The sequence below is a fragment of the Bidens hawaiensis genome, unplaced genomic scaffold (genome assembly GCF_021521415.1).
Source record: "Bidens hawaiensis isolate Kalapana, Puna unplaced genomic scaffold, B.hawaiensis_p1.1 tig00004973_1, whole genome shotgun sequence".
NCBI lineage: Eukaryota > Viridiplantae > Streptophyta > Magnoliopsida > Asterales > Asteraceae > Bidens > Bidens hawaiensis.
Window position 1 is genome coordinate 556243 of NW_027491313.1, and position 144179 is coordinate 700421.

Sequence of the window (144179 nt, forward strand, 5' to 3'; positions counted from 1 at the left end):
GTACACACTCAACATTAGGCTGTCAAAATTATAAGCCATCGCCTCGTTCATGTTGAAAACCATTACGTAAAATTGATAACACCACAATGTCATACTCTCTTAAGTCGATCTTATTTTCAAAACTGTTTAGCATGGTCACTGTGGCTGACAAATTACCAGAATTGACATCTTCGTTGACTACAACCTACCCTGTTTCATGCCCTGTTTCCTTTCTTTCCTTCTGTTTTAATAAAACAGTTAAATAATTATGTATTTTCACACATATAATACGTGTATTACATGTGTATCACACATATGTAGTGCATTAGTACTACGTATGTGCAACACACCATAACCTAATATATGTGTAATACATCTGTAATGCAAGTAATGCATATATATATATATATATATATATATATATATATACATCATACCCGCATATGCATGTAGTACATCAATAATTAATATAGGCCTAAATGATGACATAAATTATGAAATTGAACTTCACAGTTTTTTACCAGCTATTTTTCTTTTGATTATGTTAAATTTCGCAGCAAATTTTGACAAACTAGATGATTGAAATAACATTTCTGAAACACATAATTATCGTTCCATGATAAGATACCTCGGCTTGTATTCCTCGTCCATGAGCATCACATGGTTCACCTTTCGTGGGCTTTATGACCTTTTTATAGTTCTCATATCTGTGCCACATAAGTAATATAGTCGATTCAAGTACACATTTGCAAAATACAAAATGCATGTAATGTATCAGAATATATAACCATACCATCAACACTCCTATATTTGGCATTGCTGTCAGAAATGACTTCAATTTTGTTAGTAATTTTCCACTATTTTGCTTTCAAACTAGACATCGTTATCTTTAAATGTATTACGTATATGTATTATACCTAAACAAACGCTTTAAAATTATCGTCACAGCTGAACATTATTATTATCATAATATGTATTGCATATATGTATTAACATTACTATCTTAACATTATCATCATTTGGGTATTATCATCACCATTAAACTACACAAATGACCTAATATTCGTATCGTATTTTTACGATTGCATTTCGTATATGCAGTATAAAGAAACATGCAAAAAACATTACCATTACTATGTTCAATGGTACATATATGCATTATAATTAAAAATTACACAGTGAGATACATCATTCATATATTTTATTTATGTAATATTCCACCAATCATGTAAATTAATAAACTGATATCGATGTATGACACTACATAAACAAAACGCTCATAACTGGTACTTATGGACGTCTAATCGACACTGCACACACGAACTGTTCAGATTTGATGCAGTGTACACCTAATCGACACCTATAACACACCTAATCTACAATATATACAGAAATCATTCAAAATAGACACAATATATGACTAAGCAACACTTATTATGTAACTAACCGACACTATTGTTATTCGATTAACAAGAAAAAGCAAAACAGAGACGGTTGGACGCGATTTTAGTTTAATGCGCCTAATTGATATATATAATGTATGAAATTGACTAGTATTATTGTTTACCTAATGGTGTTCATCGTTTTCCTGCTTGAATTCGTAGTCAATTGGGCAAAACAGATGATATATTGGAAGAATAAAAAACCCCAGGATGATAGTCTGCTCGATGATTGAATGATGAGAGAAGAAAGACCGATTGTGTTTTTTGTGTATGTTCCAAGTTTACCCTTCTTCATTAAAATCCCCACCTTTTTTTCTTTTTGTCCCCTTGTTTTTTTTAGCCATTGATTTAGTAAAATCAATGGTTCTAGTAGAGTTCTCCAGTTCTCTCTTTAAAAGGAGTTCTTTTTTGATCTCACCCCTACATATATATATATATATATATATATATATATATATATATATATATATATATATAGGGGAGGGTTATCCTAAAAATAAGTAGTTTCCTAGGAAGACTAAGAATAAATCATATCTATTGGATCATGTTAATCAATGGTTGAGATTTAAAATTAGCAATAACCGACATTGTTTCCTAGAATTACTCATTCATCATTATAACCGACATAGTTTCCAAGAATTGTTCTTTCACCATCATTTGTAATGCCAAATGTCAAAATTTTGTTGGTTCTTACCATTCCTAGGAAACTTCTTATTCTTATTTGAACCCTTTTCCATATATATATATATATACTAGGATAGAGCTCGTGCGACACACGGGTTGGTAAACCAAAATAATAAAAAAACATGGCATTTCCTGAATGTGTAATATATGTTGAGTATTTGATCAAACCACAATTTAAGCTACAAAATTTATATCAGAAATGTCCCTTTCCTGAATTATCAATTTGACCTGTATCGATATATGTGGTGGATCGCACTCAAAATATAAACCCTATAAACTATCAACCGAAACATAGTAAATCACAATCTGCAATATGTTTCGCATAACTTCACTTTCATAAACACCGATACTAAATTAATTTATCGTGAAACACCAATATTTAAATCTGTATCTTGGTACATTTCCTGATGTCACATGATCAAACACCATAATTTAACTATTGATTATTTACAAACTTTCTACAGTTTCAAATGAGTTTAGAAATTAAATTCCAAAATTACCCTTGGTGGCCAAATTCATCAAAATCAAAAAATTAAAACTTGCAACCACAAAATAATATGCAAACTACTTGTATTAACTAAATTAGATCAGCAAAACACAGAGTTTAACACATTGCAAATTTCAAACTTGTAAACTGCACATGCACTTTTCTTTGATAACTGCAGTGGACCGACTTGAACATCAAATTAGCCTTATTCTTAATGTTGACACATTTGCAATATATGAACCCGTTTATATAGAATCCACCCTTCAATCAAAAGTTGTAGATTATATCAAATATTCCCTTCTGTCACACCCCCATCTTAGACCTAGGAGTGTGACTCGACAGTTGGTACCACATTTGTATATAAATCAGAGTTGCGGGTTATTAGCGGAAGACTTTACAAAACATGTGGATTTAAAGTTAAAATATTTATATTACATAATACTAGACGAAAGTCTCATTTAGATTTACTTGTTTATGAGTTTAACAAAAATCATCATATTTTAATATTCAAACAAAATATCCAAGACATCGGATTCTTGAGCCTTCGTCCTTCAAGCTCTATTCTTGGTTACCTGCAAAATGCTATTAAAATACGTCAGCAAAGATTGCTAGTGAATATGCTGACGCTAAAATATTTTCTTTTACTTTGTTACCCCTCGAGGGTTACGCAAGCCTCGGCCCATCTTGGCTTAGGAATAACAAAGTTAAAACAATATCATTATAAATTCGAGTCTCTACACTAGATCACCCCAGCAAAACACCGCAGCGTTTCGACGTACTTAGGTACCATAAATATACACAAGGTCATTCTCACTCGAACATACTTTGGTTCGGCCCATCGTGGCTGGAGGTCGTGACCAGGCGTGGTGCGATGTGCCCACCGCATTTAACCACATATGTAAGGATCCAGACAAACGTATACTATAGCCTGAGGGCTAGGCTCTTACTCTTATTTATAATGTTTTTTGAGACACTTGGTCTCACATAAAGTTTTTACACATAACACATTTATTTGTTTGAAAACAAGTTTGTAAAAGTGGGGCGTATTCATCTTTGATTGGGATCGGTTTCCAACACCGTCCTTGAGTCTCTTTCTTGCTATCTCGCACCTATAGTACGAGTATAACCATTTGTTAGTCGGATATACAATCCGGCTTAAGACCTTTAGTCTTTATTTTACCTCGATGAACCTTTAGTTCATTTCTCAATTACTTGAAAACCTTTAGTTTAAAATTATTGTTTATAAACCTTTAGTTTATTATAAAAACCCTACGTTTCTTTTTCTTTAAGAAACGTATTCTTTTCTTTATTATTTAAGAATACTCATTATACTTAAATAATAATAATAGTTATAACAAAGAATTCATATAACACATATATATGTACATCTTTTTTTCTTTCTTTCTTTTCTTTGTTATTTCTTTTATTCTCGAGGTATTGAATATAATTTCGACTTAGGGCTTAAGCCTTTAATATAATATTATATTATTTTCATTTTACATTACGCCTATCCTTGTTGGCGTATTTGGAAACCCTAAGGATTTGAACAGCACTCCCACTTCACTTGATCAACACTTCCTTATGCCAAACGAAATCACCAATCTTTATTGCTTGTTGGCACGCTTCTCGAGACACCAACACTTCACGGCACGCCCTCCAAGATGATCGTCGGGACGTCGGTATCGGATCGCCTTTTTGATATACGTCGTCGGAAAAATGGCACGTTTATCTCGGTATGGCACAGAAAACGAGGAATCAGGTACGTTTATCGATGTGGATCGATGGCACATTTTTCGAGGTATAGAGAGATGTTTAGAGAGAGAGTTATAAACTGAATTTGGTGTGAGATTATGAAGACCCGGACCTTGCTATTTAAAGGCAAGATTTTGGATCCCATCGCGGTACGCGATGAGTTCCTTGGCTGGCCCGTCACGTAGCGCGACGTAGGCCTGGCCAGTCACCCACTAGAACTGCCACGTGTCGACACGCGGCAGGCGTCATGCCGCGTGGAAGCATACGGTGCCACCGTGTGCCACATGGCACACGTGTCAAAACGTGTAAGGCCACGTCATCGCGGTACGCGATGACGTAGGCTCAACATTGATCGCGTATCGCTGTTGACCTTATCTAGAAGCTTTGACTAAGCCCCATCGCGATACGCGATGTTCTTGTCTTTTGTCCCGTCGCGTAGAGCGATAGGACAAGAATACAAAATTTACATTTTAGTCCCTGGAGTTTGGATTTTGGCAGATTCGATCCCTTAACTTTGGAAAAGTTTACATTTTTGGCTCAAAATTTCCGTGATGTTACATCCTCTCCACCTTGAAATAAATCTCGTCCTCGAGATTGCTTCACGAGAACAAGTGGGGGTATTTTCTTCTCATTTCCGACTCGAGTTCCCAAGTATACTCGGGTCCTCTTCGCGAATCCCATTTCACTTTCACTATTTTCAATGTTTGAGTTTCTTTAGTTTTGAATTTTCGATTTGAATTGGTTTTTCAATGAATTTTAAATTCTCGTTTATTTCCACATCTTTTAAAGGCATTGAAAGAGATTCATCGGCTAAACATTTACGCAGATTCGAGATATGGAATACGTCGTGTATCCCTTGCATTTCCTCGGGTAGTCGCAATCGTATGCTACAGTACCAATTCGTTCAAGTACCTCAAAGGGTCCAACGAATCGGGGACTTAACTTTCCCTTCTTGCCGAAGCGAACTACGCCTTTCCATGGCGAAACTTTCAAAAGAATTTTATCACCGATATTGAACTCTAACGGCTTACGAAAGACATCGGGGTAACTCTTTTGGCGATCATGTGCCGTCTTAAGTCGTTCACGGATTTGAATAACTTTTCCGGTAGTTTCTTGGACTATCTCGGGTCCAGATAATTGATTATCTCCAATTTCAAACCAACACACGGGCGTTCTACATTTTCGACCATATAACACCTCAAATGGTGCGGCTTGAATAATTGCATGATAACTATTGTTATACGAAAATTCCATTAGGGGTAAGTGGTCATCCCAACTTCCACCTAAGTCTATCACACAAGCTCGGAGCATGTCTTCCAACGTTTGAATCGTCCTTTTGCTTTGTCCATCGGTTTGCGGATGATAGGCAGTGCTAAGGTTTAACTTTGTACCAAGCGCTTGTTCGAAGCTATTCCAAAAATGAGACGTGAAACGACTGTCTCGATCAGAAATTATGGACAGTGGTACTCCATGTAAAGAAACAATGTTGTTAACATAGATACGAGCTAATTTGTCAATTGAGTACGACTCATTGATGGGTATGAAGTGTGCGGACTTTGTTAATCGATCCATAATCACCCAGATTGCATTATGTTGTCGAGTCATTTTAGGGACTTTGGTAATGAAATCCATAGTAATCAACTCCCACTTGTATACGGGAATTTCGGGTTGCTGAAGCAATCCCGAAGGCTTTTGATGTTCAGCCTTGACTTTCAAACACGTCAAACATTTCGCCACGTGCGAAGCGACATCCCTTTTTATCCCATTCCACCAATAGTTTGCCTTGAGGTTATGGTACATTTTGTCGCTCCCGGGATGCATCATATACTTAGATTTGTGAGCTTCACTCAAAATTTTCTCACGCAAGTCCCCAACGATTGGTACCCAAATTCTATTTCCGAGTCTAAGGATACCATCGTCACCTTTGACTAACGAGTCAATGGTGCCGTTACGTTTTTCGTCGAAGATTTGGTTCTCGTTGATGGCTTGAATTTGCGCCGTTTTGATTTGTTCGAGGAGGTCAATTTGGAGTTCTGGACGTAACGCTCGGACTCTTTTTGGCTTCTCGTGCTCTTTACGACTTAAGGCATCAACCACGACGTTGGCTTTGCCTTCATGATAAACAATTTCACAATCATAGTCGTTAAGAGTCTCCATCCAGCGTCTTTGGCGCATGTTGAGCTCCTTTTGATCAAAGATGTGTTTTAAGCTCTTATGATCAGTGTACACGGTAAATCTTACTCCATAGAGATAGTGCATCCATATCTTAAGTGCGAAGATTATGGCGCCTAACTCTAGATCGTGAGTCGTATAGTTCTTTTCGTGTACCTTCAATTGACGAGAGGCGTAAGTGATTACTTTCTTTCGTTGCATTAGATCGCACCCTAAACCAGAATGGGATGCGTCACTAAAGACAACAAAATCTTCAGTACCTTCTAGCAAGGCCAGTATAGGTGCTTGGGTAAGCTTTTGTTTGAGTATATCGAACGCCTCTTGTTGCTTTGGTCCCCATTCATATTTGATGTTCTTACGAGTCAAGGAGGTTAGGAGAACAACGATTCGAGAAAAGTTTTCGATGAATCTTCGATAATAGCCGGCCAATCCAAAGAAGCTTCGAATCTCGGTTGGCGACTTTGGAATCTCTCACTTAGAGATAGCTTCAATCTTAGCGGGGTCTACTTGAATTCCATTAACGTTGATGATGTGACCAAGAAATTGCACCTCGTGCAACCAGAACTCGCATTTCGAGAACTTAGCGTACAATTTATCGGTTCTAAGAATATCAAGTAATGTTCGAAGGTGATTTTCATGATCGTCCTTAGACTTAGAATAAATTAATATGTCGTCGATGAATACGATCACAAATTTATCCAAGTAAGGCTTACAAATACGATTCATCATGTCCATGAACGCAGCCGGCGCATTAGTAAGTCCAAATGGCATAACGGTGAACTCGTAATGGCCATACCTTGTTCGAAACGCGGTTTTAGGAATATATTCGGATTGAACCTTGAGTTGGTGATAGCCGGAACGAAGATCGATTTTAGAAAAGAAGTTAGCACCTTGAAGTTGGTCAAAAAGATCGTCGATTCGAGGAAGTGGATATCGATTCTTGATTGTGACTTTGTTGAGAGCTCGGTAATCGATGCACATACGCATGGATCCATCCTTCTTCTTGACGAATAGTATCGGCGCTCCCCATGGTGATGAACTTGGTCGTATGAATCCTTTCTCGAGAAGCTCGTCAAGTTGTTTCTTCAATTCTTTCATCTCAGTTGGTTCGAGGCGATACGGAGCTTTAGCGATCAGAGCAGTTGGAAGCCACCGTAAGCTACGGTGGCTACCGTAGTTTACGGTGGGACTGACGCTGAAACTTGTAACAGCCTTATAAAGTCGTTTTAGGGTTGGCTTTTGACATTCTTATTATTATCTTTCAACTAAGGACGACCTAAGGGCGATTTGGAGGTGCCATAGCTTAATTTTGAGTGTGGTAATCATTAGAAACTCTATTTTGATTCATATGCAAACTATAATCGAAGGGATAACGAACGGAATCATGCTCGGCTAAATCCCTTTGTGTTTTCCCTCGGATTGTAAGGTTTATCATGTTTGTTTGGTTAAATGTTTAGACAATTTCTGAGATAATATTTGATTTTATTGATTTCATTATTATGGTGTTTATGTATTGGTTGATAGATTGTTAGTTTATCGATTTTGTGTTCTAAACCGTTAATTCTTGGTTTTGTATGTAATCGAGATTAATCGGGAGGGATTTAAGGTTGGGTAAACTAATTGGTTTTCGAGTGATCACCTTGCGTTGTATGATCCAAGTACTTGATCTTCAATTATCGCAATCGTTTACATAAACACGAACTTTATCTATTTTTCATCTTAGTTAAACACTAACCGTAACATTCATGGAAACCTGAAACCGAGGGAAGGCATATTTTCGCATATTGATTAAAACTCGTTAAATTGCTTTCGGTTCTTTTCGTTAATCAAATCAACCAATAAAATACTTGAGTTTATTTTCTGCATTTAGTTTAATATAGATTAAATACAAAGCTACTTAGTAACACATTTTCCACAAACTCCCTGTGTTCGATACCCGCTTACCGCTATCTAATAGTTGTAATCGGTTTATCTTTGAGTGAGTCTTTGACACGTTGTCAACACGTGTCGACACGTTGTCGGAAAAATGGCACGTTTATTGAGGTATGGCACGGAAAACGAGGAATCGGGTACGTTTATCGAGGTGGATCGATGGCACGTTTTTCGAGGTATAGAGAGATGTTTAGAGAGAGTTATAAACTGAATTTGGTGTGAGATTATGAAGACCCGGACCTTGCTATTTATAGGCAAGATTTTGGATCCCATCGCGGTACGCGATGGGTTCCTTGGCTGGCCCGTCGCGTAGCGTGACATAGGCTTGGCTAGTCACCCACTAGACCTGCCACGTGTCGACGCGTGGCAGGCGTCATGCCGCGTGGCAGCAGACGGTGCCACCGTGTGCCACGTGGCACACGTGTCAAAACGTGTCAGGCCACGTCATCGCGGTACGCGACGCGATGACGTACGCTAAACAGTGATCTCGTATCGCTGTTGACCTTATCTAGAAGCTTTGACTAAGCCCCATCGCGATATGCGATGGGCTTGTCTTTTGTCCCGTCGCATAGCGCGGTAGGACACGAAAACAGAATTTACATTTTAGTCCCTGGAGTTTGGATTTTGGCAGATTTGATCCCCTAACTTTGGAAAAGTTGACATTTTTGGCTCAAAATTTCCGTGATGTTACACCTTCTGCTATACTACACGTTATTTCAATTTATTGAAAATTACCCTAATGATATAATTTTGACCCCACATCATGATTTTAACCTACAACCAAACTTTTAGTATGAAACATATCAGAAATATCCTGGCACCTAAATCCTCTTTATTGACCCGTAATCAAAATCTGAACTCACTTCAATATGTTATTGAATCAATCAAATCTTGAATTCCCAATATACCCTTAAATCCAAATTAAATTAAATTTAATTTTCAAAAATCTTGAGTCTCGTGTGGAATCAAAAGAGCTAATCCTATATCTGTTGACCAACCGTAAGTCCCACATATTATTTTGAACTAAATATGAGCATAACCCGCACGTTTAAATTAACATCAAAATTAATAATACACAAATAAGGAATCTTTTAAGTTATAAAATAATATAATTTAAAACAGCTCGTTTCGACCCAAATTCATCCTTATCGTAACACTTTTTTACCCGCTTGTTTTGACCTAAACCAATTTGATACTCTTTTAAAAAAAAGTTTCGACTTAATTAAACCAGAAATACAGTAATGGATTAACATATCAATGGTTATGATTAAAACTTACGTAGTTAACATAATCTAAGTGACGATTCAAAATTAAATCTTACTAAGAATGACAAACAATGGAGACGAATAAGGGCCGTTCCTTGTATTGTAGAGTACCACCAAAAGCGTTAGGCTAACGAAGCGTTACATTTGAAATTGTACCATTTGTAGAAAGGACACATGTAGTGTTTGACCCATGTTGAGCAAAGGATATAATCTTCATATTAACATCCTAGACACACAAAAAAAAATCTTAATTAGTGATGTAAATACTTTGAAGTCAAATTTAATCTCTTGCTATCCTTTTTTTTCGATATAATTTGAAGTCAAAATTACCTATTTCTGAATAGATAATCATTGACCTGTAATCATAACATTTTCATCAAAACACGTGATACGCTCATATTTTCCAAATCATTCAAAGGCACCAAATTGTGATGTGGGAGTACATATAATTCTTCCCATTAATCTTCAAATTCTTATATTTAGTCAGTTGCTGTAGTTGACTTTTGGATTTTTGAAGCTCTAATGCTTCCAATGAAAGCCGTTCAATCTCCCTATCTTTACCAATCTTAATGAAAGCCATTAACCATAAGAGTTACAAATAAATTGGTATTTCAGAAAATTACAACCTCAAATGACATAGAAGGTAACTCATGTAAAGCGAAAAAAATGCAAGAATACTACTTTATTCAATTTAAAGTACATTTTTCTAACTTATCTGGTAGATATAGATATTCAAAAAGAAAAATAAATATGAGAAAAATTATCCTTGGCGTTAATTTTTTATACATCTAAAACCTCAAGAAAGAACTAAGAAACAATTTAATAGCATTATTGAAATATTAAATCTCACACTACTTAAAAAAGGTTGCAACTACAGATAAAACTACTAGAAAAACGTAACTATGAACATATAACAACAAAAGAAAGCCAATTCTTATTACAAAAGGTATAGGCAAAGGCTATTAGATCCCAAATGGATTCAAATGATATTCAAGGCTATTATTTTCATTTGTCAAGTTGATATTGTCAAAATAAATCATAATGTTATGATGCATGTCAAATTGAGATGGCTAGAGAGTATATGCAATTATGTACATAAGCAAATGATCATATATAGATTATACACATCGCCAAGAGAGACTGTCATTACTTTCATTTCTAGCTGTACAAATTAAAGCCATCAACAACTTTACTTACAAATCCATATTTCAATGCCTACTAAAAGTATACATGTTCCAAATGAGTGCACATTATCACATATCAGTATAATAAAACAAATTGATGGGAAAAGTATCTCAATAAAACCAATTAAACATGATAAGTTCCAATTAAAAACGGTAAACTGGACACTATTCATAAAAAAAAACCTTTGTTAAAGTACAAATTTGAATCAACAATAGAAATGTAAAATCAAAATACCTAAAATTTCACTAAAATCAAACTTGTATGTGTTTGAACAAAATCGATATAAAAAAACACAATTAATCAAGAACATAATTCAAAAGAGGGTAAGTTTAATGAGCCCTAATTGTACCAGGACGTAAGATGAAGGTATCGATTTAACCTTTTTCATCTTAAATCGCGAAATTAGACACATACCTATAGATTCAATGATGATTGTGGACGCAAGTCTGATTTCGTGTAGATGTGCATTTCTTTGGTTGCCACATAAGTCAAATGGGTTATTTGGCTGACAAGTGTTCAAATGGTGTGTATGGATGCCAATTGTCCAAATTGTTCTTCCTTTATTATATATATATAGAGCCATGACTAGTTGGACATTTTTGGGCCTAAAAAACAAATGCGAAGCTGCAGGAATTCGATCGTGGGCTCCCATGATTAAAGGGCTGAACTCTAACCACCAAACTACAGCGAAGGAATGTTTGTAAAGTTGTAAATATAATATATATTTCTTTATCTAATAATTTTTTTAAAAGAATGAGGCCTTAAAAATTTGTAAGCCTAAAGGTCTAACTTTACTTACTAAGCTTGTTGGGCCGGCCCTGATGCCCATTCAATAATTGATGTATGATTTTTAAATAGTCGTTATTTTCAAATGTTCGTTCAAACGAATTTTAAATTTTTTATTTATAAAGGCAATAGATATTACTATCTTATAACGTGTTTAATAGACCAAATTTTCGTTGAATTGTGTGTTCGTTAGAAATTATGACGATGGGGCCAACAACTACAACTCTCATTGATTGCTCACACATCCTTCTTTTCAACGATTTATGGACTTGACTAATATTTTTCACACTTTCACATTTGACTGATAGTAAGTTCCAACTACATTTTTCGTAAATTTAAATATTGATGTAATTAATAATATATATGGATTATATGTGCAGTTACTAAAAGTATAATACTTGGCATTTATCGTACCAATACGACCTAAATATAGGTCATTTGGGGCTGTTTTTGTATTTGAAACATTTTCAGCACCAGTTGTATTCTAACGCTCTGTTCTCGAGTTAATTTAAAGGTATGATAATTTAAATAGAAAAGAAAATATTATTGTGTTCTATATGACTTTTAAGGAAAGAAAATAAATGAATTTAGAGTAAATTGTGTTCCTGAGTTCATTAAATATAGAAAAAGAAAATAAATAGAAAGAAAACAATGAGAAATAAATAGCAAATTCGAAGAATATGTTTTCTTTCTAATTTGAAAAGAAATAGGAAGAAAAGAAAGTAAAAATAAAATAGGAATCCCACAAGGGCTTTATAGCCTAGTGGCATCTTGATGGTGGGATAAGGCTTAGAGACCATAAGGTCCTGGGTTCGAATCTCACAAAGGGGTTTTCTCAAGATTTATTGGGTTTTCTCCTGAATTGGTGGTTAGGCATTATTGCCTAGTGGAGATGGATATGATCGCGTGGTTCTGCTGGTGACACGATGATACTCCAGTGGTCCGTGAGTGATCCTAATTTGTCGTTCCAAAAAAAATATAAAATAGGAAAGAAATGAAAACAAAATTTTTCCTTTCTTTTCTTTTCTTTTCTCACATTAAGTGAACTCGGGAACTGAGCGTAAGTCCTTATGACATTTTTTTGTTGTTTTATTTGCTAACCATTTTTACGACCAATTTAACTTGTACTTTATTTTTATTATATTTATTATAATTGGCGACTATATTTGTGACTAGACAATTTTATAGCTATTTTTGTGACCCTTTCTATAAAATTAATTTTTATTATAGATTTTGCTTATTTTATATAATTAATAACTGTTGCGTGACCAAACCAGTTTTAGTCAATGATATTTTATGATCATTTACTAGCTGTTTAAAAAAAATGTGATCATTTACTATAGTCGTTAATTTGCGGGTTGTAAATTTCGAGGCCTTTTGTTTTTTAATTATGAGTTGTAACTCGTAAGGATTACTTGGTCTCTACCTCTTGCTAATTTTTTTCTTTATAATGTTGAATTCCTTGTATTTAGACTATTGCGCTCTTCTAATTGGAGAGCTATGATGTCTCACTCTGGTCAAATTATGTTTTTTTAACCGGACACATGCTGGCTTCAGAGTTTGACTTGTGTGTTCTCGGGAAAACATACCGTCGATTCACTTGACAGTCGTTGTGCCAACACAAGAGCAAAACTCTTTAACGTAACACACAGTGGGACGAAAACTCAAGTCCCGTAACGATAATCAACACACAAACTAAACGAATAACCTCGTTTATATTAATCAGAAAATATCACTCTAAAAATTGATTACAATACCTCAAACCCTAACTCGGTTTGACTTTTAATTAACCCTAACTGGGTTACACCAACTCCACCATCTCTAATGTCTAACCATAACTCGGTTTATATAGATTAACCTAACTTGTTAGCCAAGACATTACTAAATATAATAAAACATAATTCTTGTGTTGGGTCTTACACTTGGGCCAAACAACAATTGACCCAACAATCACCCCCGCAATTGTTGTACCCGAGTCACCCGACTCACCCTCTAATTTCTTACTCGAAATTGGCGGGTATTCAACTTCACACTTGTTAACATTCTCTTGATTCTCCCGAGGCTTTTCATGATTTCTTGCAATGTTCTTTTTGCTCCACTTGGCTAGAAGACACACTTGCTTCGTTTGATCATTACACGCCTTCCATTGGGTTTGAATCTCTTTCTTGACCGCGCTTTTAACTTTCAAAACACTCTTCTTTGGACTTTAAATTTTGGAGCTTGAATCTTTGATTGGAATCTGACTCATAACCGGCTTGTCTTCTTTCAGTCCAATACTTTGAAGATTCCTACCTGCAAAATTCTTCATTCCAATGATAGCTCGTTACCGGGACTTGTTATCTTGAGATTGATCTTGTACAATCGATTCTTGGTCCTTGTCACCTTCATCAAAAGCTTACCTGTATCATCTTTAATGGTTAGCAAATCATGCTTCATGTGAATCTCGCATCCACCTTCCGTTACTTGACCAAGACTTATGATATTGCACTGTAGACTAGGGATGTAGTAGACATCGGTCAACAAACGTTGCTCCCCCGTTTTTCCTTCAATTAAGACCGACCCTTTTCCCCGAATATCAATACAAGATTCATATCCGAACTTCATCGTTCCCGTGACTTGTTCATTCAATTCATAGAAATACGTTTATTATCCGCATGTGATTCGATGCTCCGTTGTCGAGATACCAAACATCTTTCTCCATCGGCTTGGTTTCGAAACGCTATGGAATCTCACCATCTTCATTCAGAAAAACCGTTTTCTGATCACCTTTAATCATAAATAAACTTGGATCAAAATCATCAATTTTGTTTAAATTAGATTCTTCCTTTTTCTTCATACGTTCCGGACACGTATACGCCAAGTGACCGAACTCATCACAACGGTAACACTGAACATGTGATCTATCCTTCCTTCTCCATTGACGATCATTTGTTCTTCTTTGTCTCGTATACCTTGATCCATGATGTTGACCATCTCGGTTGTCACAATCATCTTGATCCTCATCCTCTCGGTCTTGACCTCCGGTTTCCCGGCCTTTTTCACGTCCCTATGAACTCGGCCAACCCTTACCTCGGCTACCGGACTGATCATACGACTTCCCTTTGTAACTACTTTCCGACCGATTGAAAAGTAACTGACCTTGTGAATTTGAAGCGCGTTCTCTCCCTCGTAGACGTTCCTCAAACGCCTTAAGTCTTCCAACAGCATCTTCAAACCTCATACTATCGAGATCAATCGTTTGCTCTATTGAGGCTACCAAGTTGAAGTATTTGTCTGGAACCGCGTCAAGTAACTTTTTCACCAATACATCTTGCTCGAATACGTGACCAAGACCCGTTGCCTTTGAAACCATACCAGTTATTTTTCCCTCAAACTGATAAACGGTCTCATCTTCCGCCATCTTAAGTTTCTCAAATTCACTTTTCAACGTTAGCAGTCGAGCCTTTTGGACTCGCTCGGCCCCAACAAACTGTGCCTTCAAAGCCGCCCATATTTCTCGAGCATTCTTGTATTGAGAAACCTGAAGAAGAATATTACCTTCCATAAATTGGAACAAAAACGACCTTGCCGTTTTATTCTTCTTCGCATCAATAACATCACCCTCATTCGGTTGAACAACTTCCCATAACTCTTGATCATCTAAGATCGCTTCCACCACAATCGCCCATGTGAAGTAATTAGTTCCATTCAACTTTGGAACCTGCAACGATATCCCCCCACTCGTTTTGGGTTGGATTACTGGCTCTTCTTTGTCACCTGCCATTGACGTCGTCGAACCCCCTTTCTCCACTTCGTTGGAACAAACACAAACAACTCAGTCCTGAACAACTTTTCAGAACCAAACCCGCTTGTTCGAAAACAAACTCTGAATTAAACCGACTTATTCAACTCAAATAAAAACCCAACAATAATGAATGGTTAACTTAAACTTGTTGAAAAAAAAAATAATAAGCCAATTACTTTTTTGTTAATTCTTCCTCGTCAGCACACAAAACACCTATTTTGATTTCTTTTTTTTTTCAACCAAACAACCAATCAAAATTGTCAAAACCTGTTTAAGTATTGGAACTTCATAGAAACTTTCTTTTTCTCTTTTGTTTAATCAGAAAACAGAGCACAATAAAAACACTAACCCAAACTTGATCGCCGGTCTCCGATAAAAAATACCAACTCCGATATTTTCTTTCGCACAACGTCGATCACCGTTAACTAGATTATCGATTTCTTGAACTTGGCTCTGATACAAAGTCCCGTAACGATAATCAACACACAAACTAAACGAATAACCCTCGTTTATATTAATCAGAAAATATCACTCTAAAAACTGATTACAATACCTCAAACCCTAACTCGGTTTGACTCTTGATGAACCCTAACTCGGTTACACCAACTCCACCATCTCTGATGTCTACCCATAACTCGGTTTATATAGACTAACCTAACTTGTTAGCCAAGACATTACTAAATATAATAAAACCTAATTCTTGTGTTAGGCCTTACACTTGGGCCAAACAACAATTGACCCAACAAAAACATGGATGGGTTGCGGGTTTGAATTAACAACATTTGCATAAGACCTAGCTCAAATTCTTCATTATCAATATCCACTAAAAATGACACAAGCAGGATTCGAATTTAAGTTTCCATTGAATAACGATCACAAAGTGAATGATTTTACTCCCTGCTAAGTTAATCCAAAAATATATCAACGATATTTTATTTTTATTTAAAAAAAAATCACACAGATATAACTACTCTATTGTGCTCTAAATATACGTGAATTCAAAAAAACTTTTTTCATTTACTCTAGAAGTTATAGTCCGAATTTTTGTTATTTTTGTAAAAAAAAAAAGGTAAAATAAAAATTTCAAAACAGCGCGGGTGTTAATCGAGTCCGGTTGACGGGTTGTATGTTGAATGGTTTTGGGTTTGTCGGTAATAAACGAACCCCAACTAACCCACATAATTAGGGGTGTTAATCGGGTCAACCCGATTGGATTTTGGGTTAATCGGGTCGGGTTAGTCGAGTTTTTTAATAAAATAAGAAAGCTAACTCGAAATCCAGTCCTATTAAGGTTCAGGTTATTAAGGTTTCGGGTTAATCGGGTTAACTGACTAGTTACTGTAATTTAAAATTGATTTTTGTGTTTGTAACTTGTGGGATGCAATATTTCTCATTCCACTCAATTTTCAACTTCTTTCACAGGTAAAAAAACCGAACGAACATGAACAAGAGTATGTGCGTGTTCTTTCGTTTATGTTTAAATGGACACGAACACAATCATTTAATCGAACAAATATTTGTGTTCATGTTCATAGGGATGAGCACGGTACCGTACTGGTACCGAAAATACAGATCTCGAAAATCGAAAATTATTGGTACCGGTATCGGTATTGGATTGTTCGGTACCGGTGTGTAACGTAAAATTCTGGAAATACCAATACCATACCAATCCCGAAAACTCAAAACATTGGTATCGATTCGGTACCGACGGCACCAAATCGGTACCAATTTCGATACCGGTACCAGTACCAATACCGAATTTGCTAATCCCTACATGTTCGCTTGTTTAAAAAATGAACATATTTGTGTTCATTTATATTCATTCATTTAAAGTTTAAACGAACAATTCACGAATTTAATTGACATAATTAAACAAAGATAAGTGAACATAAAAACATATATGTGCATACACAAACAAACATAAATGAACACAAACAAACAAATATAAAACATAGTAGGGTGATATAATTTATAAATGAAAATAATATTTAATACTTTCTATTAATATGTAAACAAACATGAACGAATATAAACAAACTTAAATGAACGATCATAAACGAACATTCTCCAGCATAGATGAAAAAGTGAAACATGTGTTCATGTTCGTTCATTTAGTTAAATGAACACAACATAAATGAGCTTCCCACCCAATGACTTATGAACAAGTAGAATAATTAACATCTCTATAAATCTTTCAGTATTGACTTTTTAATGCTTATTTCACATTTGCATCAATATTGTATTTGAAGTTAACTATCACTACTAATCGGGTTATTTGGGTTAACCCAAACCCGATTTTTTTTTCAAAAATGAACTCGACACCCCACTCTATTAACAATTCGGGTTAACCCGATCAATACTTTTTGACCCTATATAACCCGAACCTAGTTAGCTGGCCGTCGGGTCGGGTTAATCAGGGTTCGGTATTTTGGGCACCTCTACACATAATCATGTGTGTTGCGTGTTGTTGTGTTTGATACACTTAAATCATGTTATGTTCGGATTGTGTTTAAGGTTGACTTGTATAATGTTCATATTCGAATATGCATAACACACAGTGACTTATAAAACAATATAAGTTTCAAACCACAAATTACTACAATCAAAGGAATGTTCTTTTTATAACTGATTTTTTTATTGTATATGTTGAAAGTTAAACTTGAAATGAAGACTAGTGTTTACTTGTTTAAATGAAGATTAAATCCAAGATTGTGACGGTGCAAGTTGGGGCCGGTCACGAGAATGTTCGAGTTAGTAATGGAGCTGAAACAATACTGCCGATGATCGAGGGATGTGTGATAAAATCAAGCCGAAGGTGAGTTTGATCATAGCACCAAAAATCAAGGTTGAAGAACTACGGGTGTTAAACATGTTATGTTTAAGTTAACTGATTTAATAAACAAGTTTTGTGTCGCACCCCGACCTACGACAGAACATCGGGGCGGGACAATATTGTATCATAGCTCAAATGACACTAAAGTAATTACAACCCAACCTACGTCATGCTTGAAAGTATATATACTTGTCAACATAAAGTTGAGCAGATAATCACTGTTTTTGTATATACATAATAAAAGGCCATTCCTTGCGATTAACATGAACTACTACAGCTAGCATAAAAATAATATTAAAAAGGGGTCATTTCCCTCGTCTCACAGGGGTCGAGTTACTCCGGCGGCTTACGATCATACTAATGAGGATGGGGATGAAAACGATAATGAGTTGCCAACAACCATAACTCAAAAATAAACACATAGTCATATTCACACGTATAAACTAACTGAGCAATTGCATATCTACGCAAATAGTGGAATTGTAGTGAAAATTTTAACATGTTTATCTTGTGAACTCATAACGCCCCCCAAATACGAAACGATAAAAAAGGAGAATGTGAGTTACTCACCTTATAGAGTAGGACACGCGAAGACGAGACGACCATAGAAATTGAGTTAAATGCGGTCGAGCTCCTCGGGATACGTCGACAGGCGTTCCTAGATGTTAACGATATTATTAATTATAGCTGAAATAATAACACCACTATGACGAAGTTGGGATTCGATCGGGTTTTAAGTAAGCTTGATATCGAATTCTTATTAGCTTAATTTTCATAACTATTGTGGTTTTATTATATTATTATTTACTTTTATTAATTACTTTTCATTAATAAAATAAATATTGACTTGTTGATAAATAGATATCATGTAATACATATACGTTAACGGAAAGGTTTTAAAAGAAACATTATTATGATAGTTTGGCTCATTAAGAGAATGGTAAAAAAATATTGTTATCATATTTATTATATGTAAGACATATATATTGTATGTATGTATGAATATATGAATATATATATATATATATATGGGAGGGTTATCCTAAAAACAAGTAGTTTTCTAGGAAGACTAGAAATATATCATAACCATTGGATCATGTCAATCTATGGTTGAGATTTAAAATTACCAATAACCGACATAGTTTCCTATAATTACTCTTTCAATATTATAATCGACATAGTTTTTTAGAATTGTTCTTTTACCATCATTTGTAATGTCAAATGCCAAAATTCTGTTGGTTCTTACCACTTTTAGGAAACTCCTTATTCTTATTTGAACCATTTTCTCTCTCTCTCTCTCTCTCTATATATATATATATATATATATATATATATATAGGTTAATAAAAGTCCAAAGACAAGAAAACAACAAGCCGAGGTTCGGTTTCTCAAAAAAGCAATACATATTTAATGTTATATACAAGTATTAATATAAAAAATTGATTTAAAAGCATTTTAAAAATATACAAATTTAAAGACCAGGCCTGGGGGATTTAAACCCGCGCCCCAGGCCGGCTTACAGGTTTAAAGTAGCATGTGCTAGCCATCAGGCCAGCGTCCTAACTTGGTTATATCCTGTAACTAGTTTAATAAAAGTAAACCACATGACTTTCCCAAATTCACATATAAACCCTAATTTCAAATTTGGTTTAATATTTCAAGGTTGATTAAAATTGATAAGGGGTTATTATTATTTGGTTAAAAACGAATCAAATGCAACTTGTCTTGATGCTTATGCGATGACTTGACCTCGTTGCATGAGAACACAACCAAGACCTTTATGAGAGGCATCGCAAAATACAACGAAATCGTCATTTCCATTGAGAAAGGTTAGAATAGGAGCATTGCAAAGCATGTCATTGAGGGTGCAAAAAACTTCTTCTTGCTTTGAACCCCATTCGAAGGGTTTTCCCTTATGGGTGAGTGAGGTAAGAGGCAAAGAGATCTTAGAAAAATTTCGAATAAAACGCCGATAATATCCGGCCAAACCAAATGAAGGATCGGATTTCTGTGGGAGTCGTTGGAGTTTTCCAATCCTTAACAGCCTCAATTTTAGCGAGATCAACATGAATACCTTTGTCGTTTACGATATGTCCCAAAAATTGAACTTCCTCGAGCCAAAATTCACATTTGGAGGATTTGGAATAGAGTTGTTCGTTTCTAAGGAGCTCGAGAATGGAACGCAATGATGTTCATGTTCGGTTTTGGTTTTAGAAAAGATAAGGATGTCATCAATAAAGACAATAATGAATTTATCAAGGAATGGTTTGCAAACGCGGTTCATGAGGTCAATAAATACCGCGGGTGCATTTGTTAACCCGAAGGGCATAACCAAAAATTCGAAATGTCCATATCGAGTACGAAAAGTGGTTTTAAGGAATGTCTTCTTCGCGAACACACAATTGATGATAACCCGATCGAAGATCAATTTTAGAGAAACAAGTTGCGCCTTGAAGTTGGTCGAATAGGTCGTCGATACGTGGCAAGGGATATCAATTTTTTATAGTAAGCTTGTTAAGTTCTCGGTAATCGATGCACATACGAAACGAACCATCCTTCTTTTTCACGAATAAGACGGGAGCGCCCCAAGGAGAAGAGCTAGGACGAATGAAACCTTTATCGGAAAGTTCTTCGAGTTGGTTTGATAGTTCTTGCATTTCCGACGGGGCTAAACGGTAAGGAGCCTTGGCCACGGGCATCGCTCCGGGCACAAGATCGATACAAAATTCAATTTGACGAACGGGAGGAAGACCAGTAACATCGTCGGGAAAGACATCGAGGAAATCACGAACAATGGAAATATCTTAGATTTTTCTTTCCTTATTGTTTTTTGTCACCGAGAGAGCAAAAAACGGAACGTACTTTTGGCGTAAGTACTTTTGCGATTGGGCGCACGACATAAGATTTAGCCTTCGAGAAGTAGCATTTCCAAAGACCTTGAGAATTTTACCATTGACGAGCGGAATGCGAATGAATTTATCGAAACAAACAACTTCGGCACGGTGCAAGGACAACCAATCCATGCCTACTATGACATAGATAAGGGAAGAGATCGATGGAGAATTTATGGTTAGCAAGGATAAGGGTACAATCGCGGACGACGGAGTTGATGGTAATAGAATTGCCATTGGCGACTTCAACGGAAAATGGTCGGGAAAGCTTAGTTCGAGGCATAGCAATTTTCGATTCAAATTTCAAAGAAATAAAACTTCTATCGGCACCAGTATCAAATAAAATAGAAGCCAAATGATGGTTCACCAAAAACATACCGTTCACGACATCGTTTGCCACTTGAGCTTGATTCGTGTTCATCATGAAAACTCGCCCTTGGTTGCCATGATTGACTTGAGGTGCTTGTTGTGGAGGTGGAAGTGGTGCTTGGATTGATTGGATGGGTTGGATGAGCGGTGCATTGATTTGGGGAACTTGGGGTTGGTAAGTTTGAACTTGGTAAGCTTGGTTTGGTAGTAGGGTACGGTCATGGTTTGGTTAGCAAAAGTGAGGCGAGGTCAATTGTCACGGAAATGGTTTGGATCGCCACCATTAAAGAAAGCTCGGGGTTGTTGGGGTTGGTTTGGTGGGTAGGGTGCATATCGGTTTTGGGAATTTTGGGGAAAAGTCCTTGGTTGGTTAGTTTGGTTAGGCTGGGTTCGTTGGGTGGATCGGCATGTGGTGTGGAAGTGACCAAATCGGTTACAAATTGTACAATGGCGACACGACGAGTTTGTTGGGTGGTGAAGTTGGCAAGTGTTACATAGCGGGGAGTTACCAACATAAGGTTTTCGGTTTTGGGGAATAGTTTGGGCTTGTTGTTGTGGTTGAGGTTGGGTGACTACATAGTTTATGTAGTTGGTTTTGGGTTTCTTTTTGCTGCTGTTGTTGTGACGGGATGAGTTGAAGTAGTTGATGGCTTGTGGTGCGGGTTCAACCTTGGCTTGGGGAGCGGGCTCGGCTTTGGATTTCTCGGTCGTTTTATTAGTGGTTAGGGTACCCGCCTTCACATGATTTCGATAGTGCACCGGTTAATGTGATGGCTTCCTCAAGGTTCGCGGGCTTGCTACTCATGACGGAGTCACGAACTTGCATCGGTAAACCCCAATGTATTTATCAATTTCACGTTTGGTTGGGGTAACCAAATGAGAAGAAGGATGCTCAACTCATGGAAGCGGAGTGAGTAAGCGGCGTTATCACCACTTTCTTGTTTTAGGTTCCAAAATTCTACCGCAAGCTTTTGGAGCTCGTATTAGGGACAAAATTTCTTCATCATAAGTGCTTTGAGATCGGACCATGGAAGAGCCATAGCCGTTTCCGAACATTGGAGGTGCATAACACTACTTCGCCATGTTAGAGCGGTTTCTCTAAACATGCTTGACGCGAAATTTGTCCTTTTTTCGTCGGGGCATTCGCTGTGTCGGAACACACTCTCGGTCGATTCGAACCATTGCAACAAGGTAGTCGCACAATTGGTTCCACGGAACTCGGTTGGGTTGGCACTAGTAAATTGCTTGAGTAGGTAAGAGGCGGGTTTGGGTTCAACAGGTGCAACAATGGGTGCGGGTTGGGCAGCTTGGATTTGGGTTACAAGTTCGGGAATCACAGCGGCCATTTGCTTGACGATGAAAGTAGCCATAAGTCGGTTGGAGTTCTTGCGCGGTCTTAGTGTAGGCATGCTAAAATTTATAAAAAAAATGGGATAAGTTTTGGGTAAAAGAAATGAATATGAAGGTGTAATAAAAAAATAAAATAGGATGAAGTTTGATTTATTGATTGTGAATCCTAGAGTTAGTAAGGAGATCATGTTAGTGTTAGATAAAATATATAAAACTTTGTATATAAAAAAAAAAAGCAAAACCGTAAACAAAACGTAAAAGATTTTGAGATGGTTAAAGCTTGAAAATTTGAGATTTTGAGATTTATAGAGTCGGAAAAATCGTGCATGAATCACCATGACTCGATATTCCAACACTAAAAAAAAGTTTTATAAAACACCACGTTGGAGTCTAAACATGTGCACGTACCACCGCGACTTTTTCATGTTTTATACTCAAATAACAATAATAACACAATAAATCGAGATACAACGTCATGTCAAAACACTAGTCCACGTATCACCGTCGTTCTATTGTTTTAGCACCAAAAATTAGGATGGCGACCGAAACGCTTGCATTCAACTACTTAAAGAATTGACATATATAACATGATTTGTGGCCTAGAAAACGAGTACCATAACTCAACCATCCCAGGTAAGTAAATCACCTTCGTTCCTTGGAATCTTTTTGTCAAATGGTCATTTTATAATGTCTCGTTTTCTATGATGGCTACAAACCCGATATATACGCAACCTTAAAGGGATTTGAAACAACGGGATCCAAGTTAATCTTGTAATCCATAAAACACAATAAAAATCTACTTTTGCGTTTTAAGGTAAGGATACCTTGGAAATACTATGAAAGTGTGTGCATGTGAACATTTAGGATATTGGTGAATTATAAACAAGTTTATAAATAAACATGCGATATGAACAATCAATTATAGAGTAAACACGTATAAACACACGTATAGGACCCTAAGCATAACAATTCTAGGTCGTTACGTCTAACCACCTATCCTAATTGTCATGGCTCTGATACCTATCTGTCACACCCCGACCAAAGGCGGCGGAACATGCCGAGGTGTAACAATTGCCCATAAGCGCATGACACTAATTTAAAGCGACAATATTTAACAAACTCATTTCATCTCACAACATCGAAAATGTCACATAACAATATTCAAGAGATAGTAAACAACAAGATATAACAAAATATAGCAAATCAAATATTGTTCATTTTTGTTAATAGCTTAAAGGTCTTGACTTTCGTTTCCTCCACAATCATCAAATCAACCTAGATGCAAACCTGTAACATTTCATAAAATAAAGTTTGTCAACACAAAGGTTGGTGAGCAAATCATAAGTTTGAACAATAGATATATAGTATGAAAAGCCACAAAATTAGTATACAAAACAATAAATAATAGCTATAAACTTGGATAAAATAGTTATCGCTAACAAGTTAGCGACACCCAACTATAAGGGGTTGCCAAATAGTTTAGGATTTATAGTTATCGTTAATTGCATTACGTTAACGACACCTTGCCATGAGGGGTTGCCAAATGGTCTAGGATTTATAGTTCCACCATCCGAAAGCGATAAACACATAGGCAAATAAGCATAGAACACCAAATCGAGCAATTATTCAAGTAAAGTATACAACAACGTTTGTGGTTTAAGACCCAATTATAAAACATTTAGTTTAGAATAGATGAAATGTCACCCCCAAAACAAAAGTTAGAAAACAGGGTATGAAGTTACTCACGTTCAAGTAATAAACTTGAAAAATTGATTATTTGGAGATTTACCGGAACGACGAGTTTAACGTATGAAGCCTAAATAAAAGAAAGTCTTGGTTTAGAAAGGTTGTCTTGAAGATCTTTAAATAAAATAATTTTTGCAAAAAGTAAACAATTAAACTTCAAGGTATAAAATGTAACTATTTAAAAATTTATAATAATACCCATTTAAAAATGTAAGTTTGCTCGAAACCGGGTTAAAGTATCTAACCTTAATATTTACTTAACCAATGTTAAGTAATAAGGTGGGAAAAATGCTAAAATGCAAGTTCCATTGGGCTAAAGATACTAAAACGGGTCTTTAACGAGTGTTCAGGTTGTTGGTTCGGGTCTTGACGAATGGTCAAACCCAAAGTCAACTTTCCAAAATATTAATTGTTATGAATAACTCACAAAACTTTACAAGACTTAACGAAGTATGTAGATCTATTGTTTAGAACTAACAACGTACGTTAAGCGGGTGTTCGGTTTTGTCGGTCCAAACTTTGTAATGAGATCAAGTTGGATGCAACATCTCCAAGTACTTAAGAAAATAATAAAAATCAGTTTGTAAACTATTTTTAAAGAAATATACAAGTCTTGATAGCTAAAAACACACTTGTGTGTCTTAAGCGAGTAAAAATCGGATCGGTTAGGTTTTCATTTCACAATATGTTCCTTGATGGTCTCCACATGCCCAAATATCATAGATATTGTATAATAATTTATAAATGAGAAATATTTAAGTTTTACAACTAAAAAGTTAACAACAAGTCTTTTAAGCAAAAGTTTTGGTTTGGTTCGGTTTCCATCTCCCAACGAGTTCATAGATGGAATCCACATGCTTAATATCAAAGAACTTGTAAAAATGATTTTTGAAACTCAAATCCAACATTAAACATGTTTAAACAACTATTTTAACAAAACTAGTAAGCAAAAGTTCGGTTTCCGGTTTAGAGCAATTTGCGGTCGAACCGAAGCATACTCTCTTAGAACCCATAACCATGGAACTTGTAAATAAGGTAAACAAACTAAAATGAGCATATGTTAGTCATGGTTAGTATGTGCAAACAAGTTATATAAGTGAGTGTATATATCAAGAACACGAAGTCCTCCATGAGGCCTTGCCTTACGAGGTCGAAACTTAACCGATCGGAACCGGAGAAGCAACTACCAAAGGAAACAAGGGGTGTGCATTATATATATGTTGTACTACCATATTCAAGTGTTAGTAATGTTAGATGAACAAGTTAGAATTAAAGATTAAACTCAGTTAGACTTTTAGAAGTCAAACATTTAAGAACAACTAATGTTTTGAGAGAGAAATGAGAGATGTAGCAGGGAATTATGGAAAAGAATAGTGGTGCATATATAGGGGAAGGAGTTGGGTCAAAGATGGGTGTTTATATCAAGAGTTTGCATGAGAAAGGGGTCAAAAACGAACACAAAATAACAAAAACATGTGTAGGTTTGCAGTGGCCTTTGCGCTACGCGACCGGATAGGGTGTCCCCCATCGCGCGGCGCGACGGGGTATATTTCCTGATTTTCCAACTTTTCAAAAATGGCAGTTTCAGTCCCCGAAGTTCGTTTTTAAGTGATTTTTAAGCGTTTTAAAGACCGAAATGAATGTTTTCAAGACCCAACAAGTGTAAAACAATATTGTAACATAAAATCCATCATTTTGATTATTCCCAAAGTTTCGATTTACAAAACGGGTCGGTTTACATAAATAAAGTTTGCAAAACGGATACGAATCGAGACCCGAAATTGACGAATGTCAAATATACCTCTTGTCTTCGTTTCAAACAAAAATACTCATTTTCTTAAATAAACATACAAAAATGAATTCTGGAAACAGCCCGAACCAACCATGCGCTACTTTCGGTCAATACCATGGTCCGCAAAACCAATTGAATCAACCGAGCGTCAACATTCAATGGTTCCCGAACACCAGAAAACAACCGAAGCTAAGCAATCTGTATCTTATTCCTGGCCCGAACTTAAACATGTACGCCACCTTCCGCAGCCCCCAAAACCCCATGCCGGTGTTAGGGTATAGCCAACCGGAGCCGGTGACGGTGCCGGAGACTTAAACGACACGAGCCTCCGTTAAAGCCTAAAGACGACCTGTAAACACAAAAAGAAGCAATCAGGGGAGCCGATGGCGTCGCGTGATCCATAAAAGCAATGGACGGAGGATGAGGAACTAGCTCTCAAAAAAGCTTGGATCGCCATTTCGGAGGATCCCGGCGTTGGTAAGTTTTTTAATATTAAGTATTTATATAACTTTATTTAGTGTTTATTAAAAATTTATTTTAGTTTTGAAAATAATTTTAATTTGTAGCTAACTTTTAAGCCTCCGGAATATTTTGGAAGAAAATATTTGAAGCTTGGCTAGTGCTAAAGGGTAAACCAGAGGAATATCGGGGTAAAAAAGAGGTTCAAGCCCATTGGAAGGTCGTAAATTCATAATGCCAGAAATTTGCCATACAACCGTTGAGTGATCACGGTTGGCGTAGCCGGTAAAACAACAACGAAATCCAATCTCGAGCGTTAAGCGACTTTCGAACGCAAAGGCAAATGGCAGATCGAGAAACCGTTTAAGCATTTAAGTTCTTGGGAAAACTCAAGCTTTGCTCGAAATGGAAATAGGCATCCACCGTTCCAGTCACTCGACGATCCAGCGTATCATCCCGGGCTACAAAAAAGTTGAGGACATTGTCTTCGACAAATCCGAGCACACCAACAACACCCTCCGATGCTCGTAACTTCAACATTGTTGACGAACATGACGCGGTTAATTTAAACGACGACTTTTGCGTCACGGCCGGGTTAATCGAAGAGGCTGCATTATTGGAAGAACAACGAGTTCAAAAATTGAACGAATATTATGAATATTTGTTTTATGTTGTTTTTTTTGTTATGTATTTTTTTGTATTTCTTTTTAAATTTAAATGTATTTTTATTATTTATTTATTTAACTCAATGGGTTTTTATATGTTTAATTTAATTATAAAAAGAATATAATAAAAAAGATGAAATGGCAAAAGAGGGCTACAAAGCAATTAAACCTATAAAACAAAAAACTTATCATTAACTGATTGGACATCACATGACGCGAATCGCCTTATTTTGTAGTGCCATTATTACACATATCCTTATTGTTTTGAAGTGTCACCCTTAGAGCATTCTCACTAGCTCATTTAGAATTTTTGTGAGAGAGTTTTTTTTAGAAAAATTAGAGAGTTATGAATGGTTGTGAGTGGAGAAGAGAGAAATTTTAAAGAGATAGTTAAATTTTGAGTAAATTTGGAGGAACACTGTTCATGCTCTATTTATTTTTTTAATATATTTGAAAGTAGTTGTGAGTGAATAAGAGAAAAAAGATTATGATAAAGAGATAAAAAAATATTATTTAATTGTATATAAGAGAAATAATGTAGTGTTTTTTAATGTAATCATAAAGATAGAGAAACTGTTAGAATATCCTTATAAAATACAATTGCATTAATTATCAAATTATAGAGAGAGCCAATAGGCCATATAGGCAATGGTTATTCACACACCTTTTTTTAATATTCATATACCATTTTAACACTCGTTTTATCTTCTATATACACCCTATAAAAGATGTATGAATAACACATCCCGCCATACAGGTAGTAATGCGTTACAGTAGTTTGCCATTAATATTGACCATAATTTTGATTGTCCATATATGCGAGGGGGACATAAATTAATATTTTAAAATGTTTAAATGTTTAATACGCCAATTTGTCTATGAAATTTGTATCTTCATGTGGAAAGGATGCACGATGGGCCCGACGATAACAACTCTCTAGACCCGTACCCAAGACGTCAAAGACTCCTCACTTCATTATACTCACATCGTCTTTTCCAAGAAATTATGTACACCCTTAGAAAATTTCTCTAAATCAAACGTATTTATTATAACAAGTGAACTTTTTATATGTAACCAAAACAATAAAAGTATTTGTTTAACATGTACGTATCTCGATATATATGGAATAAAATATGACTTGTTTTCGTTATCACTAAGTCAACATTTAAAAAGAAAAACTAGGTGGTGAAGGTAGGCGTTGTTGAATCTAAGTAGAGCTGAAAACAATCTGAGGTAATCAAGAACTAATCTTGACTAATTTGCAGCACATAAAACAAAGTATTGCTTCTTCTTATTGTTGCTGTACATACAGCAAAGAAACAAGGAACAACAAACTTTGGGTGGGCTGCACTTTTTCAACTTGCACACACAGTGGACGATGAAGACTTTTTGACAAACAAAAAACAACTCAATATTATTATTAAGAAAACGAACACACGAAAAACTTAATAAACCTATGTGAACCAAGGGTTTATATAACACCCTTAATTCGAGTCATACTCGTATTCAAATACATAATTTGAATCTAACTCAAATAGGTTTTAGGATAAGACTAACTTAATAAAAATAAGACAAACTTATTAATAGCTAATAAACGAAATATTATTTAAATCTCCTCCAAGCCACCCCATGAGATTACCGAACCGCCCTTAAATATCGTCTCGTTTAACACTCCCTCTCGATATTTGCTTCCTTCATTCCCAAGCGAGTACAAAACTTCACTAGCTTCTCTTTTGGCAAACTCTTTTGTGAACATATCAGCAACTTGCTCCAACGTGTTAACGTATTTAAAATCAATTTCTCCATTTAGCACTTTCTCATGAATAAAGTGATAATGAACTTCAATATGTTTCGTACGTGCATGAAACGTGGGATTCTTAGCCAACAATATTGAAGACACGTTATCTCCATACAAGGTTACCTTCTCGTTCTTACCTTGATTTCACTCGTTTAGAAAATGAACCATCCACACGCACTCTTGCGCAGCCATAGTCGCGGCCCGATACTCCGCCTCGGTAGTCGAAAGTGACACGGTAGGCTGCCTTTTGCTGCACCATGTAACAACACTTGAACCAATCAAGAAAACATACCCGGTTGTACACCGTCTCGTGTCCGGATCATTAGCATAATCGGCATCGCAAAACCTGATTAATTCCATACTCGACTCCCTCTTAAACTTAACACCATAACTTGGAGTCGACTTCACATACCGCAACACTAACCGAGCAGCTTCAAGGTGCGGTTTTCTTGGAGCTTGAACAAATCTACTAAGCACACCAACGACATACGCAATGTCGGGTCGAGTCAAGGTCAAATAAATAAGACTTCCAATTATTTGCCTATACATGGTTACTTCTTCCAAATCTTTTCCTTCTTCGGCTCGTAGAGACCCGTTTGGTTCCATGGGTACCCGTATCAGTTTGCAACTTTCCATACCGAATTTCACCAAAAGATTAACGACATACCGATTTTGATGAAGTATAAACCCATCATTCTCGTACTCGAGCTCAAGGCCCAAAAAGTGCTTAAATGTTCCCAAGTCTTTCATGAAAAAACGAGTTCACATATTCGTTTTAACTGCTCCACCACGTAGATTAAATCACCGGTTATAATTAAGTCGTCAACATAAACGAGGACAACGGCAGTTTTATCACCTTCGGCTCGGACGAACACACTGGTATCGGCTATTGTAGGAACAAATCCATTGAGTTCTAAAAACTCACCGATTTTACCGAACCAGGCCCGCGGTGACTGTTTTAAGTCGTAAATTGCTTTCTTCAACTGACAAACATAATTAGGAAAATTTTGACTTACAAAACCTCCCGGCTGATCCATGTATATTATACGATCCAAATCGCCATACAAAAACTCATTACTAACATTCATTTGCCATAAATCCCAACCTTTGCATGCGACAATAGCTAAAATTACTCGAACCGAAACGAGTTTAGCTACGGGACTAAATGTATCTTCATAATCGATCCTGTACTCCTGTGAAAAACCCCGAGCGACTAATCGAGTCTTATATCTTTCTATCGACCCGTCGGCTCATTTTTTAACTTTAAAAACCCACTTACACGAAATCGGTTTCACATCACCCGGCTTCGGAACAAGATGCCAGGTCTCGTTACTGGCTAAAGCATCCAACTCTTGCTTCCTTTCTTCCATCCACTTAGGATCTCGTACAGCTTTTTCTACCATCTCAGGTTCGGTTTCTTGACTAACAAGTAAGGCGACATTTTCATACTTCGGGTTCGGTTTACTAACTCGTTCGGACCTCCGGACAGCTGATGCGCTTCCCTTGACAGTTGTTGAAACTTTCGGATTTTCGGACTGAGACCCGGACTAACCGTGATGTCCCAGTGCGCCACAGACTAATCCGTGTGTTGCTTTGTGACCTTATACCTTCTGTTTGATTCTCAACAGGTTGTTAAATGGTTTCAACCTCCTCTTCATTGTTAAACTCCACAGAAACATACTTGTCAACTTCTTGTCTTATGTCTTGAGTGTCGGGTAACACTTCTTTACTTCAAGACCACCATGATGAATTTTCATCAAATATTACATCACGAGACACGTAAATTCTCCCGGTACTCGGCTCACAACATCGCCACCCTTTCTTTTAATTATCGTAACCAACAAAAATACATCTCGTTGCCTTTTTCTCCAACTTGTGTCTGAGATGCCCCGGGATGAACACGTAACACACGCATCCAAAGACTCGAAAATAACTATACGGTTGGATTTTGAACATCTTCCTGTATGGTGACTCATAGCTCATTCCTTGTTGTGGCAATCGGTTACTCATAAACGCAGAGGTACTCATTGCCTCCCCCCAAAATCTTCCCGGTATATTCTTGTTGTGCATCATGCTTATGATCATGTCGGTTAGGGTCCGGTTCTTTCTCTCCGAAACCCCGTTTTGCTCGGGAGTATTAGAACACGTTAGTTGGCGTTTAATTCTATTTTCTTTTAGAAACAAAGAAAATTCACGAGATGTATACTCGCCTCCGTTATCGAAACGAAGGCACTTGATGCTCCTTTTTAGATCCCGTTCGGCTTCTAACTTGAATTCTTTGAAATGTTCAAACGCATCGGCTTTCTCTTTCATGAAATATACCCACAAATATTTCGAATAATCATCAATAAATGATATCATATAACTCATACCTTTAATTGACGGTTGTTTCACCGGACTGAACACATCGGTATGAACTACCTCGAGAGGGGCTTTAGATCAATAACTAGAGTTTTTAAACGGCTGCTTATGAGACATACCAAACTGACAACCGCCACACATCACATCCGTTTTTACTTCGAGTTCGGGTATTCCCGCCACCAACTTCTTTTTCACGATTAATTGAAGTGTATCATACCCGACGTGGCTTAAATGTTGATGCCACACATCTGCGTTTAGATTCCTTTTCACCTTATTCACATACGAAGTCCCAGCAGATAATACATAAACCGAGTTTTTCTTTCTCCCTTGAATCATTGCTATGGATTTAGTTTCGAACTTATCGAAAATATTCACCTCGTTTGGCCCGAACAGAACGTATCATCCGGTGTCGGTGAGTTGAGGAACCGATAACAGGTTCTTTTTCATACCGGAAACATGAAACACGTTTTTAAGAACAAAACCACTTTTCTTGGAATCTTATGAGAGGTCAACCTCACCAATATGAGCTATGGCGTGTCGCGAATCATCGGCTATAACTACCACCTGATTACCCTCGTACTTAACCGGGTTCTTTAACCGCTCCTTTTCACCCGTTAGGTGATTCGAACAACCCGAATCCACAATCCAATCATTTAACAAATTTAAAGAGGGTTTTACCGTAGCCATTAACGCATGAACTTCTTCAATTCTGAAATAATGGGCCTCGACATCCCAAGGCTCTTCGGTTCGATTTTGCGTTGCCGCGGCGTTTCCTTCCTCAGTTGCACTCGCAGTACAATACTTTGCGATGTGTCCTCGCATGCCACAATTATAACACTTAAACGTTTTAAACGACAGACGTTTACCCTTTTTATTGTGGTTCCAATTCTTTCGATCAACACTTCCTTCCTGTTGGTTTTGTTCCTCGGGTTTATTCCCTTTGTTGAAGTTGTTTGATCGATCCCACGGTTTCTTTTTTTTGTAACCGTGGTTGGGTTTGAACTTTCCTTTTCCTTTGCCCGCAAACAACACCTCGTTTTCTTGCTTCGGTACAGCGGAGACTGACACACTGGCCATCTGTTTGGCTAAAGATTCCTGTCCGGATAATAAATTTTCAAATTCCGAGAGTGACGGTTGAGTCGGCCAACCCTTTACAGCAGCGAAAAACGACTGAAATTCCGGCCTCAAACCGTGAATAATAATCCGTTTCATCCTCACGTCTCCGATTCTTTATTGCTGATCTAAATCGGCAATCTCTCGACAAAGCGATTTCACTATATGGAAGTACTTTGGAATCGTCATATCTTTCTGAGTAACCGAAAGCAACTCGTTTTCAAGAAGTTGTAATTGGGTGTCGTTTTTCTTCGTGAATAGTCGTTCAAGAATATCCCATGCATGCTTCGGTGTTTCGAATTCTTGGAAGTGATCTAACATCTCCTCTTCGACTGTTCTTTTTAACACAAACACCGCTCTCCCGACTTTTACTCACCACTTCCCGATGGCACCTCCGACGTCGTTTCTTGGCACCTGTGTTTCGGTTCCGTTGGTTACCTCCCAAAGGTCCTGACCTTGAAGGTATGACATAACACATGTCGACCAAACCCGGTAATTAGTTTGGTTCAAACGCTTGATTCCAGCGACAAACGACGTATCGGCCATCGTTTCCTTCATCGTCGGCTTCTTTTCTCACCACTTCGGTGACCGGCTCTGATACCACTTGTTGAATCTAAGTGGAGCTGAAAAAAACCTGAGGTAATCAAGAACTAATCTTGACTAATTTGCAGCACATAAAACAAAGGATTGCTTCTTTTTATTGTTGCTGTACGTACAACAAAGAAACAAGGAACAACAAACTTTGGGTGGGCTGCACTTTTTCAACTCGCACACACAGTGGACGACGAAGACTTTTTGACAAACAAAAAACAACTCAATGCTATTATTAAGAAAACGAACACACGAAAAACTTAATAAACCTATGTGAACCAAGGGTTTATATAACACCCTTAATTCGAGTCCTACTCATATTTAAATACACAATTTGAATCTAACTCAAATATGTTTTAGGATAAGACTAACTTAATAAAAATAAAACAAACTTATTAATAGATAATAAACGAATTATTAATTAAATCTCCTCCAAACCACCCAATAAGATTTACTGAACCGACCTTAAATATCGTCTCGTTTAACAGGCGCTACAACGGTGTAACTAATATCAGTTTGATTCGTCATGATAGTCATGATACCAGTATATAGTGTCAACATTCATATAGTTTGTGATACAAAAATAAGAAAAAAAAAACTTTATTTACAATACAAGCCTTATCAGAAAACGTATGTTGGAGTGTCGTAAAAACTACTAATCACAACTATGAAAATTGAAGGATTAAAACTAGTGTGTGTATATATATATATATATGATCAGGATAATGTGAGGACTATTTTGAAACTGAGAACTTTGAGAATCATTTTAGACAAAAAAAAAACCCAAAAATTTTTAAAACTCATAAAACATAAAAAAATGCAAAAATGAAAAAAGTAAAAAAAATCAAATTCTTATTTATCATTCCGGTTTTATAAAAAAAAGTCTCGGTTTAGCTAAATTATACACATATGTATAATATGTACATATATGTACATACATGTTTTTTTATACACGTACGTATAATTTAAGGTAAATGATAATGTACATATATGTACATTGTGTAACTAGAGATTAAATGATATTATACATATGTGTGTAATACGAAGTTGTTTTTTTATATGAAAACGGAATGAAATATAAGAATTTTGGTTTTTTTACTTTTTAATTTTTTTTTGTTTGTAATTTTTTAAAATATTTTTTAGAGGTTTTTTTTTTTTTTTTTTCTTAAAATGGTTTTTAAAGTTCTCAATTTTCAAAGGATTCTCTTAGGATCCTTACCATATATATATATATATATATATATATATATGGGAGGGTTATCCTAAAAATAAGTAGTTTTCTAGGAAAACTAAAAATAAATCATAGCCATTGGATCATATCAATCAATGATTGAGATTTAAAATTATCAAAAACTTTCATAGTTTCCTAGAATTACTCTTTCACTATTATAACCGACATAGTTTCCTAGAATTATTCTTCCACCATAGATTTTAATGTCAAAAGTCAAAATTTTATTGGTTCTTATATTTTTATATAAACGTAACCTCTATCTATTCTCTCAAGCGACCATATTACTTTATTTGTAAATAAATACTTCTCATGCATTTGACCCGAATTCATGGGTATGGGTCACACCAAACCCAAATATCCCTTAAATGGGTTATAACATCTTATTAAATTAAAAATTAATCTAACCAAATACTAGACATGAAAATCAAATAGGGATATACTAAAAAATTAATATCTGAATTTTTTTTTATAAAAAAGGTATTATTTATAATTAAGAAAAAAATTTATAGTAAAAAAAATAAACGAGTCATGGGTCTCACCAAACTTATATAGGTTTTAAACCGGGTTATTACATCTCATTTATTTGTGAAACCCTTTCATCATCAAACCTTATGTATATCATTAACTTTATTAAAATAAATTATATTAAAATCCAAAAAAAATATATATAAATATCATAAATGAATAAAGTAAACAACCCCGTAATACGGGAGATAAAAACTAGTATATATATATACACACACGTATTTTATATGCACAACATGCCGGATGTTTAGATAAGCCAATTTATTAATTATAGGAATACTATACCAAAATTAAAAAGGAACAAAATTCTCAAGTTTATTACGTAACTTTTTTAAATAAAATAATATCATATAAAAATGATGTATGTAACAATGATAGACTATATCAAATTCACTACATCACTCTCTTTTACTATCGGCATATAAGTATACGTTAAATTTGTTAAACATTTGTTAGGGTACCTATTGGGCCCCAATTGATCAATACAGAATAGGTCATTTCTAGGTGGAAAAGTCATTTAAAACTTAAATACTTTCTTCATATTTTGGCCTATATATGCTACTTCGTATATATAAATAATCGCATTGTTTTCTTCAAGGCACAATATATACCTTGAGATGCTAAAATAAACGCTGAATCGAAAATAAATGAAGTTGGTGGATAATTCTACGCTGTTGTCTAGATGTCTGATGGGCCTGTGGGTGGTATTGGCCACAGCCGGACAAGCAAAGTCACAACCCAATGATAGAAATAGCACACTGTTTGCATCTTATTGTAGTCAATACAAAGGAAGGAACCGAGAGTATTTGTCAAGCAACCTTAACACCACCCTAGCTAGCCTCCACCGCCAGTTGTCCATCAACCATGTATCTTATGCGACTGCTCGTACGTTGGTTAACGGGGACTCCGTTTGGGGTCTCGCTTCGTGTAGGGGTTATGTCTCAAGTGCGGACTGTGTGGCTTGTTTTGACTATGCTGTTGTTCAGCTAAGAACCTGTGGGTTTGCAAATGGTGGTTATGTTTTTTACGACGACTGTGATATCAGGTGCGATTGAACTATAGATTTTTTATTTTTTAAATAACTTTCATATCCATGCATTCATTTATTCGTGGAAGCTATTTTGTGTTAACATAAGCAAGCATTTGTTTAAAAATATATTTAATTAAAGACTTTTTCTTTAATCGCATGTAAAAAATATAAGAAAGAACTCATAAGGCATAACACGTATAATATTTAAGGCCGGCTAGTAGGTTTAGATCATGGGTAGAAATGGCAAAATGTGTCGTAAGTGTTGTGCTAAACGAGTCAAACATGAACAACATGACACTTTAACAAAAACAATATGTTTGACTAAACTTGTCATTTTTGCAAAAAGTAACACTTATTATATATTTAGGGTGTGTTTGGGATTGCTTATTTAAGTGAAAAAGGACTTTTTGTTAAAAGGACTTATAAACTTATGAATTTTTGAAAAGAAGTTTTCAAAAAAATGTTTGGATTAGCTTATATGGTGGGGAAAACCAAAATAGACACTCATTTTTAAAAGGAGTGTAATGGGTTTTAAGGGTTAAAGGGTGTAATAGATAATTCAAATCCATTAAGTTAATAAGTTAGAGATTTCTAACTTTTCAAAACTCCTTTATTTTGCCTTCACCATAAGTGAAGAAACACTAAGATACCCCGACAGATTAAGGATAATCTTAGGGTTAAGTAGATGTTTCCCACGAGGGTTAGGTCCGGCAAAGATGGTTATTCTTCTCAACCTGCAAAACAGACACCGTAAGCTCGTCACTGAGAAGGGGGGGTTACTCCTTGTGACCACCCTCCGGCGTGAGAATCAGACTAGGTTGCTCTGAATATAAGTGTATATAGAGAGAAATAGCTAGAGAGAAGATGATGATACCGTTCCAAGGTGTTGGAGTATTTATAGCCGAAGGTAGGTTTCCAAGCAGGTACGGCCAGCTGTATATAATATTCCTTTTCCACCAACTATGGGCTACGTTCGTGCCACGATGGGAGTTGGTGGGTAGGCAGCGGCTGATAGTGACATTTTGTACTGGAGCGTGCTCCTTCTCGTACTATTGTCAGTGAGCTGTCACCCTGTGATTGGTTCATGGGTTGCTTTTGTCAGATCTTGTCTATTTGTCCATACCTTGGTAGGTATAGTACAAAAGATCTTCTAGAAGCGTACGGACTGGCTCTTTTGGGCGGGAATATTCCCGCCCTGCTCATTCCTTCTTCAGGTGATATTGCTGAAGTATAAGAGTTAGTGCCTTATGCGTGTAGCCTTGCTGTTAGTGCGGGTAGCCTTCCTTCTTGGCTTGTACCCACAGCTGCGGGGACAGGCAGGGTACTGTATCAAGGGAGGCTTTCCTGCGGGGACAGCTGGCTTACTGCGTGTAAGGTCTTCATCTCTCTGAGCATGGTGGGTCCTGCGGATCCATTTGGTCTTTGCGTAGACGTACCTCTTCAAGGTGAGTCTTGTGGGTCCAACTGGGCTTTGCGGGAACCTACTTCTTCAATAAGTTAAAATCCAAAAGGCCTTATGGTTTGCCAAACACCTTATACACCTTATTAACTTTTCAAAAAGTTTATAAGTTATAAGTTGATGAAAATAAGGAATCCCAAACACCACCTTAATAAGAAAGTTACACGATAGTTTAATGTGATTAAATATAGTAGTTCAACAACACGACACGTTTAATGCATGTACGGTTGTTGACATTCACTAAACGCGGTTAATACATAATAAGAACGATTAACACAATTAAATAGAAGTTTCAAAAATAACAATCAGTAATGTTTAATTATTTATAGAAATATGAATTTTTGACAAACTGTCATAAAGTGTCTGTCAACCTATCAATCTATTTAAATGATAACTTAAAATGTTAGGCTGAGGGGCGCGAGAGGGGGCGCGAGTGGGGGCGCCAGCCAATAATATTGTGACGTGTGGCAGAGAGAGAAACTTGATAAGATGGGTGTTGGTAGTGGTGCTCGCGCCCCGGGGCATGGTGTGGAGGGGCGCGAGAGGGGGCGCGAGCGGTTTTTTTTTTATTTTTTTATAAATGTATTAAAAAAACGTATTATTAAAAAAACTCATAAATTATTTAAAAAAACACACATTAATTAAAAAAACACATTAATATCTAAAAAAAAATTAAAGTACTAAAAAAAAACATTATTCTTATTCTTCGGCTTGGTCTTCTTCGATCAACCTCTTCCGGATACGTTCCTTTTGTTTTTCCATCAGCATTTGGTCGACCGGATTTAGGTTACTGAAGTCTCTTGTAAGGAATTCCAAATCTCTCATTCTTTTTTTTTCCTTTTTGTCATTAGAGACCACCTCCATGGTTTTGTTGAATTTATTGAGGGATTCAACAAGATCGTTGATGTTTACGGCTTCCCCCTCAGCCGGTTTTTTGCCCCTGGCGTCCCTTCCCAATGGCCGCCTCCTCGGCGGTGAAGACGTTTCCTCCCCCGCAACGTTTAGGTCGAATCCAACCCGGCAATCCGACCCGGCGGAAGTGCTGTACGCTCCAGACGAACTAGTTTTAGTCCGTTTCGGCCCTACTTCCGGCGGAAGTGCTGTACCAATTTCCAGCCATGTGATATTGGTATGTGATATTGGTATGTGATATTGGTGTTGGTTTGAGTTTGATATAGGTTTAATAGAGAGAAAATTGTATGTTTTATTATGTTGGATGGTTTGTATTTGATATAGATATATATAGAGTAAATAAAAAATTTTTTTTTTTATTAAACAAAGAGCCAACGACTCATTTTCACCATTCCAACGGCTCTTTTCACCATTCCCAATCCCATTTACGCCCCACAGGTCCCGCTAACCCCCTTGCGCCTGCCTCTTTTTCCGCGCTCGCGCCCCTCTCGCGCCCCTCTCGCGCCTCGTTGGTGTGGTGCTCGCGCCCCGGGGCGCGAGCGGCTGGCCTCTTGCGCCCTTTCTAGCGCTCCACACCCCTCAGCCTTATGTATGTATTGACTCTTGGGTGGGTTAACATGTTTTGATACATTCTTAATTGTGCCATTAACGCAACTGACATGCTTATGAGTTGGCCGACATGTTTACCCTAAACACTAAACCTAACTTTCTATCAATTCAATAATATTGACGAAAAATTTTTATAAATAAGAAAAATGAAAGAGGTGTAATGGTTTATAGAAGAGAGAAAATTTTTTTGGGTTTCTAGGTGTTCCGTCATTTGAAATGGCGGAACCCACCATGATTGCAGAACGTGTCAGAGACGGTCTGGTGACTTGGAGGTTATTTTGGTGTTCCGCCATTTGAAATGGCGGAAGTGACATATTAACCATATGTTCCGCCATTTGAAATGTCGGAACACAACTTTTACCCCTTATAGGCTGCCCCTATTCATTTTATCACTTCCGCCATCTGAAATGACGGAAGTAAACAGTACCGACAATTTATAACATGACATGACTTTTCTAGTACCTTTTTGACCACACTATTCACTATTTCAAATGGCACGAGTGAATAGTATGGTAAAATCAAAAAAAGTCTTGTCAAATGTATTTAATGCGTGGTCAAAAAGTAAGTAGAAAAGTGTGTCATAAAAATGTCACTGTTCACTTCCGCCATTTGAAATGGCGGAAGTGAATAGTGTGGTAAAAAAGGTACCTATTAAGTCATGTCATGTCATAAATTGTCGGTACTGTTCACTTCCGACATTTCAAATGGCGGAAGTGAATAGTTTGGTCAACAAGCCCTCGTCAGATGTGTCAGGTATTATACTATTCACTTACGCCATTTCAAATGGCGGAAGTGAGAAAAATGACTATGGCAGCTATAAGAGGTAAAAATTGTGTTCCTCCATTTCAAATGGCGGAACATGTGGTTAATATGTCACTTCCGCCATTTCAAATGGCGGAACACCAAAATAACCTCCAGGTCACCAGACCGTTTCTGACACGTTCTGCAATCATGGTGGGTTCCGTCATTTCAAATGGCGGAACACCTAAAACCCAAAAAAAATAAATTTCTCTCCTATAAACCATTACAACCATTTTATTTTTCCTATTTATAAAAAAATTTCGATATTGACACATGTGTGTCATATATTCCCATGCCAACTAGTAGACCTAGAAAATCTCAAGACGTTACCAGGTTACTCCTTTATCTTTACATCATTAATTATGCTAGAGTAAATCAATTAGGTGTTCAAAAGCTCATGTTGATGCTAATTACAATTGTTTTGGCATAGGTACGAGAACTATAACTTCTATACTGAGTCTAAAGTTCGAAATGGCTTGCTAAAATGTAACAACGGATCATTAACTCAGCAAGCGGAGTTCAGTAAAACAACAAATGGGTTATTATCTGACCTTAGAATAGCAGTCCCAAGAACATCCAACTTCTATGCAGCTTCTTTGAGGGTAATATCTAAGGGTAATGCTACCGTGTATGCCATTGGCCAATGTAATCTAAACCTAAGTCAAAGTGATTGTGTAGAATGCATGGATTCCAGATATACTACTCTAGATAGCTGTCTACCTAGTTCTTCGGGGCGGTCAATGGACCGAGGATGTTTTATGAAGTATTCCACGACTCCGTTTTTCAGACAAGACCAAATAACTAATATCAAACCTCTCCTTTGGGATGGTGAGACCTAAAACTCTTCTTCATATGCTACCGGATTTTGTTGTAGGATATAAATGTATTTTCAATGTTTCGCATATCTATGCTTTACAGGCGATTCAAGTAAGAGAACCATAATTGGCGGAGTTGTTGGAGGGGTATGCTTTCTCTTTGTGGTACTCGCATTTTTCCTATGGCGAATCCGATCAAAAAACTCAAGTAACCGTCATCTAGGTAAACACAATACGATGAACTTATATATTGAATTGTTTAAATTTTTTAACACACGCTAGCCACCGACTAGCTAAAATAAATGTACACCTTCCTTACTGGTTTCTGTTACCTTTTAAATTTTTGGTGGTTAGATAAATCAACTGGATCAACTGTGCTGCTGCAAGGTCCAACAAGATATAGCTATGGCGATTTAATAAAAGCTACCAACAACTTCAATGACATGAACAAACTTGGAGGAGGGGTGTTTGGTGAAGTATATAAGGTACTTAACGAATTCGGAAGTTATATACTATGGAATAAACAACTAATACATTTTCTAAGGAATAAAGTTTGTGTATTAATCTATGGAAATAATATTTCAGTATTTGTTTACGGTGGTATGATGCAGGGCACTCTCAAGAACGGTGATACAATTGCAATTAAGAAGACAGTTATGACGTCTACTAGAGGAAATATACACATTGTTGATGAACTGAAGATTATATGTAATGTTCATCATCGCCATATTTTACGCCTTGTTGGCTATTGTAGCAAAGGTCCCTTCTTATTTCTTATCCACGAGCACATGGACAATGGTAGCCTTGACCAGTTTCTTTATGGTGAGTTGAGGCATCATACGAATGATTGTAGTTGTAAACTGTTATGTTCTCTATTTTACATCTAGTAAAGATACATTGTAATGACAGGCAACAAATCAAGGAATCTAAGTTGGAGGCAGAGGATTGAAATAATCTTTGGGACAGCAAGGGGTCTTGCATATCTACATGAACAGTACCATGTTACCATCATCCATAGGGATATAAAACCTAGCAATATTCTACTTGACAATGAACTTCAGCCAAAAATTGCGGATTTTGGGCTGATAAGACTACTTCCCGAAGACAAGACTCACCTTAGCACAAAATTGCCAGGATCATTGTATGTTTAAATTAATACATAGAAACTTGCTGCTAATTATATGTCTACTCTTTTGTTGGAAATATTTGACCAATAAAAATTGTTAATCTTACTAGGCAAAGTGGTTACGTAGCACCGGAATATGCCATTCATGGACAATTATCTGAGAAAGTGGATACATACAGCTTTGGTATTGTGGTCCTTGAAATTATTAGTGGGAAAAAGTGTCACAATGTCAAAGATGAGGAATCAGCTAACCAAAACTTACTTGATCATGTAAGCATCCCAAAACTTGGATGAATTATTCTAAACCAGCTGTATTGTCACTAGTTTATACTAGGTGGTTAAATTCAAAATTCATTGATATATATATGCTGACAGATCTTAACCTTCATTCTATTTAACTTTGCTTCCGTTATTTTGTTTCATAGGCATGGAATCTATACGATAACGGCACACATTTGAATCTAGTGGATAACACATTAGACCCAAGTGAGTATGGAGAAGAAGAGGCAAAGAAGATCATAGAGATAGCATTGATGTGTACTCAATCACCAGTTTCTGCAAGGCCTGCAATGTCTGAAGTAGTTACACTTATAAGTGACAGATCACTTGATCAAATACCACCAGTAAGATCTACCTTTCATGAAAACGATGTAAAGATTCAAGTTGGTGAAACCTTGACATCATTGTCCTCCAATGCCACGGCCTCCACCGTTCAATTTTCTGCCCGTTAAAGTTTCATTTGCATCACATCACAAGCTTTAAATTGTTTTTATATGTATACAAGATCATTGTTCTCTCTTTTTATTTAATCCTCTATTTGCCTCCCGAACAACTCTTAATGAATATGCATAGTTGTTAATTTTCATATTTTGAATTAATTGCCATACTTGCCTCCTTGACACGACTGTCAACGATAGTGTTTGCTCCACCATCGAAAATTGCCGTCCATCGAAAAGTACCGTCGATAATCTCTAGCTAAAGTTTTTATCTGAAAACCCTCGTGAACATTGCTTGGTAATCTGCCAGCAAATAGATTACTCATATCAGCATTATCAACATACCTTCATCGACAGATACTTGTCAGTAATGACTTTCACCAAAGAAAACGGACTATTAATACTCATTGATTTTGTAACAACGTGTAGCAATACTCCCGTTGGCAATCTCATAATGAGATTGGTGGGCCCAAAGTTAAAAAAAAAATTGAAAAAAGAAAATAATGCAATCTAGATTGGCGATCTAGGTTGGTGGAGCAAACCTAGATTGCAATCCAAACTAACCCCCGATAACTTAATTATTTAATTAACTTTTAATATTCTAACAAAAAAAATAATAATTAAATACACGATATTTCTTAAAAAAAAATTTATGAACATTCCGATATAAATTTTATTAAAAACGGACTTCGTTAAAATACATTTTTTTAAGTTGGGATGAGTTGTGAATGTGTATAAAAGATTGCGATGAGTTAACTTATGTAGATTGGAGAGAGAGAAATTAATTTTATAATGTAAAATTGAGATTGTGAGATTGCCAATGAGAGTGCTCCTCTTCCTCACATGCAAGTGAAATTTGTGTATGAATTTTCATGTTTATTAATAACTAGGTTAGGAACCCGTGTATTACACGGGTTGGACAATAAAAATGGTATGATTGATAAAAAAAATTTTAAATACGTTATATGATTAAACTTACGTATTACATATAACAATGAAAAATGAAAAGTTCATAAATCACTAAAATTACAAATAAGTTGCAAGTTTTATATATACAAATAAATTGCTATAGTTTTACTTAAACATTAACATACCATACATTGTATAGCAACAAAGCATATACAAATCATATACAAATTTTTTTATTTGAACTAATTGCTAGTTTCTCTAACCATGATGAGGCCATCTGATGTCTAATTATTGATTCTACTATTACATGCAATTCACAACCAAAAATAACCAAACTAACCATGATTTAATACCCAACACTTGTCTCATTCATTCAGTTCGATATTTACATTCATAATCAGTCAAATAGATCGAAATAGAGAGAAAAAAAAGGAAATAAAGATTGGCTAAATTCATTTCAACTCGATTTCAAAATAATAAGGCTTTTGTATTCATATGTGACACCCATATTGCTAATCAAAATACTGGACAAGGAGTGTTCCGGTTCCAACCGCTCCATACGAAATTAGTCACTTTGACCTTTGACCCAACCCGGTTATGTTTTTAATCTTGTAAATAAGAATTTTTTTTTGTCAAAATAACCTAGAATAATCTGACAAATTGGTTTCTACCTAACTCTTTAATGTTTTTTGATCATGTTTTTATTATGGTACATCCAAATTTGTCATTGACAAAGGGGATATATTGCACGCAATTTGGAACTAAATATAAACCAAGAGTCAATATACTTCAGGTTTGTGAGAAGAGTAAATAAGTCATTTGGGTAATCATAATCAATAAAATGGGTGGTGCAGTGAACATGACTTTATAATATGAATCAAACTCCTTTAGTTGTAATCCACGATAAGGCTAGATAAGGAATGGATGAGATAATGATAAGGCTATATAAGGAATGTTTTATATTTTAATTAAATTTTAGTTTTAAATTTAATTAGAAATTATAGGTTAATACATGAAAGTGTCACTTGGCAAACTATTAGACCAATTAAAAGGTTTGTGATTCAATCAACATTTTTGTTTATTATAATAGTAGATATCACTTTCTTCTGCCTTCATGGTAAATGTTGACCAAGAGGAAATACCACATAACCTCTCGAGCTCTTGTATTAACTTCAACATATAGAACTTCCCAAAAACAAATCTCCTAGAAGAATATCACTAAATCATGCCAATTAAACCCATGATTGTTGACTAATGCATTACGATCACGCTAAACCTTCCAAAAAATCTGCAAAACAAACTTTGTTAGCCTTGCCACATGCATGGGGTTTTTCTTGTGACCAGCCATGCATACACATGAGAATCAATATCCATTCCCCAAGAGGGGCAATGAATGCAAAGTTTCGTAATAGCGTATATGCAGTAGATGAATTATGGTTGCCGTCACTCTCATATGGCCGTAATGAATGCAAAGTTTCGTAATAGCGTATATGTAGTAGATGAATTATGGTTGCTGTCACTCTCATATGGCCGTGGGCTAATGTAATTAACGGTCTAATTGTTTGTGTTCTGTTTAACAAATAAACATTCCTCTAGTCATGTGGACCCTCCTCACCGCGTAGATGTAACAGAATTTCCGGACGAGTCGAGTACTCATGGAGTCATGGGTCTGTGGGTTGAGCCTGGGTGAAATTTGTTCTACGTAGTCCCTCACAAGCAAGTGAAATTTGTGTGTGAATTTTCATGTAGATTAATAATTTAAAATATCACTTTCTTTGTCCTCCATACAAATGTTGACCCGCGTGATTTCGCAGAAAATGGGGGTCAATTGCAAATTTCTTTGACCAAGTAAAAGACGTCTTCTTATTTTCAATAATGACCCCACACGTCTTACTTTTAGAAACACTAACACAACAAAAAACGTTCTACCGTCTTTTGCACTAACATGTAATTAATTTATGTTATAAAATAGTATACAAGTCTACAATTCATTAATTCTTCTGAATTTTTAAAAAGTTCGGACATGCATATATACTTTAAAAGATATTAAAGCTTATCATTTTGTCAGGAAAATCGATTATTGAATTTTAAAGTTATAAATATATAATACTTCAAAATCTAAGTACTTGGAGAAAACCTACTCGGATGAAACTGATTGGAATACTGAATTTTTTGTTCTAGGAGAGGGGCCGCCCCTTTATAGGTGACTGGCGAAGCAAGATGCGCCGGTCCCAAATAAACGCCGGAGAACCCGGGAAACGCGTCCTTACAAACATCGACAGTGGGGGGCAACGATTTCTTTTCCAAAAATAGAGAAGCCCAAGTGAGCCATGCAAGCCCAAAGCATAACAGAGAAGCCCAAGTGTAGACCAGCTCATATACACAATATTATAAAACCAAGCGTAAGTTAAACAGGCCAAGTAAATAGCACAAGATATATAGGAAGGATTATAAACTGAAAAATATGCATATATTTTAACAGATTCTTCAAAATTTAGGTGTTTAAATATTTCATTTTGTTCAAACAATATGCCGGCCATCAATCACCATCCACGAATGGTCAACAAAACCAGTTTTCTATTGACTTTCTATTAACCACATATTCCATATTTCCATGATGCTTCGTCTGCTCAAACCACCTGATCATTTCATAATACATTTTTTTTTTAATCTTAATATGCCATATATAGCCAACACTTCTGAGGGTGGATGTGATGGCTGTTTTGGTTCTGTTCCTTGTTTTATTCCTGATCAAGCCAGGAGTTTCACAGCGGAACGACACCGTAAACAATACTATTAACACGCCCATCAGATCGTTCTGTGGCCGTAACCCTCCGATAATTCTTTCAAACTTTATTAACAATCGCAACTCTACCTTTACGGAAATAAGAAGACAGTTATCCAGCAACGGTGTCTTTTACGCAAGAGCGCAAAGTTTATCTGAGGGGGACTCGGTCTTTGGACTCGCCCAGTGCAGAAACTACCTTTCTGCAGCTCAGTGTGTGGCTTGTGTCGACGCCGGGGTGTCTGAATTAAACAGCTGCATAACTGGAAATGGTGCTTATACCTTCTTTGATAACTGTTTTGTCAGGTAATGTTTTTTTTTAAAAAGTTGATTAGTAAGTCAGCAACTACTACTCCCCATATATGTTTTAGTAGAGTTATAAAATAAAATATGCTCGTATGAATTATTGCACTATGAAGTTTCAGTTTTACATTAAACATTCAAGTATATAATTTAGTCTTCAAGTTAAAGATAAAACTGATAAATACTTTGTATAAGAAATTAAATTATTATGTTTTTTTTTTCACACTTTGATTGATAAATACATTGCAATAATTCCAATAATATATACAACTGTATTGATAGTGATTGTTGATAATTTAATTTATTTTGTTGACCCGAAAAGTCTAGTTATAAAGAGAGAAAATATGCATTGTCATTTAACCCTTTCAGAAACAAGATAAACTAAAAGGACCCTTCATTTCTTCTTAATTTGCAGAGTGAACCATCAATAGACATGAATGAAAGTACCGGCCCTAATTAGTGCTTCAACATGTATTTTAAGACTTGATTATATGTTCAGAGAATGATAATTGAAAGAGAATTTATATACTGCATACTTAGTTTTGTGCTTAATTATCCAACATGAAAAAAATACAAAAAAATAAATAAATAAAAGGAGAAGTGTCTCATATTATCATCTTTTGGTTTTGGAGTTCCGTAATATAAAGCCTTTTTTTATACTGCTCGTAATTATAAATAATGTATCTGTTTCAAGTCAAGTGTTTTCTGTCTTTGATGAAATTTCTCTCCAACCATTATTCAAATGTTGTCCTAGGGCCTCATGGTGAATCGTTTCCCAATATACAAGTGGGACATATTATTTGTTTTTATTTAAATTTATTGTGATAATTTATTATGAAGACGACCTAGTGAACTAGAAAATATATATGAACTTGCTTATACAGTGCTTATAAATTATTCTAATGTGTATTATCATACTAAAGTCATTAAGCAAACAAAGGATATAACTGATATTAGATATGCAAATTTTGGTAATTGTTTGGATAGTAGTTGCTTCAACAAAGACATTGAAGCAATAGCATACATGGTGATCAATAATTGTTTTAACTTTCATGGATTTCAAATCAGATTTCCCAAAAATTATCTTAACTATTAGGATTCAGGTAAAAGCTTATTAATTTGTTGAATGTGCACAACTTTTTGGTTTTCTATAAGTTATCAGAGAGTACTTTTTAATATATAATTTCAGCACCCTTGGTAAAAATTTCTAAGAGATTCAAGTCATTTGTTTTCAAGGTATGCAAACTATGATAACTTCTACAATGATCCGAATGTCGTCGAGGATGCAGGCATCGGCCCACTTGGATTGTGTGGCAATCAGTCAGCATCTCAGCCAACAACAACCTTTACCCAAGATGTAGGGGGGATGTTATCAGATATTAAAGACGCTACTCCAAAAACTAGTAACTTCTATGTTGCATCCACAACCCAAATCACAAGTGATAATGCAACAGTGTATGCAATTGCACAGTGTGTTGATAATATAAACAAGGGCATTTGCCAAACCTGCATCGTTATGGCATATAGCGGTTTATTTAATTGTCTTCCTAGAACAGAAGCACGGTTTATCAGCATGGGCTGTTATGCAAGGTATTCAGTGACTCCATTTTAAAGTGATAACCAAACAATAGATATCGCAAGTTACTTAAAAGGTTACGCCTCACAATGTTCTTTCTATTTCTTCATTTAGTTTTTAGAATTACCTCGTGCTTCACATTTGTTAAGTTTCTAACTTTCATATGATCATATATGTTAGGGAATTCAAGCAAGGTACCAGTAATTTCTGGAGCAGCTGGTGGTGTAGGTCTTCTTATTATCTTAATTGTTTCGTGCTTATTGTTTCTACGGTGGAAGAAGTCTAAGAAGACTGAAGAAGGTGATTAACATTAGCTTAGTGTGAGAATACTAATATGTGACTAATCTTGTATGACGAATCTACTAACACTCGGTATGTGATGTTTGTACGCCTCACCGCTTGTGAGTGATAATGCTCATAGTGTTGGATATATCAAATACCATTTCCCCAATATATTTCTTAAAGCAATATTATATTAATTTTCATCATATTGCTGACCATGTGATGTATGTGATGTCCTAGATGCACCGGAATTGAAGGGGGCCATAAATTACAATTACAAAGATTTGCAATTGGCAACCAATAACTTCAGTGAAGAAAATCTTTTAGGTAAAGGAGGTTTTGGGGAAGTATTCAAGGTAATAAGATATACAGCCTTTTGTATTCCATTGCTTACATTAATCAAGAATCAAGATTATCCCATATCCGAACTATATATAATATATCTTGTTTATATTATAGGCAATTTTTGAAGATAACGAGATTGTGGCGGTTAAGAAAATTAAAGTAGGTTATGCTAAAGCAAAAGAAGAATTCGAAAATGAAGTTAAGCTTGTATGTAATGTTCACCATCGAAACCTTCTCCGTCTCCTTGGATGGTCCAGCGAAGAATCAAACCTACTTCTTGTCCTGGAATACATGCCAAATGGAAGCCTTGACAGATTCTTGTTGGGTAATTTGCTGTCACAAAACTTAAAAATTTCTTCACATGAAGATATTCATTTAGAAACAGTTGATATATACTAATAAACATCTTCATAATGTAGGAGTAAAAAGAGGGACTCTAAACTGGAAACAACGATACGACATAATATTTGGGACAGCTAGGGGTCTAGCTCATCTACACAATGAATTCCATGTCAAAATCGTTCATAGAGATATAAAGTCGAGCAATATTCTCCTTGATCACGATTTTCAACCCAAAATAGCAGATTTTGGGTTGGCAAGGTTTCAACCAGAGGATAGAAGTCATATCAGCACCAAGTTTGTTGGGACACTGTAAGTTAATTTAACAAAAGATTCTCTTTGATTCCGTATACAGAGTCTAATCAGATATTATATTTTATCTATATAACATAATACCAGGGGCTACACGGCGCCAGAATATGCATTACATGGTATCTTATCAGATAAAGTTGACACCTATAGCTTTGGAATCGTGGTTCTTGAAATCATTAGCGGACGGAGATGTACCGACATGAACTCTGATAAACCATCAATGGATTACCTCCTGGAAGACGTGAGACAATCGCTTTCACAAATATCTCATCACTTTTTTTATATTTCAATTTATCACTTTTTATGTGTCAACAGGCTTGGAAGTTGTATGAGAATAAAAAGCATGTAATGCTCATTGATGAGACATTGGATGTAAACGAACACAAAGAGCATGTGAAGCAGATCATTGAGGTGGCGTTGTTGTGCACTCAATCACCAGCTTCTAAAAGACCAACTATGTCAGAAGTTGTTTTGATGCTTCCAAAAGGCCTGCCATTGGGGAATAGACAACTAACCCGACCTACTCTAATTGATCATCAAAGACGGGTTCATATAGGATCCCCAAACAAGGGTAATTTTTCTAGAATGTCAAATGAAACAGACGCGAAGCTGCAGCTGCAAAGTGTCCAAGTATATGATGAAATAGACGTGATGGAGAAGGGGATGAATGTCGAAAAGCGCTAGTATATAATGTTGATCTGAGCCACATGCTATTAGAAAGAAAAAAACACCCAAGTTTGTGTCCTGTAGCTGTATCCGGGTGTGTTCGCCTCAAATGAGTAATTGCTATATCAATGACTACAAAAAGATATGGGAACGTACTTTTATTTACTTATGATGTGATGGTTAAAATTAATAAATTTCTGTTGTATTATATGATTGTAAAGTATAAGAGCATAGTTATCTTGACGGTTAGTGTTTTTCTGTTTCTCTTGTTTGTTGTATGTTAGCCATCGTAAGCGTTTCTGTTTAGGAAGGTAATTTTAGTTAGTTGCTCCTATTAATTAGTAATCTTAGAATTTAAGTGGTAGGAGACAATTTGCATAAAGGAAGAAGAAAGGAGTAGGCAGGGCTGGGGTATTTTATTTTCTTTACTTTTCGTAATAATAGTACATATAGTTATTATTATAATACAAAAACTTTACAAATTTAAACGTTAGTTAGTGACAGATTCAAACAAACATTACATGTGAATCACATTTCTAAAATTTAGGATCGCAAAGTTCGATTTGATCTTATCAAAACCATTTGTATATGAATGTTTTTAAAGGTATATAGTGAAAAATGTATTCATGAGCTTGATTGGGAAACGCTACAATGGTGTCTTTCTATATAGACCATACAAGGAAAAATACGACGACATGTAGAGGTGCAAACAAGCCGAGCTATTCGATATTGGCTCGTTAAAAAGCTCGATCGAGCCGAGCTTTATTGAGCCAGAGCCTGACCTCAAGCCTAAAAGTAAGCTCGTTTAATAAACGAATCTGAGCCTGAGCTTCACTTATCGAGCTTGAGCAGGCTCGCGAGCCTAAACAAGTCTGTCACTTATACAATTTTTTAGAATATATATTTAATAATTATTAATTAATATATATAATGTTGAAAAAATAAATAAAAATAACTAAATAACATGTACTCTCTCTGTTCCATTATAAGTGTCCAAGTTTAAAAAACACAAAGTTTAAGTTGGGTTGAATGATTACTTTTTTTTTCTTACCAAATGACAATAATGTCATTGAGAAGTGGGTTCATCAATATCGTTAATTAATGTTACTTGTGTGTGTTTAAGGGTAAACTTGAAAATTAACTAATAAATTTTAAAAGTGGACACTTGTAATGGGGCAAATAAAAACGGAAATTTGGACACTTATAATGAGACGGATGGAGTATTATTTTATACACAAATTATAATAGAAATACATATATAAAAATAATTATAATTATATAAAAAATAATTGATAAATAGTAAAAAAGTTGAGCCTATGTCAAGTTCAAGCTTGAAAATCTATTCACGAGCCGAGCTCTAGGGCCGGTCTTTAAGGAGGGCTGAATGGTTGACGGTTCCCGGCTCGACACCCTGTTAGGCCTGAAACTTTTAAAAAAATTATATGTATTTTTATGAAAAAAAGATGTATATTTAATGTCTAAACTCAATTAGATAACAACTAGTTTGGTTTAGTGGCAAAGGGGAATTATTCTCAACCAAAAGGATGTGAGTTCTAATCTCATTCGGAACATGTAAGCCTATTTTTATATAAAAGTTTTTTACCCAACCAAATTATAACCAAGTATGTCTATTAAAAACTTAAATTGTTTAAAGCTAAAAAAAATCATTTCACTTGAGGCCCAAATTATTTTTCGCCTTCGGCCTAAAAATTATTTTTTGCTTCTCGAAGCCGGGCCTGCAAAGCCCGTGCTTTGAAAATAAAGCTTGAAACGAACCGAGCTCGAGCTCTGTATAAGTTAAACGAGCTGAGCCTGAGCCTAATCGAGCTCGGGCTCAGCTCGACTCGTTTTCACATTGACATGTACTAGGGACCACTACCAAACACTAAATAACTATACCGAGCTCGAGCTCTGTATAAGTTAAACGAGCTGAGCCTGAGCCTAATCGAGCTCGGGCTCAGCTCGACTCGTTTTCACATTGACATGTACTAGGGACCACTACCAAACACTAAATAACTATATGAAGTGAAAACTCAATAATGCCCGTGCACAATTAGTCCATAAAAATTGACTAGTATGCCCCCATCAAGTTAGTGTGATGTGGGCCCAAATGTAGAAGAGCGGGCCATGGTGTTTCTGCAGGCCCAAGATCGTGTTTCGAAAGGGGCTGCATGAAAATGAGCTTAACTTGGGGTACGGGCCTCCGTTTCAGGCGTGCTACCAGTCAAAACGACCGTTGAAACATGGGCCACGTTGTGGTAACCAGCCATAGACGGTCGTTTATTTTTTAAAATAAGGCTTCTAGGTTTTTCGTCTACTTTTTGTGTTTTGTTTTGGGCTGTTGTTGGGCTTTGGGTTGTGTGTGCTGGCCCAAACATATTTTGGATTCTCTATTAATATGTTATGAATGTAGTGTGACTGATCATTGATCAGAATTGAATAAAGAACTTTTGGCTTTTCAAATTTCTGCCTTTTAGGTCTAAATTGGGAGTTTGGGGAAGGATCATCATGGGTATTTGTAGAATCAATGTGATTAGCCTTCAATCTCTAATAGTACGCTACATCATAGTGGAATGGGCACAACAACATGAAGCTTGTATCTAAGAGTTTCAAAGCGAGTACATGAGACACTGTTAATGGGATTGGCACACACGAAACCGAACACAATACACGAAAGAAAGAAATGAACACGAAGATTTAACATGGTTCGGTCTAAAATGACCTACGTCCACGAGTTGCAACTAGGTATTCTATTTTATCAAGTGACAAAGGATCACAAGTACATATCATATATATATATATATATATATATATATATATATATATATATATATATATATATATACTAGTCTAGGATTTGCATCTTACTAAGCATGACATTTAAACCGGGCTAGGCTTGGGCCCGCTGCCTACACCCATCTCCTCTTTTGACTTTATATCAATTTCCCACTCTGAGGCCTTGAATACTCTCATCTACACTCCTAGTCATACTTCTATAATCTGAACATTAAAGTTCTTATAGTTATCGGCACATTCTCATCAACTAACCTAAAGGCTCGTTGAAGCTCCACGAAGCTTTAACACATTAAGCACAACTAAAATTGCCCCCGGCTCATTCTTTGTCCCTAACGCCTCCCATTGAATCTAACAGTCGGATCTTAAGATATCTGAAGAACAAACACCCTCCACATTCAGCAAGCAATCCACTAGAGAAATTTTTTACAGCTGGAATACTGGTTTTCTTAAGTCATTGTCGACCTGGAACTCTAACTAAAATACCGCCTGTGCTCCCACTGTCATGATGTCATCCGACTTATTTAACCTTCCTAGCTCGTTCATCCTAAATCTTCACTTTGGCTCTGGGTTTATTACTTGCTAAAGTGTAACATCCTTAATTTTATAATATTAAATAAAGAAAAGATATGTTGTGAGATGTGCGTTAATATTTAATTAAGATTAAATATTATAAAGATGGAATAAAGGATGGGATGGGCCTTAGGCCCATGGGATTAAGAGAGTATAAATACTCCCTTAAACCTCCCTAAAACCCTAGACCCCTCATTTCTCTCCATCTTATTCTCTACACACTCAAAACACCCACACACACACACCCCTTGCCGTATACGGCCGTGAAAAGGAAAGGAGAAACGAGATCAAACGAATGTTGATTTTGATAGATCTTTGATATACAAGCTAAGTACAAGATTTAAGGTTCACAACCAAGCTAACTGAGACCAAACGAACATGTAAAGGTATGTTCTTGATCTTAAAGTTTATGTTTTTATGAACGGTTGACCTTGAAACTTGAACGTAGAGTAGATCTGGTATAAACGAACCTTAAAATATCAAACTTGATGATAAAATGGACTTAACGAACTTATGGACATGAACGGCTCGTTTAAGAAACCCTAGATCTAGCTTAAACGTTTCTAGCCATAAAAGTTCAAACTTTATTGACTTGCGGGTCAAGCTTTGGCCGAAAAATGTTAAGGAAACTATTATGGGTCCATACCAAGCCATAATAAGATGTTAGGTTTAAAACGAGTAAGATAACAATTGAAAAGGGCCAAACTCGTGACCAATTAATCAGACCAGTCGATTACTTTTATGTTCGCTTTCAAGTCCAAGACTCGATTGTCACACCCCGAAAATCTTATCTTAGCAGCGGAAGACTTAACTAAGTTAGTTTCGGGTAATGACAGATGCCGATAGCCAAATCACGAAACAGAACGCTTAAATATATTAAAAAGGCTTGTTTATTCATCAGAGTGCACATGTCATATTTTACATAGTTTATTATTATTACAAGCCTACAAGTTCCACATCATCAAAACACACGCGTTCTCGGTTCCATCCCATCCATCCCTCGTGATGCCTCCATATTTCTCATTTACCTAAAAAGTATGTTAAGACAATTTGGTCAACCCGAATATTGGTGAGTTTCTCAATTTAAAAACCGGGATGTAACAGTTCTCGACTTTACACCCATTTATTCATCAATCTTATCAATGATAATTTTTATTATTCACCATTCTTTTCAATGGGAATTTAATTTCCACTTTTCCAAACATAGTTATATATTTCTTAAACAAAACGTGTTAGTTGTAAACGAGCAAAGAGTACAACACATGTATGACTATCATTATAATAAACTCGAAACATACCAAAATCAAAATATTCCCACCTTTTCAACCAGAGCGACTGGAAGAGTGGGGGGCGTCGCCCCGATAGATCTACCAATATTTTTAGGCACTTTCTCTCTAGGTTAACGGTTTTTCCTTTTATAATGACTCATCCCATTTAACACAATTTGTAAAACATATATCTCTTTAGTTTACATACTTTGCCTCCCCCCCAAAAAAACATTTATAAATCAATAAAACATTAAAAGTGGGGATTTATGAGAAAACTCACCGTTTTTGGTAGATGATCGGTTATTCCAACTCGACTCGTGTCCTAATTATATAGTACACGATTAATCATTTATTCATATTTTAAGCTATTTGATCAACTTAAAATATTAAAACACACATCTTATTTCTTAAAAATAATGTTATTCTTTTGTTCGTGTGTTTATTTTAGTTTTAATGACACATTGGCGATTCCATCCAAGTCCAATTACTATATGATCATTCAACACACACATGATCTCTAAACTTATAAATTTAACCCAAGTAGCAACTAGCACATTTTATGCATAAATATTCTATTTAGCAAATAAACAAGTAATAATATATTATTATATTATTTAATATTGTTTAATATTATATAATATTATTTAGTTTTATAAATTTATATTTTTTTGCTGGAATATTTGATATTTTATATCCTTATACTTATCACATTTATAAAATCGTTTTCCGGTTCGGTCGGTTTTGTGTTAATCGGTGAACCGGTTAACTTTTTCTTATAAACTTGAGTTCTTAACTATTTTTAAATACTTTAAGTGTGAAAATACACAAGTTTTATAAGTTATTTTGTTAAAATGGTTTATTTATTATTTTATATATAAATTTCACAAAACTAGCAATTTTAACATTTTCGGGTCGGTTTTGTCGCGACACGAAACGTCAAAGATCAAGTTATTCCATCTTGACCTTAATATATACATTTACTTATGTAAGGTATATATATATATATTATTTGGGTTTACGGGCTGTTCTAAAACACTTCGCAAAACTGTTGTCGGTTCGCGTTAAAAGTCGTATTTTTCGATCGTTAAAGCTACCGACAAACAAAATAAGTTATATTAAACATGCCAAACAATTTGTACACTTAATATACATATTTATAATATATCCTTTGAACCAAATTTCCAGATTTAAACACTTTAACACAAAACATCAACTTTTAGCAAATTTCAAGTATAGTAGGCACAAGTCTTATCTTACTAAATATGGTAAAGTACAAAAAAAAATCATTTTTCATGTAACATAAAATGAAGATTCTTAAATGTGCAAAATTCAATGCATGTTCACGTCACATTAATTTCATATATGCCAAAATCTAACTTTTTAACATTCTAACATAAATGCATGTTTTCATATTATATATATCTAATCATCTTATCATGATTCCTTCATATTTACTCAACATTTTATCATCTTTCATGCAAGAAATTCAAGTACTTAATCTATTTTTAGTTTCATATTTAAGTATGTCTATGAATTCTAGCATGTATCCTAAACATTAAAACTTGTACAATTGAGAAGCAAACATTCTTGACTAGTTATCTCATTCAACCATTTTGACTACTCAATACAAGGGTTCTATTTTATATTAGCATAATCAAACTATTACACAACTAGTTATTTATCATTTTTACCAAACAAAGTTTCTATCTTTAGCAAGTTACCCTATCTATCCATTTTTCATACTTATACTCACTTTAAACTTCTAACAACTAGCATTGTTATTGCTCATTATCAATAATCCAAACACGTGTAAGTAATCTAGCATGAACCTAGAGAATCAAGAAATAACCATTTCAAACATCATGTTCAAATGCAACAATCTTAACAATTTTTCTTTCTTTAAGAAACACATTACCCAACATCATTTAATCCTTCCATCTATCATATAATACAAGGTCCTAACAATTGTCAAGATCACATTTTGTATGCATATTATTTACACATGGATCAAGAAATAAATATCCTTATAATAAAACCCTTTCATTTCATCTTGTTCCATGTGCACTAACAAGAAATAGTTATTAAATCAAGAATGGTTAGTTACTAGTAATCATCAATCTAGAGCCATGAATCTGTCTGAACGCATGCATGTATATATTTCTATATCTAATAAAACAATTCTAGGCTCTATTAATAATAGACTCTTAGGGTATGTAAGCATGCATGCATGTGGGTTTGAGTTCACACACACACTCACAGACACTCACGGCACACTCATACACACTCAAAACCAACTTTTCATTTCACCATCTTTACAATTTAGCTTGGACTTTTACAATGTGAAACATTTAAGCAACAAAACTTACAAAATCAAAGATTAGTAAGTGTTTTACCTTGGTTTTTAGGTGAGATAATAAAGAAAAGAAGAGATGAATCTTGAGCTTCCTAGACCCTTAATAAGCTTCCTAGTTTACTTATGATTTTTGTTCAACCCTTATAGCTATTTTAAACCTTGGAGAGATAAGATGAGAATGGTAATGAAAATGTAAGGTGAAGTGGGGGTGGGGTTGAGGTGGCCGACGGTTTGGTGGTGGTGGTGGGAAGGAGGGTGCTTGGTATTTGGTTTTAGTGGTGAGGTAAGATGGTGGTGTTCTTATGTTTTAGGAGGCTTCATAGATTATTGTTCTAGAGAAATAAAAAATGGAAGATGAAAGATTGCTATGATGATGGTTCGGTTTTTATGGAAGAAAAGGTAAAAAGTAGAGTATTGAGTAAGACATGCTAGATTGTCCAAGTGGTAATAGAAGGATATATTAGATTTAGTTGGAAATATGAATCTTTTTACACCACACGTTATAGAGTAATCATTGCATTGCATGCAATTGGATTGGGGAAAATAGAGGGCCAGATCTTTGGGGGATTTGGAAAGGGACTTGGTGGGATTTTGGGTATTATAAACAAGATCTTTAATTTACTAGTTTAACGTTTGGTACAATTTAACTAATCAAACGAGTTCCGTTTTTAATAATTTTTGTTAGACTTTATCCGATTTTGGATTCCTGACGCAACAAGCCTAAGAACATAATTTTTGGTGGTGTTGGGTTTCGGGTCTATACGGTGTCCGCTACCGGCTCTTGGCTGCAAACTTATTGATTTTCGCGTAACGCAAAATTCTAAAAATAAGTTCATCACTTATGTCCACTATTTTTACTAATAATAAAATTTTCCAGGTTGGTCCCGACTATTTTGGACTTTTCAACTTCCTGGGTATCGCCAGTGTTCGTTAGGAGCAGTGTTCGCTACGCGACAAATTTAACCTTTTTAAATTTATATAAATATAACACACATAATTTAAAGACTTTGGAATAAAATATTATTATTTTATTTATTACGATATTTTATTCAGATAAGCACTGTTACATTAACCGCGATTTAAGGCTAATTTTTCCGGGGTTTCACATTCTCCCTTCCTTTTAGAAATTTCGTCCCGGAATTTAGGAAGTGATACTGGTGTCAGACTCTGCCAGGAAAAGGTGAGGGTACTTTTGCTCATTCGGTCCTGACGTTCCCACGTGAACTTGGGACCAAGCTTTGAATTCTATCTAACTTTGACCAACTTTATTTTGTTTCGCCTTAATTTCTGAATCTTCCAATCAGTAACTTCTATAGGTTCTTCAATAAATCAAAGTTTATCGTCGACGCGAATATCTTCAACGGGCACAATCAAGGATTCATCGGATAGGCATTTCTTCAAGTTAGACACATCGAACACATCGTGTATTCCGCTAAGCTCTTCGGGCAATTCAAGTTGGTAAGCTACGGTGCCAACTCGTTCAGTGACCGGAAACGGTCCAACATAACGAGGACTTAACTTGCCCTTTTTGCCAAATCGGACGACTCCTTTCCAGGGTGAGACTTTCAACAAAACTCGGTCTCCTTCTTGGAACTCCAACGGTCTTCTACAATTGTCAGCATAGCTCTTTTGTCGATCGGCTACAACTTTTAACCTATCTTTGATTTGGAAAATTCTGTCGGAGGTCTTCTGAACAATCTCTGGTCCTGTCAACTGCTTTTCTCCAACTTCTGCCCAACAAAGCGGAGACCGACACTTTCTCCCATACAAAGCTTCAAACGGAGCAGCTTTAGGTGATAGATATTATTATAAGAAAACTTAGCTAGTGGTAGATGAGTGTCCCAACTTTTGCCGAAATCGAGAACAAATGCTCTCAATATATCCTCCAATGCCTGAATAGTTCTTTCGCTTTGATCCTCTGTCTGAGGATGGTAAGCAGTGCTCATATCCAAGTGAGTGCCTAAGGATTCCTGCAAAGATTGCCAAAATAAAGAAACAAATCGACCATCTCTATCGGAGATAATCGAAACTGGCACGCCGTGTTTTGCTATGACTTCTTTAAGATAAAGCCTAGTCAGCTTCTCCATATTGTCTTTCTCTCGGATAGGAATGAAGTGCGCAGACTTTGTCAGTCTATCCACTATTACCCAAATGGCATCATGATCTCTGGGGGTACGGGGTAGTTTAGTTACAAATCCATGGTAATATTATCTCATTTCCACTCAGGGATTACGGGTTGTTGTAACAATCCAGATGGCTTTTGGTGTTCAGCTTTAACTTTAGAACACGTCAGACACTTGCTGACATAGACAGCTATATCACCTTTCAAATTTGGCCACCAATTAAATTCTTGGAGATCTTTTTACATCTTAGTCGATCCTGGGTGGATTGAATACTTTGATTTGTGGCCTTCATCCAACAATAAATTTCGCAGATTCCCATATCTTGGTACCCAAATTCGGTCAATCAAATACAGTGTACCATCAAACTTTGTCACGAATTTGCGTTCAAGACCTCGCAATCTTTCAGCTCTTATGTTTCGCGGCTTCAAGGATTCGTGTTGGGCATCACAAATTCGAGTAATAAGACTCGTGTGAATAGTTAATCCCAATGCACGAACACATAAAAGTTTTTCTCTTTCTTTTCTACTCAATGCATCAGCTACGAAATTCGCTTTACCTGGGTGGTAACGAATGTCACAGTCATAATCGTTGAGTAATTCTACCCATCTACGATGTCTCATATTAAGTTCCTTTTGTTCAAATATATGTTGGAGGCTCTTGTGATCAGTGAAGATTGTACATTTAGTACCGTAGAGATAATGCCTCCAAATCTTAAGGGCAAAAACAATAGCTCTTAGTTCCAGATCGTGTGTAGTGTAATTCTTCTCATGCACTTTTAACTGTCGGGAAGCATAGGCAATAACCTTGTCTCGTTGCATAAGCACACAACCAATACCTAGGCATGAGGCATCACAACAGACTATGAACCCATCAGTACTTTCTGGAAGTGACAAGATGGGTGCACTACACAACTTCTGCTTCAGTAACTGAAAAGCTTCTTCTTGTTTGTCGGTCCACTTGTATTTCCTTTCTTTCTGGGTTAATTGGGTTAGAGGTTGAGCTATGGAGGAGAAATTTTTTATGAACCGTCGGTAATAACCTGCCAATCCTAAAAATTGTTGCACTTCAGTAGGTGACCTTGGTGTCTCCAGTTCTTAATTGCTTCAATCTTTGAAGGATCAACATGAATACCGTCTTTGTTAATAATGTGACCGAGAAACTGGACTTCTCTAAGCCAAAAATCACACTTAGAAAACTTTGTTTACAACTTCTCATTCTTTAACAAATCTAGAATTATCTTCAAATGCTGCTTATGCTCTTTCTTGGTTCGCGAGTAAATAAGTATATCATCAATAAACACGATCACAAATTTATCCAAATATAGCTTACAAACTCGGTTCCTGAGGTCCATAGACACAGCCAGTGCGTTAGTTAGACCAAACGGCATGACTAAGAATTCATAATGGAAAGCAGTTTTGTGAACATCTTCTTCTGCAACTCGTAGCTGGTGGTATCTAGATTGTAGATCGATTTTTGAATAATAACTAGATCCTTGCAACTGATCAAACAAATCATCAATTCTCGGTAGTGGTTACCGATTCTTGATGGTAAGCTTATTCAGTTCGCGATAATCGATACAAATACGAAATGAACCGTCTTTCTTCATCACAAATAAGACTGGTGCTCCCCACGGTGAGAAGCTTGGTCTAATAAAACCTTTGTCCAAAAGCTCTTGCAGTTGATTGGACAACTCCCGCATCTCAGACGGTGCCAATCTATAGGGAGATCGGGCTACCGGTGCAGCATCTCTCACAAGATCGATTCTGAATTCAACCTGCCTTGGTGGAGGTAATCCAGGTAAATCTTCAGGAAATACTTCTTGGAAGTCTCGGACGACAGGAATATCTTCTATTTTCTTTTCTTTAGCTTTCGAATCAATTACATGGACAAGTAATGCTGGATAACCTTTCTGCAACATCTTTTGAGTCTTCATAATACTAGTGAGCTTCAACTCCGAATTGCTTTGATCACTCTGAATAGCTAACGCTCCACCACTTGGAAGGGGTAAACGAACCATCTTTTCTGAACAAACAATCTCAGCTTTGTTTTTGGATAACCAATCCATTCCCACAACAACGTCGAAACTTCCGAGCTCAACAGGTAACAGATCGATACTGAACTGATGATCTCTTAATGTGATACTATAATTACGAACAACTTGGCTAATTTCTATTAACTTCCCATTAGCTAGCTCAATTGAGTATTTGTTGTCTAGATTGATAGATTTAATACCAAGGAGGGGTTCAAATTGCTTGGAAACAAAGCTTAAGTCGGCTCCGGTATCGAAAAGTACATAAGCGTAATGATTATTTATAAGAAACGTACAGGTGACTACCGAGGAGTCTTTGCGTGCCTTCTTCGCTTTCATCTCGAATGCCCTTCCGTTATTCTGGTTCTTGATCTTCGGACAGTCCTTCCTAAAATTCCCCACAACTCCACACCGATAACATCCCGAGTTCTGGTTACCAGATACTGGCGGTATCATTTTAGCATAACAGTCTCGGGACAAGTGGCTGACTTGGTGGCATCAATCACACTTCTTGCATTCCCCTCCACGATTCTTCCCACACGAGTTACATCGGTTTATCTGATTCGAACTTCCTCCAGCTCTCCCGATATTAGCAGAAAACATGCGACCCGAATTTTGGTTTTTCTTAAACTGTCCTCCAGAATTTCCAACCCATTTTCTCTTAAACTCCCCTGACTTGTTCTCGGCTTCTGCTGAATCAATTTTCTTTCCGGTATCCTTCAATATCCCTTTGGGAACACAGTCGTCGGTCAGAGTTTTCGCGAGTTCTCTAGCAGACTGAATCGTGTCGGGCTTCGAAGATGTGACCATGCCTCGGATCTCCGGTGCCGATCCCCAAACGTATCTCTCGGTCTTAACATATTCGCGCGTGAATAGTCATGGTACCAATCTTGCTAAAGCACTAAATCGAGATGTATACGTTCCGATATCGGCACCCTTCATGGTCAGATTCCAGAATTCAAGTTCTATCTTCTGCAACTCATTCCTCGGGCAATACTCTTTTATCAACATCTCCTTTAGCTCTTCCCATGTCAGACCATAAGCTGCATCTTCTCCCATGTTCTGAATTAGAGAGTTCCACCATTTGAGTGGTTCGTCTTGAAAAGAGAAGACTCCATATTTAACTCTCTCAGCTGGGCTACAGTTACTGATCTTCATAACATATTCCATTTCTCAATCCAACGAATTATTTCAAGGGGTCCTTCAGCTCCAGTAAAAGTCTTGGGATTACATTTCTGAAACGTACCGTAGGTACAACCAGGATTCCCTGTTAACATAGTTTATTCAAAAATCATCACCGATTATTGAATCTTACTAGTCACATTTATGGAATTTTTGTAAATGATTTTTATTCTTTTATTTCTACTTGACGGGTTACCGGTAAGATTCTCGGTTCCAGCTCCGGCTCCGGTTCCGACATCATTACGGGCATCATGTCTTGGATTACGGTTAGCATCACGATCATTGCTTCGATGTTCAAGAGCTGAGTTAACGCGTTGGGCAATGAGCTGGTCTAACTCCTCCTGGGTGGATGGTAATCCGGACCCTCGAATTGCTGCGGCTCTCCTTGTCCTAGGTGGCATTATTCTTTTATTATTATATCAACAATGATAGCATAAGGTTAGATTATTATCTTAATGTCACATAATAGCAAGAAAATTCATAACATAACAATAACATTAATAATATTTTAAGGTGAAAAGCTCAAAAAATTACAACCAAAATTTGGTGCACTATTCTTAGCACCTAAAAGTTTTGCTTTTCAACCCAAAATACAAAATATTAATCCAAATCACATAATACTAGGCCTAAAATGCCTATACAAAAGAAACAAACATGGCATCTAAGGTAAGAAACCAAATTACAACAAGAGAAAGTGCAAAACATCCTCAAGGCTTTCCATCCTACCCGCCATTTGCCAGAATTGGCCCATGTGAAGCTCCATTGCACCTACTCGGTGCTCCAACATCTGAAATGCCTGAAAGTTACCGATCTCCCGAACTTCCATGTCCGTGAGTCGGTTTTGAATGTCCCCTATGATGGCTTCACTAACGGCCACTCTCTCTGCTAGAGAGATCACTAGGCTCACTAAGGTCGGGCCTTGGACAACTAGTGGTGGTGGCACGGGTATGGCATCAACAGCAGGTGATGCAGTGGGTGGCGTAGCAAGTGTGATGTCGGAGCTGAACCAGAGGCCTCGAGGTCATTCCTTCCCCTCTTTCGCGGGTTCACCGCGACAGGGGGGATAACAGTATGCGGTGCTGTAGGAGTAGGTAGGGGTTGGGGTGTGTCCCCAGCCTCATCATCTCCTTTGGTCAAGTCAATAAATATAGGTGGTGATGTCATCTACGGCAAGTAACTTAGTTAGTGCTTTATCAATAAAATATTTATAAATAATAGTTAAATATTACTTTCCAATAAATTATAAAATATCCAAATTATAAGTTTATTACGTACCTTGGCTTCGCGAGGAGGGATGAACCATGTGCTTTGATTTCATGAGTTATAGTTTAGAAATTATTTTAAATATTTAAAAATTTCTATTTCGCAATAACGATTGGCTCTGATACCAAATTCTGTCACACCCCGAAAATCTTATCTTAGCAGCGGAAGACTTAACTAAGTTAGTTTCGGTAATGACAGATGCCGATAGCCAAATCACGAAACAGAACGCTTAAATATATTAAAAAGGCTTGTTTATTCATCAGAGTGCACATGTCATATTTTACATAGTTTATTATTATTACAAGCCTACAAGTTCCACATCATCAAAACACACGCGTTCTCGGTTCCATACCATCCATCCCTCGCGATGCCTCCATATTTCTCATTTACCTGAAAAGTATGTTAAACTAATTTGGTCAACACGAACGTTGGTGAGTTTCTTAATTTAAAAACCTTGATGTAACAGTTCCCGACTTTACACCCATTTATTCATCAATCTTATTAATGATAATTTTTATTATTCACCATTCTTTTCAATGGGAATTTAATTTCCACTTTTCCAAACATAGTTATATATTTCTTAAACAAAACGTGTTAGTTGTAAACGAGCAAAGAGTACAACACATGTCTGACTATCATTATAATAAACTCGAAACATACCAAAATCAAAATATTCCTACCTTTTCAACCAGAGCGACCGGAAGAGTAGGGGGCGTCGCCCCGATAGATCTACCAATATTTTTAGGCCTTTCTCTCTAGGTTAATGATTTTCCTTTTATAATGACTCGTCCAATTAACACAATTTGTAAAATATATATCATTTTAGTTTACATACCCCCCCCCCCTAAAAAAAACATTTATAAATCAATAAAACATTAAAAATGGGGATTTACGAGAAAAATCACCGTTTTCGGTAGATGATCGGTTATTCCAAATCGACTAGTGTCCTAATTATATAGTACATGATTAATAATTCATTCATATTTTAAGTTATTTGATCAACTTAAAATATTTCACACATCTTATTTCTAAAAAAATGTTTTTCTTTTGTTCGTGTGTTTATTTTAGTTTTAACGACACATTGGCAATTCAGTCCAAGTCCAATTCCTATATGATCATTCAACACACATTAGCTATTTTAAACCTTGGTGAGATGAGATGAGAATGGTAATGAAAATGTAAGGTGAAGTGGGGGTGGGTTGAGGTGGCCGACGGTTTGGTGGTGGTGGTAGGGAGGAGGGTGTTTGGGATTTGGTTTTAGTGGTGAGGTAAGATGATGGTGTTCTTATGCTTTAGGAGGCTCCATAGATTATTGTTCTAAAGAAATCAAAAATGGAAGATGAAAGATTACTTTGATGATGGTTCGGTTTTTATGGAAGAAAAGGTAAAAAGTAGAGTATTGAGTAAGACATGCTAGATTGTCCAAGTGGTAATAGAAAGATCTATTAGATTTAGTTGGAAATATGAATCTTTTTACACCACAAATTATAGGGTAATCATTTCATTGCATGCAATTGGATTGGGGAAAATAGAGGGCTAGATCTTTGCGGGATTTGGAAAGGGGTTTGGTGGGATTTTGGGTATTATAAACAAGATCTTTAATTTACTAGTTTAACGTTTGGCACAATTTAACTAATCAAATGAGTTTCGTTTTTAATAATTTTTTTTCAGACATTATCCGATTTTGGATTCCTGACGCAACAAGCCTAAGAACATTATTTTTGGTGGTGTTGGCCGGGTTTCGGGTCCATACGGTGTCCGCTACCGGCTTTTAGCTGCAAACTTATTGATTTTCGTGCAACGCAAAATTCTAAAAATAAGTTCATCACTTATGTCCACTATTTTTACTAATAATAAAATTTTCCGGGTTGGTCCCGACTATTTTGGACTTTTCAACTTCCCGGGGTATCGTCAGTGTTCGTTAGGCGCAGTGTTCGCTACGCGATAAATTTAACCTTTTTGAATTTAAATAAATATAACACACATATTTTTAAATACTTTGGAATAAATTATTACTATTTTCTTTATTACAATATTTTATTCAGATAAGCATTGTTACATTAACCGCGATTTAAGGCTAATTTTTCCGGGGTTTCACATCGATTACATTGATAATCGATTACTTTATGAACTCGATCACTTTGACTCGCTTACAATGGGTTGATCACTTTATATTCGATTACAATTGGAATTCGATCACTCTTACCTTAACCCGATTACAAAGAGCCAACTCGCATACAACTTGTATATTCCCTTACTTTGGACAATCGATCACTTTGACAATTCGCTTACATTGCACACGATTACAATATACTCGCTCACACTTATATAATTCGCTTACATTAAGATTCTCTTACAATAGCCTTAGCAAATAATGAGAGGAGGGTCGATTACTTTAAGGACTCTATTACTTTTACTTACATTCACTCGATCTCTATTTTTATAAAACCAATTACAACCCATACTCGAACACATGGAGTTAGTTGCTTACTTTATACTCGATGACAATACCCTAAGTCGCATACATGATCTTTGGATTACAAACTAAATCCCAAGTAAAATGTAATCTAACAAATAAAAAAAGATAAAGAAAGAAATATTAAAATAATGGAAAACCCTATATTTAAATATATTAGGGTTTAAGGAATGAAATAAAGTAAGTAAAATGTATTCAAAACATAAAACCATTAGATTAGACCAGACTTAGCCATTTTGATTAAAATATGGACAAGATGAATAGTACATATATTGATACGTATAATTAATGTACAGTCAGTCGAGCTCAGTTAAGAAGAGGACTAACAATAAACGAAGAATGTAACATGATCCAAGTGAGTTTCTAGTCCCATTTCCTTGTTATGTTTTCGGGGCTGTGTGCATACTCGATGTGATAGTTAATACATTTACCTTAAATGGTAAGTGTATGCCATGTATGATTTATGTGTTAGATATTATGTTATGAATGTGAACGATCTTCGGATATTGCACGTATTTACAAGGGAGGTATGTATATGAAAGATGAATGTCTATGATATATATATATATATGTGTGTGTGTGTGTGTGTGTGTGTGTGTGTGTGTGTACAACATATGAATATGTATGAATGATTAAGGAAAGTATATGTACGTTATAGGTATGTAACGACATTATGTGCGAAGATGAAGAAGTAAGGGATCAGGCCATAATAATATCTGAGATAGAGAAGAAAGGGATCAGACCCTAATAATATCTGAGATAGAGAAGTAAACAGGGATCAGACCCTAATAATATATAAGATAGACAAGAAAGGGTCAGACCCTAATAATATCTGAGATAGACAAAAGAAAGAGGGATCTGACCCTAATAATATCTGAGATAGAATGGACAATACTTATATAGTATGAAAGTATTAAATTATGAATATATGTATGAAGTTATATAATGAAAGTAAATTAGTAAAGTAATTATTATTTATTTTCGGATGCATGATTGAAGGTAAGTAAATATATTGTATGATGTATGATTAACTAGAACTCACTCAGCGTATGTGACTTTTAGTATGCACGCAAGTGAGTAGGATGAGACAGTTGGCTTGAGCGGGGACACATGGCGGAAGAATAAGAGTCTGACATCTGAAAACTTACTATGTTTTACAATTAATGTTTTGATTTTGAAAGACAAGATGAATGTTTTAAAACATGTTATGAATTAATATGTAATGTTTTATGAAAGTTTAATATTCCGCGAATGTTTTAATTAACTCTGATAATTGGAATTGTGTTTATGAGTAAACCCAATGTCCAAAGTGAGGCACCGGTAACAGGGCCTTACATAAAGCCATAAAGGAACTCTCTTCTACCCATGAGATTTTGTGAACCAGACTTTGTCTTTCATCTGTACTGGATCAACTCCTTCCGGTGATACGTGTATCGTATACAATGAACCTATTTTTATGCCACGAGCCAACACGATATTTCATGTGACTACCTTCCACTGCCTATTTCCGAACTTAACATCATGCCCATGATCATCCAACTGCCCGACTGAAATCAAGCGTGTCTTCAAACTTTGAATAACCCTCACGTCCTTCAAAGTCCAAGAAGTACCGGCCGAAGTTATTAAATCAACATCTCCTATACCCATAACCTCTAAAATATGATCATTTGCTAGTTGAATATATTTAAAATCCATAAACTTAAGATTCTTCATCGCTTAACTACAGTGAGTAGGATTGAGCATTTTGTCCCAAATACTCGTACTCGTACCCGTACCATATTCGTATGCGTATATGTACCCATACCGATTTAGCCTATTTAGTATGGGTATCAGTACTCGTTTTTGTTGAATTTCGATATAGGTACAATCGGGTACATGTACAGTACATGCACGTTTGGTATTTTTTACCTGTTTGAAATATGTAGAGATTTAATTGGGATTCTTCGTATTTGATATATTAAATAAAATGAACCATATTATTACTGAATAAGTATCAAACGCTTCTTCAACATTAAATAATATAACATCCAAGAGTCGAACAAACATGTCACCTAAACTCGGCGGCCTGATTATGGTTCTTCAATACTATCTGATCATTAAATTGACAACCAATTTGGTACTTGTACTAATTTGGTACTCATCGAGAACCTATACTCATATTGGTACCTTAACTAATTCAGGTTGTTTCTTACCCGTACCGGTACCGGTTTCAAGATCGTCGGAGATTTGAAAATTAAAATGTAAAGTGGTGAAAAAACGGTTATAATACCAAAATACACGTACCCGTACCATACCGAAAAATTCGGTATGGATATCAGTACACAGTTTTATCAATTTTTGGTGTGGGTTCAAGCTGATACGAGTACGGCGATTGTATCAAGCTCATCCCTAAAAGTGAGTGGCGTGAAACGATGCACTAGAATCCATTTCCCAGTCATCAACGTTACTCTCAACACCCGTCATTTTAGTTGTATTTTGTGACATTCACTTCTTTTTTACCTGTAGGGCTAATATTCTATATGATTATTAGGATTGTGTATGTCTTTCTATTTTCTTATAGTCGGTGTATTACATACCTTAGTACATTTATTTTGTACGGGCGAAATGTAAAAAATGAAGAAATTGGGACCCTATAAAAGGGTCACTTTACCCATTTCTCCACTATCCTTCCAAAACTCTTATTTGAAATAAACACTCTTGGAAATACAAAGAAACTTTCTCTCTCACCAAATACTTCTATCTTTCTTTCTTTTGTTTTTCACACTAAGATCCGAGATCCGAGTGTTTTTAGTGATTTCCTCTAACTAACAACACGGATTGATCCGAATAAGGTTGTGAGATCCATATATAGGACCTAAATTACCATTCGAACACTAGTTCATGAAGTGTCCCGTCTCTTTACAAATCCGTCATACAATATCTATCTGAGTCTTGTTTTTAGACTGACTCCTTTTCCTGCTCCCACTGCCTCTTTCTTTTCCCTTACCTCTGTCTTAACATTTTGATATGCTAAAAGAAGTCTGTAAAAACTTAACCTAATCTAGACACTCTAACTTTAAATTTATAAACCTACACTCTCCTAATTCTAGACCACTAGACATGTAAGTGTACCTATCGACTGTAGTAAAATTTAATGAAGTTCGGATATCGAACTCATGAGACACTAGTGAGACCTAAACTAGACTCGGACTAAGAACTTAATGATTTTACTGATTAAAGAATTGACTAATTAAACTAAAATTGACACTAACAGACTTCAACACGATGACCTAGACGAACTCAAAGACAGTAGAAACACTACCTAGGTTTAGAATCATAATTGTAACTCTTGGATTTCTCTCGACAATGGATCCCTTATCATTCTCCGGGTATGACCTAAAAGGAAACCCAAAGGGGTGTGTAAACATACAGGTTTGTCGGATTACCTTTCAGTCTCTCTAACAATACTAAAGTGCCCTAAAAAACAGATCATTTGTCGGTCTCACTATCTAAACACACCCTAAAGTGTAGGAGGTAACCTAAAAACAATCAATAAACACAGAATTATAGTGAAATTAGAGAAATCTAAGAAAACTTGTTGTCAGAGCGTTTAAACCTAAATACCTAGCCCCAAAAAATAACTTGAGCCTCATTAGCTTCAGCTTATTCTTTTTACTGTCGAGCTCCTCTGGCTTATTTCCATTTGATCTCTCTATTATTCTCTATTGACTCGTTAGTTTTCTAGTTATCATATAATTCACATTAGATGCGTTTTAGGGGGTACACATCACCAGAATATGCGACTCGTGGACATTTATCAAAGAAAGTAGACACAGGTTTGGTATTGTATCCCTAAAAGTCATTAGTGGTCGGAGTTGTAATGGTGTGAACTATAGCGGGCCTCGATTAGAATACCTCCTTGATCATGTAACATACGACCTTCCGGCTCTTTTTACGCACCCTTTTATCAGTGACATAAAAAATAAAATTGTTAATTTAGAAACGTTTTTAGAATTATATATATATATATATATATATATATATATATATATATATATATATATATATATATATATATATATATATATACCAATGGAGTTATTCTTTAAATGAGTTTAATTCTGCATTTTCCTTATCAATATGATAAGAACACCGTCTTTTACAACTTATGTTAGTTATGAGCCTTAATTTGTATAGATATGTGGTCTTCATATCATAATATTCAATTAGTTTTTAGTAACATTTTGGGCTTGACTTTCTTGATATTTTCTGTCTTTGACTCACTATTTTTCAACAACTTCTTGGTTCATAGGCTTGGCAGTTGTGCGATATGAAGTTAATTGATGAAGCCAAAGATCCAAATGAACATTAGGAAGAGAATGTGATGAAGGTCATAGAGATTGCTCTAATGTGCACTCACTAACCAGCTTCTTTAAGACCAACCATGTCTGAAGTCTGCTTAATCTTGTCCTGTGAGCCAAACTTTGAGCAAAAGATAGATATCCAGGCCTACTTTCATTGGTGCAGATTAAAGAATTCACATAGGTGGAAGTTGAGAACGAGTGCCCTTAGATCTACAACTGCACCTTTTAGTTTGCTTTGCTTGCTTGATTTCGAAGCAACTATGGTTGATCTTGATCTAGCACAACATCTTATCATACTTATCTCTTAAATTAGTAGTTCCCACTCAAATTTCAGTCCAAAAACTTGAGGATTTTTGTTAATTATGAAAAGCTTGCTTTTAAACATAATGATAGAATTCATGGGATCTATACGAATAAAGATGTGTTTGAAATATTTAGTGCCTGTCTTTAATTACCGATAATTTACTTTTTATTTTTTGCACTAAAAATTGTGAGGCACCATGCTTAATATCTAAACTAAGTCTTCAACTACGTAAGCCTCCATTTTTAGAGGCAATAGATCAGTTTCGTCGATGGAGCTACATAGTTACTCCGCCTCAAGCCATAGTTGATTAATTTAAAAATAAAAAATAAAGTTATTATAATAACATCAACCGCTGCTAAAACTAGGTTGTTTTTTACATAAATTTCCAAAACTAGGTTTTTTTACATGAATTTCCATGAAAATATATAAAAAATCAATGTTTCCTACGTATTTCACCAACTGATAAGACTAGGTCCAAGAAAGCTGCAATAACCTGTAATGAGGCAATAGTTATTAGGGCAACCAGCCCGGTCAACATCACAATAAGCATGTAGCTTAGGATTCGTTGCCCATCAAGTAGTTAAGCCATGAGAAGTAGTACCCATCATGTACTTCAAAACACGCTTGGCTGCACCATGGCCGGCTCCGAAAAGTCGAAAAAAAATTTGGGCCAAAGGCGAAAAATTTGGCCTTAAGTAAAATAAACATTTTGTTGGGTTTAAACAATTTAATTATAAATGAGCTTATTTGATTATGATTTAAGTTATGTAAAAAATTTTGTATAAAACTAAGCTTAAAATTGTCTCAAATAAAACTAGAACCCACAACCTTATGGTTAGATGTCATACCCCTTTACCATTAAACCAAACTAGTGGTTATGTAATTGTGTTGAAACATTGATTATACACATGTTTTTGATAAAAATACATAAAATTTTTTTTCAAAAAATTTTTTGGGCCTAGCAGGGTGTCGGGCCTGTGGCCGTCGACTACTCTGCCATGCCTCAAAGACGGCCCTGGGCTGCACCCCCAATGTCGATAATAGATTTTCGGATACATTGAGAAACCTTATTGATCTATATGCAATCTTAGGGAGAGTATAAACAAGATATTGTAACGCATAGACAATGGTTTGATATATTAGTGAGTCCTCCAGAGAAATGCAAAACCCCGAGAGAGTTGTACTAGAATCATATGCATAGCGTTACTAAATGAATCGTAATGAATCATTAGAAAAATGCCACTTGGATGAACAACAAATATAGCTCACCCAAGTCCGTAAGTTCAAATTTTGCATGTAGGCGCTCAATCAAATCCATAACAAAGCGTGAGAAGTTCCTCGTAATAAATATGTCATCAATGTACACCAAAATATAGAAAAAATCAAAACCAATGATGCATACGAATATAGGTATCAGATGTGCACTAAGAAAATCCAGAAGAAGTAAGAGCATAAAACAACTTGGAAATCCAACATGAGGAGGGTGTTTAAAGAAAGTTGTCAACTAGAGCATTCACAATCCATCCACCATCACCGTGTCTAGAACTATACCAAAAATCACACATTTTTTTTAATTTAACAATATTTTTATACATTTATCATTACATTTTCTATCTATTTTACTCATAGCCACTTTTAAAAAATATTAATTAATAGAGCGAACAATGTCCAAATATACTGATGAAGAATATCATTTTTGTCTCCTTTCCGTTTACAACCACTCCACGCAATATCTATAATATGGAGTCTCTACTCAAATATATGAGGGATGGGTTGGGAATGCTCTTTGATATACAATGTCGTTAAAAATAAATATCCAAAAACATTTATATTTTTAACCCAGACATTTCCTGAAAAGGTACATCTTAGTTTTAACTACTGTGTCTTAACTACTACTTTTTGTATGAAAACTTGATTTTATCAGACGTTTTTAGACACACATATAAAACAAACCACAAAAAACCATACAACCATTGTTTTAAAAACCGGTTTAAACCGGCCGGTTGAACCGATTAAACCGGATTTCGTACAGCAGGCCAGTATTTTGAGTCCGGTACTTTTGGCCGGTTTGCTTGAACATCGTACCGCCGGTTTTTGTCTAGAATACCGGTTTTTCCCGGCAAACCGGTTTTGTGTCCGAGAAATTTTTATATTCGCTGCCCATATTTTTTCAAAATAACTTTTAACCTAACAATTAACATTCAAACGTGTAAACTTTATGACTATTTTTTAATAAACTGAGTGTATGCATTATTTTTTTAATATGGATTAACTTTTGAATTATTTTTTGTTATGGAATAATTTACTTTTGGGTTATTTTTGGATTGAAGTTACATTTATATAAAATTATAAGGTAAACTATTCAACCGGTTGAATCTTCCGGTATAACCCGGTTCAACCGATTGTATCATTCTTTAGCTTAATCCGGTACAAGTAAAATACCGGTTTTTAAAACATTACATACAACTCACATGGCGTAGAACAATTGGCCATCAACAATTTGACTTTGACAAAACAATTTATTTATAGTTTAGATAACATATTCAATGCATCAGAATCAAATTTTTTTAGTCAAAGTCAATACAAATAATAATTCACATAATGTAGCAGCAGCCATCAGGCCCAGTGGTCGATCCATATGTCGGCCATATTAACTAGCTTGTAATTAAGTTGATATATATATACTTCCAAAATATGGGTATTTATTCACCCTTTGATATGGAAAAACATACTCTGATGGCGGTGGTGGTGGTGTTGCTGGTGGCGGAGGTGGTGACATCACAATCCGATTATAGAAATAATACTCTGATTAGACGGTATTGCAGTCAATATGGCGTCTTAAATGACGAGTTTTTCTTAAGGAACCTCAACACCACTTTTTCTAGCGTCCGGCGGCAGTTGGCCAACGCCACTTTTCACCAAGCTGTTGCGCGTACTATAATCAATGGCGAGTCCGTGTATGCACTAGCTTCGTGCAGGCAGTATCTCTCCAACTCAGAATGTTTGAAGTGTTTTGACATTGCTGCAAAAGAGGTGAGGGTATGTGGGATTGTCAATGGTGGTCATGCTGTCTTTGACGACTGTGATCTCAGGTAATTAGTTATTTGCTAATTTTCTTAAAATTTATTTTACTCGAAAACTAGCTTACCAATACACATAATGACTATTACTACTATATATAATGATTTTCAACAATGATTGTTTTCTAATAATAAGCACGAAGAATCAAATACTAAACGGCCACATTGATAAACCTTGAAAACACTCACAAACGTGTCAGTTAGTTGTCATGTCAAATTTTTACTAATGTTTATAAACATTCATTTTCTTTCCATCCTTACATTTTCGCATATCCTTGTATTTTTATATTATAACTATTTCTTACATTTAGTTTTGTAATTAAACTTTTTTATATCCAAAACAAATTCTTTTGTAAAAGATATATAACTTATTGTAAATAAACAAATTCATTGTTAAGCAAAATAATTATAAAAATTAAAGTATGGTGTAAAAAAATCAATATTTTTTTATAAATATTTCTTTTTCATATAAACACAAACCGAGCTACATCTGGATAATGGGTAAGCGAGCAACACGCTGCGCCGCTATCCTCTTTTGAATCGCAAAGCCTATTCTACTAAATATCAATCCTTGGTTCCTCGGGCTCTGCAAGTCACCGTGGACCACCTTCTGCACCCGCTCCAAAAAGTGAACCGCCTCGGGAGCTAGAGAGCCAAATGTGTCGAAGGCAAATGAAGTGAACACGTGTTGATTCTCCAAACACGCTGCCTCTTGCTTAGCAACCTTCCTAGATTCCGCCCTCAAAACCGCATGTCCCGGAATGAAGCCACTGTCTCTCAGCCCCACCAACGGGGACACCCTAGTGAGGTCGACACACGCATGCTTACCCCCTGTCCAGCCAAACACAAGAACGTCCGCAGGACGCAAGGTAGATCTTCCCTCTCGCGGATCAGTCATAAAGTTAACAGGTGTCTCTTTCTTGGCTGAGATCCTGGCGCGCCTAAACGCATCCCATAAGACATCTCTAACCCAGTCGTGACGATATTGAATCCCGGCAATTCCTTACAGTGGAGGGCATGCTCACCAAATCTATCCAAATAGGCTTTTTTACAAATGGGGCATGATTCGTCTGGAGTGAAAAGAGGAATCATAAGCCGGTATTTAAGGATGACTCTGTATTCAACTGCCGACATCCGTTGCCCAAGGCCTTCAATGGGCACAACAGTCAAAAAATCCTAGGCATGAGCCCCCATAAGACAAGCAAAAACTGTCTTTTCCCTCGGGGTCATATCGAATCGCTCCTCCAAATCATGTACGTGTTTATTATAAAGAGTACTCGCCAAGGTTTGTTGTGGTTTCTTGGGGGCGGTCTCCTTATCAGTAAAACCGCCTAGATCAAGGTCCGGGAAATTTGTTCCAATATTACCAAGTGCAAAGGAGTAGTCAGGATCTACCCCCATAACACCAGCGCTTCGCAAGATGTGGTCCTGCAATTTCCACGATTGGCCCTGGAAGCCACAAAGGCATGTGCAGAGAAATCCTCCGCCGAGAAAATTTCTAAGCCTCCGCAACGCATAGGGAAGGAATGTCACACCCTCAAAATCCACTAACGGAGTTTTACCGTCAGAGGGTGTGAACTAACAGGATCGGAATCATTAGTTATAATCAAACCATAAAAACGTTTAAATGAAAATAAGTGCGGAAGCGTAAAACCATAGAAACCAATGTTGCGTCACGCAGGACGACTTAAAAACCCAATGATAACAGTTTAAAATAAGTTTGCATAATTAAAAGTGTTTCAAGCAATGCATGATCCTAAACCGCGCGCCCGCCTCGGCTACCTGAGAATAACATACTAAAAGTGTCAACACGGGGTTGGTGAGTTCACAAGTTTGTATAAAATAAAGCGTTTAGCGTTTTGCGTTCAGCGTTTTGCGTTTAGCGTTCAGCGTTTTGCGTTACCAGATAGTGTTAAATCAATTATATATCTATAGGTAGCTAGCCTATAAAACAAATATTACTAAGTGTTCGACACCGAAGCTGACTGTTTATCATTTGCCTTGCCACCAGGTCTATCCCGACCATGGTATGTGTTTAGCCAAGATTACACCCACTCGACTTCCAGTCGAGTTTAGCGTTGGGTGGGGTTTGTCAAACCCAGTAGTACTACTCAACAATGACTCGCTATTATCCAATATTAAACGGTTCGATGTGAATGAAGGACTTTAGTTATTGCGTTTGCCACTTAGTCTTTACAAGTGATATATAATTTATATTAACAAAATCTTAAATGCGTTTATCGGAGTATGTTATCTCCCCCAAGTGAAAAGCGTTTGAAAATAGTTTAGAGGGTTAAGTTAACTCACTGTTTGCGAAGAATTCCCAAAATAAATCACCAAGTGATGCGCGTCACAGAAAACTCTCTCTAGGGTTCTAAAACAACAAGGAGATTTTCTAAGTATCGGAACTAATATCGAGTCTCTAGACCCGGCACATAATTCCTAATCACAAGATACGTTTCGTGTTTGTTTGTGAATCGTGTGTGACTTAAAGAGTACATTTGTGATACGATACGTGTGTGAGCAATTATTTACGTGTCATGTATTAATAATGTACATCACTAGCAATTACTCCCCGTAAGGGCAATTTGGTCACACATAACAATTAACTAGCAATTATTCCCCGCAAGGGCAATTTGGTCAAAAAACGACAACTATTTAGCAAGTATTCCCCGCAGGGGCAAATTGGTCAAAACATAACAATTAACTAGCAATTATCATGTTTCATGCATTTTCACAAAATTCAGCAGCTAGTTTCACCGAGACAGAAATTCTACTTGAAAGATTGTACTATTCCACCGATCATAGCATCTCAATTAATTTACCAAATATCATCACTAAAGCATGCATGTGTTAGGTTTCCAGAACATATTTTATTTTATTTTTATTCCACATAGATTTCTCATAATGATCAAAACACTACAGCAAGCTCATAACAGTCAAATTCATGCGCAACAGAATGTTATTTGAACTTCCCGTTAAATGAAAAATCCAACAAATGCAAGACCACTTGGGTTAGGTTCCTAACTCAACAAGTCAACTTCCAGAAGTGGAATCAACCCAATTGGTCTCGTAGTTCATGAGATATAACATTTACAAAACAACCTAACAGCAGGTCTAACAACTCAGCTTTGCACAACGTTTTTGTAAAATCATAAAGGTTAACTTTTACACGTCCAAAAATTGCAAATTTATATTCTTTAGAAACTAGACTCAACCTAGTTTACTGTAGTATCAATAATCTCAACCAATATTTACATTTACACCCAGATACAGTCAATTGAACATCAACAACACAATCTGTCCAGAAACTATTTGCAACAAAACTCAACATATTAACCATCTATAGACCATAATCCGTTCATATAACACTCTAAACACCATTATCACTATCCATGCATATCAATTACACATTACATCCATGATTATGGTTTTACTTGAACTCAAAATCAAGAAACAAACGATTAACATGCAATAACACCAATACTAGCTATCAATTCAACCATCAATACATCTTTAAATCAAAACAAGACACATGAACATAATTACATATAAAAATCGGACATAGGGTTTATAATTAACCCATTAAAATCGAAATTAAGCATAGAGGATGCATAGGATAGTTGTTTATACCTTCCTAGCACCTTAATCTTCAATCAAACTTGAACAATCTTGATTGTATGTGTGTGTATGAGGGCCGATCGCAAGGGAGAAGTGGGAGAGGGGCTGCCGTCGGTTTGGAAGAGAAAGGAAGAGGAGAGTTAGGGTTTTAGGTTTATATTAATAATAATAATATAATACACTTTGGTCCCTTAACATTCAAATGTTACTTTACTAGCTTAATTAACTAATTCTTGCACCTTGAATTAACGTTTATAACAATGTTATCACATAACACATAAGTCTAACACATAATTATCCCATAATTATTGTTTTGACGTTTTTCGTTTATTCACCAATTGTTTGCGTCAACTCGTTTGCGTTTCGGTGCAATTCCCTAAAGACTACACATGTAGTAAGTGTCAAGCGTCATTTAAACCCTAGTTTAAATGTAATGAGGTGTGCGTTATAGGTTCAGTGATCTAAAGTTTGAATTGACGGAGTTGAGTTAACGGAGTTAACCTGAAATTGACGATTGTCACATAATTCCCATGTTAGAGAATTTTCATCCCAAAAATTTGAGTCAAGTCGTGATGAGTGTCTGAAAAAGTAAGAAAAATTTTCAGTTTGTCATATCATCCCCTAGTAGAAAGAAATTTCGTCCCGAAATTTAATTCAAACCTCCGGTGATTTCTGACGGTTTGCCGGGTTTCGCGGTTTCCGGTGTTTGGTCAGCCCTTCAAAAAGGTGAGGATACTTTTTCATCATTTGATCCTTGCGTTCCCACGTGAATTCCGGTCCACGTCTTGAGTTCCAACGTACCTTAACGATTGGAATTTTGCTGTGCTTGAGTGTTTTGGTTTCCCAGTCCAAAACTTCAACTGGTTCTTCAATGAAGCGTAACTGTTCATCAACTTGCAGTTTGTCCAAAGGGACTACTTGGGTTTCATCAGATAGGCATTTCTTCAAATTGGATACGTGGAATACATTGCGTACGCCACTGAGTTCCGTTGGTAGGTCCAGTCGGTACGCCACTGGACCAATGCACTCAATTATTCGATAAGGGCCAACGTATCGTGGGTTGAGTTTGTTTTGCTTCCCAAAGAGAACCACACCTTTCCAAGGTGAGACTTTGAGTAACACTTGGTCATTCACTTGAAATTCGAGAGGTTTTCGGCGCTTGTCGGCGTAACTCTTTTGGCGATCTCGTGCTGCTGCCATGCTATTTCGGATTTGAACAATCTTTTCCGAAGTTTCGAGTACCAGTTCTGGACCAGTGATTTGGCTGTCACCCACCCTTGCCCAGCAGAGAGGTGATCGACACTTCCGTCCGTACAGTGCTTCAAACGGCGCTGCTTTAATACTTGCGTGGTAGCTGTTATTATACGAAAACTCTACCAAAGGTAAGTGAGGTTCCCAACTTTTTCCGAAATCCAACACACACGCACGCAACATGTCCTCTAAGGTTTGAATAGTTCGTTCACTCTGCCCATCCGTCTGAAGATGGTATGCTGTGCTCATATCAAGGCGTGTGCCTAGGGCACGCTGTAGCGACTTCCAAAAGTGCGAAGTGAACCGGGAATCGCGATCAGAAATAATTGAGACAGGCACTCCGTGTCTAGACACTACTTCTTTCATGTAGACGCGAGTCAGTCTTTCCATTTTTTCCGATTCCTTAATCGCTAAAAAGCGTGCCGACTTAGTCAACCGGTCAACGATCACCCAGATGGTATCGCATCCCGTCGGTGTTTTAGGTAATCCCGTGATAAAATCCATTGAAATGTGTTCCCATTTCCACATTGGAAGTTCCAGTTGCTGTAGCAGGCCAGATGGTTTCTGGTATTCTATTTTGACTCTGGCACAAGTCAAGCATTTGCTCACGTAGGTGGCAATGTCGGCTTTCATGTTCGGCCACCAGTAAAGTGCCTTTAAGTCATGGTACATTTTATCTGAGCCAGGGTGGATAGAATATCGGGACTTGTGTGCTTCGTCCGTCACAAGAGTTCTCAACTCTCCGTACCGTGGAACCCAAATCCGGTTCTCAAAATATCGGACCCCGTCCGATTTGGTTTCAAGTTGCTTGTTCATGCCCCGCATGAGTTCCGATGGAAGATTATCATCTTTCAAAGCTTCGAGTTGCGCCTCGCGAATCTGATCGGGTAAGTTGGTATGAATCGTGAGTTGCAATGCTTGCACTCGTCTGGGTTTATCTGTTTCTTTTCTGCTGAGGGCGTCGGCCACTACATTGGCCTTGCCAGGGTGGTACTTGATGGCACAATCATAATCCTTAAGCAGCTCGACCCAACGACGCTGTCGCATGTTCAGCTCCTTCTGATCGTAGATATGTTGGAGACTCTTGTGGTCGGTGTAAATGGTAAACTTGGTACCGTACAAGTAATGCCTCCATATCTTAAGGGCAAACACCACATCTCCGAGTTCCAAATCATGGGTCGTGTAGTTCTTCTCGTGAATCCGTAGTTGTCGAGAGGCATAGGCTATAACCTTCTCGAGTTGCATCAGCACACAACCGAGACCTTGTATCGATGCGTCACAATGTACCTCAAAATTCTCTGTTCCCTCGGGGAGGGCTAAAATAGGGGCACTACAGAGTTTGGTTTTCAACAGTTGAAAAGCGGATTCTTGTGCGTCACCCCAATTGTACTTAGTACCCTTGTGAGTCAAAGCGGTGAGGGGTTGAGAAATCTTTAAAAATCCCTTGATAAAATGCCGGTAGTAGCCAGCCAGTCCTAGGAATTGCCGCACCTCAGTCGGAGTCTTAGGTGCTTCCCAGTTTTTGATGGCCTCTACTTTGCCGGGATCGACATGGATACCATTCTCGTTGATCACATGTCCTAAGAAGTAAACCTCGCGCAGCCAAAATTCGCATTTCGAGAGCTTAGCGTACAGTTGCTCCTTCTTTAACAATTCCGGAATTAATCTCAAGTGTTCTTCATGGTCTGACTTGTCCTTGGAATAGACCAGGATATCATCAATAAACACAATCACAAACTTGTCGAGGTACGCCTTGCATACTCGATTCATGAGATCCATAAATACGGCTGGTGCGTTGGTTAGCCCAAAAGGCATAACTGAAAACTCGTAGTGACCATACCGTGTTCTGAAAGCCGTCTTTGAAATATCTTCTTCGCGCACTCTTAGCTGATGGTATCCAGATCGCAGATCGATCTTCGAGTAATAACTCGATCCTTGAAGCTGGTCAAACAAATCATCAATTCGGGGTAAAGGATAACGGTTCTTGACCGTCACCTTGTTCAACTCCCGGTAGTCAATGCACATTCGGAAAGTCCCGTCCTTTTTTCTGACAAATAAGACAGGGGCTCCCCATGGCGATGAGCTAGGTCGGATAAAACCCTTATCCAATAAGTCTTGCAACTGAGTGGACAGTTCCTGAAGCTCCGCCGGTGCGAGCCGATACGGGGCTCGTGCTATGGGTGCTGCACCGGGTGTCAACTCGATTTGGAATTCGACTTGACGAATAGGAGGGAGTCCAGACAAATCCTCCGGGAAAACTTCCGGAAAATCTCGCACAATCGGTATATCTTCAATTCGCTTCTCCTCCGCGGGTTTCTCAACAATATGCTCCAAAATTGTCGGATGACCCTTTCGTAGATACTTCTGCGCCTTCATGAGGGTAATGACCTGGTGGTTATGCCGCTTCTCTCGCCCCATATCGAAATGATCTCGCCGGAAGGGGCAGTAATGTGGACTATCTTGTCGTGACATAGAATCTCCGCTCGGTTCTCGGATAACCAGTCCATGCCGACAACGACATCGAAACTACTAAGCGTAAAAGGAATAAGGTCGATATCAAAGACATGACCTGCCAGTTTTAACTTACATCCCGCAAGTACATGAGTCGTTACTATAGTCTTACCGTCAGCTAATTCAACAGGAAACTTAGCGTCTAACGGGGTTGGATTTAGGTCTAAGAGTTGACTAAAGGCTTTCGACACAAAACTCCTATCAGCTCCAGTGTCAAACAATACAGAAGCAAAACAATCGTTCACAGGGAACTTACCAGTCACCACGTACCGATCATTGCGGGCTTGACCCAACCCAATAACAAAAGCTCTTCCTTTACCATTGTTTCCACCACCACTGCCACTTCCATTACCTCCATTGTTGTCGTTCTGTTTCAGCTTGGGGCAGTCTTTCTTAAAATGTCCCTCTTGTCCACACTCAAAACATCCCTTGGTTGTCATGGGTGGTTTAGGAGCACCCTTTGCCGCAAGGTCTCCTCTACATTCCTTTGCCTGGTGACCCATCTTTCCGCATCTCTGACACTTGACACGGTCACACGGGCCAGCATGATGATAGTTGCACCTGTTGCACTTCGGATATTTCCTAGCATATCCGCTCGAACCCTGCCCGCCACTGTTGCTATTGTTGTTGTGACCCTGATTGTTGAAGCTCCGGGTGAATTCGGGCTTGCGGTAGTGTTGTTGCTGTGGGGGGTTCGAGGATGAGGATCTGGTATTGTCAAACTTTCTCTTTCCGCTGCTCGGGTTGTTGTTGCTGTTGTCAGTGTTCGGGTTGTCACGGGCCTTAGTGGTTGAACCCCTAGGTGGTAGCGCACCTTGGGTCACTGCTTGATCCGTTAGTTTGTGAGCTAACCGGATCGCTTGTTGAATCGTGGCTGGTCTGGAAGACGTCACCATGCCCTGAATTTGTGGTGCTAACCCATCAATATACATTTCAATCCTCTTACTCGGCGGGTCTACCATCCGTGGACACATCACGGCCAACTCGTGAGAACGGGTAGTGTAGGCTTTAATTTCTGAACCCACCATCTTCAATGACCAAAACTCTGACTCCAACTTTGCAATCTCCTCTCTCGGACAGTACTCCTCTCGCATCATGTTTTTGAACTCCTCCCAGTTCATCGCGTTAGCTAGTTCCAATCCAAGAATCTGTACGTTTGAATTCCACCAAGTGAGGGCAGAATCTTCGAGTGTTCCAGCAGCAAATTTGACCCTACTGGCAGGGGGACAATTACACATCTCAAACGCCGATTCGGCATTCTCAGCCCAACGCAGGAAGCCTATAGCTCCCTCAGTGCCCTTAAACATACTGGGCTTGCAGTCAAAGTAATTCTTGAAAGTACACGTTCCAGTTGGACCTCCAGCTTGATTCTGAACATGTGCGGCTAGAGCTGCCGCCGCATGGTCATTCAACAGGGTTTGGAGTTCTGCTGCGGTTAAGTTGATGTTACCGCGACCGTGTCCAGCGTTTCTTCCAGACATCTAGGTGTTATCATTCTCAGATGTCATCGTCTGAGGACACCTCTGAGTGTGCCTCCGGCTCAGCCGGTTCTTCCTCCGGTTCCTCTTCGGGTTCCTCCTCGGGATCCTCCTCAGGTTCCTCTTCGGGATCTTCTTTAGGTTCCTCTTCAGGCTCTGCCTCAGGCTCGGCCTCAGGCTCTGCCTCAGGTTCGGCTGCGTTCTGAGCAATCTGCATTTGTAAGACATCGCAACGCTCTAGAGCTATCTCGGTTCGGGTCCTTGCTACTTGGAGTTGCTCTTGCAAGTCTATTATTTCGGCTTGCATCTTTCTCATAATCTTCATCTGTTGATCACTAGCCTCCTGCATTTCCTTTATGGTCGCTGCCATGCGGGCAATTTCCTCCTTAGTCTCAGTTCCGTCTTTTAACAGTCCGGAAACGTTCGCTCTCGTATAGCGCATGTAACCCACGTCACGCTCCAAGCATGAAACAACAGCTGCGAGAACTCGCTCTACAGGTTCGGTTATGGGTGGTAGGGTGTTGGGGTAAGCAGGATGGTTCGGGGTGGTAATGGGGGAACTTGTTCACGATAGATCATACGTCTGATCATATTAGGGTACCAATCCCAGCTAACTTCGTTTTCGTACATGCCTCCAGATAAGCGATACCTCTTCGGTGCGGGAGCTTCGAGTTCCGGAACTACTCGGGGTGGCGATGCGGTAGGTATCTGCGGTTCTTTCCCGTGAGCATGAGTCATCGGATCGGATGATGATGATGGCGGCGTCGACATTCCTTCAGGTAAGCCGTGTATGCGCGCGTATGAGTGAAAGGGGTAAAGAGATAAGATAACAAAGACTACACAAATCTATGCAGTGCGTATCATTATAACTAATGGGTCGTCGCAGTTATAGTCTAGTATGCATGCAGCTTCTAGTTCGCTATAACCAATGTGCTCTGATACCAATCTGTCACACCCTCAAAATCCACTAACGGAGTTTTATCGTCAGAGGGTGTGAACTAACAGGATCGGAATCATTAGTTATAATCAAACCATAAAAACGTTTAAATGAAAATAAGTGCGGAAGCGTAAAACCATAGAAACCAATGTTGCGTCACGCAGGATGACTTAAAAACCCAATGATAACAGTTTAAAATAAGTTTGCATAATTAAAAGTGTTTCAAGTAAATGCATGATCCTAAACCGCGCGCCCGTCTCGGCTACCTGAGAATAACATACTAAAAGTGTCAACACGGGGTTGGTGAGTTCACAAGTTTGTATAAAATAAAGCGTTTAGCGTTTTGCGTTTTGCGTTCAGCGTTCAGCGTTTTGCGTTACCAGATAGTGTTAAATCAATTATATATCTATAGGTAGCTAGCCTATAAAACAAGTATTACTAAGTGTTCGACGCCGAAGCTAGTCGTTTATCATTTGCCTTGCCACCAGGTCTATCCCGACCATGGTATGTGTTTAGCCAAGATTACACCCACTCGACCTCCAGTCGAGTTTAGCGTTGGGTGGGGTTTGTCAAACCCAGTAGTACTACTCAACAATGACTCGCTATTATCCAATATTAAACGGTTCGATGTGAATGAAGGACTTTAGTTATTGCGTTTGCCACTTAGTCTTTACAAGTGATATATAATTTATATTAACAAAATCTTAAATGCGTTTATCGGAGTATGTTATCTCCCCCAAGTGAAAAGCGTTTGAAAATAGTTTAGAGGGGTAAGTGAACTCACTGTTTGCGAAGAATTCCCAAAATAAATCACCAAGTGATGCGCGTCACAGAAAACTCTCTCTAGCGTTCTAAAACAACAAGGAGATTTTCTAAGTATCGGAACTAATATCGAGTCTCTAGACCCGGCACATAATTCCTAATCACAAGATACGTTTCGTGTTTGTTTGTGAATCGTGTGTGACTTAACGAGTACATTTGTGATACGATACGTGTGTGAGCAATTATTTACGTGTCATGTATTAATAATGTACATCACTAGCAATTACTCCCCGTAAGGGCAATTTGGTCACACATAACAATTAACTAGCAATTATTCCCCGCAAGGGCAATTTGGTCAAAACACGACAACTATTTAGCAAGTATTCCCCGCAGGGGCAAATTGGTCAAAACATAACAATTAACTAGCAATTATCATGTTTCATGCATTTTCACAAAATTCAGCAGCTAGTTTCACCGAGACAGAAATTCTACTTGAAAGATTGTACTATTCCACCGATCATAGCATCTCAATTAATTTACCAAAAATCATCACTAAAGCATGCATGTGTTAGGTTTCCAGAACATATTTTATTTTATTTTTATTCCTCATAGATTTCTCATAATGATCAAAACACTACAGCAAGCTCATAACAGTCAAATTCATGCGCAACAGAATGTTATTTGAAATTCCAGTTAAATGAAAAATCCAACAAATGCAAGACCACTTGGGTTAGGTTCCTAACTCAACAAGTCAACTTCCAGAAGTGGAACCAACCCAATTGGTCTCGTAGTTCATGAGATATAACATTTACAAAACAACCTAACAGCAGGTCTAACAACTCAGCTTTGCACAACGTTTTTGTAAAATCATAAAGGTTAACTTTTACACGTCCAAAAATTGCAAATTTATATTCTTTAGAAACTAGACTCAACCTAGTTTACTGTAGTATCAATAATCTCAACCAATTTTTACATTTACACCCAGATACAGTCAATTGAACATCAACAACACAATCTGTCCAGAAACTGTTTGCAACAAAACTCAACATATTAACCATCTATAGACCATAATCCGTTCATATAACACTCTAAACACCATAATCACTATCCATGCATATCAATTACACATTACATCCATGATTAGGGTTTTACTTGAACTCAAAATCAATAAACAAACGATTAACATGCAATAACACCAATACTAGCTATCAATTCAACCATCTATACATCTTTAAATCAAAACAAGACACATGAACATAATTACATACAAAAATCGGACCTAGGGTTTATAATTAACCCATTAAAATCGAAATTAAGCATAGAGGATGCATAGGATAGTTGTTTATACCTTCCTAGCACCTTAATCTTCAATCAAACTTGAACAATCTTGATTGTATGTGTGTGTATGAGGGCCTATCGCAAGGGAGAAGTGGGAGAGGGGCTGCCGTCGGTTTGGGAGAGAAAGGAAGAGGAGAGTTAGGGTTTTAGGTTTATATTAATAATAATAATATAATATACTTTGGTCCCTTAACTTTCAAATGTTACTTTACTAGCTTAATTAACTAATTCTTGCACCTTGAATTAACGTTTATAACAATGTTATCACATAACACATAAGTCTAACACATAATTATCCCATAATTATTGTTTTGACGTTTTTCGTTTATTCACCAATTGTTTGCGTCAACTCGTTTGCGTTTCGGTGCAATTCCCGAAAGACTACTCATGTAGTAAGTGTCAAGCGTCATTTAAACCCTAGTTTAAATGTAATGAGGTGTGCGTTATAGGTTCAGTGATCTAAAGTTTGAATTGACGGAGTTGAGTTAACGGAGTTAACCTGAAATTGACGATTGTCACAAGGAATCTAACCTCCACTGGAGGCCCCCAAAATGCGGTCCTCCACACACAACAATATCTTCAATTGCCCCCGCAGGCCTGCATCAAATATGGGCACAGCTTCTTTGACATGTTCAGGTTGACAGGTCCGGAGCCCAAAAACTAACTTAGCAACACCCATGCACGAGCACAACAAAAAGGAGCTCACTTTGGGGTCCCTCAGGTCCGGCAGGCGTTTCATAAGTTCGACCGCGCTGAAAGCTCTTTTAGTTGCCAAAGACCGAATAAACCCTGCATCTCGGCTAGCTGCTCCCCCCCCCCAAGGGTTTAACTCCCCTCACAGGCCTGCTAATCTCGCTAGGGAATAAACCCAACACCTTCTTCGAACCATCGCATGATGTCCAAAAAATCTCCGTTTTCCGAATATTAAGCCTAAGCCCCAGAGACGCCCCCTCTGAGCGAATAATGCCCAACGCTCTAGCAACCTCCTCAGCCTTACCAATGATAGTGCCACCGTCTAAATACCAAGAATGGAAGGGCAAGGAACAGGTCCCCTGCACCCTAAGGATGAGCGGATGGAGTGCGAAAAGAAGAGGGCTAAGGGGGTCCCCTTGTTGCACCCCGGTAAAAGCCCCAATATGAGTATCCCCCACATATAAACGGGCGGGACAGGCATGTAAAATTTGGACCCATGGAAAGATGGATGGACATCTGCAGCTAACTTCCTTGAGAAGGGTCGTCCGGTCTACCTCGTTGAAGGCGTTAGAAAAATCAACAGTGAGCATAGCCAGGGACCCGTCAGAATGGAACGCGCTCAGAAACCTGTTCGCACTATGCAGTACCGTTTCTGCCCCATTAGGGATCCCAACCCCGAATTGGAAATCCTCTAGATAAGCAGCTACATTTTCCCTACTTTACGCATAGCGACTTTTGACACCAATCTTCTCCAAATGGCCTCCACCACAATGGGTCTAATTACATTGTCAGGCTTCAACAGGGGTGTCAACGGCGTCGAAGCAATGAACTCCGCTAGAACTTTAGGACAAAGCCTCCCAAGCCACAAGTTGACAACATCAGTGATGGCCTTTAGGAGTCCTGAGGCGGTTAGAGACCCCTGGCCACATAATACGTCTAGAATATGTTGGGCCCACGGAAAGCGTCTAAAAAATGTAAAATTAAACAAATAGATGTTTTTTTTATCTAATTATTATACAAAAGTTATTTAAAGTTAAAAAATAGAGTTGATAAGTGATTGAAGCACTAAAAATCTAGTTGTAAATGAAAAATAAAAATAAACACTAGGCCTCACCCAAAAGAAAAACGAAAAAAAAAAAAAAAAACATTGCCATATCCCTCCGGCCTCCATTCCTAGCCCTTTGGCAGCCACACCACGCTGTCGACCAAAGGCCCGCAATATCGGTGGTCTAAAACCAGCTATGGTTGGATTATCAATAACAACTATTGTCTATTTGAATTGACAAAATAAATTGAGAGAATAATGATATGTGCCCATATATTATTATCATATATGGTCGATAAATATAGATGAAATAGATATACTAAAATATTTTCTAGTATGATTGAATATACACACTCATTTTATTTTTTTGGTAAAGATTTTACTGTATTTTGGTCAAGTCTCTGTTATTTACAAAAATCTTAAGTATTACTTTACCAGGGTAAATTAATCAATTCATTCTTAAAACAACGGTTAATTGTCAATTAACTTGTACTGTAAACTATTTAAAAGCTAACTTACACAGTGAAAGACTGAAAGTTACATTAAAAAGAGATCAAATAATATCGCAAGACAAATAAAAATTAGTTAGTTTTGAAAATAGAAAAGAAAACGTTATACTTAATATATCTCTATAAACTTTCAAAATTTCGTATTTTCTCAAAGTATGTTTGAAGAGTATTTTACATTGGAAAATGTGTTTTGAAGAAATTAATAATATTAATGGAGTTGTTGGATATCACATGAAAAAACATAGATCATATATTATACCGGACAAATCACATCCCATGAGATATGGACAACATATTCCCTGATATAAACAAATAGTTTTTTTGTATTCTGATGAAACCAATTATATCATATCTTCTCTAATTCTAACCTACCAAAGACTGACTAATCCTCTTCATATAATATTTTATATATGTGATTTTAGTTAGCAAACTTTTCAAAATAATGTAGCTGTTTCTAATCTTGATCTTTTTCTGTTTATATATTTTAGTTTTCTTTCTCGTTTTTTAATCATTACTTGAAATTTAAAAATGGTTTTGGTTAACAATCTTTTTGTTTCATATATATTTTACTAAAGGATATTTCAAATGTTTTACTCGTGTGTTATTGTTGGTACTAGTGAAAACTATACAAATTCAATAACAAAACAATGATTGATAATATTTAACTAAGAGCCTACAAAATTCATTAGATATCCTTTCGAGTGTTTATAGTGGTTTATTGCATTGTTTTTGTAAAGGTACTAGAACCATAACTTCTACACGGAGACTAATGTTCGGGGCAATGTGGGAGTATGCGGAAACCAAACGTCTTCTCAGCCGGCATTCATACAAACAGTAAGAAAGCTGTTATCAGACCTTCGACTAGCGACACCAAGAACACCCGATTTCTATGCTGCTTCCACAAGGCAAGTCGCAGGCAGCAATGTGACATTGTATGCCGTTGCCCAATGCAATATGAACATAAGTCAGAACGATTGTGTGGAATGTTTATCAATAAGAAGTAAAACTTTATCCAATTGTCTTCCTAATAGTTACGGAAGGGCGATTGATGTAGGATGCTTCATGAGGTACTCCAATACTGCGTTTTTCAGAGACAACCAGACTACGGATTTAACAACCTTTTTGAAGGACGGTGAGGCATTTTCTTAAACAGTGAATAAAATCAGTTATTTTTATTCATGATCTAAGATACAAATTGGCAGGAAATTCAAGAGCCAAGAAAGCTATTATAGGGGGAGTTCTTGGAGGTACCGGATTGCTTTTGATCATACTTGTATATTTCTTATGTCGTCGATCCACAAAAACAAGTGACCACGAACAAGGTACGCAATCAATCCATATCTTTTGGTACAATCACGGACAATTTTTGAGGTTATGCCTTTGTTATTAAAACTCTAGTTGTTTCAAACATATTCTCGGCTTAGTGTATCAGTATTTCATACACATATCTTTAATTGTTGGTAATATATGCGAGCTTTCTACGTACCAGGTAAGTCAACTGGAGCAACTGAATTGCTGCAAGGCCCAATGTCTTATAGCCACAGTGATTTGATAACTGCAACAAATAATTTTATTAAAGAGAATATACTTGGAGAAGGTGCTTTTGGAGAGGTTTATAAGGTACATGTAGTAATTAATAGCAATTATTATGTAAATATTGTTAATTGTCTTATCTTAGGAAAGTTGTTGTATCTCATTAACTAGTTTCCTAAATAGTTGATCATCCTTGTATTATTTATAGAGTGTCTTGATTAATGAAATATTCATTGAGTCAAATTCCTATTTCCTATATGGTATCATTGTAACCGATCCTCCCCCCTGTTCCCCTTCTTTCCCGCCGCCTTCCTCACCACCACTTTTCCGCCTCCCTTTCTCCTCCTCGCATCCCTTGCCCTCCTTCCTTCACCATGTCTGTCTCCATGGATGCCAAAATACATCCTGCGATGACAGTAACAAACATTAAACACATGATACCCATGATTCTGGAAGATGAATCAGCCCACTACACCACCTGTACAGCCCTCTTTGAGGTGCATTATCGTGCCTACCAGGTGTTGTCCCGCAGCCGTCCCTACACCCGGATCTGCTTCTGACGCAGACGCCGCCAAGGCTCTTGCAGCCAAGGCCGAGGCCGATGCTCTCTGGTCTCGTCTTGACGCTTTGGTTTTGCAGTAGATATATGGCACAATCTCCAAACCCCTTCTTCATATTATCTTGGTTCCGGGCCAGACCTTACGCGAAGCATGGCTGGCCATCGCCGACCATTTTAATGATAATAAACTCGCCCGTCAAATCCATCTTCAACAGCAGTTCTCCAACATTCATCTCGAAGCTTTTCCAAATATGGCTGCATATTGTCAACAGGTAAAACACCTCGCCGAGCAATTGAACTGTGTGGGCGCCCCTGTTGATGACCAGCGCCTCGTCACCCAGCTTCTGGCAGGCCTTACGGAGGCCTATGAGAGCATCTCTACTGTGCTACAGAATCGGGATCCCTTACCATCCTTCAGTGAATGCCGCTCCCGCCTCACAACGGCCGAATCCACCAAGAAATCCCTTTCTGCTCGGGCTGCAACCACATCAGCCACAGCACTCGCTGCCACTGTTACCAATGATGCTGCTGCTCCTGTCCCCAACCGTGGCCGAAGCCAAAACCGGAACAGAACCAAGCCTCCAAACCGTACCAGGGGTGGTTCCCGGGGCGCACGAACCTTCGGTAATCCCACTCAACACCCTTATATTGTTTTCCCCAATTCTTGGGCTGCTAATCTGTGGAGCTCTCTCATGCAATCCACTCCCTATAACTCGTCAACACACACCGGTACGCCGCCATGTCCATACCCTTCGGCCCCGTGGAACAATTCAGCCGGCATCCTTGGAGCGGCTCCTGACCAGGCCTACACGGCCACTTTATCCCCCACAGACATCCAGCAGGCTCTGTATGCCTTGTCTCTCCAACAGCAGGACCCATATGACTTCATGGATACCGGGGCATCTGGCCATATGAAATCTCCACAAGGTACTAACTTTCCGTCTTCTTTTAATACTTGCACTAACAAATTTATTGTCGTTGGTAATTGTATGACCATTCCCGTGATTGGTCAAGGCAACCTCACCCCACCCCCATTCCCACCTTTTAAATTAAACAATGTCCTTTATGCCCCAAACCTTGTCAAAAATCTTATCTCTGTCCGTAAACTTACTACTGATAATTTATTGTCCATTGAATTTGACCCATTCGGTTTTACTGTGAAGGATCTCAAGACCAAGGCACACCTCATCCGATGCAATAGCTCAGGAGATCTTTACCCATTGACAGCACCGCTTCCTTCCAACACCACCTCTACTGCTTTTGTGGCCACCTCTCAGGAACGTTGGCATCAACGCCTTGGACACACAAGTTTTTCCATTTTGAATTCTTTACCTTTATCTGTTCCTAGTTCATCTAATAAACATGACAAAACATTATGTCAGGCTTGAGTTTTTTGTAAAAGTGTGCGCTTACCATTTTTTGCTTCATGTAATCGTACTTATTTGCCATTTGATATCATTCACAGTGATCTTTGGACATCTCCGGTACCTAGCACCGGGGGCCACCGGTATTACATTTTGTTTTTAGATGACTTTACAAATTTTCTTTGGACTTTCCCCCTAACTAATAAATCCAATGTATTTTCCATTTTCAACATTTTTTACAACTACATCACCACCCAATTTGGCTCTAAAATCAAACAGTTTCAATGTGATAATGGCAAGGAATATGACAATAATTCTTTTCATACCTTTTTCTGTACACATGGAATGCATTTCTGGTTCTCTTGCCCATACACCTCTTCCCAAAACGGGAAAGCCGAGCGTAAAATTAGAACAATCAATAATATGATACGCTCCCTGCTAGCCCAATCCTCCTTGCCGCCATCTTTTTGGCACTACGCTCTTGAAACCGCCACCTACCTTCTTAACATCATCCCCAACAAACATACACAATTCCTCTCCCCCACCTCACGTTTGTATAAATGTGACCCCACCTATGATCACCTTCGTGTGTTCGGGGTGTGCTACCCTTTAGTTCCCTCCACCACCATCAACAGGCTTACTAACCGTTCCAAACCTTGTGTCTTTATCGGTTACCCGCCTAACCATCGTGGTTCCCGTTGCTTAGATCTCACTACGAATTCCATCTTCGTCTCCCGACATGTGCAATTCGAAGAGACGATCTTTCCTTTCTCTACCACCTTACCTACCCAACTAGACTCCTATAACTTCCTAGCCAGTGGGCTTAGCCCTCTCCTATGGGATCATGTTAGCCCTCCTTCCCCACCCAACCCACGACCCAATACCACACCCTCACCCAACCAACAGCCCACTCCATCGGCTCCTCTCCCTTAGCCCACCCTCACCTACACCCGTCGCTCCCGACCAGCCTAGCCCACCGCTGATCGGCCCACTGGCCCAACGACCAGCCCCCTAACTCCACCCGGCTTCCTCTTACGGACTGTTCCACCTTCCCATACAGCCCACCCCACTACACACCCACCATCACCGCCCCAATCCACGGCCTCAAAGCCAACTTCGACCCCTACACCTCAACCTGATCCGCAACTACCGGCCCGTACCATGCGCACTCGTGCCATGGACGGTATCACCAAACCCAAGAACCATTTCAATCTCCACACTGCTACTATCGTGCCTATTCCCAAATCCCCACAGGTTGCCCTGTCCTCACCTGAATGGCTCAATGCCATGACCAATGAGTTTAGTGCACTTATTAAAAATGAGACTTGGGAGTTAGTTCCTCGTCAACCTAACATGAATATTATTCGATGTATGTGGCTCTTTAAACATAAGTTTCGATCGGATGGTAGCTTGGAGAGGTATAAAGCACGACTGTATTGTGATGGTCGCAGCCAACAGGTAGGCGTTGATTGTGGTGACACCTTCAGTTCGGTTGTTAAGCCGACAACTATTCGCCTCATTTTAACATTGGCTTTATCACGCTCGTGGATGATAAACCAGCTAGATGTTACTAACGCCTTCCTTCATGGCACATTGGAGGAAACAGTTTATATGCATCAACCCATGGGGTTTCGGGATCAACAATTTCCGGGTTATGTCTGCAAGCTGAAGAAATCTTTCTATGGTTTGAAACAGGCACCACGTGCCTGGTACCAGCGCTTTACTGACTTTATTTTGATGCAGGGTTTCATCCAAAGCAAGTCTGACACATCTCTGTTCATCTATCATCATGGTCAGGACACCGCATACCTACTTCTCTATGTTGATGACATTATCCTCACCACGTCCTCAGCTGCTCTTCGTGGACGTATTATGACATCTTTATCTGCTGAATTCGCTATGAAGGATTTGGGTCCCTTATCTCACTTTCTTGGTATCTCTGTCACACGCACTGGTGACAGCATGTTCTTGTCTCAACAATCATACGCCAGAGACATCATCCACAAAGCTGCCATGGAGTCCTGCAAACCAGTTTCCACTCCGATCGACACTGGCCCCAAGCTGGCCACATCAGGCTCCGCCTTGTTTCATGATCCCACCACCTATCGCAGTCTGGCAGGTGCACTTCAGTACCTTACATTCACGCGACCTGATATCTCATATGCCATTCAGCAGATATGCATGCATATGCACTCTCCCACGGATGATCACATGAATGCTCTTAAGCGCATCATCCGGTATATACAGGGAACTACAGATTACGGCCTCTCTCTCAATCCTGCTCCAAACATCTCTCTTCGTGCATATACTGATGCTGACTGGGCAGGCTGCCCCGATACATGCCGTTCTACTTCAGGCTACTGTGTCTATCTTGGAGACAACTTGTCGTCCAAACGGCAGCCAACAGTGTCACGTTCCAATGCGGAAGCTGAGTACAGAGGGGTTGCTAACGTTGTTTCTGAGATATGTTGGCTTCGCAACCTTTTGCTCGAATTGAACCAGCCGCTCCTCAAGGCTACACTCATTTACTGCGACAATGTCAGCGCCATTTATTTATCGGGTAACCCTGTTCAGCACCAGCGGACCAAACATATTGAACTCGACATTCACTTTGTTAGAGAGCAGGTACAACGGGGGTGTGTTCGCGTCTTACATGTGCCGTCACGCTACCAGGTTGCTGATATCTTCACCAAGGGCTTACCACGTGTCTTATTCGATGACTTTCGGTCCAGTCTCAACGTTCGTCAACCTCCCGATTCGACTGCGGGGTGTAATAGCAATTATTATGTAAATATTGTTAATTGTCTTATCTTAGGAAAGTTGTTGTATCTCATTAACTAGTTTCCTAGATAGTTGATCATCCTTGTATTATTTATAGAGTGTCTTGATTAATGAAATGTTCATTCAGTCAAATTCCTATTTCCTATAGTAATAATTCTTTTATTTTCTTTATTATTGTATGCTCTATATTATAATTAATCTGAGTGCACTGATATGTTTTTCTTCTTTTTAACTTTTACTTGTTTCAGGGGAAACTAAATGATGGAGAAGTAGTTGCAATAAAGAAAACAATAATGGTTTCTAGAGGACGAAAATCATACTTTGATAATGAACTTAAAATAATAAGTAATGTTCATCACCGTTATCTAATACGTTTTCTTGGATATTGTTACAAAGGACCTCACCTTTATCTTGTTCTTGAGTTCATGGAAAATGGTAGCTTGGATAAATTTCTTTATGGTGAGTTGAGACCATGTCTTTAGCTGATCACTGCTAAAAAGGTTAGAAACTGATACTTGATATAACAATTGGCAGGTGAAAAACGAGGGAGCCTAACTTGGGAACAAAGGTTTAATATAATCTTCGGAGTAGCGAGGGGACTTGCATATCTGCATGAACAATACCATGTCACAATCGTTCACAGAGATATTAAATCAAGCAACATTCTACTTGACAATGACTTTCGGCCAAGGATTTCGGATTTTGGTTTGGTTAGACTACTACCCGAAGATAAGACACATATTAGCACCAAAGTTGCAGGGACATTGTATGTTGAACTAACTAAATCTCCTTTTTAATATGATGAATGTTTCTCTTGCAATCAAAATATATTTGAAGAGGTATGTACCCGCCTCAGCACCGAGCAAGGCGGGTCAACCCACAAGATAAAGACATTATGAAGGCACAAAGCCAAAACCTATGCGCATGGCGCATACAAAACATGCTCAGGCATCATATGCCCAGGCACACATATGCTCGCGCATCACATACGCGCGCGGCGCATCAGCGCGCGGCGCATATCACATGCTCGTGCATATCACATCTGCCCAGACACACATGCTCGCGCATCAGCGCGCGGCGCATATCACATGCTCGTGCATATCACATCTGCGCATGAAATATCTGCGCGTGAGAATAAAGAGAAGACCTCGCGCATCCTCAGGATGGGCGCATATCACACGTGCGCATAATCAACCTCGTCCTTATCCAAATCAGGATTAGGGCAACCTTGATTGTGCACGTCAGACAACCTTCCAGAAGGCATCTTTTTAAGGAGTAAGAATATGCTGATGTTGACAGCTGCCAAATGGAAGGTCGACAACTCAGCATGACACATGTGTTACCACGTGATTACAACCAACGAGAAAGCGCCAGGTGTCCCAGAGGACACGTGGCGCAGTGCGATTGGAGGAAGCCAACGAGGTTGAGCCCAACCGGTGGTAACCTTAGCACTATAAATACAGCATCAACTCCACTTTGATGACACATTCATACTCAATCATTGACAGTTACAAGCAGTGTTAACACATTCAATCATATTGAATCACATTCACTCACGGTCAGTTACATACAAAACAGACAGTCTCACAATCAGGGGGTATTAAGCTATTCAGCAATACTCTTGAGATCCTCTTACACACATTATTATCTTCTCCACAAATATACTGATTCTCACGCCGGAGGGTTACCCCAAAGAGGACCCCTCTGTCCCTTTCTGAGGGGTAAGTAACGGCGCTGTTCATTTTGTAGGTGGAAGAACACAGACCCAGAAGAACCATCGGTGAAATAGTATAATCACACCCGAGGAAAGTAGATCTGCTACCAGTGAGTAGATCCACGTTTCTTCATTGGCGCCATCCACTGTTACAAACGGCAATCAGATCTCATCAGATCTATAAAAAAAAAAAAATCAATCACCATGGTTTCTGGAGTTCGTAACGTTGATCAAGCTCTGGAGGATTTGAACGTGAGGGTGTTAACGACGGACAGCAGGTTCTGAGGGTTCCGCGTGATTCTACGCGTACCACCAGCAACCGTCCCTTCGTCACAACCCCTCACGGCCAGACTGAAACTCCTCCAGACGATCTCACGTTACAAAATATGGCCGGCGCGAAACTGAAAGGACCAATGGGTCCAGAAGAGGAAACAAATGATCCAAATGAATGGCTCATAAACGAGCAGCGGCGTCTGACGGAAAAATACAATGAAATGGTCAAGCAGAAAAAGCTAGCCGACCAAACACAAAGGCAAGCTTTTGATAAGCAGACTACAAAAAGGCCGATCGCGCCGGAAGAAGGACATTCTGTTCACACTGCACACACTGAGTTCAGTGATGAAGAAGTGCATAGCATGAGGAAGACACGGGATACTCATGCAGGAGGCTCACAGCTCCGCGCGCCTGTGAACATGGCGCCTGGAGCCAGAGCAGATCTGGATCTGCACATGCCGTACAGCCCACCGGTCAGAGGGCAAGTGGACGTAACCACGCCCTACAGACCAGCCATCCTGGTAAAACACTCAAAGTTTACTGCGCGCATCGCGCAGGCTCCCATCCAGCACAAGACAAAGATGTCAAGTGGTCTGGGCAAATATGATGGCACAACAGATCCAGATGACTTTTTGCAAGGTTTCTATAACACGGGAAACCTAGAGAGCTGGACGATGCCAACATGGTGTCATATGTTTGCTCGCTGCCTCACGGGCGCAGCGCGGGTATGGTTCGAGAGCTTGCCGACAGGGCAAATTGATGGGTTCGAGGAACTATTAGAAAAGTTCCAAGCCCACTTCGTACAGCAGCGCAGGCACACGCGCGATCCTGATGACATCATGCACTGCATACGCAGGAATGATGAAACGATTGAAGATTACATCACTCGTTTCAATCAGGAATCCCTGGCAATCGGGGGTATAACTGAGCAGCTCCTGCGCGTGGCCTTTATACAAGGCGCGTGCAGTGATCAACTACGCCGGGCTCTCGTAAGCAAAGATGGTATGCCCACCACGTGGGCCAAGTTAATGGAGGCATCGCGAGTTTTCGCGAGAAATGAGAAACAGATTGCCCAAAATAGGGCAAGAGAAAGAGCGCATCAGGCAGAATCACCGCGCAGCAAAGAGAAGAGGGCCAAACAGAACTCTGTATGGTCCAGGTTGCAGCCAACAAGTTTTTCTTCCGCGGAAAAACAAGCACAACCAACCTCACCCCAGCCCCAAAAAGAAGTTCGTAATCGCGGGGAGGGTGACAAGAGGGAGGGCGGCAGAGATCCTAGCAGACCTCTGCCAAGAATATGGACACCCCTCACTAAAACACCTTCACAGGTGTTAAGTACTGAGAATGTCCAATTCAAGCCCCCCAAGCAACTACACTACAAGGGACCGCAAAACAGTGGCAAATATTGTGAATTTCACAGGTCCCCGGGCCACAACACCGACGCATGCCATCATTTAAAGGATGCGATCAAGAAGGATGTAAAGTCAGGCAGGCTGGCTCACTTGGTAAAAAACCAAAGAATAGAAGATGAGCAACCGGAATGAGCCTCTGCCAGCAAGAAATACAAAAGAATCTGTGTGGCTGAGGTGGGATGACAAGGGCAGACGTCAAAAAAGAGAAGCACGCAAATCCACGGAGATTGGCGCGAGCAGCAAGTCATCTTCCCAAGAATCAGGGGAGGCCCTTCAATAAGCAGTCCTCTCGTCATCACCACACACATTGCTCATTACGAAGTGTCAAAGGTCCTGGTGGACACTGGAAGCGAATCTGACATTATGTATGAGCAGTGTTTCAGAAAGTTAGACCCGGCAGACCAAGCGCGGCTCGAAATTGTGAACGCACCAATCTGTGGTGTTTCAAATGAAATCATCCATCCACTGGGCCAGATTCAGTTTGAACTAACTATGGGGGATGATGAGCACAAGCGAGCAGAAGTTGTCAACTTCTTGGTCTTGCCCACCACGTCATGCCACAATATGATCCTGGGTAGGGGAACGATTGCCCAATTTAATGCTGTACCGTCGCCAGCGCACGACGCTTTGGGGTTTCCTACACCAACGGGCGTAACATTTGTTTATCGCGATCATTTGTGCGCAGTGACAAGTACGCCGCGGGAGGGGAGAATGAAACTTCAAATGGCGGACAATGCGCCAGAGAAGTGGATTTTAAACCCAAAATTCCCCGAGCAAACGGTCACAATTGGCGCTACCATTTCAGACGAAACGAGATTGAGAATGAAAAGGTTGCTCACAAAATACACGTCGGTCTTCGCGTGGCAACATTCCGATATGACTGGGGTCCCGCGAGACTTGGCGCAACATTCTCTTGACACGTTCAAGTCGGTGGAGCCAATTGCTCAGAAAAAGAGAATCATGGGGGATGAAAAGGCGAAGGCCATGAATGAGCAAGTTGAGGACCTGTTGCGCGCAAACATCATCCGCCCGATCCGATACCAGACGTGGGTAGCCAATCCTGTGATGGTAAAGAAAAGCGACGGGTCATGGAGGATGTGTATTGACTTCAAGGACCTCAACAAAGCATGTCCGAAAGACTGTTACCCCCTCCCAAACATCGACGCAAAGGTGGACTCCGTGGCGCCATTCAAGCTCAAGTGTTTCCTGGATGCCTACAAAGGCTATCACCAGATTCAAATGGCACCACAAGACGAAGACAAGACGGCCTTCAGGACCGACAAGGGTGTTTTTTGTTACACAAAAATGCCCTTTGGTTTAAAGAATGCGGGCGCCACCTATCAGAGACTTATGGATTCGGTTTTCAGTGAACAAATCGGAAGAAATCTAGAAGTCTACGTTGATGATTTGGTGATCAAGAGCAGGGAGGAGAGACAAATGCTCAAAGACATCGAGGAAACTCATCAGCGCCTAACGGAAGTTAACATGAAGCTCAACCCGAGCAAATGTACTTTCGGCGCAGAAGAGGGGAAATTTCTTGGTGTAATGGTCACTAAGGATGGTTTCAAGGTGAACCCTGAAAAGGTGGAAGCCATCCTTGACATGCCTTCACCATCCACCATGAAAGAGGTTCAGAAGCTGAATGGTAGATTGGTGTCAATCAACAGGTTCCTAGCGAACCACGCCAGCAAATCTACTCCATTCGTTAACACATTGAGGAACTGCTTGAAGAAGAGCCAATTCAAGTGGACGCCTGAGGCTGAGCAAGCTTTCACTGAGATAAAAGAATGTCTCATAAATTTGCCCGCGCTCACAGCTCCACTTCCTGGCGAAACCCTTACATTGTACCTGTCAGCTGGAGACCGCGCGATCGGCGCAGTATTATTGGTGGATCGCAAGGGGATCCAAAAGCCAATATACTATGTGAGTCGGGTGCTCACAGACCCTGAGACGCGCTATTCCATCATGGAAAAGTTAGTTTTGTCACTAACACACGCGTCGCGCAAGCTCCATAGATACTTCAATGGTCATCCTATTGAAGTTCTGACTGGTTACAACATCCAGCAAGTCTTGCGACGCCCCGCGCTCTCCGGAAGGCTGACAAAGTGGGCACTGGAATTAGGTGAACACACGATCACCTATAAGCCTCGTCCAGCAATAAAGGGTCAAGTTTTAGCGGATTTCATCACAGAAATCCCAGATGGAAAGATTGAAGAAGCTCAGCGCGAGGTAGACCCTCCGCGAGCAAACGATGAAGAAGATGTTTGGAGGCTATTCACTGATGGAGCCTCCAACAGCGAAGGGTCCGGCGCAGGCCTCAAACTGGTGGACCCTGATAATCATGAATATACTTATGCTATTAGGTTGGACTTCAAGAGTACCAACAATGAGGCTGAGTATGAAGCCCTGCTGGCTGGCCTGCGCATTGCGCGCAAGTTTGGAGTTAAAAGGCTAGAGGCCCATGTTGATTCTTACTTGGTAGCTGCTCAGGTCAACGGCCTATATGACGCCAAGGAGAACACAATGCCTCTATATCTAGAGCAGGCAAAAAAGCTCGTCGAGCAGTTTGACTTCTTCAGAATCATACACATCTCGCGCAGCGAAAATAAGTCTGCTGACGCGTTGAGTAAGATGGCTTCAACTAATTTTGATCACTTTGGCAAAGATGTCAGGGTGGAAGTGATGAGCAACCCGTCAGTGCAAACGCAATCTGTTCTTGTAATTCATACAACCCCTTCATCCTGGATAACTCCAATAATGGAATTCCTGAAGGAGGGGAAGTTACCGGACGATCGCGCACAGGCGAGAAAGATAAGACACAAGGCGCAGAATTATGAACTACTTGATGGTACAGTATATCGGCGCTCTTATCTTGGACCGCTCATGAAATGCCTGGATGCTGAAGAAGCAAGCTATGTGATTAGGGAGATTCATGAAGGAATCTGTGGAATACACGCTGGTCCGCGCATGGTGGTTGCCAAGGCAATGAGCTCAGGCTACTATTGGCCAGGCATGTACTTGGATGCGCTAAAAGAAATCCAAAAATGCAAGGCATGTCAGAGCTACGCGCCAAACACCATGCGTCCAAAGAACAACTTGATTCCAGTGACCTCCGCATGGCCTTTCCACAAATGGGCCATTGATATTGTGGGGCCCCTGCCGCAAGCGCAAGGGCGAGTGAAATTTTTGGTAGTGGCGATAGACTATTTCACAAAATGGGTTGAGGCCAAGCCACTAGCAAAAATCACAGCTGAGGCGATGAAGCAATTTATCTGGAGCCACATCATTTGCCGTTTTGGCCTTCCTATGGAAATTGTGAGCGACAATGGCAAACAATTCACTGACAGGAAGATATCCAGCTGGCTCAAAGAACTGCACATCAACCAAATCTTCACTTCGGTCTACCACCCTCAAGGGAATGGCCAAGTGGAGCGCGCGAATCAAAGTTTGTTAAATGGGCTGAAGAAAAGATTGGAGGGAGAATCCCATTCTTGGGTCGAAGAGTTACCTAATGTCCTGTGGGCGCACAGGACATTAAGCAAAACTAGCAATGGCGAATCCCCGTTCAGCCTAACCTATGGGACAGAGGCTATGATCCCAGCAGAAATTGGATGCCCATCCCATAGGGTACTCATGATGAGCAAGACTGATAACGAGCGCGAAAGAAGATTGGACCTCAACTTGCTTGAAGGGCGCAGAGAAGCGGCTATCATCAATGAAGCCAAATACAAGAAAAAGCTGGAAAAATATTATAATCAGCGCGTTAAAGAATGCCACTTCAAGAAAAATGATTTTGTCCTTCGAAACAATGAAGCTAGCCGCGCGATACCCCCAGGAAAAATGTCCCCCAATTGGGAGGGACCTTATCAAATTTCAGAAGATTTGGGGAAAGGCGCGTACACTTTAAAAGATTTGAATGGCAAAAAGATACCGCGCGCGTGGAACGCAGCACTGCTTAGAAAATGCTTCATGTAAATGTTCAAATATGTAATCAAGGCTTTTAAGCCATCATGAATGATGATTCGCGCTATCTTTCAATATTTGTTCTATTACCTTTGCATACATGTTTCACACTTTCTTTATTAATTTGGAACAATATGACAACACTATATTGACTTCAAAGCAAAATAAAGCGAAGTAAAACATACATGCGCGAGCCTTAGCTCAAACGCGTTAACGAGTCTTAACTCTAAAACGCCAGGGCCTTAGCCCAAACTTACGAGCCTTAGCTCAAACACGTTAATGAGTCTTAACTCTAAAAACGTCAGGGCCTTAGCCCAAAACAAAGAGCCTTAGCTCAAAACACTCACAAACATCCATCTTACATCCCGCGCAGCCTGATCATAAAAATCCTTAAACACAACTAAGGCAAAGTACATGCCATATCATGTTAAGGTCTCAGGTCGAGGTCGCGCGCGGAATCATAGTGGATATCTGAGTAACACACGCTGACATGTAATGGCTAAACTCATACTTCCATATAAATACCGCCCGACAACGAAGCGCAAAAAAGAAATAATGAAAAGTTAGCGCGCATGTCAGCATAAACAGGATACTGCGAAACCACAAACAAAATAGAACAGAGGTTAAGTGAATAATTTCCTTACAACCTTGTTCTTATTTTAACGTGCAAGCATATCTTATATCTATACAAGCAAACATGAAGAGATGAATGGAAATGCGCAAGATGTGAAAAAGAGAAAACAAGTTTCATTCCATTGGATTGAAATTTACAAGTATGATGAGTTACAAATTACAAGTATAAAAAATTAAATATGTAAAATTTGATGAAGGGCTTCTCAAGTCTCCACGTCGACGTCAGCCACTTCATCACCTTCATCATCTCCCGCAGCATCTGACGCGGCCTGCTCCTCATCTCCGAACTGACCATAGTCAAGTTCTTCCTCCTCATTGGAGTCTTCTATCACGACGGTGTCAGGAGCAGATTTATTCGCAGCGCCAGAGCCGCTGGCAGGGGCAACATCCCCCGCGCCACCATCATCGCTACCAGCCCTCTCGCATTCATCGAGCAACTTCTTTAGCGCGCCGAGGTCGGGCTGGTCAGCAAGCGCAGCTATCTGCAAATCATTAGAAAAGTATTGAGTACAAAACACTTGGAAAAATTAGTCAAGTAAAACTCATTAAGGTCAAGGTACCTGCATAAGGATGGGGATGGGAGTATTCATATACTTTCCCCCCACCGCGGCCATGTCCGCGCAGGCCGCTTCGCTCTTGTAAGGGTACTCGGATGGGTTCTTCTTCAACATGCCATATTCATACCCATCCGTAAACCCTTCAGCTCGGCCCACCAAGCGCGCGGCGGCATTGCAGTCCATCACAAGGGCCTGAAACTCGGCGGAATATTTCATCGCCAAAGCGCAGCGAGTTATGCCCTGTGACACCAGCCATTGGCGATCCTGCGCGAGGCCAGCAACAGACGTCTCGAGGACAGGAACCTGGGAGTTTAATAACTCAACAGTTTCCTTAGTCTTTTTTAGCTCCTCCTTATCAGACGCTGCTGCCGCCAAAATTTTTTCTTTCTCCGCCTGCGCAGCACCAAGAGCTTCCTGGCTAGACGCCGCCGTCGCCAAGGCCTCATCTCTATCGGCCTGCGCGGCCGCCAACTCCCTCTTCAGGCGCGCAACCTCGCTCTCCAGTGATGATTTTTCAGTGATACTCTGGACGATAGCTTGGTCACGCGCCTCAGCCTGCTGTTCCAAGACACGCACTCTACGCGCGTACTTGGCAACTTCGGCCTCCGCCAACTGCTGCTTCTCCCGCGCAGCTTGGAGCTCATGCCCGCGCTTAATATAGGCGGTGTTGGCACTTTCTCGGTTTTCGCTGAGCTCCGCCTGGAGTTTCTCAGCTCGTGCGCGAGCATCAGAAAGGTTCCAGGCGGCCACCTTAGCCTCTTGCTGGGCTGCCACAAGAGCATCGCGTACTTTAATATAATCGCGATGAAGCTCTTGGGAGGCAGCAAAGAAAGCTGACCCAGCGAAAATGTGATCGTTGAGCAAGTCAGCGCGGGTGCGCTCCTCCTGATACCTCCTTTCAGTAGGAGGCACGGCATGAGCCCAGAAGTCCTCGCATACGCCCATGGATTGGAAGGAACTGTCTTCATTAATATTCCATCTCGGGCGATAAACGTGGTCACCTTCCTACAAAACACAAGAAATGTTCTAAGTCATAAACATACTTATATGGAGGTACGCGCAGCGGAGCAACAAATTAAAACATACCTGCGGGGATAAAGCAGAAAAGTCAACGCCAGCCCCACCAGAAGTATGCGCTGCGAAGGCTTGTGGCATCGCAGGGCTGGCGCGGTCTCCCAAGGAGTCCTCAGCTTGAGCCCCCTCATCCTCCTCATCTTCTTGAATAGGCCTCTTCTCCTGCGACCTGGGGGGCTCCAAACCAGCCTCGCGGAGAGGGCTGCGCGTAGGAGGAGGCGAGGGAGGTCTCGACGCCGCCAGTTCGGCGCGCAATACGGCTTCCTGCTCCTTTGTAACCCCAATAAGGGGAGAATCAGCACTAGCAGGAGCAGGACCAGAACCAGCGGCGCCGCCAACGGCGCCAGGAGTGTCGCCAGCAACTTGTACGCCAGCTACAACTCCTATGAACAAATCAACAAGGAAAAATGGTTTATGACTGAATCCAAAAGAAAAATAAAGAAGACAAGTGTGCAAAACATACCTTGGCGCAATTCTGTTCGCGCGGCGAACATCGCCATAAAGTTCATTCTACCCTTTTCAGAGGGTAGAACAGGGGACTCCGAAGCAGTCCCCGGCGCAGCCTCAGCACCTTGTGGCGCCTGTGGCTGATCTGCTACCGTCGCCGGTTCTGCAAACATTCAAAGGAGCAAAGGTTTAATAACAATTCAGCCAGATGAAGATAAACAAAGTATACCTGTTGCAGGCGCGGCACTGCTTCTCTCTTCAGCCGCGCGAACGGAGGAGGTGACGCCACCATACCTCAAGTGGACAGGAGGTCTGCCCACTCTCACAGGCAGGGAAGCTAAAGAAACCTTGGTGGTAAACACCTGGGTTTCCTTAGGTCCCTTCGTTTGAGCATGGGGATGAGCAACAGGGGTGTCATTTTTCTTCTGTTTCTTACTGGCCCCTGCGCCAGATTTCCCCTTAGCTTTGCGCTTTAGTAGGGGCGCCTCCTCTTCCTCCTCCTCCTCTTCCGCGAGCTCCAGCTCGTAGTTTTCAAGCGCATCTGCAAAAACAACCAACAGAACTGTTAATAAACTTGGGTATTCTAAAGGAATGAGCATAAGTGCGAAGGCTTACCAGGCGCGTCACTGTCAAAGTCAAATTCCAGATCCACTGGGATGAACATGTCATCGAAGCGATCTGGGAAACCAACCTCCCCAGCGCCAAGCACGACGGAGCCACCCTCCACTTGTTCATCATAAGCGGCAAGGACATAATCCTTGGTGACTGCGCAAAAACAAGTCAAGTGATATCAGCAAAAGAATTATGTTCGCGCAGAAAAAGAAATAAAGCAATGAAATAAACTTACACAACCCGTCGACTTGGATAACGGGCTCAAGCGCGCTGTCGGCCCATAGCTTACTCATGCCGACCCCCACCAGCGCCTCCTCGCAAATTTTCTTCGCGGGGGATGGTTCAGCGGTCAGTTTCTTAACCCAGGCGCCAGTTGGGTTCTTGAGGACACCCTCATCCGCAGGCGCAGAAGAGATAGAGCGCATGGTCATACGGATGGGGATCACACCAGCCCTTATGTAAAAGAACCTCTCAGACCAGTCATGAAGGCTCTTGAATGAAACAGTGGAGCACTTCACCTTCTGACTGCGAGGAATGAAAGAGATCCAATTGTCCTGGATCTTGGGCTTGTAAAAATATTGAAAGCGCCGAGGAGTGGGTTCCTCGCGCTGGGATTTGCACATGAACTCAAAGTGAGTCACGCGCACGAGTCCAAACGGATGGACTTGGGATATATGAATCCCATAGAACTTCAGCAGTGCACCCACAAACCTTGTTATCGGGAGACGAAGGTTGCAGTGGGTGAAAAAGTGGCTATATAGGGATATATAGCCGGCAGGCGGGTCCGCCGCCGTTTGCCCGGACCTAGGCAACATGCAGCCAAACAGGGTGGGAAAGCCCTGAGAGGCGATGAGGTTGTCGAGATCGGCCTGCTTCAATTTGCAGAGGATTTCATTCCACCTTTTGGTGGCCTTGGTCCTCCCTACTTCCTCCGATGTGGTCTCAACAACCCTCTTCCCTTTCCCCTTTTGCTTCAATGTCGACATCACCACAGACTTCACACGGCGTCTTCGAGAGGCAACAGAGGTGATTGAGGGGCTAGACGAGTCTGAACTATCAGACATACAACTGCAGCAGCAGATAATCGAAAAATCGAAAAGATGAATATACTCAATTCAGAATATGAAAGGCAGAAAATAGAAAATTTGAAACAATGAAGATGAAGATAAAAATTTCCTAAGGGCCTGCTTTTATAGGCCCAGGAGAGAGAAAAGTGGTAACTGATGGGATTTCACGCGCCCCCACTCGCAGGTGTAAGCCAACGAGGGCGCGGCACGTGTCCCTAACACTGTTGAGGGGACATAAAAACGTAACGGACCTGCCATGGAGCAGAGACGCGCCCCCACTCGCAGGTGCTAACCAATGCGAGCGCGACACGTGTTCAAGACAGCTGTGTGGGGGGACGTGAAAGGCAACTGTAGCACCTCGAGCACACGAAACGTCTGACATGTTTACGGCGCACGTCACCACCAACTAACCACGTGTTCGGACACTTCGTTTTCAACCCTTCGTTTTCAACCAAATGGATAGAACTTCGCGCAACGATGGAAACAACCAATAAAACGACAAAAACCCCTTTAAAAGACCAAATCAGTAAGTCTAATATCCATCTTACCGCGCTCGCGCGAGATAAGACACACATTAGACTGGGGGGGGGGGCTTGAAGAGGTATGTACCCGCCTCAACACCGAGCAAGGCGGGTCAACCCACAAGATAAAGACATTATGAAGGCACAAAGCCAAAACCTATGCGCATGGCGCATACAAAACATGCTCAGGCATCATATGCCCAGGCACACATATGCTCGCGCATCACATACGCGCGCGGCGCATCAGCGCGCGGCGCATATCACATGCTCGTGCATATCACATCTGCCCAGACACACATGCTCGCGCATCAGCGCGCGGCGCATATCACATGCTCGTGCATATCACATCTGCGCATGAAATATCTGCGCGTGAGAATAAAGAGAAGACCTCGCGCATCCTCAGGATGGGCGCATATCACACGTGCGCATAATCAACCTCGTCCTTATCCAAATCAGGATTAGGGCAACCTTGATTGTGCACGTCAGACAACCTTCCAGAAGGCATCTTTTTAAGGAGTAAGAATATGCTGATGTTGACAGCTGCCAAATGGAAGGTCGACAACTCAGCATGACACATGTGTTACCACGTGATTACAACCAACGAGAAAGCGCCAGGTGTCCCAGAGGACACGTGGCGCAGTGCGATTGGAGGAAGCCAACGAGGTTGAGCCCAACCGGTGGTAACCTTAGCACTATAAATACAGCATCAACTCCACTTTGATGACACATTCATACTCAATCATTGACAGTTACAAGCAGTGATAACACATTCAATCATATTGAATCACATTCACTCACGGTCAGTTACATACAAAACAGACAGTCTCACAATCAGGGGGTATTAAGCTATTCAGCAATACTCTTGAGATCCTCTTACACACATTATTATCTTCTCCACAAATATACTGATTCTCACGCCGGAGGGTTACCCCAAAGAGGACCCCTCTGTCCCTTTCTGAGGGGTAAGTAACGGCGCTGTTCATTTTGTAGGTGGAAGAACACAGACCCAGAAGAACCATCGGTGAAATAGTATAATCACACCCGAGGAAAGTAGATCTGCTACCAGTGAGTAGATCCACGTTTCTTCAATATTCCCACTCATTGCTTCTAATTCTTGTCGTTTTTAGTGGCTTTGTGGCACCAGAATATGCAATCCATGGGCACGTTTCTGAGAAAGTAGATACTTACAGCTTTGGGATTTTGGTCCTTGAAATCATTAGCGGAAGGAGGTGCACAGATTTCATAGAAAATGGTTCCGTCACACATAACCTAATTGATTATGTAAGTAATAGCTTCCTTGTCTCTAGTCAACAATGAGATTAATGATTCACGAAAACGGGCTTCCTAGCAAGAAGCTAGGACATAAATTGAATAATTTCGAATATATAGTTCATATATCCTTTTGTGTCTTTGTTGTGTACAACAGGCATGGAATCTATACGAGAATGGCTTGCATATGAATCTAATTGATGTTACTCTAGACCCAAGTGAATATGTAGAAGAAGATGTAAAGAAAATCATAGAGTTGTCCCTAACATGCACTCAGTCACCAGCATCAATAAGGCCATCAATGTCTGAAGTTGTGTCACTCTTAAGTGATAGATCACCGGAGCAGATAGAGCCAGTGAGGTCTGTAATTACCAAATCGCATGTGCAACGTCCATCAGACACCTCTACGTCTGCTCCTTAATGCACATCAAATGCTGCCGCCTAGCTCATTTTGGCCCGGGTTGAAAATGTGGTTCTCATATGAATTTATTGTTCACGTGCTATATGATATCACAAATCTATTTATTAGATAGCTAATGCTTGGAAATTTCGAAATTTTGCAAACATGGTAAACATATTTTGCATTTTTCTTCAATTGGAGTAACATTATATTTTCTTTCTTTGATTATGTTAACTAATAAACAAATAAGTTTTCATTGGGAACAAAGACACACGCGGAAGCAAGCAACTGATTGGCGACGTGGACTTAAAAGAATATATAAACTTTAACTTTAATATCCCATATTATAAAGGAGACTTAGTCGGATTTCACCACACGTCGCAGTGGGAGTCCACTATTGGGTGGGGGGAATATAAACCAATTCCGAACCTACAGGTTCAATTAGGTCTAAACTAGTTTCTATCATACTGCGACCAAACTGGTTCAGATTCGGCGGGTCGATGAATAGTTTTTTTGTGCACCTCTAACGGCTGGGCTTTATTGTATACTACCGGGATTGGGTTTAGTACTTTGGTGGGCTGCCCCTTTGTAGTTGATGGTATTTTGATTGTTGTTTCGTTGCTTTCTAGTGGGCCGAAGTTTGGTTTAGTAGCCCTTCAGGAAACTTAGATTGTTTGTTGGGTTAGTAGACTAGTTCTCTACGGGGACTTGGCCCAAGAGTGACAACTCTTCAAGTGGCAAAGCCCAAAATTTATTTCTTATGGGTTTAGTATTTTCAGTGTAGGATTTAATACCATTCGACGTCAAATTTTTCAAGTTGAGTTACGTGGATAGCGTCAAATGAAAAAATGCAAAATGGTCGACTTTCTTTTAAATATCGTCAACAACCCCAAAATGCACAATATCAAGACCATCAACACATAATTTACACATAAACATATACACCTAATGACCAAACCAAGTTTAAACATATTACAATTATTCATAAATGATCAACATAATTACACAATTATACATACTTATCTTTAAGGAAAATTGGATTTAAATAATCTAAACTATGGACTACTGTTAAATAACAATATCAACTAACAAGTTGACTGTTAATGGTCTCATATATTAACATATTTGTTCATAATGGCCACAACTAATAGAAGCTTAACTCTGTTAGTCTCTCGTCGCCGGAAAAACATTTTCAAACGGGAAACTCTTTTTATTCCCCAAAAAACGCAACTTTTTTATCCCAAACCTTTTTCTAACCTTAGATTGGACACTTAGAAACCTTTTTCTAGTTAACCCTCAATTAATGAGGTTGCTGAATGGAACCCTAAAACCACTGTCGGAGTCAACATCGATAGAAGAAGAGGGTCACACTAGCACTATGATGATGATGGATGGCATTTGAGTCAAATCCGGAGAGCACCCAACTAACTAGACGAAGAACTAGGGCTCCAACAACGGGGGCGAACGACTATTCGTTGGTCTGATCTGTTGAGAATCATGCAAATCCCTAACACCCAAAAGGTGTGCGGGTGGTAGTGGTAAGAGGTGGTGTTCAAGTGGTGGTGGTCGTGGTGGTAGTGCTCAGGTTGAGTTTTCCGACGAAAAAGGTTATTTTTTCGGGCAAAATTGTTTTTCCTGCGATAGGATATTAACAGAGTTAATTTTTCGTTAGTCGCTGCTCGTTGGGAATAAATACGTTAAAATATGGGACTGTTAACAGTCACCCCGTTAGTTGGGACTACTAATGATTTATCTGATAAATAGTTTCAAATTCGGTACATGAAATGTATTATGATTTCCTTCTAGTTCTTCAGGCAAACGCTAGGCGACCAACTCTAGAAATGATTTCAAATGTCAGACACATATATCATGGACTTAATTTTCCTTTCTTTTCAAAACGTACCACACCTTTTCAAGGTGATAATTTTAACATTACTTTATCACCAATTTGAAATTCCAATGATTTGTATTTTCTTCTTTTTATTTAATATGCTTAATGATAATTGGTATTGCTTTTGCAATACCGGCGTCTTTTCCCTTTTCAAGTTCGTTTGTTTTAGTTTATGTTTCTTCACTATCATTGGGTGGTTGAGTGGAATGGATAATATAATCAGATTTGTTGGTTTCTTTTTCTTTATTTTGGTTTTGTTTTCGGTTATTTATAGAGGGTGCCTCCACTTCATAATCACCTCTAGCCAGGGTGTGATGGTAGTTGAGTGTTTCTCTTTATCATTTTTAAAAGACAACAAATGCTATGATTTAGTTAATACTTATATATATTAAATAACGAAAGAAATTATAATAACAATAATAATAATTAAAATGACAAAATCGGGACAAAATAAATAGCGTAAACTTATTAATAATAGTGTCCTAATTGCTACTATCATGGCTAATACTAACGCTAACACACATCATACTATATGTTGCTTTCATTCTCCTTCTATACTATTCACACTTCCTAGCGTATAGGACTAGCGCTAACACGCATCATGCTACCCGCTTATTTCATTATCCTTCTATACTCTTCACACTTCCTTCTCCCCCTCTATTCGTTCAGCTCTAGCCATAAATTCTTGATATTCAAGGGATTTTTGTATGGAAGGACTAAACCTACTTTTCCTTTCTCCCAGTTGTAGAAGAATCCTTTTCTTTCGTCTTAACACTTTTAAGAGGGAAAGTTTATTTACCGAGTAACTATAAGCGAAGTTTTTAGAAGAGTTAGGATATCGTTTTAATCATTTGTGTTTCATTCGAGAAATATGGGCATGTGAGAGGTCAAAATTCTCGAGAATGTATAGGTTTTGATGTTCGGGTTCTATGGCTTTTTCGTTATTCAGCCAATCTAGAAACTCTTAATTAAATCATCAGGGTTAAAATGTTGAGGGGGTTGGTAGTATTCGGGATATGTTGTAGTTTGGTCTAAGTTTCCCATATCCATTGATTAGTTTATGGGAGGTTCAGGGCAGAAGGGGTTTATGGGATCCATGGGTTGTTCGTATGGGTTGATATTGTCCCCCATTTGTTGATAGAAATTGTTGGGGTCACCTAATGGTTGTTGGCAGTACTCGGTGGGGTCCGTGTTTGTGTTTGTTATGGCATGTAGGGTTTTCTACCCATGGTTGGAAAAAGTTGATAGGATATTTTGGTTGTGGTGGTGTGTATAAGTTGGTTGTGTCTTCTATTAGCATATGGTAGTAGTTTTTAGGATTTTCTGCTGGTTCTTCATAAAAGTGTTGGTTAGTAGGTTCGAGAATGATTTTCGTATGGTGGTAGAGGAGGTAAACCACAAATTCATAGATGGCATTTTTTCTTTTGCATTATCTCATGAACTAGTTTGGGACGTTACTCTGATTTTGATAAAAGAAAACTACTTATTATTGTTATTATTAAAAAACATATGATTTTGATATGAAAATGTATATTAAAAGCTACATACAAAACTTAAGAGATGAGAGTTGTAACAAAACTGAAGTTTAGGGTTTAAATGTTTATAAATCGTATGAACATTTCATATGCTTATATTCATTATTTTAAGTTAACAAAAGTTACAACAAAAGAAATTTATGAATAGCTATTGAGTTGAATAAATGGAAACTACGATGACTAATAATCACTTTTAACCCACTAGAAAATATATGTAAAAGAAGTAACTTATTAAAAATTGGTACCTTAACTTATATTTCATTTTATAGTTATATTATGAAGTACTTTATGGGGTAATGAATGCAAATAAGGATCATTCTAAAACTCTTTTTTTTTTGAACGGTGACTTTCACAGTTTAGTTATCTTACTGCGTGAACACGTCACGCCCCGCCACCCCACTCAGGCCAAATATGTTGACATGATCGGGATCCACGCTGGCATCCGAGTTTGGCTTGGCGTTCTCGGTAAAACCCAGTTTGCTCACCCCGCCCGAAGGCACGACTGGTTTTAATGCTCTGGTAAAATCCGGTCGGAATCAGGATTCGAACCCGGGACATCCAAGTCATCCATCATGTTCCTGATCATTCTAAAACTCTAAAAAGGTTAATTTGTAACATAAGTACGCATTAAATATTCAACATTCTAAAAAATATACATTAAATAAGTATCATTCTAAAGTTGTAAAAAATTTAATTCAATTTATAAGATAAGCATGTATCCATCTAAAGCCCACTCTTTTAATTAACCTCTTTTAATATTTAATTCAATAATATAACAAAATCATAATATATTACTTGCCCGAAATTTGGGTCGTTACACCCATTATGATAAAAGAAAACATATTTATGATTATTATTTTTATTATGAATATTCATATTAAAAAACATATGATGTTAATATAAAAATTGATGACGGGGGTAGCCCAAGGAAATAATAAAATGTCTGAAACGCATTAACGCTAAAAGGGTTAAAAGGTTAAAGGCTTCGTTTCCCGCCCAAATTTATGTAAACAAGTACGTGAACAGTACCCACGTGCTACAGTACGATGTCAACTCACTGATCAAATCACTGTTCCCTCTGAGCAAGTGACATGCTCAGATAAAGTATTATTATTTTAATCATGGACCAACGGTCCAAAGCTTCCCGCCCACAAAGGTCAGCCCTCTAAGCGAACTGGAGGTCAATTAGTTTGTACACTGGACAAAAGGCTCAGTCTCTCCTTCTATATAATAAGAACTTAGCCATAAACAAGGACACAACAAGATCTGGGCAGATAACATACTCTCCCTGATCTTCTCTTCTTCCTTGAGAGGTAGGCTTCTTGCTTATTTCTTTCTTACTTCACAAACACCATAGCCTCACCAAGAACATCATCCAAGAACCGATTCCAAACATCGCGGTTCTGGATCTTCGTTGAGCTATAACAACTAACAACAAACTAGTGAACCTCCTTCTACGTTTTGCAAACGTAGAGGGACACCACGACCTGCGTTAGGTTAACCTGAACCCTTGAAGCTTGTTAGCCTAACCAGTCCCTTCACTATCATTGGTCTTATCTTTGTTGTAGCAACAAGTTGGCGCCCACCGTGGGGCTACGCCGCTTACTTTATCTTAAAGACCAGTAGTGTAGCTCCATTTTCACTAAAATCATTATGGCAGAAGGTGAATCTCCCGAAGAAGTTAACCAAGTGTCAAGAACACCGACACCAAGCGCCGGTCAAGAAACTCCGGCGACAACCTCGATTTTCTCCACTCCGGGAGGAACCTCGACAGGTTCTTTGTTCCTCGAGTTCACCTTTTCGAACTCCGACTCCTTCACGATATGGGGTTCCTTCTCCTCATGCAGGAGTCACGAACGAACGTGTCGACTTGACAATGGAAGGTGTATCACGGCATTTTTTGCAATTAAGACATCTTCTTAACCAACACGTGAGCCAAGAAAGAGAAAAGGGGATAAGACTAAGGCTGGAGTATGACGACGAAGAACCCTCGCTGTCACTTGGACGCCCGCCTTCCCCTTTTAACCAGCTCACGACCTGCTGCTTCTCGTTTAGAAGCTGGTCCAAGTGTAACCTGTCAACCCTTTAACCCGTCTCTGTACACCTATGGGAGATCAAGCCCAATGGCTTTCCCTTTGTTTACTTCACAACCCCTTGGGCACGAGACCACTCTCGACCAAATATGGCAGTCACCAGCTCCAAGTGTTCCCCCTCCTACAGTCACCACGTGGGAACAGGCCATGTCGGTCCTACCCTTGGCTCGGAATGCAATGATGAGCACTCCCATAAGAACAAGCCAAGCAGCAGCAACCCCTGAAAGCCTTCAAGGCTTCAACCTCATACCTCAGATGATGGCTCAAATGATGGCACACTTCCCTTGGACCCAGCTCATCAACCAAGTACTGGGTACTCACCAAGGAACAACGAGTCATAATACAAGGGTAGATGAAGACCTGGCGAAACCTTACAAGCCCGGCAACCTTTCTTGTTTCTCTCAACAAATTGCCGATAATGACTCTCAAACAAAGATCAAAATGCCACCCCATATAAAAACATATGATGGGACCGAGGATCCCGAAGACCACCTCCATGTCTTCACTGGGGCGGCCAGAATTGAAAAATGGTCCCACGCTGAATGTTGCTTGATGTTCATGCAAACATTAGTTGGATCAGCCAGGATATGGTTCAATGACCTTCCTGCTCAAAGCGTTTGAAGCTTCGATGATCTAAGCAAAGGATTCTTGGCCCACTTTTCACAACAAATGAGGTATGTCAAGGATGCCACGGTCATTTTCCAAATAAAGCAGAAAGATGATGAAATCCTTCGAGACTTTATCGAAAGGTACAAAAAAGAAGGGTTACAATATGTGGGGGCTGACGAAAAAATGAGGGTGGCAGGCTTCATGAACGCCATCACCTCCAAATACCTCACAAGGGACTTTAACAAGTGCCTACCTAAAACCCTTGAAGAAGCTCTTGAGCGAGCTAAAGCTCTTATCCGAGGCGAAGAGGCTGTTGATTTCAAAGAACAAAGAAAAAGAGCTCCTAGTTGGCGAGGCAACAGCCCCAACCGAAATAAAGGGAACTACAACCCCTATGACAAATATTCAAGAAGCTCAGATCAACGAAGGCCTGAAGGTCGGAACCCTCCAAGCAGGGAAAAGGCTGTGAACTTCACAGCCTTAACCAAAACACCTCAGGAGATCCTTGCCACCGAAGAGGTGAAACACAACTTCCGACCTCCTCGACCCTTGCCCAAGAGCAAGAAAAACGAAAGCTCCACCCAGTTCTGTGATTTTCACAAAGAAAAAGGTCACCACACCAACGATTGCTTTCAACTCAAGATAAGAATTGAGGAAGCCATTAAGTCTGGAGAATTGGCTCATTTGGTGAAAGGGGACAAAGACAAAATGGCTGAAAGAAAAAGCAAAGAGGTGAATATGGTGAATATAGACGATGGTGTTTCCCACAAACGACAACGCTTGGAGGCTTGGGAGCTTCAATGTGTCTGCTTCCCACCACCTCAAGTTAACTTACTCTCGAATCCTTTGGTGGTAGAGGCAAGCGTGGGAACACTCAAAACAAACAAAGCCTACATCGACCCAGGGGCGGCCACAAAGATCATGTATGAAAGGTTCTTCAATCAACTAAGCAAGGAAGAACGTTCAAGGTTTCAACCCTCCGGGTCTTCTATAAAAGGTATCGCCGATGTACCCTTGAAGCCTTTGGGCCAACTAACCCTTGATGTCTGTTTTAGTGAAGGCAAGATGAAGAAAACCAAACCACTCACTTTTGTGGTTATCAACATACCTTCCAACTATGATGTGATCATAGGAAAGCCAGGATAGTGTGCGTTCAACATGGCTGTCTCAGTTGGTCAAGGTGCTGTGAAGTTCCCAACCGATAGGAGGATTGCAACCCTTCAACCTACCCAAGAGGTTTACACGGTTGAAGGGGAAAACGAAGAACAAAGCTTGATCATAAACCCAAAGTATCCTAAACAAAAGGTACGGGTAAACACAAGCCTTTCTAAAGAAACTCTTTCACACCTTGAGAAACTGCTGATATGTTACAACAATGTCTTTGCTTGGTGCCCGGAAGACATGGCCGGCATCCCTCGAAGCATTGCAAAACATGAGCTAAAAATACCACCTGATGTCAAGCCTGTTGTCCAAAAGAAACGGAGCTTGGCTCCGAACGAAGCTTGGCAGCATGCCAAGAGGTTGAAAAGCTTGTCCTAGCTGGGATCCTACAAGCTGGCCGACATAGAAGGCAAAAAGCTTCCAAGACACTAGAACTGCAAAACCCTTAAAAGGTTCCATGCCTAGTCAAAGTCTTAAAATGTATTTCAAGAGATGTATAATTCTCCTTTTTGTGAACATCAACCTCTTGAATGAATGATAAAGTTTTTGTCATAACTTGTCTTTACTATCCTGTAATCAGCTTGAGAACCTAGCAAGAAACTCCATGGCAAGGGCCATGTAAGGGGATGAGCTCCCAGGCCACATCGCTCAATAGGTTCAAGGGTTAAATGGACCTATATAAGGGGTGAGTTCCTATATCAATCCAACTCCATGAGACTTAAAAAAATTTTCAACTGAAACTCATCTCATAGACAGGTCTGAACAGCATACACCAATTCGTTCCTTAAGCTTTGAAAAAAGTTTACGAAACAAAACGTACACTAAGTAGTGATACAAAGGATAGCCAACATGTGATTTTTACCTAATGAAGCCTTGAAGCTAAAGTGACTACAACACTAAAACTTCTTAATGAAAGTTAGCTAAAATCACATCAAACTAACAAGACAAGCAACCAAAACACAGATACATAAACATCACAGTCCATAAACAAAGGCCATTGCAAGGCCATAACTAATAGCATCCATAATAAGCCAATTAAGGCTAAACAAGGAAATCACAGGGATTCCCATGAAAATGTTCTATGGGCAATAAAAACAACCAAAACTGAACAAAGCCTCGAAGCTTACAAGCCTCGAAGCCTTTAAGCAATAAACAAAATGTGTAAAAAAGTCAGAATCCCTTGAGCTTACCTCTCAAACACCTCTGACTTAGGGGGCTGATGACGGGGGTAGCCCAAGGAAATAATAAAATGGCTGAAACACATTAACGCTAAAAGGGTTAAAAGGTTAAAGGCTTCGTTTCCCGCCCAAATTTATGTAAACAAGTACGTGAACAGTACCCACGTGCTACAGTACGATGTCAACTCACTGATCAAATCAATGTTCCCTCTGAGCAAGAGACATGCTCAGATAAAGCATTATTATTTTAATTATGGACCAACGGTCCAAAGCTTCCCGCCCACAAAGGTCAACCCTCTAAGAGAACTGGAGGTCAATTAGTTTGTACACTGGACAAAAGGCTCAGTCTCTCCTTCTATATAATGAGAACTTAGCCATAAACAAGGACACAACAAGATCTAGGCAGATAACATACTCTCCCTGATCTTCTCTTCTTCCTTGAGAGGTAGGCTCCTTGCTTATTTCTTTCTTACTTCACAAACACCATAGCCTCACCAAGAACATCATCCAAGAACCGATTCCAAACATCGCGGTTCTGGATCTTCGTTGAGCTATAACAACTAACAACAAACTAGTGAACCTCCTTCTACGTTTTGCAAACGTAGAGGGACACCACGACCTGCGTTAGGTTAACCTGAACCCTTGAAGCTTGTTAGTCTAACCAGTCCCTTCACTATCATTGGTCTTATCTTTGTTGTAGCAACAAAAATGTATATAAAAAGATATATACAATACTTAAGAGATGAAGAGGCGTAAAAAATATGAAGTTTAGGATTTAAATGTCTATAAATCGTATGAATATTTCATATGCTCATATTCATCATTTTAAGTTAACAAAAGTTACAGCTAAAATATTTATGAATAGTTATTGAGTTGTATAAATGGAAAGTAACGTGATTAATTATCAATTTTAAGCCACTAGAAAATTGTAACATCTCGAAAATTTTAAAATAATATTAATCATATTATTTAATAATGGAGGGCAAGTTTACTCGGGTTATTGAGAAATAATAAAATAGAGTAGGAGCTAGTATGGGTCGGGCTAGTGTTGGTTAATGGATATGGGTTATGGACTTGGGTCATGAAGGAAGGAAGGATGAGACCATGGGCTTAAGCCCATGATCCATAATTATAAAAGCCTTAATTACCCAATTATCATTCATTTTCTCATACTTCATACACCACCCAAAACACACACTTAGCTCTCTCTCATCCTACTCTCTCTCTCTCTCTAAGCCGAAACCAAGAAGAAGAAGAAGGAGAACCAATTTCCGACCCGAGTTAGTCACGCACAACTAAGGAAGGAGTAAATGTTAGCCGAGTTCAGGTGAGTTTCTAGCCCCATTCCTTGTTATGTTTTCAGGGCTGTGTGCATACTCGATGTGAAGTGTGAATACACTTACCTTAAGTGGAAAGTGTATGCTATAATGTTTGATGTGATATATTTATATATGTTATGATTGGCTGCCTGTTAGTGCGTGAACGATCTTCGAATATTGCACGCGTAGACAGGGAAGGTTAGTCGGTGTGCGAACGATCTTCGGATATTGCACGTACCGTCATTCGAGAATGATCCCCAAGTGGTTATTAGTGTGTATATAAATGTTGTGATGTAACTTGATTATTATATAAATGACGTGATGATATAAAGTGTGTTGTAGACAAGTAGAAGTAAGGTGTGATAGAAGTGGCAAGGGTCTAGTAAGAGTGTTAGTGGCATGACGATAGTACGTGGTAGGGTAAGCCTATACCCAAATTCTATTTCCTAGTCTAAGGATACCATCATCACCTTTGACCAACGAGTCAATGGTGCCGTTACGTTTTTCGTCGGAGATTTGGTTTTCATTAATCGCTTGAGTTTGTGCGGATTTGATTTTCTCGAAAAGATCGACTTGTAATTCTAGCCTCAACGCTCGGACTCTTTTTGACTTTTCGTGCTCTTTACGACTTAAGGCATCAGCCACAACGTTGGTTTACCTTCATGATAAACTATTTCGTAGTCATAGTCGTTGAGAGTCTCCATCCAGCGTCGTTGGCGCATGTTGAGCTCCTTTTGATCAAAGATGTGCTTTAAGCTCTTATGATCAGTGTATACGGTAAATCTTACTCCATAGAGATAGTGTCTCCACATCTTAAGTGCAAAGATTATGGCGCCTAACTCTAGATCGTGATTCGTATAGTTCTTCTCGTGTACTTTCAATTGATGAGAGGCGTAAGCGATTACTTTCTTTCGTTGCATCAATACACATCCCAAGCCGGAATGAGATGCATCACAAAAGACAACGAAATCTTCAATACCTTCTGGCAAGGCCAGTATAGGAGCTTGGGTAAGCTTTTGTTTAAGTATATCGAACGTCTCTTGTTGCTTTGTTCCCCATTCGTATTTGATATTCTTTCGAGTCAAGGAGGTTAGGGGAACAACGATTTGAGAAAAGTTTTCGATGAACCTTCGATAATAGCCGGCCAATCCCAAGAAGCTCCGAATCTCGGTTGGCGACTTTGGAATCTCCCACTTAGAGATAGCTTCAATCTTAGTGGGCTCCACTTGAATTCCATTAACGTTGATGATGTGACCAAGAAATTGCACTTCGTGCAACCAGAATTCGCATTTCGAGAACTTGGCGTAAAATTTCTCGGTTCTAAGAATTTCAAGTAATGTTCAAAGGTGATTTTCATGATCGGCCTTAGACTTAGAATAAATTAATATGTCGTCGATGAATACAATCACAAATTTATCCAAGTAAGGCTTACAAATACGATTCATCATGTCCATGAACGCAGCCGGCGCATTAGTAAGTCCAAATGACATAACGGTGAACTCATAATGGACGTACCTTGTTCGAAACGCAGTTTTAGGAATGTCTTCGGATTGAACCTTGAGTTGGTGATAGCCGGAACGAAGATCAATTTTGGAAAAGAAGCTAGCACCTTGAAGTTGGTCGAACAGATCATCAATTCGAGGAAGTGGATATCGGTTCTTGATTGTAACTTTGTTGAGAGCTCGGTAGTCGATGCACATTCGCATGGATCCATCCTTCTTCTTGACAAAAAGTATCGGTGCTCCCCATGGTGATGAACTTGGTCGTATAAAACCTTTCTCGAGAAGTTCGTCCAATTGTTTCTTTAGTTCCTTCATTTCGGTTGGCGCTAGGCGATACGGAGCCTTGGCGATCGAAGCAGTTCCAGGAATAAGATCGATGCTAAATTCTACTTCACGATCGGGAGGAATACCAGGAAATTCGTCGGGAAAGTCATCGGCATAGTCGGAAACAACAGGAACGTTTTTAATTTCTTTGGGTTTTGATTCTTCGGTGACGTAGGCCATGAATGCTAAGCATCCTTGATTCAAACATTTGTTAGTCCTTATCATGGAGATTAGGCTAACTTGGCCAGCGTCTTTATCCCCTTCGATTCGTATGGTACGTTTATCAGGGGCTCGAAGTTCTACGGTCTTACTATCGCAAAGGATACGAGCATGGTTGTCGGATAACCAATCCATACCCAATACAACGTCAAAACCAGCAAGAGTCATTGGTAGCAATTGAATAGGTAAAACTAAACCGGCTAATAAGATTTTTCCGTTTTCTAGAGCTTCGGAGATTTTAATAATTTCGCCATTAGCGGTCTCGACGCTTAGAGTTTTATTAAGTTTGATTAAAGGTTCGTTTAATAGACTACAAAATTTATAATCTATAAAACTTAAATTGGCTCCTGAATCAAACAGGACTCTAGCATAGGCATTGTTAACAAGGAACATACCGGTAATGGTTTCCGGCATGTCGGCCGTTTTCTTAGTATCCAAGACGAAAACTCTTGCGTTGCCCTTCTTGGGCTCGTTCTTTTGACCGCTACCACCCTCACCACCAGTCGCGGGCTTATTCTTAGGGCACTCGAAACTGAGATGTCCCATCTCCTAGCAATTATAGCAAGTCATCTTTTTCTTCCAACAATCGGCCGTGGCGTGGCCGGGTTGTGACATGATTCACAAAGTCGTGGAGTTAGGTGGCATCGACCCCTATGGTATTTCTTACAAACTTTGCTTTGTGGGATGCCGGGGTTGACGTCAGACCTTCGTTGATCAACTCCTTTACTCTTGAAACGGGTATTTCCTTCCTTCTTCGGGTCTTGTGTTGTCACGACCCTCTTGTCCTCTTCTTTATTGTGGATCATTCCGCCCATCTAATACCCAGCCAACTCATCGCGGAGTCAGCAGTTTGTGGCAAGTGTGACCTCACCATGTCACAAATCTCTCGTGGTAGTCCCCATATATAACGTGTAACTTTGCTGGATTCCGGGGTAACCAGCTAGGGAACTAAGCGACAGTATTTGTGGAATTTCGTATTATACTCACGAAGGTTCGTTCTGACAACCTTGTGAGATAAGAATTTGGTTTGAGTTTGGTCCATTTCATGCATCGGACAGAATTTCGACATCAGCAACTCCTTAAACTCGTTCCATGACATGTTGTACATAACTTCCCTTCCTCTACTCAAGATTAATGTGTTCCACCACTCCAATGCTTCGCCTTTAAACATGAGGGCGGAATACTGAATCTTCTCTTCTTCCGAACACTTGCTTGTGATCACAATTGTCTCCATCTCTTCAAGCCACCTCACGGTTGTGATGGCTCCCTTATCTCCATGGAATTCTTTTGGCCCATAGTACTTGAAGTCTTTGAACGAACACCCACCAATTAAAGTCTTTTGAATTCTTGACGGACCCCACCATCAGCGTTCGGCTCATGCACACTTTCTTCCTGATGTGAGGGTCTAGAACGGGGCTTTGAAACGGATTTTCGAGAAGGATTAACAGAATGAGAATGTTTTGTTTGTCTAGATTGGGACCTAGCCATGGATTCTTCCCTAACTGCATCCTTAATCATCCTTTGAATTCGATCCATAAACTTTTCGGGGATTGGATCTTCTTGTTCGTTTTCGGGTCCTTTTCCTTTTTCTTTTTGTTTTTCGGCTTCCTTTCGGGAAGCCTCAAAGTTGTTACTTTGTTGAGACATATTATATTTTTCTTTTTATTCTTTAGATCTGAAATTTAACGAATGTTCTCTTATTAAACACACATTTTAATTCAACATTTGTATACACCATACAAGGTATATACAATGATTATTACAACACCATATATATATACATTCATACACGATGTATATATATTCTTATCCATACATCACTTAACACATTACACACAAACTAGATTACACACATACACTTCATCTCTTGAAACACGCCATCACCACTATCATCTCAGTCCTTCAAGAACTTCTTAACAACCCTCGTCAGTTTGTTGCCTTTGTGAGCTTTTCTCTCCCATATTCTTCTTTTTCTTCCCTTCCTCAACCACCTTCTTTATCCAATCATCAGTCTCGTGTAAAGCGCGATCCAGGTGTTCTTCATATGACTGCGGGATAACGTCAAGGTATCCATATTGTAGAGGTGGGTCGCGGTAACCCAATGTCACCATCTCATAATGATTCTTGGTTCAGGATACGGGACCTCAGTCATATCAGATGCAAGGTAGAAGAAAGTCTTAGCATCTTTTTTTTGCTCGCGAATCTCATCGGCTTGTTCTTCTTCAGTTTGAATTACTCCTTGGAACAGTGGGAAGCTTGACGAAGCTTGGTTCTTGATCTTCTCAAGATACTGAACATATAGATCGACGGAACCGTAGCTTGGGTTGTGGGAAGTGAGTGATCCATCAATGGATGTTGATATCTCGTTAGGATTGTCAGGATGCTCTTTTTCCGGTTCGGACTCTTCTACAGGATCCTCCTCTTCTTCGGGGCCTCCTCTTCTTCCTCCATAGGTTCTTCCTCCTCTTCCATATACTGGGTGGTCTCGTTGATCCTTGCGGGCATTTTTAAATTCTCGTAAGGCATCATCACCCTCATTCTTGGTTTGCGGGATGATCCTTCTCCATTGTTGGGTCGTGAGTTGACTTCGATAGCAGTAGAGCTTCCAGTATGCCACCTTCGTTGATCGGAGTAGCATTGCATCCAGTCGGAGGATGGGGATTTCGATTCTTCCTTGATTGGTCGGTATGAAAGGAAGGCATAAGACGGGTGTGGATTTGGTAAGTATCCGGTTGGAAAGTATTGCGGGGTCTCCGATGGTTGGTAAGTCGGGATCGCCGATGGGTGGTACGTTGATATTTCAGAGGGATGGTATATGGGCATTGTTGGTGGATGGTAACTCGAGTGTCTTGGTGGTTCGATTTGTTTGGGTGGGCTATCTGGTAGTTTTATTGGGCATTGCTCAGTCCCGGGGAAGTATATTGGTTTAGGACGTTCAATGTATTGGTCTCGGCTAAAGAAAGCCTCAAAGTAATCTTCACTCATGACGTCTTTTGGGAATTTGTAGTACTTTCTTGCTCTTCTTGCTTCACGATCATAATACTCCATTAATTTTTCGTAAGACATCTTTGATGAGTGGTTTAGAATGTAGAGAGGGAAAGAAATGGTTACCAGCCAATCTTATCCCTATTCAAATAAACAAGTAAGATATTTTTTTTTCCTATGCTTGGATCGAAGTTTGGGTATTGTTTTATGATACCCGATTCACTAAGATCGATGGCTCTGATACCAACCTGTCACACCCACATCTTAGGCCTATGAGTGCGATTCAACAGTTGGTACCACATTTGTATATAAATCAGAGTTACGAGTTATTAGCGGAAGACTTTTTAAAACATGTGGATTTAAAGTTAAAATATTTACATTACAAAAAGACGAGACGAAAGTCTCGTTTAGATTTACTTGTTTATTAGTTTAACAAAAACATCATATTTTAAATATTTAAACAAAATATCCGAGCCATCGGATTCTTGAGCCCTTCGTCCTTCAAGTCTATTATTGGTTACCTGCAAAATGTTTTAAAAATATGTCAGCAACGATTGCTGGTGAATATGCTGACGCTAAAAATATTTTCTTTTACTATGTCACCCCTCGAGGGTTACGCAAGCCTCGGCCCATCTTGGCTTAGTAATAACAAAGTTAAAACATCATCATAAACTCGAGTCTCTATACTATGTCACCCCAGCAAAACACCGCAGCGTTTCGACGTACTTAGGTACCATAAATATACACAAGGTCATTCTCACTCGAACATACTTTGGTTCGGCCCATCGTTGCTGAAGGTCGTGACCATAACACATTTGTTTGTTTGAAAACAAGTTTGTAAAAGTGGGGCGTATTCACCTTTTCAAGTGGGATCGGCTTCCAACACCGTCCGTGAGTCTTTCTCTTGCTATCTTGCACCTATAGTACGAGTATAACTTTTATTAGTCGGATATACAATCCAGCTTAAGACCTTTAGTCTTTATTTATCTCGATGAACCTTTAGTTAATTATTCTTTTACTTTAAAACCTTTAGTTAAAAGTAATATTTATAAACCTTTAGTTTATTATAAAAACCTTACGTTTCTTCTTCTTTAAGAAACGTATTCTTTTCTTTATTATTTAAGAATACTCATTATTACTTAAATAATATTTATAACAAAGAATTATATATATATATATATATATATAATCACACACACATATATATATATACACTTTTATATTTCTTCTTTTCTTTTCTTTGTTATATATTTTTCTTTGAGACATCGAGTATAATTTCGACTTAGGGTATTAAGCCTTTTAATATAATATTATATTATATTCACTTGACATTACGCCTAACCTCGATGGCGTTTTTTTGAAACCCTAAGAACTTGGGCAGCACTTTGACGCCGTTTGAATACTTCACTTCGGCACGCACAACGAGACACTCCAATATTCCTCCACGTTGGCACGCTTAACGAGGTAACTTGTCGGTACGTCACTCCACAAACATCATCATGCTTAACATCGTCGGGAAGTGACACAATTATCGAGGTATGGCACGGAAAACGAGGAATCGAGCACGGTTTTCGAGGTGGATCGAGGGCACGAACTTCGAGGTGTAGAGAGATGATAGAGAGAGTAGATTGAGTGATTTTGGTGTGTGGAAATGAATTCCCGGAAGCTGCTATTTATAGACATAATTTTGGATCCCATCGCGGTACGCGATGGGTCCTTGGGCTGGCCTATCGCGTAGCGCGATATAGGCCGTCTGTGACACCACGTAGCCCTGCCACGTGGTGACACGTGGCAGGCGTTACGCCGCGTGGCGACATGTGGCGGACGTGTTGCCACGTGGTGACATGTGGCGGCAGATAATGCCACCGTGTGCTGCGTGGCACACGTGTCACAACGTGTCAGACCACGTCATCGCGTTACGCGATGACGTTGGTTTAACAACGATCGCGTATCGCTGTTGACCCTTCCAGAAGCTTTGACCAAGCCCCTTCGTGTTTCGCGATGGGCTGGTCTTTTGTCCCCATCGCGTAGCGCGATAGGACGAAAAAACAGATTTTTCACCTTTAACCTTGGAGTTTGGAAATTGGCAGAATTGATCCCTAGACTTTGAAAAGTTGACATTTTTGTCTCGAAATTCTCGTGATGTTACAAATGACCAAACCAAGTTTAATAATATTACAATTATTCATAAATGATCAACATAATTACATACTTATCGTTAAGGAGAATTGAATTTAAATAATCTAAACAATGTATTATTGTCAAATAACAGTCTCAACTAACAAGTTGGTTGTTAATGGTCTCGTATTTTAACATATTTGTTCCCAAGGGCATGACTAACAGAAGCCTAACTCCATTAGTCTCTCATCACCTGAAAAACACTTTTAACCTGAAAACTCTTTTTCCCCAATAAACGTAACATTTTATCCCAAACCTCTTTGTAACCGTAGATTGGACATTTAAAATCATTTTTCTAGTTAAACCCCAATTAATGATGTTGTCGATGGAAACCCTAAAACCACCGCCGGAGTCAGCAACGACAGAAAAGAGGGTCACACTAGCACTATGATGGTGATGGACAGTGGTTTGATTCAAATCCAGAGAGCACCCAACTAATTAGAATACAAACTAGGGCTCCAACGACGGGGTCGGAAGACTACTCGTTGGTCAGATCTGTTGAGAATAATGCAAATCCCTGACACACAAAAGGTGTGCAGGTGGTAATGCTCAGCGGTGGTGTTCAAGTGGTCGTGGTGGTGCTCAAGTTGAGTTTTTTGACGAGAAAGGTTAAATTATCGGGCAAAAATGTTTTTCCTGCAATTGGAGATTAATAGATTTAAGTTTCTGTTAGTCGCTGCTCGTTGGGAAAAAATACGTTAAAATATGGGACCGTCAACGGCCACCTCGTTAGTTGGGACTACTAATGGTTTATCTAATAAACATTTTTCAAATTCGATACATGAAATGTATTATGAATTTCTTCTAGTTCTTCACGCAAACGCTAGGAGACCAACACTAGAAATGATTTCAAATATCAGACACATATATCACGAACTTAATTTCCCTTTCTTTCCAAAACTTACCACACCTTTTCAAGGTGATAATTTTGACATTACTTTTCACCAATTTGAAATTCCAATAGTTTGAATTTTCTTCTTTTTATTTTAGATGTTTAATGATAACTGGTATTGCTTTTGCAATACCGGCTTCTTTTCCCTTTTCAAGTTCGTTTGTTTCAGTTTATGTTTCTACACTATCATTGGGTGGTTTAGTGGGATGAAATTATAATCATATTTGTTGGTTTCTTTTTCTTTATTTTTCTTTCGTTTTCGGTTATTTATAGAGGGTGCCTCCACTTCATAATCACCTCTAGCCAGGTGTGATGGTAGTTGAGTGTTTCTCTTTGTCATTTTTTAAAGACAACAAATGATAGGATTTAGTTTATGCTATATGCTAGGAATTTTCAAAATTTCACAATTTAAATAATGAAAGATATTATAATAATAATAATAATAATTAAAATGACAAAATTGTGACAAAAGAAATAAAACTCATTAATAATAGTGTCCTAATTGCTACTATCACGGCTAAGACTATCGCTAACACACATCATACTACATGTCACTTTCATTCTCAATCTACACTATTCACACATCTTAGCGTATAGGACTAGCGCTAACACGTGTCATGCTACCCGCTTATTTCATTCTCCTTCTATACTCTTCACATTTCCTTCTCCCCCTCTATTCGTTCAGCTCTAGCCATAAATTCTTGATATTTAAGGGATTGTCGTATGGAAGGACTAAACCTACTTTGCCTTTCTCCCGGTTGTAGACTAATCCTTTTCTTTCGTCTTAACACTTTTAAGGGAGGAGGTTTATTTACCGAGTAACTTTGAGTGAAGTTTTCAGAAGAGGTAGGATATCGTTTTAATCATGCTGGTTTCATTCGAGCAATATAGGCATGTGAGAGGTCAACATTCTCTACCTCGAGAATGTCTAGGTTATGATGTTCGGGTTCTATGGCTTTTTCGTTATTCAGCCAATCTAGAAACTCCTAAATTAAATCATCAGGATTAAAATGTTGAGGCAGTGAGTAGTATTGGGGATATGTTCTAGTTTGGTCTAAGTTTCCCATATCCATTGATTAGTGTCACACCCAACCAAAGGCGGCGGAACATGCCGGGGTGCAACAGATTGCTCAAGAACACAAGACACTATTAAAGTGACAATATTTAAACAACTCATTCATTTCATTCAATCAACCAAAATAACACAACTTGTTCATACAAATTAACATCAAACATAAGAAATAAATTATTCATTCTTCTAATAACCTAAAGGGTCTCAAATGAAATGGTGTCATCAAATTCCAATCAACCAATAATCAAACCTGTAACAATGTATAAAATAATATTTGTCAACACGAATGTTGGTGAGCAATTTCATAGTTTAAGTATATATAATATGAGGCAAAATCCACAAACGAATATGAAACTATAAATAAAAGCAACAATTGCGGTATATAAATCATAAATAAATGAGAATCTTTTCTAATCGGTAACAACCGACATACTCGGATAATGAAGCCCTATTCTACTAGCACAAGGCTAAAGTAGTTAGGGGTGCATATGATCATACTTATTGAGGCTCAACAACAACATAAAAATAAACACTCGTGCACGTAAAGCATATGAAACATATAACACACAATAGAGCAAGTATTCTAGTATCATACACCCTAAAGTTTGTGGTTTGAGAATCAAGTATCATAAACCATTCTTGTTTTGAATAAGTATGCATGTTACCCCCAAAGTATAAAAATGAAAATGGGGGATGAAATGTACTCACACGAAATAAGTAACTTGAAGGATTAGTTTGCGATAAAACGGAAAGGTAAGTTCAACGAGCAAGACCTAGATTAAAAAGGGTCTTGAGTTAGTAGATGGACTTAAAAGCTTTAAAGTAAAATAACATGACAAGTAAGATAAGTAATTAAAGTTTGAGGGTTTAAGTGTAAATACATAGGAATTAAAGTAATGGTTTTAGAAAAGTAAGTTTACTCAAAAATCGGGTCTCGGTATTCTATTCATTAGTTTTACTTAACATTTGTTAAGTAAATATTTGGGTATAATTTATGCTCTTGCAAGACCCTTTGTTAAATAGATACTAAGACTAGATTTTACGAGTGTTCGGATTTCTCGGTTCGAGTCTTGATAATTGGTCAAGCCCGAAGTCGAGATTCCAAAGTGATAAATGTTATGAGATAGCTCAATTAAAACAAAAGAAACTTAACCAAGTGTATAGTTATATTAGGAAGAACCTTAACGCCCGTTAAGAAAGTATTTGGCTTTGACTGTCCAAACTTGTTATAAGATCAAGTTGGATCTGGCATACCAAGTATTTTGAGAAAACAATTTAAAATTAGTTTATAATATAGTTTTAAGTAAAATATGAGATTCGGTGGCCCAAAACAAACTAGTGTCTCTTAAGCGAGTGAACTCGATTTAGGTCGGTCTTTGTTCGGTCCTTGACTCGGAATAAGACCGAGGATGGTTACCACATACCCAATACCATAGAACTTTAGTAAAATAACTTAGAAATGATAATACTCAAGTCTTACATACAACATGTTAAAAATAAAGTATTTAAACAAGAGTTCGGTTTTGGTTCGGTCCTTGACTCAAAATGAAACTGAGGATGGTTGCCACATACCCAATATCATAGAACTCATTAAATGATTTGGAAACTAAAGTAATTAGAAACTAAACAACATTAGTAAGCTTGCATAAATTAAAGTGTTTAATCAAGGACTATAATAGTCTTCCATGAAGCCTTGCCTAGCAATACACCTAAACCGACATGGCCGGAGAAGGGAAAGCCAATGAAACAAGGGGATTATGTTTAAACAAGATATAATAACAAGCTTTAATTAACAAGAATTAGTTACAAACAAAGATTATAAGTCGTTTGACCTTGAGAAGTCAAACTATCAAGAGTTTGAAGAAAGAATACTTAGATCTAGATTGGGGAGAGTTTGAGGTGAATGAGCAAACCCAAATAAGATGCATTGGTCTTGTTTATATAGGGAAAGAGTGAGGGTTGGCCATAATGTTTCTTTCAAGAGTTACATGCTTTTGTTATTTGACAATTTTAGTCCCTTAAGTTTGTTTTAACTTGTTTTTAGCTAAAAAGGGTGTTTTAACGTACCGAAAGAGGTGATTTCTTGATCCGACAATTGTGTAACATAAACAAACATAAAACCCAATATTTTATTAATAACGAAAGATCCGAAAGACCAAAACGGGTAGGGTTTCTGATACAAAAAACAATACAAGTTAAACCGAAAATGACGAATGTCACAATTAGTCTATGGGAGGTCCGGGGAAGAAGGGGTTTAACGGATCCATGGGTTGTTCATATGGGTTGATACGATCCCCCGTTTGTTGATAGAAATTGTTGGTGTCACCTATTGGTTGTTGCCAGTACTCAGTGGGGTCCGTGTTTATGTTTGGTATGGCATGTAGGGTTTTCTACCCATGGTTGGTAAAAGTAGATAGGATATATTGGTTGTGGTGGTGGGTATAAGTTGGTCAAGTCTTCTATTAGTAGATGGTAGTAGTTTTTAGGGTTTTCTACTGGTCCTTCATAAAAGTGTTGGTTATGGAAGAGTTGGGTTCGAGAATGATTTCTGTATGGTGATAGAGGAGGTAAACCACAATACATAGATGGCATGACATCTTTTGCATTATCTCATGAGCTACGTGAATTTCTAGAATTCCTACTTCCAGCTGTTTCTATGTGATTGTAAAATAATTTAACCTGAAATCAAATAAATGATTAAAATCTAAGTAAAATAATAATAATAATAATAATAATAATAATAATAATAATAATAATAATAATAAAATATCGGCTAAAGCTTAGGTTTTTTTATCACTGCGGAGTCGTTTGTAGTAAAGAGAGAGATAGATATATTTAGTGGCTATGATAACTATAAAAGATGATGTCTTGGTTTTATAATTGAAATTTTAGAGAGATGGTGAAGAATGAAATTTTAGTGCATTTGTTTGTGACTTTCAAGGTCTGCATCAACGAGTAGGATTTTGTGTCTATTTTATCATAGGTCAGAACCTACTTTATTTTGCATGCAAATGTTGCTTACTTAAGAAGTATAGTAATTGTTTGGCTAGGCTTTTTTACGAACTATATAAATATATATATATATTAATCAACAAAATTTCATTAAAATATATCTTAGATTATAGGTATTTGTAGTAGAGATACACCAAAGAATCAAACGATTAAAGGTTTCAATCGAAGTATACTTATCGAGAACTCGAAAACAAATGATTACAAAGAAAAAAAAAAATCAAGAAGTTACAATGAATTGAACTAAACTAACCAAACCCTAATAATAGACTATTCATACCCAAATTAGATATTAACAACTAATAACAAAACAATTAGGTAAATTTTACAGAAATAGTCCTTCACTTATTAAAGTTTTGTCATAAGCCACCAAAGTTATATCAACAATCAGTTAATGACAACTCTGGTCCCTGAAGTTAGACTTAACCATTATAACCAACTGTTTTATCCTGGATTTAACTTTAACAGTCCAACAATTCATTAAAACATATTTAGATTATAGGTATTAAAATATACCATTTATTCCAACAATCTCCACCTTTAAAGATCAAATCATATATTTAACCAATGTTTAAACCAGCAACACAATCATCAAACTTTATACATGGTAATGACTTAGTTAAGAAATCTGCAAGATTGTCACTTGAACTAATATCCAATACTTCAACCTATTTTGAACCAATCACTTCCCTAATAAAATGTAGTCTTACATTAATGTGTTTCGTAAACTCATGAAACACATTATTCTTCGATAACAGCAATTCCCCTTGTGTCACACCCCAACCTACGGCGGAAATGCCGGGGCGCAAACTGATTGCTCATAACTTTTCAAAGGTTACTATCTTGCAACATTATTTAAATGACAATATCTATTAATTAAATTAAGTTTTCAAATAAATCAAATACAAACAAATACAAAATCCATACACATACAACAATACAACATATATCACAAATGATCTTGATTAATTATTTTCTAACTTAAATTCTTCACTAAGTCTTCACCAACCTGCATTAAATTTCTACTATAACCTGCATATGCGTAGATGCTGTGTGTCTAACGAGTGCTATTTCTATGTAACTCACAACTAAGCTTTAATTTAAAACGAAACTCCTAATGAATCCACACACAACCGGCAAGTGTACCGATCACAAGTAGTATAGACCTAAGAAGTCCGAGTATCGAACACAAGGACACATGAGAACTCCTATGATCACTAAACCCTAGACAAGACCTTCCTAAGAATAATATTTTTAAATTGATTTTTAATAATTAAACTGCTTGACTTAAATTACTTTAACTAAATTAATTAATTTAACTTAACGAAAACACTTAACGAAAATTAACGACTGACAGACAATGGAGAAAATGTCTACCTAGGTAAGAATCCTATGGAAGGTCTAACAAGCTAATGGATTGAATGATCTTACGACACCGGTATCTAAGGATGACACAACTAAGGTTCGCTCAAGAAAGCTAGATCACCTCTCGGTCTCACTAACAAACCCTAACTTACACTTAATTGATTTTAAGAACAAACCGGGAAACGAATGCTAAGGTGTTCAAATGCCGAATCTCCTCTCGGACTCACCGACACACGAACCTAATGGCAACGAATACTACGCAACCAAGGATAGAGGAACAATTTGGTTTAACTTAAACTAGATCAACTAATCGCTCACAAACCCAAACCCGACAAGAACCGAACTCGCTCTCGCACAATCCTATTTCTAACAAGTAAAAGCTATGAGACGACTTTACTTCCTATTACCTCTCAGTCTCTAAGAAGGTGCTTACCCGCTGAATTGTATCAATTAATAATCTCAACAAAACCCTACGGTTGATCCTACCGCAAACAAACTCTAAACACAAAGTAAAGAATTGAACATGCAACTATAAATCAAAACCAATTCAATTAATCGAAGCAAGAGATTATGAGATAATATCAATAATATTACAGCCACTAAACACAACCTAATTCATCAATAAGCCAAACTTTCAATAGCAATTCAAGTCATATTAATCAAACAATCCATAAAACTCACTAAAACCTAAAAATAATCATCTAACCTATGTAGAACAAACAAGTTTAGCTACTCATAATTTTTGGACAGTAGATAATAATCATAATTAAGCTCAAATTATCCTTTAAAAACTGATTGGAACTTGTTTCAAAGTCTAAAACTCAAAAACGAACTCACAAACGTTAAAATAAGCAAAACCGACAACCGAAGGATAAAAGATAGAACCGTAAGCTTGTCCTTCTTGGTTTCTCCTCTAAAGCAGGTGTGTTGGCTGGAAAATATTATGTTCAAAATCGTTCATAGGGTATTAGCCCTTTATATATATGTTTAAGCACCTCCTTCCTAATATAAAATAGGTTAAAACACGCCCACAAGACCCACTAGAAGACAAAATAGATGGGGTAGCTGATTCATGAACATTCTTGGCAGCCTTTGGGACATGTGGGACATCTCATAGCATGGGCATGGATGCCTGACTTGGTCGGGTAGCACGGCCAGGTCCTGGGTGCCCGTTTCTTTGTTTTCTGACTTGTTTATCTTCAAACGCGCATACCAGCTTCATCCGAATCCCGTTTGAGCTGATTCTTTCTTCATTAAACTCTTTTTTTCGCTCTCTTCAACATGGGACCTACCATATACACAAAAATTTAATTTCATGAAAGAAAAGGTTATATTCATTAACGGTTTATGCACAAAACAACACAAAAACGGAATAAAACGTTATGTGTTTTGCAACACATCAAATATCCCCACACTCAAACATTTTTTGTCCCTGAAAAATATTTATGCAATGGAATCATAATCGGAAAACTGATCTTATAAACATATAGATTAGTTTAAAGTTTAGAGAGACACAAAAACCGTAATTGCCGATATTGTTGTCCACTTAAACCCATGCCTTGATCTTTAACGGGACAAATAAGATCCAACAATTTATATTACTCAGTGGTTTACACAATTAAGACCCGCTTATTTTAAGCTTTTTGTCACACCCCTATCTTAGGCCTAGGAGTGTGACTCAAAAGTTGGTACCACATTTGTAAATATATCAGAGTTACGGGTTATTAGCGGAAGACTTTACAAAACATGTGGATTTAAAGTTAAAATATTTAAATTACAAAAAGACAAGACGAAAGTCTCGTTTAGATTTACTTGTTTATAAGTTTAACAAAACATCATATTTTAATAATTAAACAAAATATCCGAGCCATCGGATTCTTGAGCCCTTCGTCCTTCAAGTCTATTCTTGGTTACCTGCAAAATGTTATAAAAATACGTCAACAATGATTGCTGGTGAATTGCTGAAGCTAAAAATATTTTCTTTTACTTTGTTACCCCTCGAGGGTTACGCAAGCCTCGGCCCATCTTGGCTTAGGAATAACAAAGTTAAAACAATATCATTATAATTTCGAGTCTCTACACTAGGTCACCCCAGCAAAACACCGCAGCGTTTCGACGTACTTAGGTACCATAAATATACACAAGGTCATTCTCACTCGAACATACTTTGGTTCGGCCCATCGTGGCTGGAGGTCGTGACCAGGCGTTGTGCGATGTGCCCACTGCATTTAACCACATATGTAAGGATCCCGACAAACGTATACTACAGCCTGAGGACTAGGCTTTTACTCTTATTCGTAATGTTTTTAGAGACATTTGGTCTCATGTAAAGTTTTACACATAACACATTTATTTGTTTGAAAACAAGTTTGTAAAAGTGGGGCGTATTCACCTTTGATTGGGATCGGTTTCCAACACCGTCCTTGAGTCTCTTTCTTGCTATCTTACACATATAGTACGAGTATAACCATTTGTTAGTCGGATATAAAATCCGGCTTAAGACCTTTAGTCTTTATTTTACCTAGATGAACCTTTAGTTCATTTCTCATTTACTAGAAAACCTTTAGTTTAAAAGTATTATTTAAAAACCTTTAGTTTATTATAAAAACCTACGTTTCTTTTTCTTTAAGAAACGTATTCTTTTCTTTATTATTTAAGAATACTCATTATACTTAAATAATAATAATAGTTATAACAAAGAATTCATATAACACTCAAATATATATAAATACACAATTCTTTTCTTTATTTCCTTTCTTTGTTATATCATTATTCTCGAGGTATATAATTTCGACTTAGGGCATTAAGCCTTTAATATAATATTATATTATATTCGTTTGACATTATGCCTAACCTTGTTGGCGTTTTGGGAACCCTAAGGATTTGAGCAGCACTCCCTTGCCACTTGATTAACACTTCTTTACGTTAAACGAAATCACCAATCTTTAACGCTCGTTTGCACGCTTCTCGAGGCACCAATACTTCACGGCAAACACTTCGAAACGATCGTCGGGACGTCGGTATGGGATCACATTATTGATATACATGTCGTAGGAAAGTAGCACGAGAATCGAGGAATGGCACGGAAAACGAGGAATCGGGCACGTTTATCAAGATGGATCGAAGGCACGGTTTTCGAGGTTTGTTGAGATGTTTAGAGAGAGAGATATGCTGAAATTTTGGTGTGAATTGTGAAGACCCGGACCTTGCTATTTATAGGCAAGATTTTGGATCCCATCGCGGTACGCGATGGGTTCCTTTGCTGGCCCGTCGCGTAGCGCGACGTAGGCCTAGCCAGTCATACACTAGCCCTGCCACGTGGTGACACGTGGCAGGCGTTATGCTGCGTGGTGACACGTGGCGGACTTGTTGCCACGTGGTGACACGTGGCGACAGATGATGCCACCGTGTGCCGTGTGGCACACGTGTCAGACCACGTCATCGTTGTACGCGATGACGTTGGATAAACAGCGATCGTGTATCGCTGTTGACCCTTCCAGAAGCTTTGACCAAGCCCCTTCGCGTATCGCGATGGGCTGGCCTTTTGTCCCCATTGCGTAGCGCGATAGGACGAAAAACAGATTTTTCACTTTTCACCTTGGAGTTAGGACATTGGCAGAATTGATCCCTATACTTTTGGAAAGTTGACATTTTTTGCCCGAAATTTCCGTGATGTTACATCCTCCCCACCTTGAAATAAATCTCGTCCTATTGCTTCACGAGAATAGGTGGGGTATTTCTTCCTCATTTCGGACTCGAGTTCCCAAGTATACTCGGGTCCTCGTCGGGAATTCCATTTTACTTTCACAATTTTCAAAGTTCGTCTTTTAAGTTTCTTAAATTTTGAATCTTCAATTTGGATTGGTCGTTCTACAAATTTTAAGTTCTCGTTGATTTCAACATCTTTTAACGGCATCGCTAGAGATTCATCGGCTAGACACTTTCGCAAATTTGAGATATGGAATACGTCGTGTATCCCTTGTATTTCCTCGAGCAGTCGCAAACGATATGCGATGGTATCAATTCGTTCGAGTACCTCGAAGGGTCCAACGATTCGAGGACTAAACTTTCCTTTCTTGCCAAAGCGGACTACGCCTTTCCATAGCGAAACTTTCAAAAGTACTTTGTCACCAACATTGAACTCTAACGGCTTACGACGGACATCGGCGTAACTCTTTTGGCGATCACGTGCCGTCTTAAGTCGTTCTCGGATTTGAATAACTTTGTCGGTGTTTTCTTGGACTATTTCGGGTCCAGATAATTGAATATCTCCGGTTTCAGACCAGCACGCGGGCGTCCTACATTTTCGACCATATAACGCCTCGAATAGTGCGGCTTGAATGCTCGTGTGATAACTATTGTTATACGAAAATTCCATTAGGGGTAAGTGGTCATCCCAGCTTCCACCTAAGTCTATCACACAAGCTCGGAGCATATCTTCCAACGTTTGCTTTGTCCTTTCGCTTTGCCCATCAGTTTGTGAGTGATAGGTGGTGCTAAAGTTTAGTTTCGTACCAAGCGCTTGTTGGAATCTATTCCAAAAATGAGACGTGAAACGACTGTCTCGGTCAGAAATTATGGACAGTGGTACTCCGTGCAAAGAGACGATGTTGTTAATATAGATACGAGCTAGTTTGTCCATTGAGTACGACTCATTAATAGGTATGAAGTGTGCGGACTTTGTTAATCGATCCACAATCACCCAGATTGCATTATGTTGTCGAGTCGTTTTAGGGAGTTTAGTAATGAAATCCATAGTAATCAACTCCCACTTCCATACGGGAAGTTCGGGTTGCTGAAGCAATCCCGAAGGCTTTTGGTGTTCAGCCTTGACTTTCAAACATGTTAAGCATTTCGCAACATGCGAAGCAACATCCCTTTTCATCCCATTCCACCAATAGTTTGCTTTTAGGTTATGTTACATTTTATCGCTCCCGGGATGCATCATGTATTTCGACTTATAAATTTCGTTCAAGATTTTCTCACGCAAGTCCCCAACGATTGGTTCCCAAATTCTATTTCCGAGTCTAAGGATACCATCGTCACCTTTGACCAACGAGTCAATGGTGCCGTTACGCTTTTCGTCGGAGATTTGGTTTTCATTTATCGCTTGAGTTTGTGCGGATTTGATTTATTCGAAGAGATCGACTTGTAATTCTAGCCTCAAATCTCGGACTCTTTTCGGCTTTTCGTGCTCTTTACGACTTAAGGGATCAGCCACAACGTTGGCCTTACCTTCATGATAAACTATTTCACAGTCATAGTCGTTGAGAGTCTCCATCCAGCGTCGTTGGCGCATGTTGAGCTCCTTTTGATCAAAGATGTGCTTTAAGCTCTTATGATCAGTGTACACGGTAAATCTTACTCCATAGAGATAGTGCCTTCATATCTTAAGTGCGAAGATTATGGCGCCTAACTCTAGATCGTGAGTCGTATAGTTCTTTTCGTGTACTTTGAGTTGACGAGAAGCGTAAGCGATAACTTTCTTGCATTGCATTAGTACACATCCCAAGCCAAAATGAGACGCATCGCAAAAGACAACGAAATCTTCAATACCCTCTAGCAAGGCCAGTATAGGAGCTTGGGTAAGCTTTTGTATAAGTATATCGAACGCCTCTTGTTGCTTTATTCCCCATTCGTATTTGGTGTTCTTTCGAGTTAAGGAAGTTAGGTGAACAACGATTCGAGAAAAGTTTTCGATGAACCTTCGATAGTAGCCGACCAATCCCAAGAAGCTTTGAATCTCGGTTGGCGACTTTGGGATCTCCCACTTAGAGATGGCTTCAATCTTAGCGGGGTCTACTTGAATACCATTGACGTTGATGATATGACCAAGAAATTGCACGTCGTGCAACCAGAATTCGCATGTCGAGAACTTGGCGTACAATTTCTCGGTCCTAAGAATTTCAAGTAACGTTTGAAGGTGATTTTCATGATCGGCCTTAGACTTAGAATAAATTAATTTGTCGTCGATGAATACGATCACAAATTTATCTAAGTAAGGCTTACAAATACGATTCATCATGTCCATGAACGCAGCCGGTGCATTAGTAAGTCCGAATGGCATAACGGTGAACTCGTAGTGGTCGAACGGTGTTCGAAACGTGGTTTTCGGAATATCTTTGGATTGGACTTTGAGTTGGTGATAGCCGGAGCGAAGATCGATTTTCGAAAAGAAGCTAGCACCTTGAAGTTGGTCAAAAAGATCATCGATTCGAGGAAGTGGATATCGGTTCTTGATTGTAACTTTGTTGAGAGCTCGGTAGTCGATGCACATTCGCATGGATCCATCCTTCTTCTTGACGAAAAGTATCGGCGCTCCCCATGGTGATGAACTTGGCCGTATGAATCCTTTCTCGAGAAGTTCGTCAAGTTATTTCTTTAATTCTTTCATCTCGGTTGGTGCGAAGCGATACTATAACATCCCGTTTTCTAGTTTCGGTTAATAAATGAAAATACAAGTTATTATGAGTCGGGCTAGTACTGGGTTAAGTGGACATGGGTTATGGACTTGGGCTATGAAAGAAAAAGAGGAAAGGACCATGGGCTTAAGCCCATGATCCATAATTATATAAGTCATAAATGCCCATTAATAATTCATTTTACACATTCCATACATCTCTCAAAAAAACATACTTAAGCTCTCTCTCTCTCTCTCTCTAGTCTCTCTCTAGCCGATATCACCAAGAGAACCGATCCCAATCCACGGTAATGATAGTATGATATTGTTTGAGCTTAAATATGTAGGATATGGTCCCGAAACGACGAGCCGACACCGTTAAACCGTTTAAGTCACGAGATCCATGTGGAATCGGGTATAAACCGAGCCTATGATGAATTTAGGGGTCACCCTAGCTCAGATTTGGATCGAACGAGACAAAAAAGGGTGAAAAACGAGTTAAAACTCGTTTTTCCGGCGAATCCGCGGTTTTCCGGCGGCGGCGCCGAAAAGGCGGCGCCGGAAAAGTTAATACGACGTTTTCAGGGAATGTTCTGACATTCCCTGACCTAACCCTAGTTCGCTAGGGGTAACTAGCGAATTAGAAGTAATTCGATAAGCTGATTCGTCTGTAGAAATGTAACGAAGTAGCTTCAGTTCGTTAGGGGAAAAGATAGGATTTCGCGTTATTAATTAATTAATGTCAAGTAAAGAACGGATCATGGACTTAAATTAATTAAGATGGGTTAAATGAGAATGGGCCTTAGGTCCGTGGGCTTTAAGGGATATAAATATCCCCTAAACCAACCTAAAACCCTAAACCCTCATTTCATTTCCATCATAATCTCTACACACTCAAAAACACACACATACACTACACCATATTCGGCCAAGAGAGAGAGAGACATCCGAGACCAAGAATCAAGCCGACCATTATTAGATCTTTAATATACGAGATAACAAAGCAAACAGCGACCACACCGAACGTATAAAAGGTATGTTCTTGACCTTTAAAGTTTACGTAGTATTGAACGTTTTTACCTTAAAGGTCCAAGCTTTATAGTATATACGGGATATATATACGAACGAAAATGGTTAGGGAACGTAGGGGGTGATGTTGAACCATAACAAGGGTATTAAAATCGCCAAAATGCTTGATAAAAACCAAACCCGTAGCTGACCTGAACAACTTCGCCTTCAAAGCTTAACTTCGCCTACGGCCAAGTTCGCCTAACTGGTAACTTCGCCTAAGGCCAAGTTCGCCTAATTGATAACTTCTCCTAAGGCCAAGTTCGCCTAATTGATAACTTAGCCTAAGGCCAAGTTCGCCTAATTGATAACTTCGCCTACGGCCAAGTTCGCCTAACTGATAACTTCGCCTAAGGCCAAGTTCGCCTAACTGATAACTTCGCCTAAAGCTAAGTTCGCTTAAGGTTTAACTTCGCCTAAAGTTAAGTTCTCTTAGAAAATAAATTAAAAACCTAATGGAAAATGTGTTAAGAAAGCTCGACCCCAGCCAAGGGCTCTGCCCCTTGGACCCTGCTAGGGGCTGCCGCCCCTAGACCCCGCTACCAGGGGCGCTGCCCCCGGACCCCCGTTCGTTGTGGGTAGTAGTTAAGACTAGAAAGATGATATGAGTAGTGATAGTTAATTGATACGTATACTTGTTATACAGTCAGCCGTGCACAACTGAAGAAAAGGATTACGATTAACGGTGAACGTAACCGTGTTCAGGTGAGCTTCTAGCCCCAATTATGTGTTATGTTTTCGGGGCTGTGTGCATACTCGATATGTTTGTTAATACGCTTATCCTAAGAGATAAGTGTATGCCTTATGTGAATGATGTGATATGTATGAATGATGGCTTGACGGTATGTGAACGATCTTCGGATATTGCAGGTACTGTCAGGTTGTAACGCTAAGTATAAGGTAAGTATGATATGTATGCTTATGTGTATGAATGTGATAAAGTTAATAAAAGAATGAAAGGATGGTTGTATGGTTACGAAGAGGGTACCGGGCCCTAATAATACTCGAGGTATGATGTATGGTTGTATGGTAACAAAGAGGGAATCGAACCCTACTAATATTCGAGAACTAGGGAACCAAACCCTACTAATATTCGAGGAAAGAGGGTACCGAGCCCTAATAATACTCGAGGAAAGAGGGTACCGAGCCCTAATAATACTCGAGGAAGGAGGGTACCGAGCCCTAATAATACTCGAGGAAGGAGGGTAACGAGCCCTAATAATACTCGAGGAATGTAGGGCGTAATGCTCTTTATAACGTAAGATATGAAAGTAAGTTAATACAAAAGAAAGTATGAAAGTATGAATGAAAGAATATAAGTTTATGTGTATTGTATAGTGTATGATTAACTAGAACTCACTCAGCGTAGCTGACTTTTAGTATGCACGCATGTGAGTAGGATGAGGCAGCTCGCTTGAGGAGACACGTGGCACTGAATAAGAGGCTGGCATCGGAAGACTCAAGACGTTTAAGTTTAATGTTTCGTTTATTTTGAAAGACAAAATGATGTTTTAAGACAAGACGTGTTTTGTTATGAAATGTTTTATGAAAGCTTTTATATTCCGCGAATGTTTTAATTAACTCTGATATTTAGAACTGCGTTTATGAGTAAATCCAACACGAAAGTAGGGCTACCGGTAACGGGGCCTTACAGGATCGAACGGGACGAACAAGGGTGAAAAACGAGTTAAAACTCATTTTTCCGGCGAATCCGCGGTTTTCCGGCGGCGGCGCCGGAAAGGCGGCACCGGAAAAGTTAATACGAGGTTTTCAGGGAATGTTCTGACATTCCCTGACCTAACCCTAGTTCGCTAGGGGTAACTAGCGAATTAGAAGTAATTCGCTAAGCTGATTCGTCTGTAGAAATGTAACGAATTAGCTTCAGTTCGTTAGGGGAAAAGATAGCGAATTACCCTTGATTCGCTATAGTTAAAAGATAACGAATTAGCCCAATTCGTTATAGTCCTTCGTTAAAGGAGATAACGAATTAGAAGGTCCAGTTCGCTACTTGGACTGGTTCGCTATATGGACTGATTCGTTAGAGGGTCCAGTTCGTTATAGGGCCCAGTTCGTTACCATGACCAGTTCGTTAAGAGGAATGTAACGAATTAGAAGTTTAACAGAATGACAAAATGGTCCCTGGACTTGGAAAAGAATGATTTAATTACAAAAAAGCCCTTGGACTTTTAAGTAACAAATTATTCTATGATTCAAAATGCTAATGGAAAATGTGTTAACCCCAGCCAGGGGCTCTGTCCCTTGGACCCCGCTAGGGGCTGCCGCCCCTAGAACCCCGCTGCTAGGGGCGCTGCCCCCGGACCCCCGTTCGTCGAGGGTAATAATTAAACTAGAAAGACGATATGCGTAGTGATAGTTATTGATACGTATTATTATTATACAGTTAGTCGTGCACAGCTAAAGAAGGGGATAACCGTAAACGGTGAATGCAACCGCCTCGAGGTGAGTTTCTAGCCCCACTTCCTTGTTATGTTTTCGGGGCTGTGTGCATACTCGATGTGATAGTCAATACACTTACCTTAGGTGGTAAGTATATGCCTTGTATGATTTATATATGACGATTGCTTGACGATACGTGAACGATCTTCGGATATTGCATGTGCCGTCAAGTGTTAGTTAAAGGTATGATTGATATGTATGATGTATGAATGACTCATGTATGAATATGTATGATGTATGAACAATATATGTATGAAATGTTGATGGTACGTGAACGCTCTTCGGAGATTGCACATATCGTCAGGGAAAGTATGTAAATGACAGGTATGTTATAGTAGCGCGAATGTAGGGAACCGACCCTAATAATGTCGGCGAATGAAGGGAACCGACCCTAATAGTATCGGCGAATGTAGGGGACCGACCCTAATAATATCGGCGAATGTAGGGAACCGACCCTAATAATATCGGCGAAGGTTATAGGGCGGAATGCTCTTTAAAACGTATACGTATGAATGAAAGTATGTAAGTAAGTACGAAAGAAAGAATGAAAATACGTACGTAAGTAAGTGTGTAAGAAGATATGAAGGTATGTACCTCCGGGTGCATATGCTAGTATGTGAATGTATTGTATGATTGTATGATTAACTAGAACTCACTCAGCGTAGCTGACTTTTAGTATGCACGCAGGCTAATCGACTGAGGCAGTTGGCTTGAGGAAGACACATAGCAGGATCCGAAGAGGCTGGCATCTGGAGATATGTCGTGATGTTTGAAATACTATGCTTTATGTTATGTTTTTGAAAGACAAGTTATGGATGTTTGTAATGAATGGTTGACTTTTATATTATCCGCGAATGTTTTAATTAACTCTGATATTATGAACTGTGTTTATGAGTAAATCCAATGTTAAAGTAGGGCTACCGGTAACGGGGCCTTACAAGTTGGTATAAGAGCAAAGTTCGAGAGATTTAAGCATCCTACATGCTTAGAATCGAACAGAGAATGGAATTAAAGTAACAAAAGAAAGAAGATGTCAGTACGAGAATGCCATGTGTCACTCAAGCAAGCTAAGCAAAGGTAAAGTATGTGATTAAATTCACATGTAAAGTAGAATGATGAATAAATGTTTGCGTAGTAGCTAAATAAAGAATTTATGAATGCTAGCTTAATTGCTAGGGATAGGGTATGTGATGATATGAAATGTTTGATTGTCTAACTGTTAGAAATAGAACTAGCACAAATAGACTCATAAGAGGAAGTGTATAGGACACGGAAAGTAACGTGATCAGCAAATCACAGCTGGCCACTGTTATTACATGTTAGCCTTACTATCCTTGTACTAAGTGGTTTCTTAAGTGATGATGTTTGTGTTTCCTTATAGAATAAGAATGGCTGGAGCTAGGATATCTGCTGGAAAAGGAGGGCGTACAGGACGTCGTGGTAGGCCACGTGTTGCCCGAGAGCCGTCAGTAGAGGCTGCTACTAACAATGAAGGCGAGGGAAGTGCAGCCGGTGGAAATCCGAGTAACAACGAAGGGTATCAACTTGACCCTGCTGTTCAAGCTGCCATTGCTCAAGCGGGTAGCAGCTGCTGCGAAGAACTGGAATGTTGAAGGGTCTGCTGGAGGCCGTGAAAGAACCGCTGAAAGGGCGGAAGGAGATGGTAAGAAGAATGATGAGGGGGGGAGAATCAAGCGTGGTTAAGTCAGTGAAGGTTGATGACAAGAAAAGGGGCCGAGGTGGGTGCAACTATAAGTCTTTCAAAGGCTGTGATCCACCGGAGCTAACCGGCTTGGGAGAGGCAATAGCTACTCTCCAATGGATAACCGCGATGGACAAAATTATCCGAATTAGCGAATGTCGTCCCGACCAAGCTGTGCGGTATGCTACCCAATCATTCGGTGAGGAGGCGATGTAAGGTAGGATTTCGTCATAAGATACTTAGACATAAATTATTAAATAACCGTAAGGAAGTTTAATTCATAAAACTGGTGAATCTTAAAACTTGTTAGAAATCCATAGGCGTCTTCTTGGAAATCAAGGGTCCTGTTCGGGTTTTCTGTCAAGGGTCTATTTTATGATCTCAGTTCCATAACGTGAGTTTTCCATTTAATTAATAACAGTAACTTTGGGGGATTCTAGCCTAGGTGGTTTTTCATCGTCATCTTATATAAATCAATTAAAATTGTCTTTTGTTTATTTTACTTATTTTTCGTAATTAATTTAAATTTAGTTTTTAAGTAAAACCCCCTTTAATAATAATAATAACTAAATAGTCGTGTCAGTTAGTCGAGTCTAATTAGTTAATATACGTAATTTAAAGAGTCTCGTGGGTTCGATATCCGGACTTACTTAGCTATACTAGAGTAGATCGGTTCACTTGCCGGTCAGTAGCTTAGTCGAGTTTAAAGAGTCTAGAGTATTACTTAGTGTCTAGATTAGCGTAATTTAGTTAATAATTATTTGACTACTTTTAGCACATCAAGTTTTTGGCGCCGTTGCCGGGGACTCTTGGCGATTGCGTTGTTAGCTTCGATTAGACTTACTTGCTATATACGTGCCATTGTGTTTTTGCTTTTGAGTTTTTAGGGTTTTAGTTAATTAGATAATTACGTGTTTATTTATTTATTTATT

At 38.8% G+C, this 144179-nt stretch overlaps 2 protein-coding genes and 3 pseudogenes across 4 annotated transcripts; 3 read left to right on the forward strand and 2 right to left on the reverse strand.

Annotated features, from left to right (window-relative positions):
* Nucleotides 1–29515: 29515 nt before the first annotated feature.
* LOC143628446 (secreted RxLR effector protein 161 pseudogene) lies at nucleotides 29516–29977 on the reverse strand (annotated as a pseudogene).
* Nucleotides 29978–35810: 5833 nt separating this feature from the next.
* Nucleotides 35811–42767, forward strand: LOC143628425 (cysteine-rich receptor-like protein kinase 44). The gene is made up of 8 exons (XM_077098030.1): nucleotides 35811–36237; nucleotides 40434–40831; nucleotides 40922–41041; nucleotides 41173–41303; nucleotides 41430–41640; nucleotides 41728–41959; nucleotides 42055–42214; nucleotides 42370–42767. Exons 1-8 carry the CDS (start codon nucleotides 35840–35842, stop codon nucleotides 42673–42675), a joined length of 1956 nt encoding a protein of 651 aa, XP_076954145.1. The 5' UTR covers nucleotides 35811–35839; the 3' UTR covers nucleotides 42676–42767.
* A 3331-nt stretch (nucleotides 42768–46098) lies between these two features.
* LOC143628426 (cysteine-rich receptor-like protein kinase 2) lies at nucleotides 46099–50266 on the forward strand (annotated as a pseudogene). Its single transcript, XR_013152741.1, has 8 exons — nucleotides 46099–46660; nucleotides 47894–48309; nucleotides 48414–48533; nucleotides 48756–48871; nucleotides 48975–49185; nucleotides 49280–49511; nucleotides 49599–49752; nucleotides 49827–50266. The product of XR_013152741.1 is annotated as a cysteine-rich receptor-like protein kinase 2 (transcript).
* Nucleotides 50267–60488: 10222 nt separating this feature from the next.
* Nucleotides 60489–61772, reverse strand: LOC143628447 (uncharacterized). The gene is made up of 2 exons (XM_077098047.1): nucleotides 60823–61772; nucleotides 60489–60741 (listed from the first exon to the last, which is right to left on the reverse strand). The coding sequence occupies exons 1-2, from the start codon at nucleotides 61770–61772 to the stop codon at nucleotides 60489–60491; spliced, it is 1203 nt and encodes a 400-aa protein (XP_076954162.1).
* Nucleotides 61773–73492: 11720 nt separating this feature from the next.
* LOC143628448 (cysteine-rich receptor-like protein kinase 2) lies at nucleotides 73493–108309 on the forward strand (annotated as a pseudogene). Its single transcript, XR_013152747.1, has 8 exons — nucleotides 73493–73976; nucleotides 88847–89241; nucleotides 89312–89431; nucleotides 89599–89729; nucleotides 94595–94805; nucleotides 94881–95112; nucleotides 107747–107900; nucleotides 108046–108309. The product of XR_013152747.1 is annotated as a cysteine-rich receptor-like protein kinase 2 (transcript).
* The last annotated feature ends 35870 nt before the right edge of the window (nucleotides 108310–144179 follow it).

Excerpts from the sequence above, each read along its gene's own strand:
- LOC143628425 (XM_077098030.1), top strand. The coding sequence starts at position 35,840 with ATGAAGTTGGTGGATAATTCTACGCTGTTGTCTAGATGTCTGATGGGC. Across the intron at positions 41,304-41,429 it reads TGTTTGGTGAAGTATATAAG|GGCACTCTCAAGAACGGTGA; the intron begins GTACTTAACGAA and ends GGTATGATGCAG. Across the intron at positions 41,641-41,727 it reads CCTTGACCAGTTTCTTTATG|GCAACAAATCAAGGAATCTA; the intron begins GTGAGTTGAGGC and ends TTGTAATGACAG.
- LOC143628447 (XM_077098047.1), bottom strand. The coding sequence starts at position 61,772 with ATGATACCGCCAGTATCTGGTAACCAGAACTCGGGATGTTATCGGTGT. Across the intron at positions 60,742-60,822 it reads AAGCTTACCATCAAGAATCG|ATACCACCAGCTACGAGTTG; the intron begins GTAACCACTACC and ends TCTACAATCTAG.